Source organism: Haematobia irritans, chromosome 3 (assembly GCF_050003625.1).
Source record: "Haematobia irritans isolate KBUSLIRL chromosome 3, ASM5000362v1, whole genome shotgun sequence".
Lineage (NCBI taxonomy): Eukaryota > Metazoa > Arthropoda > Insecta > Diptera > Muscidae > Haematobia > Haematobia irritans.
In genome coordinates, this window is record NC_134399.1 from 198,965,542 (window position 1) to 199,109,720 (window position 144,179).

At 34.4% G+C, this 144,179-nt stretch overlaps 5 protein-coding genes and 1 long non-coding RNA gene across 11 annotated transcripts; 4 read left to right on the top strand and 2 right to left on the bottom strand.

The window, feature by feature from the left end:
* The first annotated feature begins 37,633 nt into the window (after positions 1 to 37,633).
* On the top strand, positions 37,634 to 69,244 carry LOC142231507 (pyridoxal-dependent decarboxylase domain-containing protein 1). 3 transcript variants are annotated; one of them, XM_075302115.1, is made up of 10 exons: positions 37,634 to 37,743; positions 60,735 to 60,878; positions 60,963 to 61,865; positions 62,706 to 62,777; positions 62,845 to 63,048; positions 63,113 to 63,181; positions 63,243 to 63,440; positions 63,509 to 64,024; positions 64,081 to 64,274; positions 68,169 to 69,244. In XM_075302115.1, the coding sequence occupies exons 2-10, from the start codon at positions 60,819 to 60,821 to the stop codon at positions 68,566 to 68,568; spliced, it is 2,616 nt and encodes an 871-aa protein (XP_075158230.1). In that variant the 5' UTR covers positions 37,634 to 37,743; positions 60,735 to 60,818; the 3' UTR covers positions 68,569 to 69,244. The 3 variants fall into 3 exon arrangements, with proteins under 3 accessions (XP_075158230.1, XP_075158231.1, XP_075158228.1); XM_075302116.1 differs by having other exon boundaries at positions 37,641 to 37,731; XM_075302113.1 differs by having other exon boundaries at positions 37,693 to 37,837.
* LOC142231508 (uncharacterized) lies at positions 47,798 to 56,810 on the top strand. 2 transcript variants are annotated; one of them, XM_075302118.1, is made up of 3 exons: positions 47,798 to 48,042; positions 48,228 to 48,335; positions 55,116 to 56,810. In XM_075302118.1, exon 3 carries the CDS (start codon positions 55,120 to 55,122, stop codon positions 56,242 to 56,244), a length of 1,125 nt encoding a protein of 374 aa, XP_075158233.1. In that variant the 5' UTR covers positions 47,798 to 48,042; positions 48,228 to 48,335; positions 55,116 to 55,119; the 3' UTR covers positions 56,245 to 56,810. The 2 variants fall into 2 exon arrangements, with proteins under 2 accessions (XP_075158233.1, XP_075158232.1); XM_075302117.1 differs by lacking the exon at positions 47,798 to 48,042 and having other exon boundaries at positions 48,116 to 48,335.
* On the top strand, positions 49,730 to 55,072 carry LOC142231376 (uncharacterized). The gene has a single exon (XM_075301987.1). It carries the CDS (start codon positions 49,730 to 49,732, stop codon positions 55,070 to 55,072), a length of 5,343 nt encoding a protein of 1,780 aa, XP_075158102.1.
* Positions 69,245 to 84,281: 15,037 nt separating the features above from the next.
* tty (tweety) lies at positions 84,282 to 97,954 on the bottom strand. The gene is given in 7 exon segments (XM_075302126.1): positions 84,282 to 85,293; positions 88,485 to 89,334; positions 89,520 to 89,689; positions 89,746 to 90,509; positions 90,572 to 90,879; positions 90,951 to 91,128; positions 97,561 to 97,954. Coding segments are annotated over 7 exon segments (2,868 nt in total). The 5' UTR covers positions 97,699 to 97,954; the 3' UTR covers positions 84,282 to 84,833.
* Positions 97,955 to 99,510: 1,556 nt separating this feature from the next.
* Positions 99,511 to 100,427, bottom strand: LOC142231705 (uncharacterized). The gene is made up of 3 exons (XR_012720875.1): positions 100,095 to 100,427; positions 99,759 to 100,000; positions 99,511 to 99,677 (listed from the first exon to the last, which is right to left on the bottom strand). It is a non-coding gene; the product is annotated as an uncharacterized LOC142231705 (long non-coding RNA).
* A 21,494-nt stretch (positions 100,428 to 121,921) lies between these two features.
* Positions 121,922 to 143,381, top strand: l(2)k05819 (transmembrane protein 94-like protein l(2)k05819). Of its 3 annotated transcripts, XM_075302129.1 has the most exons (10): positions 121,923 to 122,289; positions 122,376 to 123,009; positions 123,073 to 123,781; positions 123,845 to 124,004; positions 135,377 to 135,473; positions 135,538 to 136,312; positions 136,670 to 137,829; positions 142,168 to 142,291; positions 142,372 to 142,621; positions 142,686 to 143,381. In XM_075302129.1, the coding sequence occupies exons 1-10, from the start codon at positions 122,078 to 122,080 to the stop codon at positions 142,756 to 142,758; spliced, it is 4,194 nt and encodes a 1,397-aa protein (XP_075158244.1). In that variant the 5' UTR covers positions 121,923 to 122,077; the 3' UTR covers positions 142,759 to 143,381. The 3 variants fall into 3 exon arrangements, with proteins under 3 accessions (XP_075158242.1, XP_075158243.1, XP_075158244.1); XM_075302127.1 differs by having other exon boundaries at positions 121,922 to 122,289; positions 135,538 to 137,829; XM_075302128.1 differs by having other exon boundaries at positions 121,922 to 122,289; positions 123,845 to 123,962; positions 135,538 to 137,829.
* The last annotated feature ends 798 nt before the right edge of the window (positions 143,382 to 144,179 follow it).

Consider the following 144,179-nt stretch of genomic DNA (forward strand, 5'->3'; position numbering starts at 1 on the left):
TTGAGCTTTCTAATCTACGTTTTCACTTCTCGAATGCTAAAGGGTTTAATGGGTAGGTCCATCTGACAGGTTGAATCAAGAAAATCTGAGACTTCTTTTGCTTGAAGACTATTGCAGAAGGAAAAGGGTTTAAACGTTTCTTCTAAATGTAATTTAAAAGCATTCGCCTTGCTTTCGCTCGATCTACACCAAACACCATCCTTGTTTTTTATAGGAACATTTGGCTTCTTCGGCCTCTTGAGATATTTTGTTGCACTCCGTAGCCTGTGTTCATTGTTATTGCTATTTACGTTTAAGCTGCTTAGAAAGTTCTTTATATTTTGATTTTTCATTTCTTTAAGCCGTTTCTTTAGAAAGTTTGAGGAACGATTAAAGTTCGTTTTATATATGGGAGCTATATCTAAATCTGAACCGATTTCAATCAAATTTGGCACACTTGACTATAGTACTAATTGTTCTTCTTGTGCAAACTTTTAAGCAAATTAGGGTAAAACTCTGGCTTCTGGGGTCATATAAGTCCATATCGGGCGAAATATATATATATATATATATGGGAGCTATATCTAAATCTGAACCGATTTCTTCCAAAATCAATAGGGATCTATTCTGAGCCAAAACACATACTTGTGCCAAATTTGAAGTCTATTGGACTAAAACTGCGACCTAGACTTTGATTACAAAAATGTGTTCACGGACAGACGGACAGACGGACATCGCTATATCGACTCAAGAGCCCACCCTGAGCATTTTTGCCAAAGACACCATGTGTCTATCTCGTCGCCTTCTGGGTGTTGCAAACATATGCACTAACTTGTAATACCCTGTTCCACAGTGTGGAGCAGGGTATAAATATAAAAGTGGAAACAAATAAAAAGTGAAGTTTGATATTTTTTTCGTTGCATTATTGCAGAAATTATTTAATTATACTTATTGCAAGGAATCTTTGGATTCAAGTCAATATTTGCTCATCATTATTAAATTTTGTGGATTTCAAATAAATATAAAATTTCTCTCAAAAAAACGAGTTGTGTGGGGTCGCTAGCCCACACAACTCGTTTTTTTGGGAAAATAATTCATTTACTGGATCCGCATAGAAACCACAAATTCTGTGTTAAATTATTCTTTTTAATTATTTCCCTTGTGTGGAATACGGATTTCCCAAATATGCTAATTCATGGTTTTTACTGTAAGCTATGCTGCTAGTATGTTGTTCACAACTTAGTGTTGCTTAGTAGTGGGTGAGAAAGGAGAATTTAGTTGCACTTGTGTGATTAAAACGGTTGATGGTGACAGTGACAACAACAGTTGAATCTACAACAGAGAGAGGTACATTGCATATTTATCATATTCCCACACACACACACACTCACATATGATTACAATCTTGGCCAGTAGTATGAAAACGGGAGAGTAACAGATGTTATACTAGGCTGTTCTGTTATTGGTAGAGTGAGAGAAGGAGCATTTTGCATTCATTTAATTATGTTGCAAATTACAGAGATCATTATTGTTTGTAAATTATGGCAACGTTAGTTTGTAAATTTGTAATTATGATTTGACATTGAAAAAGATCAAATAACAAAACTTGGAAGATGAAAAAAAAACTTCGAAAATATACATTCTCTCAAAAAAGTCTCCGTATAGACGCTTTATTATTTACAGAAACGATAGATTGATTACCATAATAGAAATTCAATAACATTCAAATCCCTAGCGGAATGTTAATCCCTAGCGGAAACTGTTTTCTACATCAAAAAAGTCTCCGAATCGCAATGTGTCAGTTATTTAGGACTGACTTTGCAAACAAACCTATCGTGGAATATGCATAACATATTGAAGTTGTGAAGAAAGAGATAGCGCTCCGGCAGTTGGAATTTAGTTCATATTTAATAAGAAACTGAGCTGTAAAACAATAGTAACGATATATCAATCATCTGAATTATATGGCAATTTGCTGTGGATGCAACGGCATCGGTTCAGTATTAAAATCTTTGCAACGAATGCAAAATAAGGCATTAAATTAAAAAAGTTTTTCAGCTGTGGATTATCCCACCTCAGTAATGCTGGTGACATTTCTGAGGATTTCAAAGCTTCTCTAAGTGGTTTCACTGCATTGTGGAACGCCGTTCGGAATCGGCTATAAAAAGGAGGTCCCTTGTCATTGAGCCTAACATCGAATCGGGCAGCACTCAGTGATAAGAGAGAAGTTCACCAATGTGGTATCACAATGGACTAAATAGTCTAAGTGAGCCTGATACTTCGGGCTGCCACCTAACCTAACCTAACGTAAGGCATTAAAATTTGTATGTTATTTTCCTCTGACGCTTACTTCGATCACTATTTATAGTGAAGTATGTTAAACTATTTTGTCAATACGTGGTATATATGACAATCAAGTTTTAAAGTTTCCTTATAAAAAATTGGACATCATACTGTAGATTATGTTCAAGTCAAATCTGTTTGTTATATGTTTGGGTGTAAAAATTATATGTTTGGAACTCAAATTTTTTAACAAAATATTTTTAAGTGCAAGCATATAATGTTCATAAACCAGCATAACATGTTTGGGACATATATGTTAATATGTTAGAACATATTATGTTTGGGACATAAAATGTTTGTAAATATAATATGCTTAGATGCAAACATATATTAATTTAGAAATAGCCTATAAACCTATATGTGTTTAGAAAGAGAGACCTAGAGAGTAAGCTGTAAGTAAAATAATGGAAGTAACCAATTGGCGCCTTAAAAATATATTCACACAAAAAAATCATTAAAATTTTTTCTACCAGTGTATGCCCTAAGGTGAAACATAATATGTTTTAACAATACAAACAATATTTTGTTTGGACCAATCCTGCAAATATATATGTTTGAAGCAATATGTGTTTGGGGGTATATGCTACAGGAGCGATTTTTTTAGGGTGTACGATCACCGATGATATGCTCACTTAAACTATTCAGTTTATTGTAATACTACGGTGGTGAACTTCCCTCTCGTCGCTGAGGGCTGCCCGATTCCATGTTTAGCTCAATGACAATGGACGTGCTTTTTATAGCCGCGTCCGCACGGTGTTTCCCATTACGGTGAATCCGCTTGGAGAACTTGGAAAAGCATTCCGAAATGTCACCAGCATTACTGAGAGGTGATAATCCGCAGCTGAACAATTTTTTGGGGTTCGGTTAAAGAAACTGGAATTGAATCCGAGACTTTTTGTATGCAAGACGGTCAGCTTTCGTCAAGACCGATTTAAAAAGAAGTTTCCTCGCTTCGTTTCTAACGAAATGTCTGGATCTCAATCCTTTGGACTTTTACGCCTGCGGCTTTTTGAAGAGTAAGGTTGGCACTAAAAATAGCAAAATGTAGTACGCTTTAGATCTATGCGGATGTGTCTGTAGTACACCCCTGGATCATGTAAATATCAAGACCAAGATCCTCCCCGAGCGTCGACTCAATCAAAGCAGCATAAGGTTGGCACTAAAAATAGCAAAATGTAGTGCTATTATACAGTATACAGTATACAGTAGCTGAAGCAGTGAGAAGCCATAAAGTTAGTCCTATTCTCTCAGTCCAGTCATCGGCCATAGTAATGGATGAAAGAGATCTACCACGGCAGACCAGGGTAGTTTTGGCCCAACTACGATCAGACAGTTCATACACCCTCCCAAAAATCGCTTCTGTAACACATACCCCAAACGCATTCCGCTTCAGGCATATATATTTTCAGGATCGGTCCAAACAAAATAGTGTTTGCATTGTTCAAACATAGGGCATACACTGGTAGAAAAAATTTTAATGCAATATTCTTTGTGTGGATATATTTTTAAGGCGCTAATTGGTTACTTCCATTATTTTACTCGCTCTCTAGGTCTCTCTTTCTAAACACATATATGTTTGCCTCCGAACATATTATAGTTAGAAAAATGTTATGTCCCAAACATAATATGTTCTAATATATTAACATATATATCACAAACATGCTATGCTAATTTACCAACATTATATGCTCGCACATAAAAATAATCTATTAACAATTTTAGTTCCAAACATATAATTTTTACACCCAAACATATGAAAAACAGTCTTTTTCGTCCGTGTAGCACCCATGGGCCCATGACACGTGCCACCTTTTGGCTTATCCAGCCAAACCCACCCGACTTACCAGCAGATCACTCTGGACGCATCCCATCTTGGTCGCAGAGTTCCGTCATCTGCATACAAGCTTTCGTATAAAAGCGCAGAACATAAATGGGTGAAATCAGAACAAACTGCTACAATAACAACCAAAGAGAAGAACAACCAGAGTCACTTTCAGCAACAACCAGAGTCACTTTCGTGATGGCTTTGTTGGCCGCGCCAAAAATAGGCAATTTGAATGAATGAACTGATCCTAAAATTTGATGGATACTCTGAAATTTTTCGATTAGGATTTTTTTTTTGCATTACATTTCAGCCACCCTATAGAGATATTACTTAGGGAATCCTATGAACGAGAAAATCCTGCAAAGAGAAAGCTAAATCAGCCAAATCAACTAAAATAATAAAAATTGAAATGCCCTTTAAAGGGTGATACGGTCAAAATTTGGTCAATATAAACTTGACGTATTTCTTTCAATTTTGCATTTAAAAAACCTGAACACCCCTCACTTTGAAGGTGTATGTGTAAAATGTTGCTCATATTTTGCGAGCTACTCGCACGCAAAGCTGGCAAAATCGCTAAAAGTTGCCAAATCAACCGTTACAAATGTAATTAAAGTGTTTGGGGAACGTTTGTCGACAGGAAGTCCAGGAAGTCTGGATCGGGGGGAAATCGAAAACCGGAAGCCGCTGAGACGACAAAGAGAGTTGCCGGTAGTTTCAAGCGAAACCCTAACCTCTCTCTCCGAGATACCGCAAATAAGCTGGGTGTATCGTCTACAACCGTGCATCGAGCCAAAAAACGAGCCGGACTATCGACTTACAAGAATGTAGTGACTCCAAATCGCGATGATAAACAAAATACGACGGCCAAAGCGCGATCCCGGAGGCTATACACGACGATGCTGACGAAGTTTGACTGCGTGGTAATGGACGACGAAACCTACGTCAAAGCCGACTACAAGCAGCGTCCGGGTCAGGAGTTTTATACGGCAAAAGGAAGGGGAAAGGTAGCAGATATTTTCAAGCACATAAAACTGGCAAAGTTCGCAAAGAAATATCTGGTTTGGCAAGCCATCTGTACCTGTGGCTTGAGAAGCAGCATTTTCATAGCTTCCGGGACTGTCAACCAAGAAATTTACGTGAAAGAGTGTTTGAATAAACGTCTGCTGCCTTTCCTGAAGAAACACGGTTGTTCCGTACTGTTTTGGCCGGATTTGGCATCGTGCCATTACGGTAAAAAGGCCATGGAGTGGTACGCCGCCAACAACGTGCAGGTGGTTCCCTAGGACAAGAACCCTCCCAACACGCCAGACATCCGCCCAATTGAGAAATACTGGGCTATTGTCAAGCGGAACCTAAAGAAGACCAAAAAAACTGCAAAGGACGAGCAGCAGTTCAAGGCAAACTGGCTTTCTGCGGCGAAGAAGGTGGACAAGGTGGCTGTACAAAATCTGATGGCAGGTGTCAAGCGTGAGGCCCGGCAATTCGGATTTGGAAAAGCGAAAGCCTAACTGAATATTTTTCCTGAATTTTATACTAATTGAACTTGAAAAAGAAATTTTATTTGATTTTTTAAATAAACGATTTCACCGATTTACACGCGTTTTCCCTTGGCCAAATTTTGACCGTATCACCCTTTATACTGGACATACACCTTAACTTTCTCTTCAATGTTAGAAAATGTTCTTGCAAAGCCATCTAGTACTCATTCACAAAGGCAACAACAAAAAACTGTCTAGTTTAATGTAATATGTATTAGAGTTTTAAATTTTAGGGCCTTGACATGCTCATCTCCTCTAACTTGATAGATTATACACCTCTAATGGTAGATATAAACAATGTCACCGGAGATTATGTTGGCCATACCGTCGCATTAATGTAAACTGGCAAGCTTTGGCTTACACTTTTCGCTGACAAGCTTGGTGTTTACTCTAGCATTTGAGGTCACCAAAAGAAGATAGAGCACTGGGGTGTGGATGTTAAACACCTTTAGAATTCAGTCAGTCATCATTCATAAATATTTAGTTTTGTCCTTTTACGTTTTAGTGACACAAAATGGTGCACGACGAAGGCGAAACTGTTGGAGATGCAAGCAGGAATGAAACTACGCTTTAAAGGCAAAATCTATAACATACGAAACATAAGAGTTTTGAATAAGGACAATAAATTAAAAGCATATTTCACTTCCGCTTTAGACAACAACTGTAGAAAATTGTTTCCTGGAAAACCTTTTTATGAGAAATTTTGCAAATGGCATAGGTAGTCGTCGCACGACTATACACCCGAGATATTTTTACATTTCATAAATTTGTAGTTGTCATAAACGTAAGTCATTTGATTTATAATTATAAAAAAAAAAAACAATACACTTGGTTTTTTAACTGAATATGTTTTCAGTTAGAGAAAGATGACACTTTGGGATTTTCATATCTTCTGTTCTCTGTATTGGCCATATAAATAAATTAAGAAAAGTATTAATTCTCACATTACTACACGGTCGAAACATACAGTTTTTCATATGTTTCGGTGTAAAAATGATATGTTTGTAATTCAATTTTTTGGCACATTATTTTTAAGTGCAAGCATATAATGTTCATAAACTAGCATAATATGTTTGCGACATATATGTTAATACGTATGTTAGAACATAGTTATTATGTTTGGGACATACCATTTTATTTTAATAGAATATGTGTAAATGCAAATATGTATTTAGAAACTGCCTATAAACATTGTAACGTTTCGAAATATATTTCGCCTGTACATACTATTTCCCACTACAGCATGATACTTTTACTTACTGCGAGTAGTGACTCACTGTACCTACCACTATAACCCTTTATCCGTTTCGCACAAAGTGTTTCGGCAATTAGATTGCTTCCGCACTAACTGCTTCGGCTTTTGGCTTGCTTCCGCACAAAATGTTTCGGCAATTAGCTTGCATCCGCATTCGCTTGCTTCCGCACTAATTGTTTCGGCAATTAGCTTTCTTCCGCACTAATTGTTTCGGCAATTAGCTTGCTTCCGCACTAATTGCTTCGGCTTTTGGTTTGCTTCCGCACAAAGTGTTTCGGCAATTAGCTTGTATCCGCATTCGCTTGCTTCCGCACTAATTGTTTCGGCTTTTAGCTTTCTTCCGCACTAATTGTTTCGGCAATTAGCTTGCTTCCGCACTAATTGCTTCGGCTTTTAGCTTGCTTCCGCACTAATTGTTTCGGCAATTAGCTTGCTTCTGCATTCGCTTTCTTCCGCACTAATTGCTTCGGCTTTAAGTTTGCTTCCGCACTAATTGTTTCGGCAATTAGCTTGCTTCCGCACTAATTGCTTCGGCTTTTGGCTTGCTTCCGCACAAAGTGTTTCGGCAATTAGCTTGCATCCGCATTCGCTTGCTTTCGCACTAATTGTTTCGGCTTTTAGCTTTCTTCCGCACTGTTTCGGCAATTAGCTTGCTTCCGTATTCGCTTGCTTCCGCACACATTCGTGTATCTTCCTTTAGAATTACTTTACTAGGTGAACAACGAAGCTTCAACGAATCACCGAGCAGTCAACGATATGTCAACTACCAATATGTCATCATCTAGCAATCAACGAGCACCGAATCGAGCAATCAACAAATCAACGTATCACCGAAACATCATCAACGAGCAAGCAACGATCACGAAATTAACGTATCAACGCAACAATGAATGACCACCCTATCAAAACATCGTCAACGACAATCCAGAATTACCGAAACTGAATCAACAATCAAAACCGAATCATCAACCGTATTGTCAACGACGCCGAATCGTTAACCGAATCATCATCCCCGAACGCTGTGTCAATAGATCGTTAACGACAACCGCATCAACAGATCGTTAACTACAGACCCGAATTAACGAATCGTCAGCGATAAAACCCAAACCAACGAACCTAGGTCGTCTTCACGATCGTCGAATTAACAACTAGCCTGAACAACGAATATCCACGCCACCTCTGAATTCTATGCTTACGAATTACTATTGTACGTATATACAATAAAACAATCATCAATAAAACCTGTACTGTTCAACCTATTAAGGCATAAATCGTGTGTTTTAATTTTAAGGTTTGTGGGTCCTTAAAGGTAAACCTGGACAACTACTGGTCTATCTCAGCCTACGACAAAACCACGTTATAACATATATGTGTTAAGAAAGAGAGAGAGAGAGATAAAATTGATGCCTTAAAAATATATACACACAAAGAATATTTTATTATTTTTTTTTCTACCAGTGTAGGCCATAGGTGAAACATTATCTATATATATAAAATTCAAATTATGTTTGTTTATTTGTTTGTTTGTTTGTTTGTTTGTTTATTTGTATGTTCCGGGTTGGCGCGAAAACGGCTGAACCGATTTACTTGAAACTTTCAGAGATCGTGGGGGGCACTCATGTGCTGAAAATAGGGTACCTCATTTTTTGACATATGGTCGCGGAGAGGAACCTCCCCTTTGTCCGACTTTTTGAAAATTAGACCAAAGTTGACCGATTTGCTTGAAATTTTCATTGAAGATTGGTGTTGGCATCTAGACAAAGATCCGCTACTTTTTATTTCGATATTTGGCGGCGGAGGGGGGCCTCCCCTTTGTTCGCTTTTTTAAAGTACTGTGAAAAAACTAAAATTCTCTAAATTATCCGAGATTTACAGAAAACATGTGGTGAGGTTATGGAATTAATATGGGGTACCTGATGATTTCATATGTGGATGGGGAGGGGGACCTCCCCCTTGCCCTACTTTTTGATACTTGGAACAAAATTATGCGATTTGCTTGAAATTTTCATTGAATGTTGGGGTTGGCATCTAGACAAAAATCCGCTACATTATTTTTCGGTATTTGGTCGGGGAGGGGGACCTCCCCTTTGCCGATTTTTTTTTTTTTTTTTGTTTTTGAAAGTACAAACAAAACTAAACTCCCCCGACTGAAATTTTACGGAAAAAACGGGTTATGAAATTTATACCAGGTTCCTGATTTTTTAATAAAAATAAAAGGGCATAGGGAGACATCCGCTTCTCTTAAGTACATACAGAGAAACAATTAAACTTTACCGAATTACTTGAGGACTGGGGAGAGGTTACGATATTAATAGTTGATACCTGATTTTGTGATATTTGGACGGAAGAGAGGCCGCCCCTTTAGGCTTATAATTTGTTTGACATTTTTTGGGACGTTTACAAAAGATACGCTACATCACTTTTCGATATTTGGTCGGGGAGGAGGTCCTCCTCTAAAACTGCAAAAAAAATTAAGTTTTCATGAAATAAACAAAAGCAGTGGGGGAACGTTATGAACGAAGAGGCAACCTTCCTTGCCCCACACTTGAAGGAAAGTTTTAAGAATTTTCTGGGAAGGTTAGGGGTGCTATTCACTACGGTGTTTGTCGATATTGTATCGGGGAAAGTGACGTCCCTTTAAAACAATAGAGCAAAATTTTAACATCGCCGATCTACTTGAAATTTACAGGGAACGTGGGAGGAGGTGATTAAATTTATACATGATTTTTAAATTGGTATATGACTTTTCGATATCTGGTTGGGGAAGGGAAAATTGAAATAAACTTTGTCGATTTACTTCGATAGAATTTATAGGGACCATTGAGTAGTTGCGAAATTAATATAGGGTACGTGATAGTCCGATATCAGGTCGGAGTGGTGCGAAGGTGGGGAGAGGGTGCCCTTTTGTCCGTTTTTTTTTTTCTTAAATTGAAAGTAGAGGGTTGTCCACAAATGGGAACTCGGTACATAATTTTATGATTTTTGCACAGGCTTCTGCCAGACTTCTTTTTAGTAAAGAACTTAAATTTACATGAAATTGGTAGCCAACGTAGAGGGTACATCATTTTCCAACATTTTAGCAAATGTTAATGTGGTAAAATTTTTTACTACGTTTGCTTTTTCCGATTTATTGGATAATATAGGGCTTAATTTTCAGATTTGTTGAGGAAAAGGATACCTTTCCTTGACAAACCACACTTAAAATTCACAAGAAATATAGAAGATTCTCCAACTACTTGAATACAGAACATTATTAAAAAAATTTGGAGGAAAGGGTACACCCTCTCCCGCCGTATTTGTACCTATAAACGAAAAATCAAGTAGTCCGATTTGTTTAAAAGAATTCAAATCTTTTCGAATTTGTTTTCAGCACGAAGGATATAGTTGACTAAGTTAACGCATAATGTTCCTCCAAATACGCTTCGGAAGGCGCAGCGAAGCGGGCCGGGTTACGCTAGTTTTCTATAAAAACAATATTTTTACAAAATTTTCTATAAAAATAAAATGTTGACAAATTTTTTTATAAAAAGAGAATTAAGACAAAATTTTCTATAAAAATAAAATGTTGACAAAATTTTCTACGGAAATAAAATTTTGACAAAAATTTCTATAAAAATAAAATTTTTACAAAATTTTCTATAAAAATAAAATGTTGACAAAATTTTCTATAAAAATACAATGTTGACAAAATTTTCTATAGAAATAAAATTTTGACAAAATTTCCTATAGAAATAAAATTTTGACAAAATTATCTATAGAAATAAAATTTTGACAAAATTTTCTATAGAAATAAAATTTTGACAAAATTTTCTACAAAAATAAATAGAAATAAAATTTTGGCAAAATATTATATAGAAATAAAATTTTGACAAAATTTTCTATAAAAATAAAATTTTGACACAATTTTCTATAAAAATAAAATGTTGACAAAATTTTCTATAAAAAGAAAATGTAGACAAAATTTTCTATAAAAATAAAATGTTGACAAAATTTTCTATGGAAATAAAATTTTGACAAAAATTTCTATAAAAATAAAATTCTGACAAAATTTTCTATAAAAATAAAATTTTTACAAAATTTTCTATAAAAACAAAATGTTGACAAAATTTTCTATAAAAAGAAAATTTTGACAAAATTTTATATACAAATAAAATGTTGACAAAATTTTCTATAGAAATAAAATTTTGACAAAATTTTCTATAGAAATAAAATTTTGACAAAATTTTCTATAGAAATAAAATTTTTACAAAATTTTCTATAGAAATAACATTTTTACAAAATGTTCTATAAAAATAAAATTTTGACAAAATTTTCTATAAAAATAAAATTTTGACAAAATTTTCTATAAAAACAAAATTTTTACAAAATTTTCTATAAAAATAAAATGTTGACAAAATTTTCTATAAAAAGAAAATTTTGACAAAATTTTCTATAAAAATAAAATGTTGACAAAATTTTCTATGGAAATAAAATTTTTACAACATTTTCTATAAAAACAAAATTTTTACAAAATTTTCTATAAAAATAAAATGTTGAATTTTCTATAAAAAAAAAAAATTTGACAAAATTTTCTATAAAAATAAAATGTTGACAAAATTTTCTATGGAAATAAAATTTTTACAAAATTTTCTATAAAAATAAAATGTTGACAAAATTTTCTATAAAAGCAAAATTTTCTATAAAAATAAAATGTTGACAAAATTTTTTATAAAAACAAAATTTTCTATAAAAATAAAATGTTGAATTTTCCATAAAAAGAAAATTTTGACAAAATTTTCTATAAAAATAAAATGTTGACAAAATTTTCTATGGAAATAAAATTTTTACAAAATTTTCTATAAAAATAAAATGTTGACAAAATTTTCTATAAAAAGAAAATTTTGACAAAATTTTCTATAAAAAGAAAATTTTGACAAAATTTTCTATAAAAATAAAATGTTGACAAAATTTTCTATAGAAATAAAATGTTGACAAAATTTTCTATAGAAATAAAATTTTGACAAAGTTTTCTATAGAAATAAAATTTTGACAAAATTTTCTATAGAAATAAAATTTTGACAAAATTTTCTATAGAAATAAAATTTTGACAAAATTTTCTATAGAAATAAAATTTTGACAAAATTTTCAATGGAAATAAAATTTTGACAAAATTTTCTATTGAAATAAAATTTTGACAAAATTTTCTATAGAAATAAAATTTGGACAAAAGTTTGGTAGCTTTTTGATACATTTTTCTTCAAGTTTTTGTAGATTATTTCTGGCACGAGTGGCAACCGTTGTCTAGAGTAAGAGGCTACGACTAAATCCTAACATAGGCTTGGTCACAAATGAGCAAACGATTTGTTGGTAGATTTTGATTTGTGTTTAGAAATGTTTATGGAATTTTGAATTTTTTGGAGGTGGTCACTAATTAAGGGTCGTTTGGGTTTAGGATTTCGATTTTGTTTTTGAGATTCATTGTTTCAACGTTTGTATGGATATTAAAAAAACAAACAAAAAATAGGGGTTCAATGACATAAAAATGCCTTATATTATCCTTAATTGATATAACCATAAACGCTATAAATACATTTAATTCAATATGATATCTTTTTGTATCCATTCAAACCTCCATAATATCATTTTTATCATTACCATATATTTATTTGGTTTTTTTTTGGCTTTGCTCCAACTATTCAATACATTAAAATGTCCAGAAATCGATTATGAATAGAAACCACAGAACACAAACAAAATGTTCTCTGATTCGATATGTCGGACAGTCACGTCGAAATGTGACATAAATATTTAATATGAAAAATCTGACACAGACAAGACAATGTGCTTACCCAAACTCAACAAAATATTGATGATCAATTATGACTCGTTGTCATATAAAGCAATAGATTTGAAGGGTTCACTGTGAGGGAAAGGCATATTCTTACATTAATATAAATTTTGGATAAAGTTGATAGGGTATATTAAATACCTCTATAGAAAATTTTGTCAAAATTTTATTTCTATAGAAAATTTTGGCAAAATTTTATTTCTATAGGGAATTTTGTCAAAATTTTATTTCTATAGAAAATTTTGGCAAAATATTATTTCTATAGAAAATTTTCTCAAAACTTTATTTCTATAGAAAATGTTCTCAAAATTTTATTTCTACAGAAAATTTTGTCCAACTTTTATTTCTAAGGAAATTTTTGTCAACATTTCATTTCTATAGAAAATTTTGGCAATTTTTTTTTCTATAGAACATTTTGTCAAAATTTTATTTCTATAGAAATTTTTGTCAACATTTTATTTCAGTAGAAAATTTTGGCAAAATTTTATTTCTATGGGAAATTTTGTCCAAATTTTATTTCTACAGAAAATTTGGTCAAAATCTTATTTCTATAGAAAATTTTGTCAAAACTTTATTTCAATAGAAACTTTTGTTAACATTTTATTTTTATAGAAAATTTTCTCAAAATTTTATTTCTATAGAAAATGTTCTCAAAATTTTATTTCTATAGGAAATTTTGTCAAAATTTTATTTCTATAGAAAATTTTGTCCAAATTGTATTTCTAAAGAAAATTTTGTCAACATTTCATTTCTATAGAAAATGTTGGCAAAATTTTATTTCTATAGGAAATTTTGTCCAAATTTTATTTCCTCAAAACGAAATTAGCTGGACTATATCACCACATTTGAGCGGTTTTATCAAAGAGAGAAAATTTGTCTTATATCCTTGCTGAAGGGAATATGAGATTTAACGTGGTTAAAAGTAGCTTTATTCTTAACCTTTAAATAATTGTGTTTTAAACATGTTTAACACCTCAAGGAAACCAAAAAAAATACTTTTCAATAAGAGATTTAATCTTTGTCATTATTTGTTGTTGCACCACACAAAAACCAATGAAATATCAACAGCTTTCTGGTCTCCACTCACATTCATTCAATATAAACCAATGAATGAAGATTTTTGGAGAAGAAAAAAAAATAAACTAGAAATATACATCCAGCATCGTCACTTGTCATTCGATGTGAACTTTCATCCCGCAAAAACCACACTCTTTATTGCCCCACACAAAGGAATGACCACATCAAGTAAAAATGGATACACTCAACAAAATTAGTTTTTGCAAATAATAACAAATTATCCAGTATTCAACTGGATAACGATTTTTTTTTTGAAATTTGGCTTTTAACAAAATTTTATAAAAATTTAATTTTTTGCCGTCCGGCAAAAACGGCGACCATGATAATAGGAAGCATCCAGAACAAGATGCTAAACTTCAAAGAATATGCCTTTTGCGAAGGGTAGAACAGTGGATGCGTTATAAAACAAAGTGTATGCAATGGAACACGCATTTTCCTCTACATCGAAAAAGCTTTTAACAAAGTGTGTTTCGATACACTTAACAGCTACTTAGATCAATTACAGATCTACCAGCACCATCTTGACTTGACTTGATGCCGGTTAAACCACATGCTAACGAACGGAAGGATAAACTTTATAGCACAATGTAGGGCCTAGAACCATTACTGCGGTTGACCACTATGGCCCAGGGATGAAAAATGCAGTACTTTAGTACTTTTTTCAATACTTTTTCACCCTGGTCAGTACCGTAGTACCCCTGCGAATGATTTAGTACCTTTTGTGTATACATTTTTGAGCCGATATCAGATATATGTTACAACAGTTTTGACAAAATAGTTTCAATATTTTGAGAAAATCTTTAACAAACTTATTTGCTTATAGTATTGTATAAATTTGACAAAACAAACAAATTCATGCGGGAAGAACTTTATAAAAGTCATAGTCAAAAATGCGATATTTATTGAATTTCAAGAATGTTTAGTCGGAAAAACATGTGTTTTTTATATTACGTTTCCACACGAACACTTTCTAGATAAGAAGTTATCAATGGCGTACTAAAATAAAGCGGACCATTACAGTCACGGTCGAAACTTGAGACAAAAATAATTTACCAAAATTTGGAGAAAATCTTATCAAAAACTACCAAACGTATTATTTTACAAAAAATTAGCAAAAGTTTTGTCAAAATTTTATTTCTATAGAAAATTTTATCAAAAATTTTTTTTGTGGAAAAAATTGCCAAAATGTTATTTTATTTTTTGTCAACATTTCATTTCTATAGAAAATTTTGTCCAAATTTTATTTCTACAGAAAATTCGGTCAAAATTTTATTTCTATAGACAATTTTGTCCAAATTTTATTTCTATAGAAAATTTTATCCAAATTTTATTTCTATAGAAAATTTTGTCAAACTTTTATTTCTATAGAAAATGTTGGCAAAATTTTATTTATATAGGAAATTTTGTCCAAATTTTATTTCTATAGAAAATTTTGTAAAAATTGTATTTCTATTGAAAATTTTGTCAAAATTTTATTTCTATAGAAAGTTTTGTCAAAATTGTATGCCTATAGAAAATTTTGTCAAAATTTTATTTCTATAGAAAATATTGCCAAAATTTTATTTCTATAGAAAATGTTGCCAAAATTTTAATTCTATAGAAAATTTTGCCAAATGTATTTCAATAGAAAATTTTGCCAAATTTATTTCAATAGAAAATTTTGCCAAATTTATTTCAATAGAAAAATTTGCCAAAACTTTTAGTTCTATAGAAAATTTTGTCAAAATTTTATTTCTATAGAAAATTTTATTTCTTTAGAAAATTTTGTCAAAATTTTATTTCTGTTAAAAATTTTGTCAACATTTTATTTCTATAGAAAATTTTATTTCTATGGGAAATTTTGTCAACATTTTATTTCTATAGAAAATTTTGTCAAAATTTTATTTCTATAGAAAATTTTGTCAAAAATTTTTTTTCTAAAGAAAATATTGCCAAAATTTTATTTCTATAGAAAATTTTGGCAAAATTTTACTTCTATAGAAAATTTTGCCAAATTTATTTCAATAGAAAATTTTGCCAAAAATTTTAGTTCTATAGAAATTTTTGCCAAAAGTTTTGGTTTTATAGAAAATTTTGTGAAAAATTTTATTTCTATAGAAAATTTTGTCAAAATTTTATTTCTATAGAAAATTTCGTAAAAATTTTATTTCTATAGAAAATTTTGTCTAAATTTTATTTCTATAGGAAATTTTCTCAAAATGTTATTTCTATAGAAAATTTTATCAAAATTTTATTTCTATAGAAAATTTTGCCAAGATTTTATTTCTGTAGGAAATTTTGTCGAAATTTTATTTCTATGGCAAATTTTGTCCAAATTTTATTTCTATAGAAAATTTTGCCAAAATTTTACTTCTATAGAAAATTTTGCCAAATTTATTTCAATAGAAAATTTTGCCAAAAATTTTAGTTCTATAGAAATTTTTGCCAAAAGTTTTAGTTCTATAGAAAATTTTGTGAAAAATTTTATTTCTATAGAAAATTTTGTCAAAATTTTATTTCTATAGAAAATTTTGTCAAAATTTTATTTCTATAGAAAATTTTGTCAAAATTTTATTTCTGAAGGAAATTTTGTCAAAATTTTATTTCTATAGAAAATTGTATTTCTATGGGAAATTTTTTCAACATTTTATTTCTATAGAAAATTTTGTCAAAATTTTATTTCTATAGAAAATTTTATCAAAATTTTATTTCTATAGAAAATTTTGTCAAAATTTTATTTCTGTAGGAAATTTTGTCAAAATTTTATTTCTATAGAAAATTGTGTCAAAATCTTATTTCTATAGAAAAGTTTATCAAAATTTTATTTCTATAGAAAATTTTGTCAAAATTTTATTTCTGAAGGAAATTTTGTCAAAATTTTATTTCTATAGAAAATTTTATTTCTATGGGAAATTTTTTCAACATTTTATTTCTATGGGAAATTTTTTCAACATTTTATTTCTATAGAATATTTTGTCAAAATTTTATTTTTATAGAAAATTTTATCAAAATTTTATTTCTATAGAAAATTTTGTCAAAATTTTATTTCTATAGAAAATTTTGTCAAAATTTTATTTCTATAAGAAATTTTGTCAAAATTTTATTTTTATAGAAAATTTTATCAAAATTTTATTTCTATAGAAAATTTTGTCAAAATTTTATTTCTATAGAAAATTTTGTCAAAATTTTATTTCTATAAGAAATTTTGTCAAAATTTTATTTCTATAGAAAATTTTGTCAAAATTTTATTTCTATAGAAAATTTTGTCAAAATTTTATTTCTATAGAAAATTTTGTCAAAATTTTATTTCTATAAGAAATTTTGTCAAAATTTTATTTCTATAGAACATTTTGTCAAAATTTTATTTTTATTTATCTACAGAAAATTTATGAAGTGACGTAAAGTACAACTGTGGCAACCGTGATTACAATACCACGGGAGTCTTTGTAAGCGCATATAAAACTAAAAAAATATATTTAAAATTGAGGAGTTGATAAACAACATTTTATTTTCATTAAAATTCAGTCTAAATGAGATCTTGACAATAATCTTCCATTGGAATTTTTGTTGGAAATTAGTGAAAAGTACCGTCTCTTTCAGAAAGTATGATGCACTGAGAAGAAAGTTTGTCCGGTTCCAAATATTAAGACAACTTAAAACTAAGAAATTTGGTATTAATTCCTTGCCTAAGAAGTGTAGAATTCAAGAAAGAATACTTTTAGCAAACAATTGTCTTTTAAATTTGAGTTTTGAATACTTGGTGGTACTAGGACACAAAATTGAATTTATTAATTTTTCTACTTGTTTTCTTCATGTATTATCGATGTCCTTTAAAAAACATGCTAACGAAAACTAGAAATTCCCAAATTCAGACTCGACTTCAAGTAGAAATTACCCTATTTTTGAACTCGTTTTTAGTCAAAATGCAAAAAAGACAACAAATATAGAGACAATTAATTTTTAAAATTTTTCGGAATTGTTAAAGCCACGTTGGCCTTAGCCAGAGAATTTTTTTCATGTAAAAATACCCATGTTTTTAAGTAAAACCACTTAATTATAAGGACAAAACGACTTCATTGAATGGTTTATCAACTTTTCGACTAGGTAAAAAAACTTTATATCAGAGAAATGCGTCTTCTATCTAAAGCAAAAAACATTTGAATTTTAAGAAAGAAATCTTTGGCCTCGCGACAATATTTTTTAGAGCAGTTGTTATTGTGGTAGGTCGGAAAATATATAACCTTCTCCATGGAAGTGAAAAAGTCAAACGGCACAGGTTTAAATCCCAGCGGGGATGGAACTTTTTATTTTATTTTAATTTTTTATATATTTTTTTTATTGAATTTTAATTCTTTTTTGCGAAATTTAATTGTCCAAAATTAAAACTACACTCAAAACGGCCTAATAGCGTACCCATAGAAAAAGCGTCGCCAAAAAAGTAGTGACAAATTTTTTTTTTATCCTTAAGTGGTGCAAAATTGGCGCAGAAGCGATGAATTTAACATGAGCTTGTTCAACACTGTTGCACTGAATCTACATCATTTTTTAAGGTGTGATCCGGGTTCAGTGTTTTGGATGTGTATTAAAAAAATTTTGTGATATTTTGTCAAATAATTAATTTTGACCTCAATAAATGTCTAAAATTGGCAATTTTTCTAGAATGGATATAGTAGTTTTTCGGCAAAAAATTAATAATTGGTATTCTTTTATTAATGCTTACTTTGTTTTTAGCATATTTTAAATAAAGCAAGTAAGGAAAGTCTAAAGTCGGGCGGAGCCGACTATTTTATACCCTGCACCACTTTGTAGATCTAAATTTTCGATACCATATAACATCCGTCAAATGTGTTGGGGGCTATATATAAAGGTTTGTCCCAAATACATACATTTAAATATCACTTGATCTAAACAGAATTTGATAGACTTCTACAAAATCTATAGACTCAAAATTTAAGTCGGCTAATACACTAGCGTGGAACACAATGTTAGTAAACAAAATATGAGAAATATTTAAATCTGAAGCAATTTTAAGGAAACTTCGCAAAAGTTTATTTATGATTTATCGCCCGATATGTATGTATTAGAAGTTTAGGAAAATTAGAGTAATTTTTACAACTTTTCGACTAAACAGTGGCAATTTTACAAGGAAAATGTTGGTATTTTCACAATTTTTGTCGAAATCAGAAAAACATATATATGGGAGCTATACCTAAATCTGAACCGATTTCAACCAAATTTGGCATGCATAGCAACAATGCTCATTATACTCCCTGTGCAAAATTTCAACTAAATCGCAGTAAAAAATTGGCCTCTGTTGTCATATGAGTGTAAATCGGGCGAAAGCTATATATGGGAGCTATATCTAAATCTGAACCGATTTCAATCAAATTGGGCACACAGAGGCGATTTTAGAAGGGAAATGTTCGTATTTTGACCATTTTTGTCGAAATCAGACAAACATATATATGGGAGCTATACCTAAATCTGAACCGATTTCAACCAAATTTGGCACGCATAGCAACAATGCTTATTATACTCCCTGTGCAAAATTTCAACTAAATCCCAGTAAAAAATTGGCCTCTGTGGTCATATGAGTGTACATCGGGCGAAAGCTATATATGGGAGCTATATCTAAATCTGAACCGATTTCAATCAAATTTGGCACACATGACTACACTACTAATTGTACTTCTAGTGCAAAATTTCAACCAAATTCGGCCTAAACTCTGGCTTCTGGGGCCATATAAGTCCATATCGGGCAAAAGATATATATGGGAGCTATATCTAAATCTGAACCGATTTCAATCAAATTTTGCACACTCGACTATACTACCAAAATTTCAAGCAAATCAGGATAAAACTCTGGCTTCTGGATCCATATAAGTGCATATCGGGCGAAAGATATATTGGGAGCTATATCTAAATCTGAACCGATTTCAACCAAATTTGGCACGTATAGCTACAATGCTAAATCTATTCCTTGTGCAAAATTTCAACCAAATTGGGCCAAAACTCTGGCTTTTAGGACCCTATTAGTCCATATCGGGCGAAAGATATATATGGGAACTATATCCAAATCTGAACCGATTTCAATCAAATTTTGCACACTTGACTATACTACTAATTGTACTCCTAGTGCAAAATTTCAACCAAATTCGGCCAAAAATCTGGCTTCTGGGGCCATATAAGTCCATATCGGGCGAAAGATATATATGGGAGCTATATCTAAATCTGAACCGATTTCAATCAAATTTTGACTATACGACTAAGTGTTATGTTTGTACAAAATTTCAAGTAAATCGGTATAAAACTCTGGCTGCTGGGTCCATATTAGTGCATATCGGGCGAAAGATATATATGGGAGCTATATTTAAATCTGAACCGATTTCTTCCAAAATCAATAGGGTTCTATTCTGACCCAAATAGGAAGATGTGCCAAATTTGAAGGCGATTGGACTTAAATTGCGACCTAGACTTTGATCACAAAAATGTGTTCACAGACAGACGGACGGACGGACGGACAAACGGACATGGTTATATCGACTCAGGGACCCACCCTGAGCATTATTGCCAAAGACACCATGTGTCCATCTCGTTTCTGGGCGTTACAAACATATGCACTAACTTATAATACCCTGTTCCGCAGTGTGGCGCAGGGTATAAAAATTGAATTGAAAGAACTTCCTTTGAGGTTAAAATAAAGAACATCTTTGGTAAGACATTTTTGGAAGTGCTTTTAAATATTTTTGCTGGAATACTTTATAAAACTTGTCCAAAAGATCTGCATTGGAAGTGGATAAAAATCGATGGAAGATCCCGGAATGTACTTCAAAAAATGTTTGTTGAAGAACTTTAATTTTTTTTGCTAGGGTGTTCGTATATGGCCTCTAACAACCATGCAAATTTGGTCCAAATGAAGAGAAAATTATACCTAATTTTATTTTCGGGTCGATTTACATGCTTCAGTAACATTTATTGGGGCTCATATTCATTATGAAGCATTTGGGTTCATTTTCCTGGGACCGCTTTCATACCGCCTAGTTCAACATCGGACAATGGGACTGCTACTAAAAATAAATTATTTTTGTGAATCATTTTCCTCGGAGCCATACAGCCGGGAAGAACAATTATACAACAGACTTAGCCTACTTTTACTTAATATTAAGAAACAAAAGCTAGCTCCGAAAAGTAAGATCATACATTTGTGTAATCAATTTTTCCCATTTACATAATCCCATTTCTCAGTCAACTAGTTTTTTTGTTTTTTACTTCAAAAACTCATTTGGACTTCTAGCAATCTCAGTGTATTGCTTTGTGTGAACCTTTTGTCTGCCTCACAATCCGTTTGCAAGTGGTGTTTTAGAAGATATAAAGAAAAAGGATATAAATGTTCATCGTGCTAGCTCATAGAAACACACACAAATACACACCAATATATGTGGATAAAGGCAGCAGTTTGGCATGATGTTGCTTTAGGTCAAATAATTCATGCTCACCTCTACCCACTTAAATGTACTCATCACTCACTTATGCTCTCTTGAGGTTGCACCTCTTACACCTACATTCGCTGGTTTAACTTCCATAGCCTGTGAGACACAGAGAAATGCCATGAAATGATAATTTGCCTTTTGTGTGCTGTAAGTTCAGCTCTCCACTCTACCAAAGATATGAGACTCTTTTTCCATGTTCTCACTCACTTTGCATCATGTGCCAAATATTTACTCACTCTCACACCACCAGCATAGCAATGAACTGGGTATTGTGTCTTTGCAAGCGCAGTTGCCACTCGTACCAAAAAAATATTATTTTACTATCTTGCAAAGAAATGCTTTATTATTTTATGTTAGAATTTTATTTCAGTATTTGCTATAATATTGCAAATATGATCTCTCCTATTAGCGCTAATTTTTTAGGTGTATAAATATTTTTTTGAGTTGTAAATGTGTCGAATGTTTTAACGGTTTAGCTTAGATCAACAAGGGAAATTTACTATTTCGTTAAAAAAGGAGAACTTACTTACTTTGGATCAATACGAAAATTAAAATGTGTAAAGATATTGAATATAAAGACATTTTTGTAAAAATTTTATTTCTATAGAAAATCTTGCAAAATTTTATTTCTATAGAATAGTTTGCGAAATTTTATTTCTATAGAAAATTTTGTCAAAATTTTATTTCTATAGAAAATTTTGTCAAAATTGTATTTCTATAGAAATTTTTGTCAAAATTTTATTTCTATAGAAAATTTTGTCAAAATTTTATTTCTATAGAAAATTTTGCCAACATTTATTTCTATGGAAAATTTTATCAAAATTTTATTTCTGTAGAAAATATTGTGAAAATTTTATTTCTATAGAAAATTTTGTGAAAATTTTATTTCTATAGAAAATTTTGTGAAAATTTTATTTCTATAGAAAATTTTGTCAAAATTTTATTTCTATAGAAAATTTTGTCAAAATTTTATTTCTATAGAAAATTTTGTCAAAATTTTATTTCTATAGAAAATATTGTGAAAATTTTATTTCTATAGAAAATTTTGTGAAAATTTTATTTCTATAGAAAATTTTGACAAAATTTTATTTCTATAGACAATTTTGTCAAAATTTTATTTCTATAGAAAATTTTGTGAAAATTTTATTTCTATAGAAAATTTTGACAAAATTTTATTTCTATAGAAAATTTTGTCAAAATTTTATTTCTATAGAAAATGTTGTCTAAATTTTATTTCTATATAAAATTTTGTCAAAATTTTATTTCCATAGAAAATTTTGTCAAAATTTTATTTCTATGGAAAATTTTGTCAAAATTTTAGTTTTACACAAAATCTTGTAAAATTTTATTTTTATAGAAAATTTTTTCAAAATTTTATTTCTATAGAAAATGTTGTCAAAATTTTATTTCTATAGAAGATTTTATCAAAATTTTATTTCTATAGAAAATTTTGTCAAAATTTTATTTCTATAGAAAATTTTGTCAAACTTTTATTTCTATACAAAATTTTGTCAAACTTTTATTTCTATAGAAAATTTTGACAAAATTTTATTTCTATAGAAAATTTTGTCAAAATTTTATTTCTATAGAAAATTTTGTCTAAATTTTATTTCTATATAAAATTTTGTCAAAATTTTATTTCCATAGAAAATTTTGTCAAAATTTTATTTCTATGGAAAATTTTGTCAAAATTTTAGTTTTACACAAAATCTTGTAAAATTTTATTTTTATAGAAAATTTTTTCAAAATTTTATTTCTATAGAAAATTTTGTGAAAATTTTATTTCTATAGAAAATTTTGTGAAAATTTTATTTCTATCGAAAATTTTGTCAAAATTTTATTTCTATAGAAAATGTTGTCAAAATTTTATTTCTATAGAAGATTTTATCAAAATTTTATTTCTATAGAAAATTTTGTCAAAATTTTATTTCTATAGAAAATTTTGTCAAACTTTTATTTCTATACAAAATTTTGTCAAACTTTTATTTCTATAGAAAATTTTGACAAAATTTTATTTCTATAGAAAATTTTGTGAAAATTTTATTTCTATAGAAAATTTTGTCAAAATTTTATTTCGATAGAAAATTTTGTCAAAATTTTATTTCTAAGAAAATTTTGTCAAAATTTTATTTCTTTAGGAAATTTTGTCAAAATTGTACTTTTATAGAATATTTTGCCAACATTGTACTTCTATAGAATATTTTGTCAAAATTTTATTGCTATTTTGCATTTTTTTTGTTATTTTGCAAAATTTTATTTTTATTTTGCAAAATTTTATTTTTATTTATTATTTTATTTAAAATTTTATTTCTATAGAAAACTTTGTCAAAATTGTATTTCTATAGAAAATTTTATCAAAATTTTATTTCTATAGAAAATTTTCTCAAAATTTTATTTCTATAGAAAATTTTCTCAAAATTTTATTTTGTCAAAAATTTATTTCCATAGAAAATTTTGTCAAAAATTTATATATATAGAAAATTTTGTCAAAAATTTATTTTCATAGAAAATTTTGTCAAAATTTTATTTCTATAGAAAATTTTGTTCAAATTTTATTTCTATAGAAAATTTTGTCTAAATTTTATTTCTATGCAAAATTTTGTCAACACTTTATTTCTATAGAAAATTCAAAATGTTATTTCTATAATTTTATTTCCCAAAATTTTATTTCTATAGAAAATTTTCCCAAAATTTTATTTCTATAGAAATTTTTGCCAAAAATTTTATTTCTATCGAAAATTTTGTAAAAATTTTATTTCTCTAGAAAAATTTGTCAAAATTTTATTTCTATAAAAAAATTTTTTAAGAGGAATATTTTTCAAAAAACTACATGATGAATTCTACCAAACAGTTAAAAATCTACCATTTTTTATAGAATTCTACCAACTGTGGCAACCGTGGCTGCAAGGCAACTACCCACCTACACATTTGAGCTTCTTACACATATGCCTTGTAGCACATTTGGCGTTTGCATTAATAGAAATCTAGATATGGATGAATGAATGAACGAAGGAATCCTCCTCTTCGTACTTGCAGATGCTAATGCAGTTTGACATGCAACCAAATGCAAAATAGGAGGAATGAAATACACAAACAAATGAGGAAAAAATTCTATTAGAAATCAAGAGAACAAAAAAGCTACTACACCAAAGTTTATAGAAAGTGAGAAGAAGAATAAGATGCCCTGTGTAAATAGGATGAAGTCAAGTTGAACTGATTCGCTGTCAGCAACCTCGTGGGGATTTGTTTCGTGTTTTCTTCCCTTCGCAGGGCTTTTTCCTCTGCATTTTGCATTTCTTTTTTGTTGTTTCCTCAAGCCCAATTCTATGACTTAGATATTTATGGCCAGTGAAATTTATATTTAAGAATTCTGTTTTACCACCATTACCATCATCATCACTATTTTGCCTTCAACCTTTTTGTTTTGTTGCCTTACAGATATTGCTCCACTCGAGTTCACTTTAGTTACTCTTCTGAAAGAGAATTTTAAGTGAATGTTAAGTTAGACAACTACGATGAGTGTTGATAACGAGACTAGAGCTAGCGGACATACTCAGCTTTCTAAGAGGTTTCCTGCCTGTCCGGAAATGTGGTTTACTTTATTTCCAAAGTACAGAATTAGATTCATGATGATGGTAATGGAGATGAAGATGACAAGATATAGTCATACGATGAACTTGAACAGAATAGATTTTAGAAGAAGACTAATATTGCAGATTTTATACATGCATATTTCCATGGGATAACCACACTGAAAAAAAGCTTACTTGGATTGAAAGATTTAGACTTTCGCCCAAGGATTTTGGTATAAATTCCGAGTCAAAGATGACACTTCTTTGAAATGGTACAGTCATTTTTTAGTAAGATATCTAACTGTAAATCTAGGTTCTACATTAAAAAAAGAGTGAACTCTCTATTTCACTAAAGCCAGTTAACATTATTTTAATCCATGGAATTATTACGTTTGGAGAAAGTTTCCTTTATTCTATTAATTTTTGGCGTACGTTAGTTAAATTAACTAAAACCGAGGAAAAAAATATACACAAATTAAGCAAAATGTTTAACTAAATTCGTGTCTTCCACAAAATAGTTCAGTTTTTCTTTAAATTTGCAAATTTTACTACAAATTCGTTCATCATGAACTTCGTATGTCACTACAGACATTCTTGCAATTTTGAACTCAGCCCAGAGTTGTGAATGTACTTTGGTCTCAAGAGTGTCAGCCGTAGTAGTTAGTTACCATTCATGGTGAAAAAGAATAGTTTTCTTCACCAAGCGAGGATGGGTTTTTCTTCAATTCAGCTTGCGATCGGTCCAATATATCAGCATAGTGCAGCCCGGCAATCGCTTTACCCTTGTCATAGTTGTCTATGTGGATCACAAAACTGCACACCCGTCATCGGAAAAAAAATCACAATTAACTTCAAATGTTGGAGTATCCCAAAGACGTGTTTTAGATCAATTGTGGGTAACCACTGTGGTGTAGCATACCCGCCTTGCATGGGTTCAATCACAGTTACGACTGAACACAAACATGTTTCTCAGCGGTGGATTAGGTTAGCTCACTTAGACTGTTCAGTCCATTTTGATACCACAGTGGCGAACTTCTCGCGGTGAGTTACTCGTTCTCGGTATTACTGCTGACATTTCGGAGTATATCAAAGCTTGTCTACGTAATGTGAAATGCCCTTCGGACTCAGCTATGATAAGGGAGCTCCTACACTAATAGAAAAAATTGCGTCCCACAATCGCGAACGAACGGTGACAAAATGAAACGGAAATGTTGACAAAAAATCAAAACGGAATGTTCACGATTTCGTCCACGGGCGTTCACGGCATTCGCTTTTCATTGGTCATGAAAATGCTTAAAATAAACGTTAGACGTTGTTATGACAACTCCGCCGGTGGTGCAATGTGGTAAGGCGACTGTTAACGCGTATGGTGCAGACGACACAGGTTCGAGTCACGGTAGCGGAAATCTTTTTATACCCCGCGCCACACTGTGGAACAGGGTATTATAGGTTAGTGCATATGTTTGCAACGCCCAGAAGGAGACGAGATAGACACATGATGTCTTTGGCAAAAATGCTCAGGGTGGGCTACTGAGTCGATATAGCCATGTCCGTCTGTCCGTGAACACATTTTTGTAATCAAAGTCTAGGTCGCAGTTTTAGTCCAATCGACTTCAAATTTGGCACAAGTATGTGTCAGAATAGAACCCTATTGATTTTGGAAGAAATCGGTTCAGATTTAGATATAGCTCCCATATATATATATGTCGCCCGATATGGACTTATATGGCCTCAGAAGCCAGAGTTTTACCATAATTTGCTTAAAATTTAGCACAAGAAGAACAATTAGTACTATGGTCAAGTGTGCCAAATTTTATTAAAATCGGTTCAGATTTAGATATAGCTCCCATATATGTCTTTCGCCCGATATGGACTAATACGGTCCCAGAAGCCAGAGTTTTACCCCAACTTGGGGGCCAAAGTTATGTTATACTCCCATTTACGTGAAATTTCGCATAGATAGCAGAATTATTATTCTAATTATACATGTCAAATTTAGTCAAAATCGGTTCAGATTATATATAGCTCCCATATATACGTACACCAGAGATGGGGAAATATGGTAGATTGTTACACATTTTAGACCCATTTTCAATGGAAGTTTCTTCCAATTAACTGGATAGCGTTAGCCGATTCAAATTTTAATTCTAGAGATTTTGTAGAAGTAAAAAAATTGTCTCCTTTATATAGCTTCCAGCAAATGTGAAGTAGTAGAGATGGTAACACAAATTTTGGCCAACATAGGGGGTGAAGGGTATAATATAGTCGGCCCCGCCCGACTTTAGACTTTACTTACTTGTTATACCCTGCGCCACACTGTGGAACAGGGTATTATAAGTTAGTGCATATGTTTGTAACACCCAGAAGGAGACGAGATAGACATGGTGTCTTTGGGAATAATGCTCGGGGTGGTTCCCCGAGTCGATATAACCATGTCCGTCTGTCCGTCCGTCCGTCTGTCTGTGAACATATTTTTGTGATCAAAGTCTAGGTCGCAGTTTAAGTCCAATCGACTTCAAATTTTGCAAATGTTCCTATTTTGGCTCAGAATAGAACCCTATTGATTTTGGAAGAAATCGGTTCAGATTTAGATATAGCTCCCATATATATCTTTCGCCCGATATGCACTTATATGGATCCAGAAGCCAGAGTTTTATCCCGATTTGCTTGAAATTTTGCACGAGGAGTACAATTGGTAGTATAGTCGAGTGATTGAAATCGGTTCAGATTTAGATATAGCTCCCATATATATCTTTTGCCCGATATGGACTTATATGGCCCCAGAAGCCAGAGTTTAGGCCCAATTTGGTTGAAATTTTGCACATTTTTTGTGCAAAATTTGTGTTTCATTGTGTTTCACCCTAGTGCATTAGCCGACTTAAATTTTGAGTCTATAGATTTTGTAAAAGTCTATCAAGCTCTGTTCAAATCGAGTGATATTTAAATGTGTGTATTTGGGACAAACCTTTATAAAGGGTGATTTGTTAAGAGCTTGATAACTTTTTTTTTAAAAAAAACGCATAAAATTTGCAAAATCTCATCGGTTCTTTATTTGAAACGTTAGATTGGTCCATGACATTTACTTTTTGAAGATAATTTCATTTAAATGTTGATCGCGGCTGCGTCTTAGGTGGTCCATTCGGAAAGTCCAATTTTGGGCAACTTTTTCGAGCATTTCGGCCGGAATAGCCCGAATTTCTTCGGAAATGTTGTCTTCCAAAGCTGGAATAGTTGCTGGCTTATTTCTGTAGACTTTAGACTTGACGTAGCCCCACAAAAAATAGTCTAAAGGCGTCAAATCGCATGATCTTGGTGGCCAACTTACCGGTCCATTTCTTGAGATGAATTGTTCTCCGAAGTTTTCCCTCAAAATGGCCATAGAATCGCGAGCTGTGTGGCATGTAGCGCCATCTTGTTGAAACCACATGTCAACCAAGTTCAGTTCTTCCATTTTTGGCAACAAAAAGTTTGTTAGCATCGAACGATAGCGATCGCCATTCACCGTAACGTTGCGTCCAACAGCATCTTTGAAAAAATACGGTCCAATGATTCCACCAGCGTACAAACCACACCAAACAGTGCATTTTTCGGGATGCATGGGCAGTTCTTGAACGGCTTCTGGTTGCTCTTCACTCCAAATGCGGCAATTTTGCTTATTTACGTAGCCATTCAACCAGAAATGAGCCTCATCGCTGAACAAAATTTGTCGATAAAAAAGCGGATTTTCTGCCAACCCATTCACTGAAAATTCGACGTTGTGGCAGATCGTTCGGCTATTCATGATGAAATGTCAAAGCATACTGAGCATCTTTCTCTTTGACACCATGTCTGAAATCCCACGTGATCTGTCAAATACTAATGCATGAAAATCCTAACCTCAAAAGAATCACCCTTTATATAGCACCCAACACATTTGACGGATGTGATATGGTATCGAAAATTTAGATCTACAAAGTGGTGCAGGGTATAATATAGTCGGCCCCGCCCGACTTTAGACTTTCCTTACTTGTTTTTTACTAACATTGTGTTCCACCCTAGTGCATTAGCCGACTTAAATTTTGAGTCTATAGGTTTTGTAGAAGTCTATCAAATTCTGTCCATATCGAGTGATATTTAAATGTATGTATTTGGGACAAACCTTTATATATATAGCTCCCAACACATTTGACGGATGTATCGAAAATTTAGATCTACAAAGTGGTGCAGGGTATAATATAATCGGCCCCGCCCGACTTTAGACTTTCCTTACTTGTTTTTTTTTTTAATTTTGTTTATAAATTCGTAACCATTACGTTTTCAGATCATGAACGCTGGTTGTTGTTTTGACAACGCATGGTGTCATTTTAAAGTTGTCAGATTGATCCCATATGTTCTCAGTTTGACAACACATGTGTGTTGATTCACATTCATGAAGGGATCGTTTTTAAATGACCACGCTGTTCAAGATTTTTTCTATGGGTGTAAATATCGGGGATCTGGAGCGGCCCATTTTTTTCGCTCCGCTCTTGCTCCGGAGGGAAAAAAATCGTTCCGCTCCAAGAAAAAAATTCGCTCCGCTCCACTCTGCTCCGGATCCCAGATGAATATATAAAATCGAACAGCACTCATTGATAAGAGAGATGTTGCCACCTCTAGTACCACAATGGACTGAATAATGAGCTGCCACCTAGCCTAGGTTAGGTTAGGTTAGGTGGCAGCCCGATGTATCAGGTCCACTTAGACTATTCAGTCCATTGTGATACCACATTGGTGAACTTCTCTTTTATCACTGAGTGCTGCCCGATTCCATGTTAAGCACAATGACAAGGGACATCCTTTTTATAGCCGAGTCCGAACGGCGTTCCACATTGCAGAAATGTCACCAGCATTACTGATAACAAGTAGGATAATCCACCGCTGAAAAACTTTTGGTGTTCGGTCGAAGCAGCCTAACCTAAATCAATTATGATTCCAATAAATAATATCGCAAGATAATTTCTGCTTAATATGGCTATTGACTTAATTAATAATCAAAATGAACATTCCGAAATTCGTTAGACTAAAAAGCCATAAAATCCAACCCATATTTGCTACAACCATAACAGTTTTTGCAACACATGCTTATCTTAACGTTTTCATCATCATCATCATCATGAAAAACGAAAGAAAGCATGAAACGCCTTCTCCTCCGTTATCCTTCCATGCATTTGAATGTTATCGTATGACACCGTCTTTATTATACAACCATGACGATGATAGGGCAAATGACACAATTTCGCATTTTAGCCACAATCATTCTATCGTACATCACATTGACTGAGCAAAGTCCACAGAGTTTGTAAAGGAATGAGGTAAAATTTGGATGTGGATGTGAGCGATCAGCCATCATACATCAAACAAAGTCGTCTCATGACCATGGGGTGTTTCTTGGCATCAACATCATCATCATCAGCATCGTTCTATACACACTGCAGCTGACTTGAAGTAACAAAATATTTAAGTACGTTGAGTTTATTCCGTTTTGCTTTTTCACCATGAAAACCATAGATTCATTTAATGCAACCACAAGGCAAATATTCAAGTCACGATTCACATTCAATGGGGATTAAAGGCTCCTTGGCCATTAACTTGGTTGGTAAAAGTTTACGAAAATGTACATGCAGTAGCACTATGTGCGTTGAACCTCCTTTATCAGCTCACTGCGCTTTAGTATATGGCTTTTCAAAGCCCTTCGAAGCCTTGACATTTTAAGTCAACGTAATGATGATGAATTTGAAACTTTTTTTTCGTTTACCTTTTTGTCGGACTACTTCAAAGGAGCAGCAAGATTTAGTATTTGGCCTTCAAGACTTCTTCGATTTGTTGAAAATTCAAATGTTTCTTCAGTCAATCAATAAATTTGTTTGATATCATTCCATTTGGAAAGGCTAGGAAATGTGTAATTAAAATGGGACAGAGATTAACAAAAACTCATATGTATTAAGGAGGCAATTTTTAAGTTATGGCAGAGTTTTTGTTTTTATTACATCGGTAGGATTAGGTTGACTAATATGTAAACATAAGAAAATAACTGCTAACGAGTACATACACAGAAAAAAAATTCACGAACATTTTTCCAAGTTTTAAAAAATATTCAATTAAAAATTTAATTGATTCAACAACTTTTTTTTATTTAAACAAAAATCAATCACAAAAATTAATAGTATCAATTAATTTTTTAATTGACTTTCAATTAATTTTTATTTATTACTATCAATTCTGTGATTGAAGACATTTCAATTGAAAAATTAATTGGATCAATTAATTTCGTGATTGAATAAGGTTTTTTTTGTGTGTAGAGACGTAAGTTCTTCCGAGCCGAATCTTAAGTACACACAACAATTGTTTCCTTTGGTCGTAGATCATCGTAACAAATATATAGAATTTCAGGTGGATTTGATGAAACATACTCCCTTAAGGAGATCATTTCAAATACACATTTTCTCTGATTCAATCACGATGTCTTCAATCACAGAAATGATGATAGTATCAATTAAAAAATTAATTGCAAGTCAATTAAAAATAATTGATCCAATTAAAAAACAAGTAAGTAAAGTCTAAAGTCGGGCGGAGCCGACTATATTATACCCTTCACCACTATGTAGACAAACATTTGTGTTACCATCTCAACTATTTCAAATTTGCTGGGAGGTATATAAAGGTTTGCATTTCCAGATACAAATACTTTTAATGGAGACAATTTTTTGTACTTTTACAGAAACTCTAGAATTAAAATTTAAATCGGCTAACGCCCTGGGATGAAACTCAATGTTAATAAAAAACAAGTAAGGAAAGTCTAAAGTCGCGCGGGGCCGACTATATTATACCCTGCACCACTTTGTAGATCTAAATTTTCGATACCATATCACATCCGTCAAATGTGTTGGGGGGCTATATATAAAGGTTTGTCCCAAATATATACATTTAAATATCATTCGATCTGGACAGAATTTGATAGACTTCTACAAAATCTATAGACTCAAAATTTAAGTCGGCTAATGCAGTAGGGTGGAACACAATGTTAGCATTAGCGTAGCTAGACAATTTTCCTAGGGGGGGCTATAGCCCCCCTAGCTAAAAATTTATAGACTGAACTTATAGGTTCAATTAATGTTTTATTTCATAAAATTGAATAAAAAATTAGACATCAAAATAACTTGACAATTAATTTATAATAAAGCAACTAAAAGTAGTTCCACACTTTTCCCAGCAAAAAAATTGTGAGTTGTTCTAAAGGCACAACTTTAAAAATACTTCCAAAAATGTCCTCAATTATTTTAACTACACAGGAAGTTTTTTTACTTCATTTTTTTTTTCATATTTTAATGTGTAATTTTTTGTCTTTTTTTTTTTCAAAAAACTGCTAAATCCATTATAGAAAAATCGATAATTTTGGAAATTATTCGAGGAAAAACGTTTCAAACAAGCGTCAGAATGCATTAAAAATCATAAAAAATATAAAAATTATTTATTTGGGAAAATATCACAAAATTTTTTAATTCACATTCAAAACACTGAATTCGGATCTCACCTTAAGAAGTGATACAAATTCATTACAACGGCTGTTGAAACGGCCGCCAATTTTGCACCACTTCTAGACCCAAAAAGAACATTTTCACTCCTTTTTTGGCGACGCTTTTTCGCAGCATTATTAAGATATTAATTTATGAAAGAAGAGTTTTAATATCAATTACTATTTTTTAATTGACTAAACTAAATCAATCATAAGTTCAACCACAGCTTTATTTCATAAATATCTGACTTCAAACATTGCCATCGGTACTGCTACCACAACCCAAGTAATTCGATTGTTCATGAAAGTCTTTAGCGGAACTTTGTGCGATTGTATATACTTGTTTAATTTTTATAAAAATTAAAAAAACTATTGACATTTATTGAAAAATGAAAAATCATAAATAGAGTTTCAAATTCTGGGGGGGGCTAAAATTTTTCTGGGGGGGTCTAAGCCCCCTCCCCAGAGGCCTTCCTACGCTTATGAATGTTAGTAAAAAAATGGAAAACATTTAAATCTGAAGCAATTTTAAGGAAACTTCGCAAAAGTTTATTTATGATTTATCGCTCGATATATATATGTATTAGTAGTTTAGGAAAATTAGAGTCAATTTTACAACTTTTCGACTAAGCAGTGGCGATTTTACAAAGAAAATGTTGGTATTTTGACCATTTTTGTCGAAATCAGAAAAACATATATATGGGAGCTATATCTAAATCTGAACCGATTTCAACGAAATTTGGCACGCATAGTTACAATGCTAGTTCTACTCCCTGTGCAAAATTTCAATTAAATCGGAGTAAAAGATTGGCCACTGTGGTCATATGAGTGTAAATCGGGCGAACGATATATATGGGAGCTATATCTAAATCTGAACCGATTTCAATAAAATTTGGGCCACTTGACTACACTACTAATTGTACTACTAGTGCAAAATTTTCCACCAAATTGGGGTAAAACTCTGGCTTTTGGGACCGCATTAGTCCATATCGGGCGAAAGATATATATGGGAGCTATATCTAAATCTGAACCGATTTCAATAAAATTTGGCACACTTTACTATAGTACTAATTGTTCTTCTTGTGCAAAATTTTAAGCAAATTAGGGTAAAACTCTGGCTTCTGGGGCCATATAAGTTCATATCGGGCGAAATATATATATAAAGGGTGATTTGTTAAGAGCTTGATAATTTTTTTAAAAAAAAAAAACGCATAAAATTTGCAAAATCTCATCGGTTCTTTATTTGAAACGTTAGATTGGTCCATGACATTTACTTTTTGAAGATAATTTCATTTAAATGTTGACCGCGGCTGCGTCTTAGGTGGTCCATTCGGAAAGTCCAATTTTGGGCAACTTTTTCGAGCATTTCGGCCGGAATAGCCCGAATTTCTTCGGAAATGTTGTCTTCCAAAGCTGGAATAGTTGCTGGCTTATTTCTGTAGACTTTAGACTTGACGTAGCCCCACAAAAAATAGTCTAAAGGCGTCAAATCGCATGATCTTGGTGGCCAACTTACCGGTCCATTTCTTGAGATGAATTGTTCTCCGAAGTTTTCCCTCAAAATGGCCATAGAACCGCGAGCTGTGTGGCATGTAGCGCCATCTTGTTGAAACCACATGTCAACCAAGTTCAGTTCTTCCATTTTTGGCAACAAAAAGTTTGTTAGCATCGAACGATAGCGATCGCCATTCACCGTAACGTTGCGTCCAACAGCATCTTTGAAAAAATACGGTCCAATGATTCCACCAGCGTACAAACCACACCAAACAGTGCATTTTTCGGGATGCATGGGCAGTTCTTGAACGGCTTCTGGTTGCTCTTCACTCCAAATGCGGCAATTTTGCTTATTTACGTAGCCATTCAACCAGAAATGAGCCTCATCGCTGAACAAAATTTGTCGATAAACACATTTCGAACCGAACACTGATTTTGGTAATAAAATTCAATGATTTGCAAGCGTTGCTCGTTAGTAAGTCTATTCATGATGAAATGTCAAAGCATACTGAGCAACTTTCTCTTTGACACCATGTCTGAAATCCCACGTGATCTGTCAAATACTAATGCATGAAAATCCTAACCTCAAAAGAATCACCCTTTATATGAGAGCTATATCTAAATCTGAACCGATTTCTTCCAAAATCAATAGGGTTCTATTCTGAGCCAAAACACATACTTGTGCCAAATTTGATCGTCGATTGGACTAAAACAGCGACCTAGACTTTGATTACAAAAATGTGTTCACGGAAAGACGGACATGGCTATATCGACTCAGGAGCCCACCCTGAGCATTTTTGCCAAAGACACCTCCTTCTGGGTGTTGCAAACATATGCACTAACTTATAATACCGTTTCCACAGTGTGGCGCAGGGTATAAAAATATTTAAAAATGTATAATCTCAGGGAAATCGGATAAAAGTTGTGATCTCTAAATGTCCAAGAATTCAAATCGGCCTATATGGGGGCTATACCAAAACATGTACCGATACACACTATATTCGGCATAGCTATCTGTGGTCCTGAAAAACATCTAGAATTTGAATTTCATGTAAATCGGATAAAAAATTTCTACAAAAAAGCCCAAGAAGTCTTGGGTTGCCATCGAAGTTGTTATCCGAATCACCATCTTGTGGATAGACAACCTCTACCCAGGAATGTAAGGGTTGATCTTCACCTTCTATAGCCCGAGATCTAGCGTTACAAAAGAGAGCCTCTAGATCAGGCAGCATAAAGGGTGATACGGTCAAAATTTGGTCAATATAAACTTGACGTATTTCCTTCAATTTTGCATTTAAAAAACCTGAACACCCCTCATTTTGAAGGTGTGTGTGTTGCTCCTACTTTGATTTTGGAATTCACTCTTCAGTTGTCAAAATGCCGTCCAAGCAAGAAGAGCAGCGTATCAAAATTTTGCTCGCGCATCGCGAAAATCCGAGCTACTCGCACGCAAAGCTGGCAAAATCGCTAAAAGTTGCCAAATCAACCGTAACAAATGTAATTAAAGTGTTTGGGGAACGTTTGTCGACAGCCAGGAAGTCAGGATCGGGGGGAAATCGAAAACCGGAAGTCGCTGAGACGACAAAGAGAGTTGCCGGTAGTTTCAAGCGAAACCCTAACCTCTCCGAGTTGCCGCAAATAAGCTGGGTGTATCGTCTACAACCGTGCATCGAGCCAAAAAACGAGCCGGACTATCGACTTACAAGAAGGTAGTGACTCCAAATCGCGATGATAAACAAAATACGACGGCCAAAGCGCGATCCCGGAGGCTGTACACGACGATGCTGACGAAGTTTGACTGCGTGGTAATGGACGACGAAACCTACGAAACCTACGTCAACAGCGTGCAGGTGATTCCCAAGGACAAGAACCCTCCCAACACGCCAGAGCTCCGCCCAATTGAGAAATACTGGGCTATTGTCAAGCGGAATCTAAAGAAGACCAAAAAACTGCTAAGGACGAGCAGAGGTTCAAGACAAACTGGCTTTCTGCGGCGAAGAAGGTGGACAAGGTGGCTGTACAAAATCTGATGGCAGATGTCAAGCATGAGGCCCGGCAATTCGGATTTGGAAAAGCGAAAGCTTTTCCTGAATTTTATACTAATTGAACTTGAAAAAGAAATTTAATTTGATTTTTTAAATAAACGATTTCACCGATTTACACGCGTTTTCCCTTGACCAAATTTTGACCGTATCACCCTTTACCAGACAGGCCTGAACGGGATTCATGAGGATACATGAGGATACATTAGCTGGAGCGGTGAGAACCGGAGGAGAGAGACCTCCCACGGCAGACAAGGGTAGTTTTGGCCCAACTAAGATCGGGCAAGTGCAGCCGCCTCAATTCATACTTACCAGTGAATGATAGCAGCGTAGCTGACGTGTGTCCCATCTGTAATCAAGGGCCACATGACACTCGGCACCTTTTTGCTTGCTCAGCTAAGCCTACCCGCCTCACTACCAAATCACTCTGGACACACCAGGGTAGTTTTGGCCCAACTAAGATCAGGCAAGTGCAGCCGCCTCAATTCCTACTTATCAGTGACTGATAGCAGCGTAGCTGACGTGTGTCCCATCTGTAATCAAGGGCCACATGACACTCGTCAACTTTTCGCTTGCCCAGCTAAGCCCACCCATCTCACCACCAGATCACTCTGGACACACCAGGGTAGTTTTGGCCCAACTAAGATCAGGCAAGTGCAGCCGCCTAAATTCATACTTATCAGTGATTGATAGCTGCGTAGCTGACGTGTGTCCCATCTGTAATCAAGGGCCACATGACACTCGTCACCTTTTTGCTTGCCCAGCTAAGCCTACCCGTCTCACTACCAGATCACTCTGGACACACCCCATCCTTGTCGCAGAGTTCCTTGATCTGGCTACCAGCTGAACTACACAAGCATAGAAAAAATGGATGAAACTACATTAAAAACTGTTACAACAACAAAACTACAAAACTAACGTTATATTTACATGCGAGTTTTTTATGTTTATTTATCTCTCTGTATTCTTTACTTTTCGTTGTTTTATTTAGAATTGAAGCAGGAATAAAGGAAAAATAAAACTATTTTAAGTTTCTTTATTGCTGCTTTTTTATTCATTTAGAATTGAAAAACAATATTTATGTACTCATTTCTGCACGCCACTGTATAAAGACAATTTTTAAATTGTCATCTTATCATAACGGTTAGAATGAAGATGGCAACATTGCCATCGCTGAGTTGCCAATGTAAGTGATTATACTGATACCTATAAAATGTTCATAAACTACCAACTATGTCAATAGTTGTTTCGCCTGGCCTTTCTATAAAACAAATATTTATTTAATTGTGTGTAGAAATCTTCTATAGAATAAATAATTTCTATACAATTTTTGAATAATCTTTGTTTATAACGTCAACGTAAAACAATTAATAGCATTGCCAGATATATTAATTATGGATGTTGCCAACACATCATTAAACCACCAGCTGTTTGTAGAGATCCCTTTATCCTACATATCTATTTAGTTATTCTCTGTGTCATGGCAACAATTTCTTGCGGATATTTATGAAATGCATTTCTATATAGATTGTATATGGACGTTTTTGTATATATTCCAGCTATTTGTTTATTTTTTAACTATTCTCTCTTCATTTACTAGTGACGTGTACTTTCCCCCTGAATGAGTAATTGGTAATCTCACTCAGCTCTATTTGTTTATTGCCGGAGTTGATTTGGAGACTTTTGTTATTGTAGATTTTGACGTCTGACGTTTACGAAAAAAAAAACTAAAGTAAAAGAAAAAAACACGACGACAAAAGTTCTATTCTCCTTCTGCCCGTAAGAAAAAAAGTAAATAATATTGATTAAAACTCATATCAAACAAATATCGGTCGATATAAGAGATAATAACTTACAAATCAATCGTAATACACTTTCAACGAAGGTAAAATGGGGAAAAATTATAAAATGACCAGAGCTGAAAGAAAATCGAAGAAGAAAAATCCAAATATTGATATTAGTCCCCGTGGAGAAAAACCCTAGAAATAACAACCAAACCCCCCCCAAGATAAGGAAGACATAAGGAATTTACACAAATATGTTTTATAAAAAATAGTGAATTTATTATGAACGACTTTTTGCTTTGGACAAAAACCCATATTGTGGGTGTTGTCCTAAATAATGACAAGTGTTTTTAATGTCACCAATTACCGGTAACTAATTTTATATCTGGATGGGATGCAGCCGATAGTGATGACGGTGCAAATGTATTTACCATCTGAGTATTCCTAAAAACTTTTGCACATTACATGCCATCAATACTCGATGCAGTAAGAATTGAACATGCTACACAATGAGTCAATTTGATAGACCCTCCATCGCTAATTCAGTTTGGACACATATTCAGTGAAACCTCTGTAAGGTGGACACCCACGGTCGTCTATATTTTGTCCACATTTGAGAGGCTAATTTTAATGTGCTAATATAGCAAACAGACAACTGTCCATGTTTGGAAGGTTTCCGGTTTTCAGAGTGTCCATGTTTGAGAGGTTTCACTGTATTTTAAATTGGTATACAAGTTCGACGTCTGGGATATTCCTAATCACTTGATGTATGAAACCCAACGTCAAATGGACTTTTGAGGTTTATTTTTTTTTTTTCTTAAGAACTTCCGGCCAAATTTTTAGTATCATTATTGATATTTTGCCTAATTTACAGTTAATGTTTCACTTCTGAAAAATCGCATATGGTCACCGTTGATTTTCCTTAGTACATTCCCTATGGGAAATGTATCAACCACAGAACAAGTGCAAGATTAGTCCCCTGGAGTGTATGGAGAAGTATAGCGGTCCCTTCCATAGGAGTGGGTCTTATAACATGGGTTTATTATTGCCTGAGTAAATTTACACTTTAGGATGCGAGTTGAACATTCCAAAGGACACGTCCTGGGACTATCCATAGACAAGTTCTCATGAATCAATATGGGACAAAGTCTTAGTTCACTGCTTCATTTTGAGCATCCCAAACGCTAAAACATTTGGAATATTTTTAAAATAAAATAATTCTTATAATTACAGTGACGCACATAAGTATTGGCACACCAAACAATTTTGTTTAAAAACCACATGGTAAAAGTTATATGAAGCTATTTTAAAATAAAAAATATTTTAATTCGGATTGTAACTGCATTAAGCATCTGGATCATTTTTTATTTTAGAAAAAATTTGTTCTTTAAATATTTAATTTAAAAAAAGTCTAAACTGCAGTTTAAGGGCCCCTCACCAAATTGCTTGAAATTAATATATGTCATGAAGTTTGATGTACTTGTTCTAACAAGGTAAAATTTTTGTCCCTGAAATGCCCGGGTCTTGAGATATAGCCGTCCAAAGGGTCAATAAAAACTTGATATATCTCCTTTGTTTATTGTCCAATCTAAACAATCTTGCTAACATATGAAAGCTTATTTACAGCAATTTTATACCCAAAATACTCAAAATATTTTTAAATATTTAATTTCATTTAAGAGATATAAATGAATATATAAAATGTTTACCTTAATTTTTTGTTATTTTCGTTATATCTCAAAAAGTGTTCGATTATGCCCTTATATTTTTTTTAAACATAGTTTAAAAGCCTATACTCTGGCCTTTCGATTGGTGTACGACATGTCTTTATATGTCCACTTTTAGCAAAGTTATTGAGCTTTTAGTCTGAGTAGGAACAAAAAAAATGATTATTACTGAAATATTTCCCACCTTGGGTCTGCGATAGCCCACTTTGGACTCTGTCCATAGCAGAAAGTCTTAAACCCCGGCCGAAGGCCGTCCAATTTCCTCCCTTGGGACTACGTTAGCCCGCTTTGGACTCTGTCCCTAAGAAAAAACCGTAAACCCCGGCCGAAGGCCGGCAACTTCCCCCCTTGGGTCTGCGTTAGCCCACTTTGGACTCTGTCCATAAGAGAAAGTCTTAAACCCTGGCCGAAGGCCGACAATTTGCACCAATTTCCCGTAGGATTTTTTTTAAAGGAGAAAACCTTATTGCCTTGATACTTTGATCTTTCCCTTCAAGTTAGGTTTTACAAAGAAAAGTCGTATCTCCGTTTATATTCGCACTTTTCGTGATGGTTTCCTCTCACGAAGCAGAAAATTAGTACCGGCTTTAAATACAACAAGTATATACAGCAGTAAGTTCGGCCGGGCCGAATCTTAAATACCCACCACCATGAACCAAATATTAGGGTTTCCCTTGAAATTTCAGGAGGGCTTGAGGACACTTCCCGAAGATAAATTTAAAGATTTCACCTATGAGGACTGTATCGGATTCTGGATTTATAAGAACCATTTTTGTTAGAGTTTTAGAGGAATCATTAACATCTCTTGTAAGTGTGCAAGAAAATTATAAATCAAGACGTTATTGATTTGAAATCTTAAATCTGTAGAAGTAAAATCTGGAAATTTTACATTGAGTTTCAAGCAATTTTCATGATCAGTGCGCCTTCTACACCCTCAAGAAGTGAAGTCGGTATATATGGAGGCATTACCAAATGGACCGATAAAAACTTAATCCGATACACGTTTTTATGAGCCTAAAATACCAGAATATTTACAATTTCAGCAAATCAGATTAAAACTACGGTTTCTAGAAACCCAAGGAGTTAAATCGGGAGATCGTTCTTATGGGGGCTATACTAAAATATGGACCGATACTCACCGTTTTCGGCACACCTCTTTATGACCCGAAAATACCTCTAGACTTCCAATTTCAGGCTAATAGGATAAAAACTTCGGATTCTAGAAGCCCAAGAAGTAAAACCTGGAAATCGGTCTATATGGGGGATATACCAAAATATGGACCGATACTCACCATTTTCGGCACACCTCTTTATGGTCCCAAAACACCTCTAGATTTCACCGATATAGCCCATCTTCGAACTTGACCTGCCTGCAGACAAAAGACGAGTTTGTGCAAAATTTCAGCACGATTGCTTCATTATTGAAGACTGTAGCGTGATTACAACAGACAGCCAGACAGACAGACGGGCATCGTTATATCGTCTTAGAATTTATCCCTGATCAAGAATATATACTTTATATAGTCGGAAATCGATATTTCGATGTGTTACAAACGGAATGACAAACTTATTATACCCCCGTCACCATTCTATGGTGGTGGGTATAAAAATATCGAATTTAATAAATTTAACAAGTGTATAAAGCCGAACCGTATCTTAAAAATTCACTAACCATCATCAATCAAATATAAAAGTTTCCTTTCGAAATCCATCAGGTTGTAGATTAAACATTCTGCCTAAAGAAAATCATTTCAAATAATACGGTTCAAATAGGAAAAAAAATTAAAAATTTCTACAAATGTAGGGGACATCAGGTACTGTATTTATAAGAGCCATTTCTATTTGAGCTTTGGAGTAATCTTAAACTTGTCGCCTAGGCCTGCAAGAAGATCCCATGAAATAATCCTTTTTATATGATTTGAAATCTAAATGCTAAAAAATTTTAAACCTATTTCTTAAAAGAGCACTGTAATTAAAATCGGGATATTTTGCTAGTAGTTGCGGGCATTGATGGGAGCAGTTATCTTTTTTTGTACTATCAAGAAGTTCAATCGGTATATATGGGACCTCAATCAAACACAAACCTAAATTACCTCCCTATTGTTAATTTAAGGTAATTTGGATAAAAATTGCGGTATCATGATGTCCTAGAATTCAAGCCGAGAAATCGATCTATATGGGGGCTATAACAATAAACTAGTCAAATAAGATAAATATTACGATATCTATATGCCCACGAAGTCAAATCGGGAGATCGAACTATAAGAGTTATGGTTATAAGAAAACCCAACAAAAAAGCCAAAAAAGTAGAGAAAATATTATTTTTGTATCCGGAAGTGGTGCAAAATTGGCACAGAAGCGATGAATTTAACATGGGCTTGTCATAGGACGGATGTCCACCATTTCAACCGTTGCACTTAATTTGCATCACTTCTTAAGGTGCGATCCGAACTCAGTGTTTTGGAAGTGAATTAAAAAGTTTAGTTATATCTGGCCAAATAATTAATTTTTATAATTTTATCGTATGGTTAAAGAATTTGTATTTTCTTTAAATTATCCAATTTTAAAAAATATGCTCATATATCCTTTAGTTTTAGTAAATTAATTTGAAAAACAAAGTATTTGTTAATTTTCAAGAAAATTTTTTTGATGTGGCTTATAAACAACAACAAGAAACATGTTTAGTTAAGAGGTAAAAAACTCAGGGGTATGTAAAGTTATGTGAGCCTGTGTATATTCAAAAATTCGCCATTTTTCTAAAACGGATTAAACAATTTTTTCGACAAATTTTAAATAATTTTTATCATTTTATTAATTCTTATTCCTTTTTTAACCTTCTTGAAAAGTTAAAATTACCCATTAAAAATGTGAAAAAAGCGAGTTATTAAAAATTTGAATCAAAAGTTCTTCCTGTGTAGTTAAAATAAAGAACATCTTTGGAAGGACATTTTTGGAAGTGCTTTAAAGTTGTGCCTGAACAGCGTTGCCAGAATTGTTTCACCAAAAACCGCTAGATTTGTCCAAAAAACTAGCCAAAACAAGTATATACGGCCGTAAGTTCGGCCAGGCCGAATCTTATGTACCCTCCACCATGGATTGCGTAGGAACTTCTACTAAAGGCTGTCATCCACAATCGAATTACTTGGGTTGCGATAACACTTGCCGATGGCAAGGTATCGTAAAACTTTTTAACACTGTCTTCTAAATTGTAAGTTAGCCCATACGGGGTATATATTAAACAAAAAAAGCCGATTAAATACGTATATAATCTAGTTTGACAAAATTTTCTATAGAAATAAAATTTTGACAAAATTTTCTATAGAAATAAAAATTTGACAAAATTTTCTATAGAAATAAAAACTTGACAAAATTTTCTATAGAAATAAAATGTTGACAAAATTTTCTATGGAAGTAAAATGTTGACAAAATTTTCTATAGCAATACAATGTTGACAAAAATTTCTATAGAAATAAAATGTTGACAAAATTTTGTATAGAAATAAAATTTTGACAAAATTTTGTATAGAAATAAAATGTTGACAAAATTTTCTACAGAAATAAATTATTTACAAAATTTTCTATAGAAATAAAATTTTGACAAACATTTCTATAGAAATAAACTTTTGACAAAACTTTCTATAGAAATGAAATTTTAACAAAACTTTCTATAGTAATAAAATTTGACAAAATTTTCTATGGAAATAATGTTTTGGTAGATTACAAAATTTTCTATAGAAATAAAATTTTGACAAAATTTTCTATGGAAATAAAATTTTGACAAACATTTGTATAGCAATAAACTTTTGACAAAACTTTCTATAGAAATGAAATTTTGACAAAACATTCTATAGTAATAAAATTTGACAAAATTTTCTATGGAAATAAAGTTTTGGTAGATTATTTTTGGCGATATGGACCAATTTTTGTGTAATAAGTCATCGGCTATATATAACTAAAGACCGATATGGACCAATTTTTACATGGCTGTTAGAGGCCATATATTGACAAAATGTACTAAATTTCAACCGTATCGGATGACTTTTGCTCCTCCAAGAGGTTCCGGACGTCAAATCTGGGGACGGTTTATATGGGAACTATATATAATCATGGACCGATATGGACCAATTTTTGCATGGTTGTTAGAGACCATATACTAACACCATGTACCAAATTTCAACTGGATCGGATGAATTTTGCTCTTCCAAGAGGCTCCGGAGGTCAAATCTGGGGATCGGTTTATATGGGGGCTATATATAATTATGGACCGATATGGACCAATTTTTGCATGGTTATTAGAGGCCGTAAACTAACATCAGGTACCAAATTTCAATCGGATCGGATGAATTTTGCCCCTCCAAGAGGCTCCGGAGGTCAAATCTGGGGATCGGTTTATATGGGGGCTATATATAATTATGGACCGATATGGACCAATTTTTGCATGGTTGTTAAAACCCGTATACTAAGACCACGTACTAAATTTCAACCGCATCGGATGAATTTTGCTCCTCCAAGAGGCTCCGGTGGTCAAATCTGGGGATCGGTTTATATGGGAGCTATATATAATTATGGACCGATATGGACCAATTTTTGCATGGTTGTTAGAGGCCGTATACTAACATCAGGTACCAAATTTCAACCGGATCGGATGAATTTTGCCCCTCCTAAAGTCTCCGGAGGTCAAATCTGGGGATCGGTTTATATGGGGGCTATATATAATTATGGACCGATATGGACCAATTTTTGCATGGTTGTTAGATACCATATACTAACATCAGGTACCAAATTTCAATCGGATCGGACGAATTTTGCCCCTCCAAGAGGCTCCGGAGGTCAAATCTGGGGATCGGTTTATATGGGGGCTATATATAATTATGGACCGATATGGACCAATTTTTGCATGGTTGTTAGAGACCGTATGCTAAGACCACTTACCAAATTTCAACCGGATCGGATGAATTTTGCTGCTCCGGGAGGCTCCCCAAGCCAAATTTGGGGATCGGTTTATATGGGGGCTATACGTAAACGTGGTCCGATATGGCCCATTTTCAATACCATCCGACCTACAGCAATAACAACTACTTGTGCCAAGTTTCAAGTCGATAGCTTGTTTCGTTCGGAAGTTAGCGTGATTTCCACAGACGGACGGACAGCCGGACAGACGGACAGACGGACGGACGGACGGACATGTTTAGATCGACTCAGAATTTCACCACGACCCAGAATATATATACTTTATGGGGTCTTAGAGCAATATTTCGATGTGTTACAAACGGAATGACAAAGTTAATATACCCCCATCCTATGGTGGAGGGTATAAAAAGCTAAAAAATGTTAAAAAATAGCTAGAAAAAAAGCTAAATTTTTTATATCAAAAGTCACATTTTTGATTGAAATTTAACAAACTTAAAGGCTTTATTTCAATTAAAATGCATATTATTTTAATTGTGTTCATTTTATTTCCATTTCTGTGAGACTGTAAGAAAATCTAAGTCATATTATCTCTGTTTGCGTACTCGTCATATTAGTCATATTAGCTTGCGTACAAATTTTTACTGGAAGTCCTTCATTTATATTTCCTAGTAAAAACTTTTTTTCCCGGTAAACTTGCAATTATCAGCTAGTTATTCATCAACAAGTCCAATGTCACATAGAACTGCATTAGAAAATATCATTATATTTCGTTTTAACTGAATTAATGATAAATTCGTGATCGTGTACACTTCTCCTAATATTACCCAAGAGAATAAAACCCATTCTAACTGTCTTGCAAGTTTATACTGAATAACTTTTATTCGAAAATTTCCCATACAAACCTATTGTTGTCCAATTTTCGTAAATGTAAATCCATTCCATTAATAAATAGCAGATTTGTTTTGATCCTATCACTACGAATTTTTTTATTGCATTTTTTGATGTTAAAAAAATAATACCACATTCAAAACGTTATTTCCTTAATTATTTCTATGTTCGGTTCCAAAGATTTTGTACACTAATGATTTTTATATTGATTCCGTGTCAATTTTGAATTTATTCGTTTTTTCAGCTTTTTCTTCATGAGCTATCACAGTGCTTTAAAAACATGTTAACGATAACTTAAATTTCCAAATTCAGACTCGACTTTAAGTAGAAATTATTCTGTGTATAAGTTTTTAAAATAAAACGTTGAAAAACCTCTTCTATTTTTGAACGCTATTTTGATTTGTGATCAAGATAATAAAACTCCACAAATGTAAAGACCATTTAATTAATTTTAAGAATTTTTTAGAATTGACCCTAGCCTTCTTTCATGAAAAGATACCCATTTTTAAGTTGAATCACTTAACTATAAGGACAAAACGATTTTATCGGCTTTTGGACAAGGAAAGGAGTTTACATAAGAGAAATTCACAAATGCTATTATAACCAAAATTCGCGTTCGTATTTTAAAAACATGAAATCTTTGGCCTCGCGACAATATTTTTTCAGTGTACAAAGCAATTCACATCTACTATTTTAATTTAGTAATATAATAAATTTAGAATACGTATTATAATAACATAAAAAGGATAAACGAGTCAAATGCTTTTATTCCTAATAATTTACTGACAGTTTATATAAGGAATTTGTATAGTAATAGTAGATTTAAAGTTCACGATAACTTTTATGAATACGAGGAAAAGACTTTACCACAAGGTGTATTTGCTGCAAAAATGCCCGCATAATGGCTGCAATAATTATTAAGGCTTCAATTGATCTTTGAAATATGTGGAAAACCTTATTCTGGCAGCAAGACTTTGATAAAAACGAAGTTTTAACCATATTTCAATAGGAACATGTCGAAAATAAAAAAGTCAAAAATAGCTAAAAGGGTCATGAAAAAAAGCCAGAAAAAAAGCTAAAAGCTAAACGTCTTCAAAAAAAGCCAAATCTAGCGGGAAAAAAGCTAAATTGGCAACGCTGTGCCTAAAAAACTTCCAAATTTGTTTGCTGGGAAACAATATACACCATATTCGCCGCACATGATTGTCGATTTTTCAAAATACCACCAGATTTACAATTTCAGACAAAACCGATAAAAATTGATGTGTCCAAGAAATCAAATAGAGGGATCTACGTACCAAAACATACACCGCTATGAACCATATTTAGCACAGGTCCTTGTGGGCCAAAAATCTTCCAAATTCTGGCAAATCGGATTAAAATTGTAGTGTCTATCTAGAACTCACACAAAATCGATTAGTTCGGTTTTTACTATATCGAAACATGCTTGCAGACAAATAACTTATGTTAACTCCATTTTTGTAGACCCTAGCGTGATAACAACTGTCAGACGCGCATTGATAAATTGTCGTGATATTTTGATAATTTACAAAGGATGGGCAAATTTATACTTATATCACCAACCCATGGTGAGTGGATTATTATCAGTCAATACGATAGATGATGACTAACAAACTAAAGTATTAATATAAAGTTTCTGGGGAAAGTCTATTATTTAATATAAAAGAATCAACATTTGCGAAACACACATAAATCAGATAAAAATTTCTGTATTTCATAGCAGTTGATTGGTACTTCAGTTTTTGAGTGAAACTGTGTGTTCTTGCTGTTGAACCTATGTACGCATACTATTTCGTTGAACCATAGTGATTGTCTCTAAAACCCTCAATGTTTTACGTATGAAACCACTAATGTATAGATATAAAATTATTTAATTTTTCTTTTGTTACGAATCCAAGCGAAAAGGACAAAAAAAGTGGATTACAAATCTACAAAAATAACAATAATCATAAATTATAAAAAAGGTAGAAGAGTGTAAAAAAATCCCATAAATAGTATTAATAACTAATTTAATTTGAAAAAAATAATTAAAGCAAATAACAAAAAATTATTTTAAATATATAAGAAAAATTATTAAAATATAAAAAAATAAATTTTATTAATTATTAATTAAAATACATAAAAATAAGAAACAATAAAACAAGTATATACAGTAGAAGTTCGGCCGGGCCAAATCTTAAATAACCACCACCATAAATCAAATATAATAGTTGTCTTTGAAAGTTTCAGAGGAGTTTGATGACAGATATTTTCCCAAGCAGATCAGTTCAACCAGTTCGCTTCCCACAGATAAATGTAAAGATTTTACCTATGAAGACTAGATCAGATTCTGGATTTATAAGAACCATTTTTTGTTTGAGTTTTAGAGGAATCATAAACATCTCTTGTAAGTGCAAGAACGCCTTGATTTGAAATCTAACATCTGTGAATTTTCGTCCCAATTATTTAAATCTGGAAATTTTGCATTCAGTTTCAAACAATTTTCATGATCAGTGCGCCTTCTCAATAAGTGAAATCGGTCTTGTTTAAGTTCAAATTCGTAAGGTCAAAATTTATTCGTTAGATGGGGACTTAAAATCTTGTAAAATGACAATTTCCCCCTCGCTAGAAAATGTACCCTAAGCTCTGGATGCAGCTCTGTGCTTTCAGCACAATTCGTTACATTTTTCTAACGAGTCGCGCCATTACCGTCTTGCGGCGTCTAACTTTTGTTATTATTCGTTACTGGATTACGTCCGTCCAACGATTGTTTTGTAAAAGGTAAATAATAATCTCCCAAAAATTCAATAAAATTACGTTTTATTGAAACATCATTGAAAAGAAAAACTAAATCCTTGTGTTTTTATTTATTTTATTTCTCGGTGCTACGCATTCATTGGTCCAATCGAGCCGGATACTTGCTTACAGCAATTAATAAAGGATTTTGTTTTGTCTTTTTTTCAAAGGAAAGTGCTGATATTGTGAAGCAACAACAAAAAGCAGCCACTTTGCAGCCATATTTGTGAAGGATTTATATTGAAAATTTATTTAAATAATTATTTATCAACACACAGGTGCGTATGTCAGTGTTTTATTAAAATAATTGAGCAAATCGCGAGTGTTTTAAATTTAAACCGCGGTCGTTTTACAACATTGATTCAATTATTTCGTTTTGCCGACGGCAAATTGCATTTCAAAAAACACACATTCGTTGCTACATACATACGTACGTTTCTTTTGTTTGTTTTATTTCGTTTTGCTAAAAGATATTCAAGTGAAAGAATAGTCAAAATAAAAAGTGAAAAAAATCTATTGTATATATTGGTGTTGTGTGGTGAATTTAAACGTTGACAATTGCTTATTTACTTCAAAACATTATTTGCAATTACGTTGCCTTTAACTTGAAGTAAATAAAACAATAACAAAATACACGCAGACTCCAAAGGCTCTGTTGGTCGTATTACTATTGTAAACAAACATCAATCGTCACTGCAGTCAACGTTTGAATTACATACCTACGTATGATCAGTGATACACACACGTATATACATACATATTTTTTTTTTGAGCTGTGTTTCTTTGGTTTATTTGTTAACCCTCACGGGGCCGCGAGTTGTAAATATTTTGAAGAAAATTATAAAAATTTTTGAAATTGAGTTTTTTGGGTTATCGTGTTGTATGACCCATTAGCGTTACGCGCATTAGTAAAAATTATCGTTTTGGTCACTGTGCACCCTACAGGCGGTCCGGTACGATCGTATAATTTTTATTTTATCATATATATTACGTATATATTTTTATTTCTATATCTTTTATTATTTGCGATATTTGATTTTTTTTGGGGAGATTATTTGGCGTGGAAGTGTAGAGGTGTATTTTACAGTCCGTGCACCCTACATTTGGTCTTACAGACATTTTTTTATAATTTCTTATAATTTGTTGAATTTTTTGATCATCTGGTTTTCGTGTGTGAAGTTTTGATACAGCGGCAGTATTCTTCGATACACTGAGCGTAATTTTCGTAAATTCATTCATACACTGAGAGAAATAGTTCGAAGATTTTAGTAGAATTTTGAGATTTTTAGAATTTGACTTGAATAATTTGCCCATTTTTTTGTACACGGGGAAAAATATTTTGTGATTCGGTACTCTGAACGAAAATTAATTGTCTCTACACTGAGAGAAAAATAGTCCAATAGTTTACAAATTGTTTGAAATTTTTGATTTTAAGTTTTGAAGTGGTTGTTTTACGAACAATTGTTTACACTTCAAGAAATTTTGTGGTAATTTCGGTGAAGTGTGAGAATTTGATACACTGAAAGAAAAATTTTGTAAATTTTTGTTTTTGCATTTTTGGGCATTTTGTGCAAATTTATTGATTTTTCGGCCAGTTTTCGCTGTCGATAAGTGCGTGTTCACATACTTTACGAGTTTTTGTGAATTTTTGTGACGCTAAATTATTTTCAATATGCCAGTTAATACATTCGCGCGATTCATTAGAGCCGCTGATGCGGTTGTGAAGTTTGGGACACGGGTTAGCTCTTTGAAGGAGGAGAATTTAGATGTTTATTCTCTAAGGGCTCAGGTCGAAGAGGCGAAATCACTCTGGGAGAAAGTGAAAGAGAGGTATGAGGAGTGTTTAGACGATCTTCAGGAGGATTCAGATAAGGGAAAGGTAGAATCTGCTGACGGCAAGTATGAGGCAACTTATGATGCCTATATTCGTATTGTTTCCTCTATCGAAAGGAAAATAGACGGTCTAAAAGCCGTTCCTAGGGCGTCAACTCCTATACAGCAGGCCGATGTGGCGGATATTTCTGCTCGTTCTGGTAATGTGGATGTATCGGGAAATTCTCTTTTGTTAGGTGTTGACCATGGTGCGGTCCATAGTTTGGCTTTACCACCATGCGATATTGAGGTTTTCGATGGTGACTTTCAGTCTTGGCCAACATTTAGGGATTTGTTTACTGCTGTTTATGTAAAAAATTCCCGTCTGAGTGATATTGAGCGCTTGTGTCATTTGCTCAAAAAGACTAGTGGCGACGCCCGTGAAGTTGTAAGAAGATTTCCTCTCACTGATAGGAGTTTCGAGTTAGCTTGGAGGACGTTAAAGGAAACTTATGACAACTTGAGAATTTTAGTCAGCAATCAATTGAAGCTTCTTTTTGACCTTCCGGTCTTAGACACCGAGACAAGTTCTGGGTTGAAGAACTTGCAGCGTGGTATGAATGCATGTATTTCGGCGATGGCTGTGAATAACGTTCCTACGAACGATTGGGATCCGATTTTGATATATTTGTGTGTGCAACGTCTACCGAAGATTAGTGTTACTTTGTGGGAACAGGGTATAAGTGATAAGTCTGCGTTGTCGTCTTGGGTGGACATGGATCGTTTTCTTACGGAAAGGATTCAGACACTCACGTGTCTCCGCGATTTGAAGGGTATCGATGCTTCGAAGAAAACTGATGGCAGGAAACTGCGAACGCATTTTACGAATGCAGCTCCGAAATCTTCGCCATCTAGGTCGCGTAATTCGCAATACACTTCTCATTCTTCTAGAGATTCCGTCGATAAGATGTGTGTTCTTTGTCCACGACAAAGCCATCATCTTCGTGTTTGTCCGAGATTTAGGAATCTTTCTGTGAATGATCGGTTGACTGCTGTGAAACGGTACCGCTGTTGTTTCAATTGTCTATCTCGTAGACATGACGTTAACAACTGTGCTACATCTCGCAGTTGTGAGAAGTGTCAAGGAAGGCATCATACTTTGCTTCATCGCGATTTTTCCCATTCTACGAATGTGGCGACTACGTCTTCGACAGTTTCGGCCGCTCGTCCTACGGATTCTAGCGGTTTGATTGACCCGCAGCCTTCCACTTCGTCTGGAATCGTGTCTGGTACTTCGGCCAGGCAAGTGTTTCATGTTTCCCAGAACAGGTCGGTACTATTAGGGACGGCTATGGTGAACATCGTTCATCAGGGTATGACGTACCCAGCTCGGGCTCTTATTGACCCAGCATCGGAAGCCTCCTTTATTACCGAAAAAATGCAAAAGTTGCTTAGGATTTCGATAACGAGTGCGACGTCTTCGATATCGGGCGTGAATCAATCGGTTTCGATAACTTCTCGAGGTATTTGCCCTCTGAGTATAGGGTCACCAATAGATGAATCGGTCTTGGTAGAGGCGACTGCGTTGGTCCTGCCTAAGATTTCTGGGAATTTACCGTCTTTCCAAGTGGGTCGGAATTATATGTCACGTTTGCCTAATTTACGTTTAGCTGATCCTAATCTGTTCGATAGTCGTCCGGTTGATCTATTGTTGGGGGCAGACGTGTATCCCAGAATTATATTACAGGGGGTTCGGTCTGGTATTTTAGGATCGTTGATTGCTCAACAGACAGTCTTCGGTTGGCTCATTACTGGTTCAATTCCCACTTCTAATGTGACGGTTTTTTCAACGACTGTTGAATTTATGGAAGAAGATGGTCTTGACAAGACTCTTCTTCGGTTTTGGGAATTAGAGGACTTACCAAGACGGGCAATTTGTTCTCCCGCAGATAAATTTTGTGAAGAAAATTTTAAGAATACCACATATAGGGATTCCGATGGAAGATACGTAGTGACTCTTCCGATAAAACCCGAATTAAAGGGACAAGTTTTGCTTGGACATTCGCGGACAAGTTGTTTGAAGCAGTTTATTCGTGGTGAGGCTTCGCTTTTACGAAAGCCTGAAACAAAATTAATGTATGACGGGGTGATTAAAGAATATTTGGACTTGCAACATATGAGACCAGTGTCGTCGACTTCTCCTGCAGATCAAACTGTGTGTTATTTGCCACACCACCCGGTAATCAATCCGGACAAATTGACGTCCAAACTTCGAGTTGTCTTTAATGCTTCGCATAAGACCTCAAATGGTAAAAGTCTGAACGACATTCTTTATGTGGGACCCACATTACAATTGGAATTGGTTCATTTGATTTTGAGGTGGAGATTTTTCAGATATGTTTTTAATTGCGACATCACACAGATGTACCGCCAAATTAGGGTAAATTCGGCCCATACTTCTCTGCAGCGAATTGTCTTTAGGGACTCCCCACAAAAAGATGTACAAGACTATGAGCTGCAGACCGTGACATTTGGAGTGAATTGTGCTCCCTATTTAGCCATACGGACGTTATTGCAATTGGCCGATGACTCCGAAGATGACTATCCCCACGCGGCACATATTCTACGAAGGTGCATGTACGTGGATGATGTTTTGACAGGGTACCATGACGTGGATACTGCTGTAGAATCTAGGGACCAATTGATTAGAGTACTATCATCGGCAAAGTTCGAACTGAGGAAGTGGACTTCTAATGAGCTAGCCATTTTAGAATCGCTTTCGGCTGACCATTTGGTTGACGCCAAATTACTGGAGTTTGTTGAAGCTAGTAGTTCGAAGCCGTTGGGTATTAGGTGGAATGCGCAGTTGGACTTATTTTATTTTGAGATGAAACCGATTGAGCGAAAATCTCGGTTTACGAAGAGAGAGGTTTTATCGGCTATAGCTAGGCTATTTGACCCTGTTGGCTGGCTGGGGCCAGTTATTATAGTGGCGAAGATAATTATGCAACAGGTTTGGTTGGATAAGATAGGATGGGACGAGTCTCTTCCGTTACAAACTGAGCGACAATGGCGAAAGTTTGTCGAGACCTATCAGGATGTGAATCACGTTCGTATTCCTCGATGGGTCAATTACTCCACAGACTGTGAGGTAGAATTACATGTTTTTTCCGACGCCTCGGAAAAAGCATACGCGGGGGTAGTATATGTTCGTGTGGTTACGCCGCAGGGACAAATCTTCACCCATTTGCTATCTTGTAAGACTAAGGTAGCCCCCATCAAATCTATATCTTTGCCACGTTTGGAGCTTTGTGGGGCAGTTTTGGCCTCAGAACTTTACAAGTCTATAGCCAGGGAGTTAGATATTGAATTTCGACGTGTTTATTGTTGGACGGATTCTACGATCGTCCGCTCTTGGCTTCGAAAGACGCCATCTACGTGGTCTACTTTCGTTGCGAATCGCGTATGTAGGATTCAGGAGAATACTGGGGGACAGAATTGGTACCATGTTCGTTCTGAGGACAATCCGGCCGACTTGGGAAGTCGCGGAGTGTCGCCTGCAGAGTTGGCAGTTTCAACGCTTTGGTGGCATGGACCAGAGTGGCTGTGCTCAGCTAGTTCTCAGTGGGATATTAGTGATTTGACCCCTCTTGAGACTGACGTTGAGGTACGGGCGGTCAAGACTCACGCATCGTTTTTTACGAACTATGAGGACATTTTAGAGAGATTTTCTTCGTTAGATAGGGCTCTACGAGTCATCGCATATATATTTAGGTTTTATCACAGGACCCATTATTCACATGCTAGTCGAAATGTGTATCACGACACGACGTTGACGGCAACTGAATTAAAGGCAGTGAGATTACGTCTAGCTGTTCTTTCTCAAAGGGCTCATTATCCAGATGAGTGCCGTTTTTTGATGGAAAAGAAACCGTTAGGTTCCAGGACCTCGTTGTTGTCATTGAATCCATTCCTGGATGAGGAGGGGGTTATGAGGTTGAATGGTCGTTTGAGTAGGTGTCCTACCCTGTCGTATAGTGAGCGACATCCAATTATAGTGCCGTATAATAGTAGATTCGCTAGGTTACTGGTGAAATATGTTCACGACATATCTATTCACGGAGGGAACCAGTTGGTTCTACGTCTTATTCGGATAGAGTATTGGATTCCTCGTTTAACATCTTTGATTAGATCGACTATTAACCGGTGTAAACGGTGTCTGTTGGATAGGAAGAAGTCTGGTACGCAGATCATGGCGGCTCTCCCACCGGAGAGAACTGTGCTTACCAGACCGTTTACTACGACTGGCGTTGATTTTGCGGGGCCTTTCGAAATTAAGTCATTTATAGGGCGCGCATGTAAGATAACAAAGGGTTATGTTTGCGTTTTTGTATGCTTTTCGACGAAGGCCATACACTTGGAAGCCACATCGGACTTGTCTACGACAACATTTCTGGCTGCCTTTCACAGATTTATATCTCGGCGTGGTTGTCCCAAGACCATTTTTTCGGATAATGGTACAAATTTTGTAGGCGCTTCACGCGAAATGGAAAAAGAATTGAGAAGTGTTCTTAAGGAGGGACGTGATAAGGTGTGTTCCGCATACCAGTTTCAGCAGCTTTCCTGGCAGTTTATCCCTGCCGGGGCGCCACATATGGGTGGTCTCTGGGAAGCTGCTGTCAAAAGCTTCAAGACGCATTTTAGGAAACATGCATCAGGATTCAAATTTACATTTGAAGAGTTTTCGACTGTTCTTTCGAGAATTGAGGCTTGTTTAAATTCTAGGCCGTTGTGCCCAATGAGTGAAAGTTCTCAAGAATTGGTAGCACTTACGCCTGGCCATTTTTTGGTAGGATCTCCGATCTTGGCGCCTCCTGAACAGTTAGAGGAGGAATCACCACTTCATTTGGTGCATCGATTTAGGAAAATGAAGGCGCTGTCGCAACAGTTCTGCTTACGGTGGAAAGATGAATATTTGAAAGGCTTACAGAAAAGGTATAAATGGAAATTTCCGCAGCGTGATATCGAAGTAGGGGACTTGGTAGTAATTCGTGATGAGCAATTGCCTCCTACATCGTGGAAATTAGGTCGTGTGGATGACGTCCACCCAGGATCTGACGGTCGCGTTAGAGTTGCAGACGTGAGAACGGCAAACGGTGTTGTAAGACGACCGGTGGTAAAATTGGTCATACTGACCGAATAGTTTTCGATCGTTCATATAGTAAGCGTCATCTTTCTTTTCGCAGTACAATGGAAAATATGAGGGAAATTGTTAAGACTCTCCCTGACTACGAGGATGACGTCCCGATGTCCGATGAGGAAAAAGAGATTTTAGAAAATAATGTTGCACCGGTTCTCCGCGAGCCGTTACCAGCCATCGAGCAGGTCCCTGACGTCGGGATGACCCCAGTCGTCGCCTCTTCACAAGGGGTAGTACCGACGCAGAAAGTTGTCCCTCCGTCGGGGGCTGATACGGCTCCTGCTGACGTATCCGCAACCAACGTAGCCAAACCATCGTCATCCCCTACGGGGACTGCCCAAAAGAATTCAGGTGTGAATAAAAGAGGGCACTCGAATGTCTGTGTGTTGTGTATGCGAAGTCACAATCTACGGTCGTGTCGCAAATTTTTGAACACGCGTTTGGAGCAACGATTGCGCACTGTAGTGTTGCATCGGGTATGTTCAAACTGTCTGGGCAGGTCTCACATGCGATCGACCTGCAATAGTCGCGAGAGGTGCCGCGAATGTGGAGATAGCCACCATACGCTGCTACATTCATTTGACCAGCAACAACGTCCTTCCGCTCAAACCTTGTCGAAGAGAAAGTCCAAGTCAAGTTCGTCCGTTAACTCGTCCGCGTACTGTATCACGAATACCGCTCCCCTATCTGATCCGATGTTGGTTCTACAACCAATCGTCACGCTTGGTCCCACTATAGTCCTCTTGCTTGTCTTGTCCGATCGTCGAATTCCTGTCCGAGCTGTCCTCGACCCGTGTGCGGGGTACAGTATGATTTGTAGCAGTTTAGCTCTCAGCCTACGGCTTGTCTCAGCGATGACGTCGCAAGACGCATTTTGTCCGCTTGTTGCTGTCTCCCGACACAATGCAGAAAGTAAATTGGTTTTTTCTGCCCGGGTAACAGACCTGACCCGTGTTGTCACCCCATCGTCGTCGGCTCCAGATACGATACGGGAACATTTCGAGTGTCTCCAGCTGGCCGACCCAAGGTTTTACCGTCCTTCCGGGGTGGGGTTGGTTCTAGGGCCCGATGTCTACGCACGGGTTCTAAAGACACAAATATTTTCGAGTCCTGGATTCCCATTGGCGCAGCTAACGATGTTTGGCTGGATAGTGTCAGGTCAATGCCAACCATAAGTGTCGTAGGTCATCCTGGCCAATAACCCAGACACTGCAGACCCTCCGGGTCAACGGCTCTACGAGCATTTAGTTAAGAATTCATGAAGTTTGAAAAAAATTTAAAGAACTAATAAAAAAAAAAAAAAATTGCTCAATTTGAAAATGAAACTGACATCGCATTTTATATTTATTTTGATATTAAAATATTGTATGTAATGTCTATGTATTAATGAATTTCAATTACAACATAGCTGGATGTTGCAAGGCGGGCGGAATGTTTAAGTTCAAATTCGTAAGGTCAAAATTTATTCGTTAGATGGGGACTTAAAATCTTGTAAAATGACAATTTCCCCCTCGCTAGAAAATGTACCCTAAGCTCTGGATGCAGCTCTGTGCTTTCAGCACAATTCGTTACATTTTTCTAACGAGTCGCGCCATTACCGTCTTGCGGCGTCTAACTTTTGTTATTATTCGTTACTGGATTACGTCCGTCCAACGATTGTTTTGTAAAAGGTAAATAATAATCTCCCAAAAATTCAATAAAATTACGTTTTATTGAAACATCATTGAAAAGAAAAACTAAATCCTTGTGTTTTTATTTATTTTATTTCTCGGTGCTACGCATTCAGGTCTATATGGAGGCCTTACCAAATGGACCGATAAAACTAAATCATATACACTTTGTTATGGGTCTAAAATGCCAGTATATTTTCATTTTGTGGCAAATCGGATAAAAACTAGAATTTCTAGAAACCCTAGGAGTTAAATCGGGAGTTCGGTGCAATGGGGGCTGTACCAAAACATGGAAGGATACACACAATATTCAGTACATTTAGTTGTAGTTCTAGAATCTAGACCACAAATCGGAGGGCCGGTTTATAAGGGGGCTATATCAAAAACTGTACCGATACTCAATATATTCGGCACACCTAGAATACCTCTAGATTTCCAATTTCAGGCAAATTGGATAAAAACTACGGTTTCTAGAAGCCCAAGAAGTAAAATCGGGAGATCGGTCTATATGGGTCCTATATCAAAACATGGACCGATAATCACCATTGTCGGCACATCTCTTTATTTTCCTAGAATACCTCTAGATTTTCAATTTCAGGCAAATTGGGTAAAAACTACGGATTCTAGAAGACCAAGAAGTAAAATCGGGAGATCGGTCTATGTGGGGGCTATATCAAAACATGGACCGATAATCACCATTTTCGGCATATCTCTTTATTTTTCTAGAATACCTCTACATTTCCAATTTCAGGCAAATTGGATAAAAACTACGGTTTCTAGAAGCCCAAGAATTAAAATCGGGAGATCGGTATATATGGGTCCTATATCAAAACATGGACCGATAATCACCATTGTCGGCACGTCTCTTTATTTTCCTAGAATACCTATAGATTTCCAAATTCAGGCAAATTGGGTAAAAACTACGGATTATAGAAGCCCACGATTTTAAGGTCATAGAGTACCTCTAGATTTCAAATTTCAGGTAAATTGGATTACAACTATGGATTCTAGAAGCCCAAGAAGTAATATCGGGGGAGATCGGTCTATATGGGGGCTCTATCGAAACATGGACCGACACACCCCATTTTCAGCACACCTCTTTATGGTCCTACCTCTAGATTTCCAATTTCAGGCTAATCAGATAGAAAATATACTTTCTAGACGCCCAAGAAGCAAAATCGGGAAATCGGTTCATATGGGCGCTATACCAAAACATGGACCGATTGGCACCATTTTCGGTACACTTTTTGATGGTCTTAAAATACCTCTAGATTTCCAATTTCAGGCAAATTGGATAAAAACTACAGTTTTTATAAGCCCAAGACCCCAAATAGGGAGGTCGGTTTATATGGGGACTATATCAAAACTTGGACCGATATAGTCCATCTTCGAACTTGACCTGCCTGCAAACAAAAGACGAATCTGTGCCAAATTCCAGGACGATAGCGCCATTATTGAAGGCTGTAGCGTGATTACAACAGACAGACGGGCATGCTTATATCGTCTTAGAATTTCTCCCTGATCAAGAATATATATACTTTATATAGTGGGAAATCGATATTTCGATGTGTTACGAACGGAATGACCGTAACCATTATATGGTGGTGGGTATAAAAAATAAAAAACAACTTGAATATAAAACTACTCCATGAGTAAGTCAACATTATAGACATTTGTTGAAGTGGCAGATTTAGATTAGTCCATTGCAGAAAATTCTCCACATTGTCGAAAATCGCAACGTCAATAGTCCACCTTTCAATAATCGCAAAAGTCGAATGTCGACTTGTCAAATTTTTAAAAAGACGAAGAATCGACTTTGTCGAAATTGTAAAAAAAACTTTTGCAAAAGTCGAATTTTAGACAAATCAAAAGGTCACATTTTCAAAATTTTGAAAAAGTCTAATTTTAGACAAATCGAAAGGTCAAAATTTTGAAAAAGTTGAAAAAAAAATTTTTTTTTTTTTTCACTACAATCACAAAGTTATCCAATTTAAGTGGCATTTGAAAGGAAATTTCATTATGCCTCTCCCATAGAAGCCTCATTACTATTGAAAAAAATTGTAATATCGATGTTTACAAACCTCTCTTGCCAGTACTAATGTCTGTAAGATTTATAAGAACTTCCAAACCAAGTTTCCGAGCTTTGTGTGGCCTGGTAATGTCCAGATGGAAAACAATTTTGGGCGATTTGGACTTCCTTTAGATCGGTTCAATTGTTAACCGTTTAGTTTCGAGTTCAGATTTTGCCGTATGGGAGCGTATCATAATTTCGGTCGCCAATCCTTGTTTCCGTTGGCTAGATAGGACTTTTGACAACCGTTTTCGATTTATCGGTTTACAGCTTCAGAAATACGGCGATTTTCTCGCGATTCAACAGATAGAAATTTAAGTTTTTGTGCAACCTTAGATAATGATTGGACGCGCGACAATATCCATGATTTTTATCGATAATCGGCCTTCTAGTCTTCTCCAGTCGTTGATATCGAAATTTCCGAAACAGAATCGACTTAACCCCAATTGTGCGTGATAGATGCTACAGTATCAAGATGATAAAGGGTGATACGATCAAAATTTTCTCAATATAAACTTGACGTATTTCTTTCAATTTTGCATTTAAAAAACCTGAACACCCCTCATTTTGAAGGTGTGTGTGTAGAATGTTGCTCCTATATTGATTTTGGAATTCACTCTTCAGTTGTCAAAATGCCGTCCAAGCAAGAAGAGCAGCGTATCAAAATTTTGCTCGCGCATCGCGAAAATCCGAGCTACTCGCACGCAAAGCTGGCAAAATCGCTAAAAGTTGCCAAATCAACTGTTACAAATGTAATTAAAGTGTTTGGGGAACGTTTGTCTACAGCCAGGAAGTCTGGATCTGGATCGGGGGGAAATCGAAAACCGGAAGCAGCTGAGACGACAAAGAGAGTTGCCGAAACCCTAACCTCTCTCTCCGAGAAACCTACGTCAAAGCCGACTACAAGCAGCTTCCGAGACAGGAAGGGGAAAGGTAGCAGATATTTTCAAGCACATAAAACTGTCAAAGTTCGCAAAGAAATATCTGGTTTGGCAAGCCATCTGTACCTGTGGCTTGAAAAGCAGCATTTTCATAGCTTCCGGGACTGTCAACCAAGAAATTTACGTGAAAGAGTGTTTGAATAAACGTCTGCTGCCTTTCCTGAAGAAACACGGTTGTTCCGTACTGTTTTGCCGGATTTGGCATCTTGCCATTACGGTAAAAAGGCCATGGAATGGTACGCCGCCAACAACGTGCAGGTGGTTCCCAAGGACAAGAACCCTCCCAACACGCCAGAGCTCCGCCCAATTGAGAAATACTGGGCTATTGTCAAGCGGAACCTAAAGAAGACCAAAAAACTGCTAAGGACGAGCAGCAGTTCAAGGCAAACTGGCTTTCTGCGGCGAAGAAGGTGGACAAGGTGGCTGTACAAAATCTGATGGCAGGTGTCAAGCGTGAGTGCCGGCAATTCGGATTTGGAAAAGCGAAAGCCTAACTGAATATTTTTCCTGAATTTAATACTAATTGAACTTGAAAAAGAAATTTAATTTGATTTTTTAAACAAACGATTTCACCGATTTACACGCGTTTTCCCTTGACCAAATTTTGACCGTATCACCCTTTAAACATCGAACATAATTCAGTACTATCCAAAGATAATGAATATTGGATTAGTCTGTTCAAGTAGATCATTTTTTTTTTTTGTTGGTAAAACAAGGATAAACAACAATTTTGAATATAATTTTTTTTTAATCTTTCCGTTTTCCAAGACTTTTTCATTTCAATTTTTTTGTGTGCCTAAACCTTTTTCATATTTGTTTGAATAACCTATCAATATTACCCATTTTGACAACTGAAAATTTCAAACAGCTGAACAAATATTATAAAAATATGAACATACATACATCGTTCATTAGGGAAGCGCACATTCCCAGAGTAGTTTATAAAACCAACAATTCTAATGGCAAATTTTATCTCCTTTCAGATTGCATAAAAAAACACAACGATATTCAGCAAACAATTCGTTTTAACTACACCAACTGTGCGCGAAGGCAAGTAGGTGACGATAATGTCCGGTGCAAGCGATGATGATAAGAAAGAAGCCATCAATGAAATAGCAGCTTCAAGTGTGAGTACTAAAGAAACATGAACAAAAAAATCGAATCATGCCAAAGATAAGAAATTTTTAATTATATCCTTCTTTTGTCTGTAGATACGTTCGGGTTTGGCTGAACTTGAACTAAAGACCTCACAGGTCCTACAACGTTTGGAAAATGTTAAAGCTGTACCCATGGAAGCCAGCAACTCTGCATCACCTCCAAATGATATGATGCAGGATTTAACACTGGGCGCCGATGGCAATGCCTTACAACCAAATGCTGCCAATACAGCTGCCCTCACATCATCAGCAACTCTACTGCAACAATTACATGGCACACGAAAACCACCATCGGAAATTCTTAAGGCATTGGAAATATTGATTTCCTACACAGATTCCGAGGAGGAACCAGAATTTCCTTTGCCCGCTTTAGATGACGTCTCACATTTGGCCCTGATATCACATAGTATTGTTGCCTATCTCTCACATTTGGATCGTAAACAGTTGGTGCGTGTCACGGGAAGTATCGCAGGCGATACCACGCACTGGCTAGGTACCTTGTTTCGTTTTATGGATCCGTCCAGTAGTTTTCATAATGATAATGCCGATGCTATTTTACGTGTTGTTCGTTTGGCAATTGTTTCTCGTTGTCCTGGCTATTTAGAGGGTGGCATACCCGCTTTGGCTCATCCTTGCTTGTATATATCGGAGAATACAACTCCTTTGCGATTGCAATATGCCTGTAGACAATTGGGTATACCATTGGATGCTATACGTCTCATACCGGCTAATACAACATTTGGCACTATGGATTTATCGGTTCTACAACGACAAATACAAATCGATTTATCGTCGAATCGTACACCTCTTTTGGTAATTGCCGATGTGGGAGCTTCGTTGTGTGGTTATGTGGATAATTTGCTGCGCATGCATGAAATTTGTAAGACAAATAATCTTTGGCTTCATGCCACAGGTCATGGATTGGCGGCATTGGTATGCTCTCAAGGTCCTGGGGTGGTAAGTGATGGTGAAATTTATTTACAATATTTTGAAATGTTAGCCATGGACCATGGGTGAATTTTTAGATTTGGACAAATGGAACTTACGAGACGATTGGGCGAAATTTATGAAGCCTTCGATTAATTAAAATGAATGGGCTAAAAGATTGTTTTAGATTTTTTATTTATTCTATGTTCGTGTTTTGGAAAGACTAGATTTTGTGTATCGGAAAACAATGTTAGAATGACACCGCATTAGTTGAGTAGTTTCGCAGGGATTCCATATAAGAATAAGAATCAAATCTAGGTTTTTCGTCTTTGTCAAAATTTTAAAATTTTTCGACTTTCGGATTTTTTAAAAATAATAAAAGATTAACTTTCGATTAAACGACTTTCAGAGATTTTCCAAATTTGAAAAAGTCGATTATTCGACTTTAAAAAAAAAAATAAAGAAAACGGTCGATTTTTGTCGTTGCCACTTTCTACTTTTTGTTGACTATCAATTCAGATTCGAATTTTTCTTTGAAGTCGATTTTTTCACTTTTAAAAGTCGTACGCTGTAATATTTAAGACTTTTATATATTATCTCATAAACACTTGTGAAATTAAGTCCATTTTTAGAGGATATACATTAAAAGTAATGAATTGAGAACAACTTCCAGACTTTTTTGCTGGAATGAATGGACCTTTGACGCCAAGGAATCTTCGAAAATGCATTTTTAAAGAGGGTTAAAACACTAGATATATGTATATTTGTTTCAATTTTTTGAGCTAAGTGTTTATCGGATCACCCTTGTATATTTTTAAATAATTTTTCTTTCTCAACCTGATATATACAACATTCTTTATTCTCTTGCAGATAAGTTCTTTGGTCGATTCCATTACCTTATCCTTAGGTAGTTGGCTGGGTATTCCCAGTTTACCGATTGTGGTAAGACTAACATTGGACCTAAACATATTAGCAACTTTTATTTACCTGTCATCTCTATCTTAATTAGCTTTTGCATCGTCAGCTACATAATTCTGCCTTGAATGCCTTTGATCAGGATCCCATATTATCGCGGCGTCTTAATTCTTTGGCTTTATGGACGAGTTTACAAGCTATGGGACGCGATGCTATTTCAGAACGAATACATGTAGCCTTTCAAACATGTAGTATACTCTTTGAGATGGCCTCTGAATGTGAGGGTATCAAAGTTTTGGTAAGATGGGGAATGGGTAACAAAAAAAGTTAAAAATAATAAATTATTTTTATTATTTTTATAGAGCCGTCCACCGGGGGCCCAATCGGGTAAATCTCTATCGGATGTTATCAATAAACCCTTGGATGTTAATGTAAGTTTCCAAGTGCTTGGTAAAGAATACCGAATTTTTTATTAATTTTCCTCTTTTATAGTTGCTGTTTGAAACTGCGGCTCCTGTAGTAGTATTTCAATTTGATGGTAGTATTACAGTAACCACTAATACACAGCCAGATAATGATACTAGTCGGGGTTCCGATGGTATTAAGGCATTGGAAAAGGTTAGCAATGCCTCTTACTTTGATCGTTTGAATTCATGGTTGGGTCAAATTTTGCAAAGAGATTGTCCAAATGTAAGAAAACGCAAAAATAGAATATTTTCAAACGAAAACAAATTAAATTTAATTTTCCACTACTTTAGTTTGATTTTGAAATCATTGAACATGCCACCCATGGCACCTGTATACGTTATTGTCCCTTGGAATTAAGTTTGGGTGAACAACCCCCAACGGCAGAAAATCTCGAGAATTTGGCACAAAGTCTGGAAACACATGTGGATATATTGCGGGCCACTATTAAGCACAAAGCCACATTTATGCATTTGGTTGAGAAAAGTGATGTCCTGCGGTTGGTGAATCTACCCGAATGGGCTGGCATGGGTGGCGTCCGGTTTGTACCCGATGGCTGGGAATCTCTTTTAACAGATCAAGCTAAAACAGAGCTAAATAAGCTTAATGCAGATTTGGTTGAGTCTCTAAAGGCTACCGATAATGCCTTCTCATTGGGCGAGGGTTCGGATGGTCTGATATGTGTACGTTTTGGTATGGTAACCCATGAAACCGATGTAGATGAGTTATTAGATTTGGTGGTATCGGTGGGTAGAAATGTCCAAGAGAATTCCCGTGTTTTGGATACAATGTCCGAAATTGTCAAAAGGGTAAGATTAAGAAAATAGTTACTGGAAGAAATAAAGACTGATGTTTCTTTTTCTAGGGTATTGAGGCAGCCACTGCCGATTTACAGCGTGAAAGTGATGAAAAACTTTGGCAAGAAGGTATTCTACGTCATGTTCCAGTTGTGGGTCGTGTTGTAAACTGGTGGTCACCACCACCTAAAGAAAATGGCATCAAGGGGCGTAGTTTGAACCTAACACAAGGTGTGGTGGAATCAACGGAAAATATTTACAAGTAAGTGAATTTTCTTTCAAATATTCTCACACGTGATTGTTAGCCAAACAAAAATTTATTTCTATAGAAGATTTCGTCGAAATTTTGTTTCTATAGAAAATTTTGTCGAAATTCAATCAAAATTCAAAATTTTTTCAACATTTTATTTCTGTAGAAATTTTTATCAAAATTTTATTTCTATAGAAATTTTGTAAAAAAAATATTTCTATAGAAAATTTTGTCAAAATTTTATTTCTATAGAAAATTTTGTCAAAGTTCTATTTCTATAGAAATTTTGTAAAAAAAATTTATTTCTATAGAAAATTTTGTCAAACTTTAATTTCTATAGAAAATTTCTTCAAAATTTAATTTCTAAGAAAATTTTGCCAACATTTTATTTCTATAGAACATTTTGTCAAAATTTTATTTCTATAGGAAATTTTATTTCTGATTGATTATCGTTGACCTTTTTCTTTTTAAGCAATTCTTATCATATTTTCGGCTAGAGGTCGATTTAGGTTGACTTCGTCAAAACCGTTTTCAAGGCTGAAGTGAAACGAAAAAACGGAAATTTTCAAATTTAATTACAAAAAACACTAACAAACAAAACCAAACAATAAATTATTTAACTACTATTACTTTTTACATTTATTCTGATGTGCAAAGCTTCAAACTCTGTTTTACACTGAATTTAAATTTCTCTTATGTTTTTGTATTGTATGTCTATATATTCGAGCACAGTTCTCAATGTCTCTCTTGTAATTCATTCTCTCGTCAGGTGGAGTGTTGATAATGTGCAGCATTTCAAGAGTAAATCTGCGTATGTAGTTGTTTTCGTGGTCTAGAATTTTTACGTCTTCTAAGTTTGGCTTGTGACCTGTCAGCGCACAGTGGGCCGCAAGCGCTGTTTTTTGCTCCATGGGTTTGTCAGTGGCTTTAATATCCGATTTTTGAGAAGATAATCTAGTTTTTAGTTTTGTCATTGTAGTGGCAATATATGTCTTTTTACATAAATTGGATTTGTCACCTTTACATTTAATCTTATAAATTACATTGCTTTTATCGTCATTTTTGATTTTAGTTTTAGTTTTACTAAATAATCCATTTACTGTTTTCGTAGTTTTTAATTTTGTCAAAAGTTTATTTCTATAGAAAATTTTGTCAAAATTTTATTTCTATACAAAATTTTGTTCAAATTTTATTTCTATAGAAATTTTGTCAAAATTTTGTCAACATTTTATTTCTATAGAAATTTTTATCAAAATTTTATTTCTATAGAAATTTTGTAAAAATTATATTTCTATAGAAAATTTTGTCAAAATTTTATTCCGTTTTGTTTGTTATTGTTGGCTTCTCTTCAATCGTTATTGTTGTTTTTGATCTCAGCTTAAAGCCATGCATTGACTAAACTACAAGTGTAGCTTAACCAACAGAGGGAAAGTATGCTTGTCAAATTTATTTGGGCAAAGCCCTATAGACTGCAAGATGGTTGGATGTACAGCTGTTTCGGAATTACCACATTCCTCATCAGCATCCTCCACTTGCAGCAAAACTATCAACCAATTATCAGAATAAATTCGTGTAATTCACTCAACCCAACGTGAAATACACTTGAACCGTCCGAAAAAGGGTTTAATAGTCGGCTACTGCCTAAACAAATTTGCAAGCATATCTCTTTTCCTTTGCCAAACTCAAATCATCGATTTGTATTTAGTTGGCTGGGTTTGTTTTTGAGCGTTAGAAAATTTTGTCAAAATTTTATTTCTATAGACAATTTTGTCAAAATTTTATTTCTATCGAAAATTTTGTCAAAGTTTTATTTCTATTGAAAATTTTGTCAAACTTTAATTTCTATAGAAAATTTCTTCAAAATTTAATTTCTAAGAAAATTTTGCCAAAATTTTAATTCTATAGAAAATTTTGTCAAAATTTTATTTCTATAGGAAATTTTATTTCTGATTGATTATTCCTTTGATTTTCTCTCCATTTTCGAAATGAAAACTAGGATCACTAATGTTGAATACTGGGGAGCCACCGTGGTGCAATGTAAGGTCGTGGGTTCGATTCCTGCTACGACCGAACACCAAAAAGTTTTTCAGCGGTGGATTATACCACCTCAGTAATGCTGGTGACATTTCTGAGGGTTTCAAAGCTTCTCTAAGTGGTTTCACTGGAATGTGGAACGCCGTTCGGACTCGGTTATAAAAAGGAGGTCCCTTATCATTGAGCTTAACATGGAATCGGGCAGCACTCAGTGATAAGAGAGAAGTTCACCACTGTGGTATCACAATGGACTGAATAGACTAAGTGAGCCTGATATATCGGGCTGCCACATAACCTAACCTAATGTTGAATACTCTCCTGATAAAGTTCGTCGCAGTATTGATTATGATACGTTTGCTAAGATTTGAATAAAAGTTAAGTAGACGTCCCAAAGCTGTTGGTTTTTGGTACCAATTTAATTTAAGTTGATTGCCGTGTCTGTGTTTGTTTTTGCGTCAAGATATGGCAATTTTTGATCCTGTTCCTCTTCTTTCGTGAATTGAATTTGTCGGTTGTAAGAGTTTAAAGCTTTTAGTGTTTCTTCGACGTCTGATCTTTTTATTATCGCATTTTAGTTGCTCATAAACCTTGTCCTCAAATTTGAAATATCTTGTATCCTTAATGCAAAATTTTACTAAATCTATGAATACGTCCGTAGGTATTTTTGTGTAGTGCTCAATCTTCGTCCATTTTCTTTCAATCGTCTGAATCGCCAAGTTTATGGGAATACTTGGAAATAGGGATACAACGTCAAAGGAGATTAAAACTTCGTCATCTTGTATCAACACATTGTTCACTTTGGGCTGAAAGGCTATCGAGTCTTTCGCATTATATTTCGAATATTCCGTGATATTTTTTAATATGTTTACTATGTATTTACACAGATTATACAATGGTGAGTTAATTGACGAACAAATAGGTCGTAATGGCGTGCCCTCCTTGTGTATTTTTGGTAGTCCATAAATCCTTGGCTCTATTGCGGTCCTACTGGTCAATTTGTTTTTCTCCTGTGTACTAATAATTTTAAGATTAAATAGTTTATCCACTAATTTATTATTCTTTGAAGTCTCGAGGTTGGATCCACTATTAATCGCTTATACGAACACATATCGTGTACAATCACCTTCATCTTTAAATCGTAGTCCATTTTGTTTATTGCCACTGTTTTTTCCCCTTTGTCAGCACTTAGAATCAGAATGTCGTCATTGTCCTTTAAATATTTTCGTGTTTGTACCATTGTGTTTGTTATATATCTGTCTCTCATGCTCAGTTTTGGTTTACGCAAATGATCATCTATTAATGCTGTAAGCTTAGTTCTCGCCATCTCCTGTTCCTCTCTGCTCTCAATCGTCTGTATGCAATCCTCTCCTTCTGCAATAGCTTGTAATAGTGGAAATTGTGTGTTGGTATGGGGGAGAGCGTGTTTGGGGCCTAGTGAGAGTATCCATTGTACCTTTCTCGGTACATCTTTCTCTGTATTATTCACATTTAATCGACCTATAGCCGAAAAGTATTGCTTAAAAATATAGGAAATTTTTTCAAAATTTTATTTCTATAGAAATTTTGCCAAAATTTTATGAGGTACCTCTTATTTGTAGAGGAATATATTGAACAATCTACCAAAACATCAAGAATTCTACATTCTACCAAACAGTGAAGAAATCTACAATTTTTGGTAGAATTCTACCAACTGTAGCAACCGTGCTCTAGTGCCCTTTTTTTCTAGCCCACGCGAGCTCTATTGGCTTCGCATTTCCTAATCGCACCGTATTGTCTCTAATTGTTACTGAGAAACCGCATTATTTTAAAGCAGGCTTAGTATTTCTTACTGATTTTAATTCACATTTCCCACTTGTTTTCTTCTTGCTCTAGATACCATATGCAAATGTCCAATACACACAATCAATTGCCGGCTAATAAGTCGCCACCAACACCAATGGTTCAAACACCAGTAATAAATCCTACAAACGCAGTGCCTCCAGTATTTCCAGGGACATCTGGGACCAATAACATCTCCCCACCATCACCAATGACAGGCACAGAGGACGCTGGCGCAACAAACACTTCCCCCAAGGGATCACCAAACAAAACAGGAACAACGGAAGTGACATCACATGATCATTCTGTAGATGTCAATGCTGCTGCAGCTCAAGAACACCTTCGTCAAGCAAGTCAAACCAGTAGTGTAGGTTCTTCAGTCCCCGATTTGGTAGCAATAAATAATAGTGCAATTAATACTAGTGATAATACGCATGCAAATAGTAATTCATAAAAGCCTATATCTTACTCCTTCTTCTTGACATAGGTTCCATAATGTGGCCATATGTCCCCTCCAACAAAGAAAAAAGTCTCTTGTTTTCCTATTATGCGCATTTATTCTAGTATTGATGGTATAAATGCCTTCTCTCCTCTATACCTCACAAACAATGAACACAAATTGAAAACAAACACACACACACAACCGTATACACTATATATTACAATCCTTTAAGCTTTTTTGACCTCTACGAACGTCGTATATGCTTTTTCCAGCAAGTAAATCCTTAACAAACAAAGTGGTAATAGTGTTTTGTGGTCCCCATACCCATGCATAAAAATAAATAAATAAAATTGTAGTTCATTTGAAATGGGCGGGCTCACAGGCACACAAATGGGCAATTATATCTACTAATAATAAAAAAGTAAAATAAATTTTGAAATTTCAATAGAGAAATGATTTATGACACATATAATTATTATTAACAAATACTATAATTATTATATTATATTATTTTTATTGTATCGTATTATGATGGTGATGATGATTCATTGTCATTAGAAAGTGTTGTAGTGCGCTTTCTTTAAAACGTTCCATTTTTAATTTATATAAATTAATAACGAAAATGTTAATCTTAAAGATTAAGCAAAAATAAATCTTTGATGCTATTACAGTTTGATTAGACTCAAAAGGAGTTTCATTTGGAACGATTTAATGGCAGGTGACTGCGGACTTTATATAAAAATAAAGGCCTCAGATGTTATGATGCTTAGCTTTATTTATTTAATTTGAACGTTTTTAATTGCCGATGCAGGTACCGGTGGCTAGGTGTACTTTACACAAAAAGAAAGGCTTCTGATTTTCTAAAAAAATAAAGACATTTTGCTATGATCCAAATGTTACGTGAGACCGATCAGTTAAACGACTCTCAAGACCGTTAAAATTATATAACTTTATCTTCTAATATGCGTTTTTAAGAGCAGGTCCGAGGGACTAAAGTTTTAATCCGGTAGAGCCTTGGCAGTATATACGGGGCCAAAGACCCCGATGGTAACACGTAAATTATTAAGCATAAGAAAAAATGCTTAATAATTACGTGTTCTGCGTTCGTAAGGAAAGTCTAAAGTCGGGCGGGGCCGACTATATTATAACCTGCACCACTTTGTAGATCTAAATGTTCGATACCATATCACATCCGTCAAATGTGTTGGGTGCTATATATAAAGATTTGCCCCATATACATACATTTAAATACCACTCGATCTGGACAGAATTTGATAGACTTCTACAAAATCTACAGACTCAAAATTTAAGTCGGCTAATGCACTAGGGTGGAACACAATGTTAGTAAAAAACACGTAAGGAAAGTCTAAAGTCGGGCGGGGCTGACTATATTATACCCTGCACCACTTTGTAGATCTAAATTTTCGATTCCATATCACACCCGTCAAATGTGTTGGGGGCTATATATAAAGGTTTGTCCCAAATACATACATTTAAATATCACTCGATCTGGACAGAATTTGATAGACTTCTACAAAATCTATAGACTCAAAATTTAAGTCGGCTAATGCACTAGGGTGGAACACAATGTTAGTAAAAAATAAGTAAGGAAAGTCTAAAGTCGGGCGGGGCCGACTATATTATAACCTGCACCACTTTGTAGATCTAAATTTTCGATACCATATCACATCCGTCAAATGTGTTGGGTGCTATATATAAAGATTTGTCCCATATACATACATTTAAATACCACTCGATCTGGACAGAATTTGATAGACTTCTACAAAATCTATACACTCAAAATTTAAGTCGGCTAATGCACTAGGGTGGAACACAATGTTAGTAAAAAACAAGTAAGGAAAGTCTAAAGTCGGGCGGGGCTGACTATATTATACCCTGCACCACTTTGTAGATCTAAATTTTCGATTCCATATCACATCCGTCAAATGTGTTGGGGGCTATATATAAAGGTTTGTCCCCAGCGTTGCCAATTTAGCTTTTTTCCCGCTAGATTTGGCTTTTTTTGAAGACGTTTAGCGGGGAAAAAATGCATTTAGCTTTTAGCTTTTTTCTGGCTTTTTTTCATGACCCTTTTAGCTATTTTTGACTTTTTTATTTTCGACATGTTCCTATTGAAATATGGATAAAACTTCGTTTTTATCTAAGTCTTGCTGCCAGAATAAGGTTTTCCGCATATTTCAAAGCTCAATTGAAGCCTTAATAATTATTCCAGCCATTATGCGGGCATTTTTGCAGCAAATACACCTCGTTGTAAAGTTTTTTCCTCGTCTTCATAAAAGTTATCGTAAACTTTAAATCTACTATTACCATACAAATTCCTTATATAAACTGTCAGTAAATTATTAGGAATAATAGCATTTGACTCGTTTATCCTTTTTATGTTATTTTAATACGTATTCTAAAGTTATTATGATATTACTAAATTAAAATAGTAGATGTGAATTGCTTTGTACACTGAAAAAATATTGTCATGAGGCCAAAGATTTCATGTCTTTAAAATACGAACGCGAATTTTGGTTATAATAGAATTTGTGAATTTGTTTTATATGTTATAAACTGTTTTCCTTGTCCAAAAGCCGATAAAATCGTTTTGTCCTTATAGTTAAGTGATTCAACTTAAAAATGGGTACCTTTTCATGAAAGAAGGCTAGGGTCAATTCTAAAAAATTCTTAAAATTAATTAAATAGTCTTTAAATTTGTGGAGTTTTTGTATCTTGACCACAAACCAAAATAGCGTTCAAAAATAGAAGAGGTTTTTCAACATTTTATTTTAAAAACGTATACACAGAATAATTTCTACTTAAAGTCGAGTCTGAATTTGGAAATTTAAGTTGTCGTTAGCACGTTTTAAAAGCACTGTGGTAGCCCATGAAGAAAAAGCTGAAAAAACGAATAAATTCAAATTTGACTCTGAATCAATACCAAAATCATTAGTGTACAAAATCTTTGGAACCGAACATAGAAATAATTAAGGAAATAAAGTTTTGAATGTGGTATTATTTTTTTAACATCAAAAAAATGCAATAAAAAATTCGTAGTGATAGGATCAAAACAAATCTGCTATTTATTAATGGAATGGATTTACATTTACGAAAATTGGACAATAGGTTTGTATGGGAAATTTTCGAATAAAAGTTATTCAGTATAAACTTGCAAGACAGTTAGAATGGGTTTTATTCTCTTGAGTAATATTAGGAGAAGTGTACACGTTCACAAATTTATCATTAATTCAGTTAAAACGAAATATATTGATATTTTCTAATGCAATTCTATGTGACATTGGTGATTAACCAGCTGATAATTGCAAGTTTACCGGGAAAAAAGTTTTTAGGAAATATAAATGAAGGACTTCCAGTAAAAATTTGTGATAGTAATCAAAATGTATCGAGTACGCAAACAGAGCTAATATGACATAGATTTTCTTACAGTCTCACAGAAATGGAAATAAAATGAATACAATTAAAATAATATGCATTTTAAGTGAAATAAAGCCTTTAAGTTTGTTAAATTTCAATCAAAAATGTGACTTTTGATACAAAAAAATTTAGCTTTTTTTCTAGCTTTTTTTTAACATTTTTTTAGCTTTTTTTGGCTAGTTTTTTGGTCAAATCTAGCGGTTTTTGGTGAAACAATTCTGGCAACACTGTTTGTCCCAAATACATACATTTAAATATCACTCGATCTGGACAGAATTTGATAGACTTCTACAAAATCTATATACTCAAAATTTAAGTCGGCTAATGCACTAGGGTGGAACACAATGTTAGAAAAAAATGTGGGAAACATTTAAATCTGAAGCAATTTTAAGGAAACTTCGCAAAAGTTTATTTATGACTTATCGCTCGATATATATGTATTAGAAGTTTAGGAAAATTAGAGTCATTTTGACAACTTTTCGACTAAGCAGTGGCGATTTTACAAGGAAAATGCTGGTATTTTGACCATTTTTGTCCAAATCAGAAAAACATATATATGGGAGCTATATCTAAATCTGAACCGATTTCAACCAAATTTGGCACGCATAGCTACAATGCTAATTCTACACCCAGTGCAAAATTTCAACTAAATCGGAGCAAAAAATTGGCCTCTGTGGTCATATGAGTGTAAATCGGGCGAAAGCTATATATGGGAGCTATATCTAAATCTGAACCGATTTCAACCAAATTTGGCACGCATAGCTACAATGTTAATTATACTCCCTGTGCAAAATTTCAACTAAATCGGAGCAAACAATTGGCCTCTGTGGTCATATGAGTGTAAATCGGGCGAAAGCTATATATGGGAGCTATATCTAAATCTGAACCGATTTCAACCAAATTTGGCACGCATAGCTATAATGCTAAGTCTCCTCCCTGTGCAAAATTTCAACTAAATCGGAGCAGACAATTGGCCTCTTTTGTCATATCAGTGTAAATCGGGCGAAAGCTATATATGGGAGCTATATCTAAATCTGAACCGATTTCAATAAAATTTGGCACACTTGACTACACTACTAATTGTACTCCTAGTGCAAAATTCCAACCAAATTGGGGTAAAACTCTGGCTTCTGGGACCGTATTAGTCCATATCGGGCGAAAGATATATATGGGAGCTATATCTAAATCGGAACCGATTTCTTCCAAAATTAATAGGGTTCTATTCTGAGCCAAAACACATACTTGGGCCAAATTTGAAGTCGACTGTACTAAAACTGCGACCTAGACTTTGATTACAAAAATGTGTTCACGGACAGACGGACATGGCTATATCGACTCAGGAGCCCACCCTGAGCATTTTTGCCAAAGACACCATGTGTCTATCTCGTCTCCTTCTGGGTGTTGCAAACATATGCACTATCTTATAATACCTTGTTCCACAGTGTGGCGCAGGGTATAATAAATACTCTCCACCAGGGATGTGCACAGAGGGGTAATGAGCCCTCTTGAAATTTGTTCGCATCCATAATGGCTACCCAAAGGACAAAGCGCAGATTTTGATTTGACTATTTTATTGTAAGTACAAAATCATTAAATGTAAAACTTTGTACCAATATTCTCTTCTATTGGGGGGTTTTATATAGACTCTGCCCAAGAGTTCGCTACTTATAAGAAAATCGCAATCTTCTGATTTGCAAATACGATTATCGAAACATGGGATCCCGTGTAAAAATTAGAGAATCTAATTGGATATCATTAGATCTCAAAATTGGCCACTTTAGATCTAAGCAGATTTACCCAGATATGATGAGACAGAATTAGATATAATTATATATAATTCCACATATAACGAGATCTGACATCAGATCCAACTATATATAGGGATAGATATAATTATGTAAAAGACATTAGATCTAGGCCAATACTGAGATCTGATCAGATCTAATTCCATAGTAATTGGATATGATTTGATCTTACCATTTTTCGGATCTAATTGTATCAAATTAGATCCCTCAATTTTTACTCGGGATAGTATCAATAATAATTAAATAAATAAATGTAATTAAACATAGGCCTTTTAAATCTTGACAAAAACCACATGAAACAATTGAGTACATCAAAATTATTTTAATACCCGCGAAAATTTCAATGCGAAAACCGAACATAGCACAAGCCTATAATTGTTACACCGATTGGCCAAAAATTAATGCAAGAACGTATAGTGATGGAAGCCGAAAGATTTTTTAGGTTATAATTATGTCAATGTAGAGCATATAAAATCGTCACAAATTTCCCAGATCACTTATGTGCATGATGGGCGTACCTTAGACGCATTTTAATATTTTCGAAGCTGTGGCCTATTCTCACATCAAGATGAATAGTAAAATGCAGGCCTTTATATGAGGTCTCTTCCTAGACGATTGAAGTGAAAAACAAAAAACAATCCAACAATCCCTTAAGGAACTTTAATTTAAAGCAATTAGTGGAAAATAGCCTGCTTCTGTATGTCGAACGAGCACTATCGATCGACTGAAATTCATAGAAACAGTTGATTTTTGGTTATAAATTCAGCTGTTTCTTTCCATTTCAGTCGATCGATAGAGCTCGTTCGACATACAGAAACAGGCTGTAAGTATACACAGTCTCACATAAGTTTACATACCCTTGAGGTTTTTACCTTATAACTAAACATGTTTCTTGTTGTTGTTTATAATCCAGACTAAAAACATCTTTTTGAAAATGGACAAATACTTTGTTTTTCAAATTAATTTACAAAATCTAAAGCATATATATGCATATTTTATTATATTTTAATAATTAAAGAAAATACAATTTCTTAAACCGTATGTAAACTTGTGTAAGACTGTGTACATCGATTGTGCAAGTCAACTCACAGGACATTTTAAGACCAACTTAGCTTTGTAAGTAACATGATAATAATTTAGTATTTCCAAAGATTGTACTTACCACCATTTGCACAAAATGCTTAGCAGCGCCGGTTATTCAATAAAATTCCAATATAAATAAAATCCATAACACAATTATTAGAGCACAGTTTCTGTTTGTAAATGCTATAGATGGCTCAAGTTTTATGTATTATTTGTCGTTTGAGCCTTTCTCGTCTTATACATTGGGTAAATTCTTGTTTTAATTATTATTTCTATCAAAAACACCAATGAATTACTTTATCAACTAGACTTAACAGAACTATAATCTCGTCACAGTGTCCACCATTTTCATTTCCGCCATTTGGATGTATTTATCCAAATAACGGTAAACAAAAGTGATACCAAGTGATCATTTGAGCAGTAAGAGCAACACTTAAATAAGGACGTTTTTGCGTAACGTACATAAACTGAATTTGACTAAAGGCCGGTATGCACCTCTAGCGAAAAATTTCATTCCCATAAGAAATGCATTGCTATTTATGCTAACGAAATTTTCGGTAGCGTTCAATTTCGTAAGCTGGTACGCACCTCTAATGAAAATAACAGGGTTGTCAAAAGCATATTTTGGCAGCAAACATTTAATTTATTACAATCATTTTGTGCGTAAAAGTTTTAAAAGGTCTGTAAATAATAAACAATTTATTTGAGGAATATTTGGAACCTATATTAACAATTTTTAAAAGCGATTAGCTGGTTTAAAATTTGTGTACACGGCCCTGTTTTTTTGTTGTAGACTTAAATAAATTTTTGCTACCGAAAATTTCGCTAGAGGTGCATACCGGCCTTAATTGCGGACGAACTTAAAATCGTATATCCCTTTTAGTGCACAAACACAACCACAGCGAATGTCGGTAGGCAAAGGCTTGTTTTGAATTTCATAATTCATAGTCCGGATAAACTTATAGTACCACGCCAATTTACTACAACAAAGTTTCTCATCAGTGCAATTATTACGTGCATTTCCAGATAAATTTAGAACGACGCCAATAGATTAGGTTAGGTGGCAGCCCGATGTTTCAGGCTCACTTAGACTATTCAGTCCATTGTGATACCACATTAGTGAACTTCTCTCTTATCACTGAGTGCTGCCTGATTCCATGTTAAGGCCGGTACTCTGTTCGGTTTTCGCGTTGAAACTCCATACAAAACCAAAAAATGCGAAAAATTTGCGAAATTTTTTCCATTTGTGATACTTTGTTTTTTCGTGTTGAAAAACTGACGTTTATAGCACGGCGCCATTTGCAATGTGAATTAAGAAATAATTTATTTATTAAAAACTATTTGTGCGGGTTTATAAATCAAATACGGACCATATTTTTGTTCCGAAACTATACAAAGGATCAAAGGAATAGCAGATCAATTGCCCAAGGAAAAATAAAATGTTATTTTGTAAAAACAAGCAACACCACCAACTTAATCCAATATCGCTCCCTGTAAAATAGCGCTCCAAGCTACCTAAAAAAACGCCGCTTTCTATGTGCGAAATAATGGTTTCCATAAAAATTTTTCGCAAGAATGAACATAGTACCGGCCTTTAACCAAGTTAACCTTTTTATAGCAGAGTCCGAACGGCGTTCCACATTGCAGTGAAACCACTTAGAGAAGCTTTGAAACCCTCAGAAATGTCACCAGCATTACTGAGGTGGGATAATCCACCGCTGAAAACTTTTTGGTGTTCGGTCGAAGCAGGAATCGACCCCACGACCTTGTGTATGCAAGGCGGACATGCTAACCATTGCACCACGGTGGCTCCCACGACGCCAATAAGAGCCCTTTCAAACTATTAGAAAAAATGAATTTTAAGAGAGTTTTAAAAGAATCATCGTGGACAAGTAAAATACGATTGTTTAGATGTTTATTAATTTGAATAAAAATTTATAAATTATTCCGGGTATAACATTTATACGAAAACGAACCACATTGAACATAATGCCTTATCAGTGTTTAATCTTGATGGAGGCGGCGTGTCTGGAAAAATGTCTGAAAAACTATCACTTTATTCCATTTGGAAAGTCGAAACTTATTCACCAATATACCTTTCACAATTTTAAGTATAATAACTATGTTTTCAGCACTTCATTTTCGTTCTTATTTAAATAAATTATAATAAGCTAGTTGCGCTTGGTGTTTCACAAAATATAAAATGACTCTTGTAACAATAGTGATGGCAAAATACTTTCATGTACACGGTTGAAATCTGGCTTGTATTTCCTACTCTCTGCTTGAATTTATGAGATGTTCTGGATGGGAAATCAGTGCAACGATGTTCTGAATATCTCATACAAATGTTGCATCCAGTACTAAAAGAAAACAGGCCTAAACAGTCGTATTTTACTTGACCTCAATCATTCTTTTACAATTCTCTTAAAATCCATATTGTCTAGCACTTTGAAGGGACTCTTATTGGGATCTTTTCCGACAAGTTTTGGATGTCGTATACGACTGTCTTCGACGTGGTCGGGATTCTAAGAAGTGTCATCAAATTCAAAATATTTTGGCAAATCAAACAAAAAGTGACACAAAATTTTAAAAAGGATGACATGAAAATGTGGCAAATGAGCCATTAAAGTGCCACAACGGTAACCCTATTTGTGAGTGAATATTAGGGCTGTCACCCGGGATAAATCCCGTTCCGAAATCTCGAAATCTCGGGTCGTGATTAATGCTTAGTACGATGTTCGTTTCTGCGAAAAACGAATATCTTCGTATATCTCCGTAAATAGGGTCTCAAACCCAGGGTTGTTAACTTATTTATGCGAAATAATATGCCTGCCTATTTTTTCATGCGAAAAACACAGGGTTGAATAAATATGAGTTTGAAAATGCTCAAACAAAGATTTCGCATTTATTCCGCGCTAATGCTTAGTACTAAGTTCGTTTCTGCGAAAAACGAATATCTTCGTATATCTCCGTAAATAGGGTCTCAATCCCAGGAATGTTAACTTATTTATGCGAAATAATATGCCTGCCTATTTTTTCGTGCGAAAAATCCAGGGTTGTATAAATATGTGTCTGAAAATGCTCAAAACAAAGATTTCGCATTTATTCCGCGCTAACGTTTTTTTATATGGAGTATAACAGTTTTTCGTGGGAAAACGTGATCTTAGTACTAGGCTTAACGGTTTTTTATGGAGTATAACAGTTTTCGTGCGGAAACTTGATCTTAGTACTAGGCTTAATCCCGAATCTTGGGATTATTTATTTTGAATCAAGGGATTTTTCGGGATCCCGAAAACATAATTCTAATTTGTTAAATTTGTGGCTTTGTAGCATTATTTAATAATAAATATGAAATGGAATTCGTTCAACATAAAATAAAAAGCAATGATAAAAGGTTACTTAAAACGATGAATTACAAAAGGATTAATCCCCAAAAAATTTCGGGATACCGAAAAAAATCCCGGGATTCTATATTCTGAAATCCCGAATCCCGGGTTCTATAAAAATCGATCTCGAATGACAGCCCTAGTGAATATTTTCCATAATTGACCACCTAGGTTTGAAAATACGTATAAAGATTTCTTTTGGTTCTAATAACAATGCCTTTAAAATGAAACATCCTGTGTTTTATTGGATTTTACATACATACATATATGTATATGTACCAGTGTCTAGTGTATATTTATATCAGTATATTCATTTTCAGTTTTATTTGTTCCTTTGATTTTTTTATTTATTGTTACTTTTTACCATTTTCTCAATTTAACATGTCGTTATAATATTTTTTACATACATCTACTATGTACTTCTTTGTTCTGATTTTTTGAGGGGGAAGGGAGAAGATATTCACGCAACTGACATTATTTTTATTGTATTTTTAAAGGTTTGTTGTTGTTACTGTTTTGTTTTTTTAGTTTATTATCATAAGATTTTTTAATCTCAATTGATAGCATCAATAACATTGCTGTCTTTGATGGCAGTATTTCTCTTGTTTTCGTCTCCTAGATGTTAGTATGAATGTTGTTGTTTTTTGTGAATATCCTTATTCACAATTGATTGCTTGATTTTTTGATAGCCTCCTATTACGCTCAAGATCCCATATCACAAACCCGGCGTTTTCGTTGGATTGAAATGTCAAAAACAGCTGATTTCTCTTTATTGACATTCCAGTGAAATGAAAGCATTCGCTATGGATATGAGAAATTGGATTTGAGACTAGCTTTTTTTTTAGTAAATATATCAGCTTAAAAGGCTCATTTGTCTTTGTTTGTTTATTGCTGTCATGATCGAGTTCGTCCGTATTATTTGTTCAGTTTTTGGGTTTGTTAATGAGTTTGTTTTTATTGTTATTTAATATAACTTATACATAAATCTTTAATGTTAGTTTTTATTTGTTTTAAATATTTATTTTAATTGGTATTTTCTTTTGTTTCATTTGTTTTTTTTTTTTTAATAAATAAATTATGAATACGAATTTACTTAAGAATTAGTTTTACAATATGATACGTAATAATAACACATTTATTTAACAAAAATTACAAAAACTAAAAAACCATATAAAAACACAAATTAATTCTATGTTTATATATTTGAATTATTTGCTTTTCCGTTTCTTATTCATTTATTTGGTTTTGTCTTTTCTTTGGGGTTTTTTCTTCTATTATTATCATCATATACAATATATTTGTTGTTATTTTGGTTTTGCAGTTAATTGATTCGATTTGGTTTTGTATTTCAGTGTTTTTTATTTATTTATTCTGGTTTCAATATTATGTATATATAATTTGTATAATAAATATAATTGTTATAATCGTTTCATCGTCGTCATAATAAAATCCGAAATTCAAATTGTAAAAATTTAAACTTATAACTTATATAAATGCAATACATTTCATTGAATTCCTTATTATTTGTATTAATTAAAGTATACCTTCAAGTAAGTACATTTATCTAAAATTTGCTTTATGTAAATTTCGTTATGTTCTGTTGTTGTTTGTTATGTTTTTTTTGTGGCATGTTATCTTCAGTTCGATCGCCATTCTAAGAAGTTTACACTGTCAACATATATATAATGAAAAATAAAAACACGGATTTTCTGGAAAAGAAGTCACTGTAGCACTTGTGTAAGTCAATATTTAGAACTTTAATTTAAATTTATTGCATAGATAGAGGATTTAGAGAAATTTGGTTTTAAATCAAAGATTAAAGACTGAAATCACCCAATGTCCTTAACTTAAGGGTGTAAATATAACCATAGCGATAGGCGAACACTTGCTTACGTGTATTTCTTATGGGAAGCCCAAAATCCCCGACGGAATACCGTGACGGCTAGCGGCAGTCGCCGAATTAAAATCTATTCTAATTCCTCGGCGAAAAGTGGTATAGTGTTGCCATCGCTTATCAAGTTTTTTAATTCACCACTAGGCATTGTTGTATGTCTGGCCACGTGGACATTCTGTTATCTTCAAATAACTCAACGAAACCCAAGATATTACATGTTTGTATTCAACTTTTTTATTAAATATTGAAAAATCAAGCTATATTCACCATCAAAACCACTCGGAAACAAGAAAAAAGAAAACATTTGCCGACAAGCTAATTGTATTTGTCGTCGCGGTAATCATATTTCGACTATCGCTATTGGTATATTTACACACTTAACCCTTATTCTGTAAAAATGTATTCTTATATATGTATTTTAAACATTGTTTTGGAACTTTTTTTTTATAGGGCTCAGCCAAACAGAGCTTTAAACTTAACTAGTTGTTTAGAATAAAATTCTTATAAAAAATTGGTTTGGGTAATTTTGACCCACTAATACAGGATAAGGGTTAAAATCTATTGTAATCCCTTGGCGGAAAATGATATAGAGTTGCCATCGCTTATCAAATTTTTAACTCACCACTGGGCATTGCCGTTTCCTGCCACGTGGAAATTATTCTTTCTTGAAATAACGCAACATATAACAAGCCATTACAAATTTTTATATTGACCTCAAAAATACTCGGAAACATAAAAAACGAAATATTCGCCTACAAACTTATTGTAATAGACGTCGCAGAGAAAATGTTTCGCCTATCACTATGGTTGTATTTACGCACTTATGCTTAGTACTAAGTTCGTTTCTGCGAAAAACGAATATCTTCATCTATCTCCGTATATAGGAACTCAAACCCAGGGATGTTACCTTATTTATGCGAAATAATATGCCTGCCTATTTTTTCGTGCGAAAAATCCAGGGTTGTATAAATATGTGCTTTAAAATGCTTAAAACAAAGATTTCGCATTTATTCCGCGCTAACATTTTTTATATGGAGTATTACAGTTTTTCGTGCGAAAACGTGATCTTAGTACTAGGCTTTAAGGTTGAATTACACACCATGCGTCAATCCGTGCGTTGATGGAAGGGTTGATTTTTTTTCTGTTTGCGGCAGACTATTCGAGCTTTTGATTTCAAAGAGAAATTTCAACTCTTAAATCATCGGACGCATTGAACGCATGATATGTAATTCTACCTTTAAGCTCGTCAAATAACTTGTCTTCGTCCTTCGTAAGCCACCGTGGTGCAATGGTCAGCATGACCGCCTAGTGCAATGGTTAGCATGCGCGTCTTGCATACGCAAGGTCGTGGGTTCGATTCCTGCTTCGACAGAACACTAAAAAAGTTTTTCATCGTTGGATTAACCCACCTCAGTGATGCTGGAGACATTGCTGAGGATTTCAAAGCTTCTCTAAGTGGTCTCACTACAATGTGGAACGCCGTTCGGACTCGGCTATAAAAAGGAGGTCCCTTGTCATTGAGTTTAATGATGTTTTCTTTTCTGAAAAAAGTGCTTTGCCTTTATTTTGTCTGTACAGAATGCACATTTTTTAAATATTGCCAGCAACCTAAAATAATGCTATAATTTGTGGCACTATTTTCAAGATAGAATTCATAGCCTTTTCACATGTTTGCCTGTTTTTTAGAAAAGAACTTAAAAAGTAAATTTTCAGGGCAAATTGCAAAAAATTTGCACATTTTTTTACAAGAAAAGAAAACACGATAAGTAAGCCTGAAATATCGGGCTACAACTATACTTAACCAAACCTAACCTAAGCATCATCCAGCTTGATCGAAGCATTTCGTATGAGGAGAACAAAATGGACAATATCTTAAGGCCGGTACTATGTTCATCCTTGCGAAAAAATTTATAATATCCATTATTTCGCACATAGAAAGCACTGTTTATTGAGGTAACAGGGAGCGCTATTTAACAGGAAGCGATATGGAATTAAGTTCGTGGTTGCTGCTTGCTCTTACAAAATTAACATTTTAGTTTTCCTTGGGCAATTGATCTGCTACTCCTTTGATCCTTTGTATATTTTCGGACCAATAATATGATCCGTGTTTGCGTTATAAACCCACACAAATAGTTCTAATAAATAAATTATTTCTTGATTCACATTGCAAATGGCGCCTTGCTATAAACGTTAGTTTTTCAACTCGAAAGTACCACAAATGAAAAAAATTTCGCTATTTTTTCGCATTTTTGATTTTATATGGAGTTTCAACGCGAAAACCGAACAGAGTACCGACCTTTACACATGAGTAACATATCTGGCAAACCATTTTCACCCTTAGTTTTCAATCCATGTTGTGCTAATCCCACAAATTTCGTGATTTGAAGCATTTTGATCTTCTTCCCTGTGAATGAAACAATTTCCATGCATATTTTGAATAACTGGTCCTTTGATTGTATTTTACTTCAACACAATGATTATTTTACAACTATCTAAAAATGCAATTTATCTAACAGTTTGAAGAGGCCCTTATTGGCGTCGTTCTAAATTGATCTAAGAAGGCACCTAATAATTGCACTCATGCGACGCTTTTTGGTAGTAGCTTGGCATGGTACAACTTCCAAATTGTGATGGCGCTTTTGCGACGAGTTCTGGGTATCGTATACGGCTGTTTTCGACGTGGTGGGGATTCTCAGAAGCTCCGTCAAATTCAAAAAAATTTTGGCAGGGTTATTGTGATTAATTGTCATGTCCTGGATAAACGAGAACTCTGTTTTCTTTTAATCCGTCGCGGCCTGGGTTTTCTGTACTAAAAGAAAACAAACCTATTGGAAATATTCAATCAAAAAAGACTACTACCATAACTTGACTGCGACTAAAATAAGCGGCGCTACTCGGCGGATTCATTTTCTGATCCCATTTTTATCGGCGGCTGACTCTAAATTTTTGACTCCGGCGGCTTGACGGCTAAGCCGATATAAATATGTCTCTTCGGCGCCGGACAATTATCCATTATAAAACCATTTGCCAGTCGGCGTCGACTGAAATCAGCGGCGCGACTCGGCTGCTTTATTTTCTGATTCTCAGCTCTGGATCAAACCAATTAAATTGTACAATTAGTTGTACAACTAATCTTGCAATTTTTCGAAAACCATTTCCTAGCATTTCCAATAGATTACTGTCCATTGCAGAGGAGACTAAATGCTATCAGCTACCAGCGAAGGTAAAAACTGATCGAAATGGGTCGGCTACATTTGACGTTTCTACATCTTCATGACATTTTACTGTTTTCAGTCTGGAATGTATATATATTCAATATATGACGAACAGAGTAAACTTCCTTAGATAAGTTGGTAAAGCCTTTCATCTTAAGGTGTGTACTATGTTCGATTTTCGAGTTGAAAATCCCTTTATTTTCGCGATTACTTTTTCTAAAATAATCAAAATTATAGATGAAAACATATATATTCCTGTAAAGTCTTACCGAAATCTAGAGGAACAAGAAACTGCACATCAATTTAGTTAATCTATCTGCTTTATATTGAACTGTTTTAATAAAGTAACCGCGAAATTTTCAATGCGAAAAGCGAACATAGTACTTACCTTTAATTGGGAATGGGGGATTTCGTCTAGAAAAATATGTATGTATGAAAGTGTGTGTTTGTGTATGACAGTATTATATATCGAATAATTTTGATAAATTGATGATTTGTACATTCCCTTGTTTTATAGGGAGAGATAGGATGAATTTCCAATGATTTTTGTTTAAATTAATATCTACAAACATATTACAATTATATTTTTGTTGTTATTTTGGTATTTAAATTAACGATGAATACAGTACATCAATGGAAACGTATGAATCCGTTTCCTGTGTGGTATATGTACTCTGATTCTATCCTTACTTCAATCTTTACATCAGCCTGTGCAATTTCTCTTCAACGTTCCCAAAATATGTATAGTGACATGTATGTCTTCATTTGGAAAAACATTTTTGAGGGGGGGAAACACAAACAAAATACTATGTATTTTACATGTTTCATAAGTTATTTATTCAAATGACCTTTAGAAGCGGAAACGGAAGTTTTCCTCAAAATTTAGAGAGCGGAAATTAAATACTTTTAGAAAGTAAAAAAAATGTATATATTTGAACTAGTCTACGAAATATAAATCACGATGATACCAATGCCAATGACTTATGAAGATGGATAGGGTAAAAGGCCATCCTTCATGCGTGGTCCATCCAACACATATATACGAGGAAGTATATGTGTGTGTAGTGTAAGTTAGCCCACAAACAAGCAATCTTATCGAGTAGGATAATGGCTTGTATCCTTGTGTCGGCAACGAGTGTGCGAATGTGTGCGAGAGTATTTGCCCATATGTGGATGTGTATGTACTCGTAGTTGATGTTCTTGTCTTGTCGAATTATTGCTACAAAAATCTTTTTTGTTATCTATAAACTACCGAAATTTTACCACAACTTCTTATTTTCCTAGATTAGTTTGTGTGTGTATGTGTGAGTTTGTGGGTGGGGTGTTATCATGCAACAAGTACTACAACATTATTTTTTTGTCCACCCACCACCGATGATCCTTCAGTAATTGCATAGAAATATAATCCAAAAGATAGACTCTCATGACTGTCTTTGGTGACTATGTCGACTTCCTCTTAAAGTTCTGTCACTGCATAATTGGAATCATCGTTCATGGCGGGTGGTGGTGGTGGCGGGGGCAAATCATCTTCATCATTTATCGTATGTTGTATATTATTTTTGTTCGTACTATTGTTATTGTGATGCATTATACTATTTGTTTTAGGTGGTGAACCCACTGTGCTCTCCAGTGGCGGTGGTGGTGGCAGTGATGCATCGTTGTTCATCTGACGACTAGTGTCCGAGATATTTGTGTTGGCAGTGCTTGTATTAGTTGTGGTCATGGAATTTGTTGATTCTCCACCCATGCCTCCGCTCAAAGCATTGCCACCATTCTGATGACTATAGGGTTTTCCTCCTCCGCCTCCATTGTCGGAACTTTCTGGAGGAGGTGGTGGTGAATTGGGTGTACCTACTCGTGGTGGAGGTATTGCTTTCATTTGTGGTGGTAATTTCATTGGTGGTCTTTGCAGTGTTCTGGAAGTAGAAAAAGGATATTATCATCGTGTGTCAGAGAAATGATAGAAATCACAAATACAATGAAAATCTTGGAACATGGTAGCAGACATTTGTCAAGTGTTTACTCAGAAGATGTCATGACCTAATCATATAGAAACCCGGTGACGATAAATAAGTGGAAATGGTCAACTACTGAAAGAGGGTAGGATGATAGTCAGTAGAAAAAGTGGGTATCATGAATATATGTGACCGTGGGAGGTCTCTTTTCTTCGGTTCTGTCGGCGGTGATCGAACGCTTCAGCTACGGTATCCTCGAGGATTCCTGTCTGATCTAGATACTCTCTTCAGTTTTGGATATCTGGCTCTAGAAAATGAGTATCATTCCTGGATGGCAGTTGCTTCCTGGAGAGCAGTAGTCTTGGAAACGACTACTGCTCTGGCAACTGTGATAATTTCTACACATATGAAGGATCTTGGTCTCCATATGAAGACGAGCCTGGGGATACACCTTGTCGCAGTTCTAACATGTATTTATGTTATTCCACTGAGTATAACATCATCTACAATATCCTCGGAAATCCTGTTTAGATTATACTTGATTTAGAGGCTCCACCGTGGTGTAATGCTAGTTTTGCATACAAAGGGTCGTGGGTTCAATCTCTGCTTCGACCGAACACCAAACAGTTTTTCAACGGTAATGGTTAGGTTAGGTGGCAGACAGATGTACCGGGCTCACTTAGACTATTCAGTTCATTGTGATACCACATTGGTGAACTTCTCTCTTATCACTGAGAGCTGCCCGATTCCATGTTAAGCTCAATGACAAGGGACCTCTTTTTTATAGCCGAGTCCGAACGGCTTCCACATTGCAGTGAAACCACTTAGAGAAGATTTATAACCCTCGGAAATTTCACCAGCATTACTGAGGTGGGATAATCCACCGCTGAAAAACTTTTTGGTGTTCGATAGAAGCAGGAATCGAACCCACGACCTTGTGTATGCAAGGCGGGCATGCTAACCATTGCACCACGGTGGCTCAACGGTGATGCTGGTGACCTGTTTCAAAGCTTCTCTAAGTGGTTTCAATGGAATGTGTAGCGCCGTTCGGACACGGCTATAAAAAGGAGGTCCCTTGTCTTTGAGCTTAACATAAAATCGGGCAGCATTCAGTGATAAGAGAGAAGTTCACCACTGTGGTATCACAATGGACTGAATAGACTAAGTGAGCCTGAAATATCGGTCTGCCGCTATACCCAAACTAACCTAACCTAGTGGATCTCTTTTGGTGGATCTCGCGCTCTAGTAAATAGAGATCATTCCTTTACATTTATAGATGGTGGTTGTTTATACACAAGAGGATACTGCTCTGACAACTGAAATAATTTCTACACATAGGGATGATCTTGGTCTCCAGATAAAGATGATTCAGAGGTATTGCGGAGACACCCTGTCGCAGTTCTAAGAGCTGCGTTGTAACAGGTCTGTATGTAATTCCATTGCGCTTGCCTTGGTGCCAACATACTGGACCGACCAATTGTCTTACAAGGTTACTTGTTCGCACCTCAGGTGCAAGAGACTTGACGACCGCGTTTTTACAAATGAAATAGGCTATAGGTGGAGGTTGAACAGTGTCGGAGAGCCCAACTTGTGAATTCTGTGTTTCACTCTGCGAGTCTTTGAATTTGCATTTGTAAAATCCACGTACGACAGGCTCCCCTACAGATAAATAAGAACTCAACGTTTTGTACCTGTCGAGTTTTCGAACAGGGTGTAGGGAGTAGATTATGAGCAAGAATAATCATCTTGTGCTGCGTTGTAACAGGTCTGTATGTAATTCCATTGCGCTTGCCTTGGTGCCAACATACTGGACCGACCAATTGTCTTACAAGTAGTCAAAAAGGTTACTTGTTCGCACCTCAGGTGCTACTAGCAAGAGACTTGACGACCGCGTTTTTACAAAGGAAATAGAACATAGGTGGAGGTTGAACAGAGTCGGAGAGCCCAACTTGTGAAATCTGTGTTTCACTCTACGAGTCTTTGAATTTGAATTTTTAAAATCCACGTACGACAGGCTCCCCTACAGACAAATAAGAACTCAACGTTTTGTTTTCGAACAGGGTGTAGGGAGTAGATCATGAGCTAAAATAATCATCTTGTGACTCGTTTCGATCTGGTTGAGCCCTCTCTTTATATACGCTGTAATGTCATGCAAACCTCTTACTGTGCTGTCAACTTTACTTAATCCACATTGATCGATTCTGGAAAATTCTTCACAAGGCTGGGGAGAAGAAGTGCCTCAAGTATTTTGGCTACTGATAAGGGAGATCGATTTGTACGATTCACCCTTGCTTGAGTATTTGCCTGGCTGCGGTAGTGGAATCATTCTTTCAGACATCGGGTACATTATACCAGATTTCAAAGATATATTGAGTCTGGTTAATAACCAGTATCCCTTCAAGATTACCAATGAGATTTTGTCATATCGTCCTTCGACTTATGCGCCGTCCAGACTATAAGCTTATCCGGGCGACAGTGTTCGTGTCAAACATATCCCAGATATTGGTCACACTATAAATTATCCTCGAAGACATAATCGATACTGGAGCTTGTTAATGGGATCGATAACACATTTATAGATTATTTAGTCATCGCCTACAATTCCTAGCGTTTGGTCACACTGTAAGATTCTTTATAAACACAGACATTCTGTCCGGATAAACTTATAGTCTGGATGGCGCGATAGATGATTTTGAGCTGTCGATGATATTGGCGAATTTGGCTGAGGCAAATTGTGGCCTTTTGCTGTTTGGGAGACGACGAATACGATGAATTGTTATCCCTTCGCTCTACTCAATAATTTTTGGTTACAAAAACCTTGGGCATCTCTTGGGACTTATTACGGGCACGTCGCCGAAAACGACTGAGATCCCATCATCCCTTGTACCTGGATTCGAGAGTGCTTTTACTATAGACCACATCTCACTTGTTCCGGTGACTACTTAAACAAAAGTGCATCAACCAATTACAAAATTGGCACGAAAGTTTATTTTAAAACGAAATGACAACTTTCTTACGCCATCGAGAGGATAGCCATTGGGATAGATAACACCATCCATTTTAAAAATAATGGATTTCTGTATACTACATCATACATATCTGCTGAGTCGACGTTGAGTAGATTACTAAACGGCAAAATGAAAAATACTTACTTCGAATAGTTCTGCTGCTGATGTTGGGCAGCTTGTCTTTGCTGGTCATATATTGACTCAACACTTGGTGGTTCTGCATCTTTAGGTATCTCAGGCAGGGGACAATTCAAAATTGAAGGCTTATACTTAGGATCGAATTTTCCACCCTGCCGCAGAGTGGAACATTTATAAATTCCTTTTTCACGATCATATATAGCCGTATCCATGGCCTCAGATCGTGAAGTTTCCCTCATACCACCATCTTGTGGTGACTTAATGCTAACCTGTTGATGATGTGATGTTGGTGGCATTCGTCCACCTCCCGATTGAGGAGCCATGGTATGATGTCCCGGTATTTGTGGGTGGCCAGCATTACTTTGTTGAGAATTTTGCCTTCGCATTGTGGCCAAATTAGAAACATAAATGGAACCTTGGCTCACCGCTACCAGGGGCTGATAAATAGAATGGGGATTCGATTGACCGTGACCATTTTGAGCCATTTGTCCCATGTGTTGCGGTATCTGTTGATAGATTTGACCTTGTTGTCCATGTGGTGGTCCCGTTACCAAATGATGTTGTCCATGAGCAGCTGTGGAATATGTACCATACTGTTGCTGGTGATATATGGCATGCTGATGTTGGGCTGCTGCCACGGCTGCGGCTGCTTCGTGTGAATGTGGGTGCGGATGGGGATGGTGACAATAGATCGGTTGTGGTGCCATCTGGGATTGTTGTTGCTGCTGCTGGGATGTCGCCTGTTGACTTCGCTGGTTGGGATCGCTACAGACTGATGATGATTTTCAGTAAAAATCATTTGCTTCCAAAGTTTTGCATTGTTTGCTTAAAGTTGCATATTTACCGTTATTTGGGCCTAAAATGGTAAAAGCAAGGTGTTATGAAAAACACGATTCACAAGAGACAAATTTGATTATGGGAAGATAGTGTCCATGATTGGGATCCGGCATTTCCCCTGTGTCAGAGGTAAATCCCGCCAGAGTTAGAGCAATAGGAGCAGAATGATAGTGCCTAGCAACAGTTGATGACATTCCAACTTACCAGTCATGTGTGTGGGGCTATGATTGTGCGACGGCAAACGACCCAGCGTATGCGTGCCCATAGCCCTCATATTCTGCTGCATGTGCACGTGAGCCATCATCTCGTGCTGTTGACGCTTCGAGGGATGCTGCAAGGTGTGCGAGCCACTAATAACCGGGGGACTGAAATGCCTGAAAGAAAATTCAACCAGAACTTAAATAAAATCACTCTCATCTATTGTTCTCACCCATTGTGATTCCGTGGCAATGTACGTGATGCATTCAACATCTGTTGATGGTTCTGAGGAGCTGGATGTGAAATATACGATGGTTCATCCACCTGAGCATAATCGTTCCGTTTCCTTATATAAATCCAGGTATGCGAGTCAACCCATACCATAATTGTGAGAAGGATCGCAGCAATAAAACTGGCGATTAGCATTAGTACAAGTCCAAGCAGTCCCCCTTCACATAGGCCTCGTGAAGCAGCCAAAAAATTGTGGTGGACCGCTTTGCAATCCACCAGGGCAGTGAGCTGAGTCAACAAACGTTCGCTACTATTCAAATCAGCATTTACAGCTCCTAATTTTGGCTGTAGACCAGATGATTTGAATAACACCAATGAGATTTTCATAACCGTTGCCATGGCACTGCGTGCATTGTTTAAAGAATTCTGTGACTCGCGCAGGCGTTGTGTAAAAGGATTAGTGTGACCAGGCTCACATTGTGTATAGTGTAGTAAAACATTTGTTGGAAGATCTCGAGGTGCCACCGAAACCAGGAAATCAGCAGGACTAATACATAGATCTCCAACGGCCACAGACGAGGATAAGTAGAGACCCGACATCAGCCAGGAGCCGGTGACAGCTAACAAACCACAAACGCTAAACAGAATCAAAGCGCAACGAGAATGACGCGCCACACCCACCAGCAATACTGCGCATAGTACAAGAAGCAAGGCCAAAGTAGCCACAGTTCCGGGCCACCGTATTAATTCCATTTTATCGCCCTCCTACAGAACCAAATGCGAAATCTAGTTGTCGCTCATATTAACGAATACTATGTCCAACTTACCGAAAGAAATTTGGTCATGGTTACACTGGTCAATGGCCTTCGTATATCACTGGCTGCATTAGTAGCTAAGGTTACATTACCTTGAACGATATTTAGCGATACAAAGAGTATAGATAGAGCTGTAGAATTTGATACAGGTTGATCGAAAATATCTGCCAATTCCACCAGTTGAGGTCTTATACGATTCTTAAGTGTATTTTCCAAAATTAGAGTTTGATTGCGAACAGTGGTAACGAGTGTATCGACTTTACGACCAGCCGTTAAAACTTCCAGCAGACCATTGTGTAAATCATCATTTCCATATAGACCTAAGAAAGAATTTCAAATCAATAAAATAATGTATTAGGGTTAAATATATATGTATGAATATTTTGCATACCTAATCCTATGGCAGCACAACACATGACAGTAACGATGGATAGGGCAACTTTTAGGCTTGTAATAGAGTGAGCTGGTCTGGGTTTTCGATCGCAACATCTTGTCATCAAATAAAGTAATAAACCCAATAGTGAAACAATGAGAAGAGCTGCTGGTACTGATCCAAGTATTCCCAAACTCTAAAATATATAAAATAGAGGAAAACACATATAGTCATTGCAATTAAATTCGGAATATCTCTGGCTAGGTACGGCTGATATTTCTCAAATGGGCTTGATGAAGTCAAAGGTGGGAAAATCTTAAAGAACACTTTGTCATCATGACTGTTTAACCATAAGATGCGAGGGTTAACCTGTTATCTACACACAGAGAAGGAATATGATCACCTTAAACATGTTTCAAGAGTTCCATGTTACTTTTTTACGGTGACCATGTAACATTTTTGCAGCAAAAATATTCTTTTTTCATCCAACATAGCATGCTCTCCGAAATCAGACACATAATTTCCCAGAAAATAACATGGCTTCGACAAACATGTTACATGTTTCCCGGGAAAAAGTAACATTATGCTCTTGAAACATGGTTGGAGTGATCAAATTCTTTCTCTGCGTGTATTAACGCGAAAACATATATAACCTTCTCTGAATTGGCATGTATGACAATTCTAGAAGGATGTAAATTTTAGGGACATCCTACAGAGAATCCTTCGGATGACAGACAGTTTAGCCATGGAGAACGACTAAGCTGGCAGAGGGAGTCACATTTAGTAGGGGTCAAAATTTCCGAGACAGATCAACGGAATCAGCAGCAATAACTCGTTTTCAAACTACCAGTTTTCTTTTTCTTTACATGAGAAAAACAGAGACCAATTAGAAGTCCCAGAAGAGCGAAAGGAGCAAAATTCAGGTATTTGACGGCTTTGACGGAAATGGGCAGACATAAGAAACTCCCAGTGTTCAAACGACTCCATCAATTCTGAACTCTGGGACAATTGGAAGCACGCCGCAGGTTGTACTGAATGTACATCTAGACTTCTGATACGATAGGTTCAGAGAACCTACATTTTAGACATAGGAGTCAAAATGGCCAAATACGCAATTTAATTCCTTTTGAGATAAGTGCATCAATATTGTCTCACATGATAGTAATCTCAAGCTGATATTCTTGTATCTGAGACACTCCTCCTCTAGACGGTTCGGCAAAAGTCACGGACATTTTGAAGATTGGTTGAACGTTAACTGCAATTTCTTTCAAGCAAACTTGTTAAAGTTCTTCAGGGAACTTCTAAGGACCCGGCTCACATGGCAGGAAATATAATGATGATCTTCTGCTTGTAGACTTAATAAATTTTACACGGAGTTGTTTAACGGATAGACGTAGAGTTCTTAGTGCAGAAACTCCAGGGCAATCTCACGTGCTCTCTCGCCGAGAAAAACCCGCTCCCACCTCTGCACGATCAAGTTCTGGGAGGGAATCGTTGTGCATATTACTGATATCTATTGCAACAAACTTCAGGTTGATCCACGCACTAGTGGTAGAAAACTTGCACGAACATACCGCGAGAACGGAACAAATCATACTGAAAAATTATCATGGGCCATTGATGTTCCCAAAAGTGCAGGAGCTCACCGATGCACAAAAATAGGCATGTATTTTCTTCGTATCTACGGGTGTGGCCAGTTACCGAAATTGGTTTTCTGCTGTGATATTGAGCAGTTTGTGAACAAACAAAATTATCGTTTTTCTCTGCCAAAGAGGTCTGTTGAAAAATTTAACCTTCAATTGTCAACCAGAACTCAAACGCCGTCGAACCGCGTTATTTGGCTCATTCCGACTCTTCGTCGACGTAAACCAGCTAAAAAGGCCTTGGACGATTCAAACATAAGGTCTACCTGTGGTAGGCAGCCGCTTACATAGAGAGCATAGTGTTCTCACTGAGCATCATAATGTAACTCTGTGCTGAGTACCTGGACACTGTGGAATAATGGGAAATGAAGAAGGAGGTCGTGAAACGAATAACATAATGTCCTTGCGGACGTTTGCTTTTTCATATCTTTACAGAATTTATGTGAAATGTGATGAACTATGGCGAGGACGTTGGGTCTTTTCGGAACGTTATGAGCAAACCAAAAGAACCGTAGGAATAACGAAATGCAGATTGCGATGAACAGATAGGAATTGAGTTTAATTGGAATTATAACTTGATATAACACTGTTAGGCCTCAGCGTGCTGCAATGTTTAACATGCTCGCCATGTATACACAAGGTCGTGGGTTCGATTCCTACTTCGAGCGAACACCAAAAAAGTTTTTCAACAGTGGATTATCCCACCTCAGTAGTGCTGGTGACATATCTGAGTGTTTCAAAGCTTCTCTAAGTGGTTTCACTGCAATGTGGAACGCCGTTCGAACTCGGCTATAAAAAGGAGGACCCTTGTCATTGAACTTACATGGAATCGGGCAGCACTAAGTGATACGAGAAGTTCGCCAATGCGGTATCACAATGGACGGAATAGTCTAAGTGAGCCTGATACATTGGGATGCCATCTAACCTAACCTATCCTAGACCTCAAAGATGATGACATTTATAGACTGTGTCTGGACGGAAGAATCGTACTAGTGCCAGTATCCACACCCTCACAAAAAATCGCTTCTGTAACATATACTCCCAAACATATTTTGTTTCAAGCATATACATTTTTGGGTATTGCCCAAACATTTATATGTTTGATCTCTACCAATATATAATATGTTTGAAAGCATATTGGTCTAAGCAATATATGTTCGGGTAGTCTAAGTTCCAAACATTTTGAATTTTTGAATCCAAATTCAATAATGTTGTCTTCCAAAAAACAATATGTTATTATGTGACCATATAATATGTTTGGAAGCATTTTGCACCCAAAAATATTATATGCTTAAAAAAGATTCTCCCAAACAATATTGTGCTCAAAATTTTATTTATTTATTTATATATTTACAATCATAATGAATTATGAAAATAGACAGGTAATATAGTGCTAAGAACATAGGTTTTCGACCTGAATGCTCAAAATTTTGTTTCTGCCCAATTGTATATTCCCCGACATCTTTCTCACTTCCACGAGATTTTTTAGTTCTTAGCACCTTTTTCTGTAATACAAACATTGTAGAAGAAATTATTCAATTTTATGATTTTTTTTTATTTTAATTTTACCTTTTGCCGGACGGGGATTCGAACAGCGGACCACACAGTTTGTAAGGATCAAAGAAGTAGCTGATCAATTGCCCAAGGAAAAATAAAATGTTAATTTTGTAATAACAAGCAACAACCACCAACTTAATTCAATATCGCTCCCTGTTAAATAGCGCTCCAAGCTACTAAACACATATAAGTTTATAGGCTATGTCTAAATTAATATATGTTTGCATCCAAGCATATTATATTTACAAACATTTTATGTCCCAAACATAATATGTTCTAACATATTAACATATATGTCTCAAACATGTTATGCTAGTTTATGAACATTATATGCTTGCACTCAAAAATATCGTGTTTAAAAATTTGTGTTCCAACATGTAATGTTTATAGCCAAACATATGAAAAACAGTCTTTTTCATCCGTGCAGCATTATCTTCTAGAAGAAACAATATACTGGGCTCATTTTCTTTCAGGTTCTCGCCAAGCTGCGGGAGTGTAGTTTAAGGGACACAGTGGTTGAATGTTTTAAGCAATTTTAAGGAAGGCGAATAAATGGATGCTCTTGAGCGAGTTGGAGAAAGACCACCTCAGGAAGAAGTTGAGAAAATTACCTTGAGCAATCATAATTGGCTTATACACGGTTGAAAAAGACTGTTTTTCATATGTTTGGCTATAAACATTATATGTTTGGAACACAAATTTTTAAACACAATATTTTTGAGTGCAAGCATATAATGTTCATAAACTAGCATAACATGTTTGGGACATATATGTTAATATGTTAGAACATATTATGTTTGGGACATAAAATGTTTGTAAATATAATATGCTTGAATGCAAACATATATTAATTTAGAAATAGCCTATTAACATATATGTGTTTAGTAGCTTGGAGCGTTATTTAACAGGGAGCGATATTGAATTAAGTTGGTGGTTGTTGCTTGTTATTACAAAATTAACATTTTATTTTTCCTTGGGCAATTGATCAGCTACTTCTTTGATGCTTACAAACTGTGTGGTCCGCTGTTCGAGTCCCCGTCCGGCAAAAGGTAAAACTAAAATAAAAAAAAAATCATAAAATTGATTAATTTCTTCTACAATGTTTGTATTACAGAAAAAGGTGCTAAGAACTAAAAAATCTCGTGGAAGTGAGAAAGATGTCGGGGAATATACAATTGGGCAGAAACAAAATTTTGAGCATTCAGGTCGAAAACCTATGTTGTTCGCACCTATATTACCTGTTTATTTTCATAATTCATTATGATTGTAAATAAATAAATAAATAAATAAAATTTTGAGCACAATATTGTTTTGGAGAATTTTTTTAAGCATATAATATTTTTGGGTGCAAAATGCTTCCAAACATATTATATGGCCACATAATAACATAATGTTTTTTGGAAGACAACATTATTGAATTTGGATGCAAAAATACAAAATGTTTGGAACTTAGACTACCCAAACATATATTGTTTAGACCAATATGCTTTCAAACATATTATATATTGGAAGAGATCAAACATATAAATGTTTGGGCAATACCCAAAAATGTATATGCTTGAAGCAAAATATGTTTGGGAGTATATGTTACAGAAGCGATTTTTTGTGAGCGTGTAGTGGTCTAAGTTGGCATCAATTCGATCTAAGAATTGTTTTCACCTCTACAACCTAACTTAACCTGAGTGTCAAGCGCCGCCAACGAAAAAGGATCGGCTTCATTTTCTGGTGTAAACACAACCATATTAAATAACGATAGGTGAAGCATTTTTCCGCCACGAACGAATATGAGAAGTGTGTAAACAAAACCATAGCGATAGGCGATAATCGAACACTTGCTTACGGATATTCCCTAAATTCGCGACGGAAAACTATGACGCCTAGCGGCGTGTCACCAAATTAAAACCTAGGATAGAGTTGACATCATTTCTTATCTGACTTTTATCAAAGTCAGATAGGATAAAGTTATAACAGGTTGGCTGCTAAGTCCCCGGTCTAACAAAGAAAAACACATTTTTTTGTCAAAATTCGTTTTTATTATTCAACATAGTTCCCTTCAAGAGTGATACAACGATTATAACGACCTCCCAATTTTTTGATACCATTTTGGTAGTACTCCTTCGGTTTTGCCTCAAAATAGGCCTCAGTATCGGCGATCACCTCTTCATTGCAGCCAAATTTTTTCCCTGCGAGCATCATTATGAGGTCTGAGAACAAAAAAAGTAGCTGGGGACCAGATCTGGAGAATACGGTGGGTGGGGAAGCATTTCGAAGCCCAATTCATGAATTTTTGCCTTCGTTCTCAATGACTTGTGGCACGGGGCGTTGTCTTGGTGGAACAACACTTTTTTCTTCTTCATATGGGGCGGTTTGGCGCGATTTCGACCTTCAAACGCTCCAATAACGCCATATAATAGTCACTGTTCATGGTTTTTCCCTTCTCAAGATAATCGATAAAAATTATTCCATGCGCATCCCAAAAAAACAGAGGCCATTACTTTGCCAGCGGACTTTTGAGTCTTTCCACGCTTCGGAGACGGTTCACCGGTCGCTGTCCACTCAGCCGACTGTCGATTGGACTCAGGAGTGTAGTGATGGAGCCATGTTTCATCCATTGTCACACATCGACGGAAAAACTCGGGTGTATTACGAGTTAACAGCTGCAAACACCGCTCAGAATCATCAACACGTTGTTGTTTTTGGTCAAATGTGAGCTCGCGCGGCACCCATTTTGCACAGAGCTTCCGCATATCCATATATTGATGAATGATATGATATCTTTAAGGCCTCTGCTATCTCGATCAACTTCATTTTACGGTCATTCAAAATCATTTTGTGGATTTTTTTTTTGATGTTTTCGTCGGTAACCACCTCTTTCGGGCGTCCACTGCGTTCACCGTCCTCCGTGCTCATTTCACCACGCTTGAATTTTGCATACCAATTAATTATTGTTGATTTCCCTGGGCCAGAGTCCGGAAACTCATTATCAAGCCAAGTTTTTGCTTCCACCGTATTTTTCCCCTTCAGAAAACAGTATTTTATCAAAACACGAAATTCCTTTTTTTCCATTTTTTCACAATAACAAAAGTTGCTTCACAAAAGAAGCTCTATCTCACAAACTAATTGACTTACAGACGTCAAATTTTGACACGAATCATTTGAAGGTTGGTACTATATAAAAATAATATGCATTAAATACTAGCGACGCCATCTATGTGTCAGACTGGGGACTTATCAGCCAACCTGTTATTTGGCAAACATGATTTCAACAAAAAAATTTTACACTTTTATCGTGAACATTAAGTTGAGCATTCGTTATATTTTGCTCATACAATATTTGATGATACCTGCTTCATGTTATATATTTATTATAGGAAAACTTAAATACAATATGTATATATTATTTCAGTGTATATTCTGTACCCACTTACCTCTAAATAGATTTCATCATTTGGCCGAAATGTACTGTTGATTTTGTGGAATGTGATGTTGTAATGAGGCAAGGCATGTAGTAGTTTGGCAATTACCGGAGCTTTATATTGATCCGTATATTCATGATAATCGGCCATAATGGTTGGGGTTAAAGAAGATTATTATCTTCAGTTGGTGGCAGTTGTATTGTAGATGCTGGTAGTAGAGTAGCTCCTCCTCAGCTTTGTATCCTCAACAAGGATGGTTGTCCGCAAAAGCTTCTCCTATAATAAATCAGGGCGTATGTAGTGTCCTTTTTCATTCACTTGTGTCTGCCACAGTTCAAATATAAATTTCACCCATGGTAGTTGACGTTGCAGGCATGTTTGCGTGTCTGTGTGTGTATGCGTGTGAGAGAAGAACAGAGAGTGACAGACAATTCATTGATTATTTTCTTGAAATTGTTTTGCTTTTGTAATTCAGTGGTTCAGCGAGCCACAATGATGAGACCAGGACATCTGCGGTCAAAGTGCAATGAATTAGTGTTAAGCCGCATTAATGGACAAATAAATAAAACATTGATGCGGAAGTTCATCCCAAGTCTATACGAGGTTTAATGTGCCAAGTGTTGAAAGAGTCAATGCTCTCAGATAAATAACAACAACGAATCGACATTAACTACAAATATAGGAGCAACAATAAAAGCTAAATAGGAACAAATCGGAGGAATATGTTCGCGACTTCGTGTCAGTTGTTTTTTTTTGTGTTTCTGTTCTCTTTAGGAAATCTTTACTTTTTGTTGTTTGACCTCAAGTTGCCACCAAATAAGAGTCACCAAACAAAAGGAGTTGAAAGGATAGCGGAATGGACTTTTGCATGTTCTAAATGTGTGTCTGCGGCATTTGCTGTGAAATCTTATAGAGTTGCCATTGGATTGTGTTTGCATTAAGTTGTATCAATTGCATGTTCAAACTGAGAAATCCTTATGTCCATGATAGGGATTGGAATAGAAGAGCATTAAAGAAATCGATCTCATATCTTTCCCTTTATCAAGGTAGCGAAACTGTGATTTATTGCATTACGTTCTAACATACATTATTAGGTCAACATTAAAAGTTAATAAAAACAAGTATATACAGCCGTAAGTTCGGCCAGGCCGAATCTTATGTACCCTCCACCATGGATTGCGTAGAAACATCTACGAAAGACTGTCATCCACAATCGAATTACTTGGGTTGTGGTATCTTAAAACTTCTTAACATCGTTTTCTAAATTGTGAGTTAGTCCATACGTGGTATATATTAGACAAAAAAGTTATGTATAGTTAAGTCTACAAATAATTACGAATCGATATGGACTTTTTGCACGGTACGTAGAGAGCCAGAATTGAAATATGGGGATCGCTTATATGGGAGCTATATAAAATTATGAACTTGATATGGACCAATTTTTGTGTGATTGGGGATCGATTTATATGAGGTCCATACACACAAAAAAAAAAATTTTGATTTCAATCACGAAAATCGCGGATTCAATCATTTTTTTAATTGAAATGTCTTCAATTACGAAAATGATAGTATCAATCACCCATTTTGATTGAAAACCAACACGATTTTTAATTAAAAATTTAATTGACTTTTGTCACGGAATCAATTAATTGTGTGATTGAATCAATTAAAAACGTGATTGATTTTTAACATAAAATTCAATCACAGTTTTAATTGAATCAATTAAAATTTTAATTAATTTCGCGACAAAAATCAATCAACTATTTGATTCATTCAATCAAATAATTAATTGAAATTGGCTATAAATTTCGATCAAAAAATGTATATATTGCGAACCCAAAATCGTATTTAGTTTTTTTCTTTTGAAATAAAAGAAAATATGTGTTTCTTATAAAACATATTTAATATTTTATTATTATTTGAATTATGCAATAGACAAATAAATTTGGTTCTTGTCATTTGTGTTTTGTTCTAACATAACTTACACATACAACTATTATCAATAACAACTATAGGGTGAAAAAATAAATTATATAAATCATTATCTTCCTTATAATAATAACCATGTTAGCATGTTCCTTCTAATATGTAGATGCGCCTAGATTTCCAATAATTCAGCAGCCTGTAAGCTGAATTAGTTTTTCTGAAAGTAAACAGAATAATTCGAATTTAATTTTGTTCAATTAAAAGTTAATTTTGTTAAACATTACCTGCATAGAATATCAAGTTCAATTCTTAGTTCCAGGTAGCAGATTTATAATCTTCTTTTGCAGTTGTAGTCTTTTAGCATAAAAAGGTGTATTAAGGAGCTCGGTAATTTAATTTTAGTAACAATTCCTTTCCAAAATTTCCACACATTAAAATCGTCTATTAAAATTTGAACCAATCAAAGACAAAAATAATTGGAAAGCAATGTAATATTTGGTATTATATTGATGATACTTTGCAAATTCTGGAAATAGAAAAAATATAAATGGAAAATACATATTTTTATTATTATCGGATATGTTTCATATTTTTAAATCCAAAAGAAAGAACTTTTTTACCATTACATAATTCAGCTCATTAGTTTATATACCAGATATACTGCTCTCTACTTGGGTTCAAACTGAAAAAGACAGGTAAAACAAAAATGCAATTTAATGCCAACGCTACTTCGCAACTTCAAGGTGAATCTTCCAACAAACCCATACCGCTCTTGGTTTTAAGAAAACTAGGAGTGAAAAAAATTTATAATTTTAAAAGATCAATACGGTACCCACTTTTTTATTGCAAACATATTATTATATATTTGATAAAATGATGGAGTTGGTGGGATTGATTGGTCAATTTCACGAAATAAAATTGGTCACTAAAAGAAATGAATAAAAAATATATTATTTTAGTCCGTTTAATATAAACAGGCTTCAATGGAAAACGGTATTCACATTTCACAACTTCTTACCAATAAACGTAGATTGTTTTCCATTTTTACAATACCACAAAACACAAACAAAGGTAATTTCAAATGCATTTTCTCATATATTTTTTTTTCAAACCTTTACCACGTGGCCGTTTGTTGTTGCACACTTTATTTATTTCAACCCTTTGCTATGATTTGTTGTTGCGTTCAAAATATTTATGCACACATTTTGAATGCAGCAGACAGAATGTCGCCAATCATGTTTTTCAATTTACGCGAAAAACAAAAACCCAACCATTCGTTACGAGTTACTTCCACACACTGATCTCTCCATCATACATTGTTGAAAAAATACCCATTCTCTTGTTCTCTTTTCGCTCTTTCCATTGCTCAAAATTATTCAATTTCAATCACAAAGGTGATTGGATCAATCACATGTGTAATTGGAAACGGGAAAATTTTCAATCACGTTTGTAATTCAAAATTATTTCCGAATTGATTAACAAATTGATTGAATCAATTAATATTTTAATTGGAAACGTAACAAATATCAATCATTTTTTTAATTGGTTTTTATTCGGATTTGATTAAATAATTAATTGAATCAATTAACATATTAATTGAATCCGTTTCCAAATTCAGTTAAGTGTTTAATTGAAAAAATTTTGGTGATAATTTTTTGTGTGTATATAACTATAGACCGATATGGATGGTTGTTAACGACTCGGATGAAATTTGCTCCTCCAAGAGGCTCCGAAACCAAATCTCGGGATCGGTTTATATGGGGCTATGTATGATTATGGACTGATATGGACAACTTTTGGCATGGTTGTTGGATACCATATATTAACATCACGTACCAAATTTCAACGGAATGCAAAGAATTTTGCTCTTCCAAGGGGCTCTGGAGGTCAAATCTGGGGATCGGTTTATGTGGGGCCTATATATAATTATGGACCGATATCGACAAATTTTTGCATGGGAGTTTGAGGCCATATATTAACACCACGTACCAAATTTCAACTGAATCAGATGAATTTTGGTCTTCTAAGAGGCTCCGGAGGTCAAATCTGGTGATCGGTTTATATGGGGATGTATATATTTATGGACCGATGTAGACCAATGTTTGCATGGTTGTTAGAGACCATATACTAACACCATGTACCACATTTCAGCCGGATAGGATGAAATTTGCTTCTTTTAGAGGCCTCGCAAGCCAAATCGGGGGATCGGTTTATATGGGGGCTATATATAATTATGGACCGATGTGGACCAATTTGTGCATGGTTGTTAGAGACCATATACTAACACCATGTACCAAATTTTAGCCGGATCGGATGAAATTTGCTTCTCTTAGAGGCCTCGCAAGCCAAATTTGGGGGTCCGTTTATATGAGGGCTATACGAAAAAGGGAACCGATATGGCCCATTTGCAATACCATCCGACGTACATCAATAACATCTACTTGTGCCAAGTTTCAAGTCGATAGCTTGTTTCGTTTGGAAGTTAGCGTGATTTCAACAGACGGACGGACGGATATGCTTAGATCGACTCAGAATTTCACCACGACTCAGAATATATATATACTTTATGGGGTCTTAGAGCAATATTTCGATGGGTTACAAACGGAATGACAAAGTTAATATACCCCCCATCCTATGATGGAGGGTATAAAAAGTTAAACTAAAGGTACACACAAAAAATTATCACCAAAATTTTTTCAATTAAACACTTAATTGAATTTGGAAACGGATTCAATTAATATGTTAATTGATGCAATTAATTATTTAATCAAATCAGAATAAAAACCAATTAAAAAATGATTGATATTTGTTACGTTTCCAATTAAAATATTAATTGATTCAATCAATTTGTTTATCAATTCGGAAATAATTTTCAATTACAAACGTGATTGAAATTTTTTCCGTTTCCAATTACACATGTGATTGATCCAATCACCTTTGTGATTGAAATTGAATAATTTTGAGCAATGGAAAGAGCGAAAAGAGAACAAGAGAATGGGTATTTATTCAACAAGGTATGATGGAGAGATCAGTCTGTTGAAGTAACTCATAATGAACGGTTGGGTTTTTGTTTTTCGCGTAAATTGAAAATGTGTGCATAAATATTTTGAACGCAACAACAAATCATAGCAAAGGGTTGAAATAAATAAAGTGTGCAACAACAAATGGCCACGTGGTAAAGGTTTGAAAAAAAAAATATATGACAGAACGCATTTGAAATTACCTGTGTTTGTGTTTTGTGGTATTGTAAAAATGGAAAACAATCGACGTTTATTGAAGGTAAGAAATTGTGAAATGTGAATACCGTTTTCCATTGAAGCCTGTTTACATTAAACGGACTAAAATAATATATTTTTTATTCATTTCTTTTAGTGACCAATTTTATTTCGTGAAATTGACCAATCAATCCCATCAACTCCATCATTTTATCAAATATATAATAATATGTTTGCAATAAAAAAGTGGGTACCGTATTGATCTTTTAAAATTATAAATTTTTTTCACTCCTAGTTTTCTTAAAACCAAGAGCGGTATGGGTTTGTTGGAAGATTCACCTTGAAGTTGCGAAGTAGCGTTGGCATTAAATTGCATTTTTGTTTTACCTGCCTTTTTCAGTTTGAACCCAAGTAGAGAGCAGTATATCTGGTATATAAACTAATGAGCTGAATTATGTAATGGTAAAAAAGTTCTTTCTTTTGGATTTAAAAATATGAAAAATATCAGAAAATAATAAAAATATGTATTTTCCATTTATATTTTTTTCTATTTCCAGAATTTGCAAATTATCATCAATATAATACCAAATATTACATTGCTTTCCCATTATTTTTGTCTTTGATTGGTTCAAATTTTAATAGACGATTTTAATGTGTGGAAATTTTGGAAAGGAATTGTTACTAAAATTAAATTACCGAGCTCCTTAATACACCTTTTTATGCTAAAAGACTACAACTGCAAAAGAAGATTGTAAATCTGCAACCTGGAACTAAGAATTGAAATTGATATTCTATGCAGGTAATGTTTAACAAAATTAACTTTTAATTGAACAAAATTAAATTCGAATTATTCTGTTTACTTTCAGAAAAACTAATTTAGCTTACAGGCTGCTGATTTATTGGAAATCTAGTCGCATCTACATATTAGAAGGAACATGTTAACATGGTTATTATTATAAGGAAGATAATGATTTATATAATTTATTTTGTCACCCTATAGTTGTTATTGATAGTAGTTATATTTGTAAGTTATGTTAGAACAAAACACAAATGACAAGAACCAAATTTATTTGTCTATTGCATAATTAAAAAAATAATAAAATATTAAATATTTTTTATAAGAAACACATATTTTCTTTTATTTCAAAAGAAAAAAAAACTAAATACGATTTTGTGGTCGCAAGATATAAATTTTTTGATCGAAATTTATAGCCAATTTCAATTAATTATTTAATTGAATGAATCAAATAGTTGATTGATTTTTGTCGCGAAATTAATTAAAATTTTAATTGATTCAATAAAAACTGTGATTGAATTTTATGTTAAAAATCAATCACGTTTTTAATTGATTCAATCACACAATTAATTGATTCCGTGACAAAAGTCAATTAAATTTTTAATTAAAAATCGTTTTGGTTTTCAATCAAAATGGGTGATTGATACTATCATTTTCATGATTGAAGACATTTCAATTAAAAAAATGATTGAATCCGCGATTTTCGTGATTGAAATCAAAAAAAAAATTTTTGTGTGTAGATTAGCTGAATTTTTATGGTGTTTTCTTTTCTTGTAAAAAGTGCGCACTTTTTTTGCCCGGAAAATGTAGTTTTTAGGTTCTTTTATAAAATAACAGGCAAAAATGAGAAAAGGTTTCGAATTCTGTTGTGAAAATAGTGTCACGCATAAAGGCAAAATGTGGGCATTTTTAGCACTGTTGACAAAGTGCTGCGATTTCGGCGTTAAACAAGAACTTGTTTTGTTTTAAATCACAGTCGATTTCGTAATGTGACACATTTTTAAGTTAAATATCTTGTGGAAAGTTTTGATATATACGAAAATTTCCAAAAGTATTTGTCCTTGGTACCTCGTTTGTAAGAAAGGGAGTGGTTTCTTTTCTGTAAATGAAGTTTATTTAAATCTGCTTGTGTGTATCCAAATATTACACTTTTTGAAGTTCGATATCTTGTGAAAAGTCTTGATATATACGAAAATTTCCAAAAGTATTTGTATTTGGTACCTCGTTTGTAAGAAAGGTAGCAACTAAAGTGGTTTCTTTTCTGTAAATGAAGTTTCTTTAAATCTGCTTGTGTGTATCCAAATAAGGTCTATAAATAGTATTGCTTGGATTTGCTTTTTTAAACAAATCCAGAAATAAAACATCTAAAATTAGGTCAAAAACCTTTGTTGTTAGCACGTAATTGTTTTTTTATATTTATTTTCATAATTTATTATGATTGTAAATCTTGTAATAAATAAATAACATCTAAAATAGGGCTGCCATTCTGGATTGATTTTTATAAATCCCGGGATTCGTGATTTTAAATATAGAATCCCGGGACCTCTGGGTTTTCCGGAATTTTTTACGGAAATTTTTAAATAGTATCACTTAGATAACAAACTACAGCGCCAAACAATTGTTGTACATTAAACATTAAAAAAACATAAGAGTAAATGAAAAAGAAATTCCAAATTGCTACACTCATAGAAAAAAGTCTGCTAAAAACAGCAGTCGATGTCTGCTGTTATATTTTTGTACTTTAGGGCCAAATGAACAACAATTTATAAAATTTTTAGGTTATAAATTTTTCCCCAAAGCATATTTAAGAACCAAAAGTAGTTTTTGGTATATTTTTGCACTGTAATATACTTACAAGCTCCAAATACGATCAGCAAACATTTTTTTTGCTGTTATGCCTCAATTCGATAAATATTCAGATTTTTTGTCAAATATTTTAGATATTCATAAAATATTGTTTTAATTATGTTAGGATAGCTCCTAAGTTGACATTTTTATTTGTTTTAGCCAAAATAAAACATGTTTTAGTTTAATCGAGCTTCAAAAATAGCAGGAAATGTTTGCTATTTCAGCAAACAGTGACTGCTGTCCCTTTTTCAGCAGACTTTCTACTGTTTTAACATACTTTTCTGCTGTTCCTAATAACAAATTTCTTTGGGTGTATAATACTTAACGAACACCTAGTACAACTCAACATGAAAAGAAAACCAAAAAATTATAACAAAAAAGCAATTTCATATTGCTATCTTATTCAGCAAAACATTTTAAGGATTTTGATTATATATATATATGTATATTATCGTACACTTGTGTTAATCCTTTTGTACTTCATGGTTTTAAGTAACTTCTTAAAAATATCAAGGCATTAAAATTTTTATCAGATAAACGCGACCTTGTCATATTGTCGACGGACCTTTTATCATTGCTCGAAGGCCTTATCGTTTACTTCGATTTTTGATGAAATTGTGCTTTTTATAGTTTACCTCATATATAATAAATACTTACACGAGGTGTACCATAAATGTTTACAAATTTTTATAAACTCAATTTGTCGGGTATGAAATCTAAGGGCCGTTTGCACTGAATGAATACTCCAATTTATTAATAAATAAGGGTAGGTACTATGTTCGGTTTTCGAGTTGAAAACCACTTTATTTTCGCGATTACTTTTCCTTAAATAACCAAAATTATAAATGAAAACAAACTTATTCCTGTAAAGTCTTGCCGAAAACTAGTGGAACAAGAAACTACGCATCAATTGAGTTAATTTGTCTGCTTTATATTGAACTGTTTTAATAAAGTAACCACGAAAATTTCAACGCGAAAAGCGAACATAGTACTTACCTTAATGCTAAAAACCCTTTGTGTTCAAAATAACAAATCCCGGAATTCGGGATTAATCCCGTCCCGAAAATCCCGGGATTCCGGGATGGGAATTTTCCCGAGTGACAACCCTAATCTAAAAACAATATTTGTATAAAATCTTACATTTGAAAGGTCCTTACTTATTGGGTGCGCTTAATTGTTCCGAAATAGACCCCATACACTTAACACACATGCGGTGTCAAACGTAGTCGATCTGACAACGATAAAAAGACACCATTCGTTGTCAAATCAATAACCAGCATTCATGATCTGAAAACCTACACCCAGAAAAAAGTGACCTCTTCTTTAAGTTAAAATGAACTTATTGTGAAGAAAATTGAACTTCGTATAGCGCCAAAGACATTTTTATTTGTTTGAACGATATGATTTTCGTAGAAATTAGGTAGAATGCATTACATACATTAGTTAACATCTTCCTATATTTATGTACCAATATACTACAGAATGAAAAAATTTAACTGAATTGAATTCATATATGGAATGATTTTATTGAACATTTTTCATTCATTTGGATAAATCTTACATATTTGTGGTAAACCTTTTACTTCAAAATTAGAACTGCTCATCTTCGTTTTTAAATAGAATTTTATTTATTTATATAGGCAATTTTTTCTTCAATAAAAGACATGTTTTATTAATATATTAAATATATTTATTTAGAATCAACAGCGTCGACTGGCCTTGAAATATTAAAACACATTTTTTCTTCTTCTAGTACCTTTCACTTTGAATAAGTTGCTGATAGCAATTTCGTCCACCTTTTACAATACCTACAAATATAAACAAAAAATCTTAAACCAATTTTTTTCACAAAAGGTTAGCGTCACTGAATATTACTTGATAATCGAAGATTCCAAAATGAAGTCAAATGAAGGGGTTGTTATTCTGCTGGTGTTTTCCTTTTTTATAAACCAATTTTCAAAAAACGAAAATTTTTCTCACTAATTTAAAACAACAAATATTTTATATATTTTATTTGTTTTTTATTATATTATATTTATTTTTTTAACAATCTCTCCGTATACCATAACAACACGATTCCAACTAAAAAAACAACCCACGCGCAAACATATCGATGACAGGTATCGATTACAGGTAGATAAAAGAAATGTAGGAAATTTTCCTATATTCTAATAAGTGTGTTTCCTTAAGTTTTGAAAGGATTGAATACTTCATAGTAGGAATATAAATAAATAAAATAAATAAATAAATTTATCATTTTATAAGAAACTTTACTAAATTTGAAGAAACTTGGTTTTAGTTCGCTTTTTGTTTATTTTTACGAGTGCTTTGTTATCAGTGAATAAAATTTTCTTGTTTAGTAGTAAATTCTTATACCCAGCGAAGAAAACAGTATTAGTAAAATTACATGCCTTATTCTAATTAACGAACTATTCCTAACTGCTTTCAGTTTAGGATTTTTTTACTGGAACAAGTAAATTTTATTATTTGACACAAAAATTTAACTGAATGGAAATAAAATGGCTAAACTAAATTGATGAACATTTTTTCCTTTAATTTCGAAGACACTTTTTTCTGGGTGTAATGATTACGAATTTATAAAAAAGAAATCCGCTATCGTGACTCTAACTTGGATTGTTTGTTCCACACGCGTTAACAATCGCTTTAGCATATTGCATTTTAAAACCTTTCATGGCAAAAGAAAAACGAAAATAGTTCTTGAAATCGTGAACGCTCCTGGACGAAACTGTGAGAATTTCGCTTTGATTTTTCGTAACGTTTCCGTTTCATTTTGTTACCGTCCGCTCACGATTTTGGAACGTACTTTTTTTCTATTAGTGTATAGAACAGATATTGACAAGCCGAATTTCAACTCGATCTGATGAAAGTTTTGGCAACAGTATTGGGACTATTGTGGACCACATGTCTTTAAGCGTGCCGGTAGGTAAATTCTTGTTGGACTCAGAATTTCACCACAATCAAAAATATACATACAGAGAAGAAATCGGTTGTACTGAGGAATTTTTTACGTTAAGAATTATAAATCATTTGTGTGAATTTATATCCAATATTGACAAATATTTCTTCGTCTTTAGTTCGGTTTGGTGATAGTCTCAATCAATTATCCGTTGCGATACAAAGCAGATATTTGAAGCAACCAAATTTCCATTTTTTTCAAGTCAAAAGCCTGGCAAACCTTGAAAATAAAAAAAATGTAAAAGCAAGTGTGAAGAATTGTGGTTGATGTCAGCACGTGGAGTTAGAAACTTATTTTTTATTGATGGAATGGTTAGGTTAGATTAGGTCCCTGCCAGCATTTCAATGTTCCATTTCATCCTCATCGCTACCACAGACTCGTAAGTGACACTGCAACAATCGCAAACTGTGATAGTATTTTGCCATCACTATTCGCATGAAAGTATTTTGCCATCACTATTGTTACAAGAGCCATTTTATATTTTGTGAAACACCAAGCGCAACTGGCTTATTATAATTTATTTCACTGAAAACGAAAATAAAGTGCTGAAAACATAGTTATTACGCTTAAAATTGTGAAAAGTAAATTGGTGAACAATTTTTGACTTTCCAAATGGTATAAAGTGATAGTTTTTCCAGACACGCTGCCTCCATTGGGAATAAAAGTACTGGCTGATAGGTGCTACAACATTTAACTTACAACTTGTAACTCAACATCAATCTCTTATTAATGCATAAAAATGTGTTAAATGTGATGTGATAGCCGTATAAATGTTATATTTATGAGCATTTATAAATGTTTCATAAAATTAATAAACATCTAGACAATCGTGTTTTACTTGAACACAATGATTCTTTTACAAGAGAATTTATAAATGTTTCATAAAATTAATAAACATCTAAACAATCGTGTTTTACTTGACCACAATGATTCTTTTACAACTATCTTAAAATGCACTTTGTTTGATTGTTTGAAGGGGCTCTTATTGGCGTCCTTCTAAATGTATCCAGAAGGGCTCCTAATAATTGCACTCATGCGATACTTTTTTGTTGTAACTTGGCGTGGTACAACTGCTCAATAGTGACGGCGCTTTTCCGAGGAGTTTTGGATATCGTATACGACTGTTTTCGACGTAGTGGGGATTCTCTGAAGCGCCCCCAAATTCAAAAAATGTTGGCAGGGGTGACAGTCCTATGTAAGACTATTCAGTCCATTGTGATACCACATTGGTGAACTTCTCTGTTATCACTGAGTGTTGCCCATGTTAAGCTCAATGACAAAGGACCTCCTTTTTATAGCCGAGTCCGAATGGCGTTCCACATTGCAGTGAAACCACTTAGAGAAGCTTTGAAACACTCAGAAGTGTCACCAGTATTACTGAGGTGGGATAATCCACCGCTGAAAAACTTTTTGGTGTTCGGTCAAAGCAGGAATCGAACCCACGACCTTCTGTGTGCAAGGCGGGCATGCTAACCATTGCACTACGGTGGCTCCCTATTGATGGGATAATGGACGTCAAAATGTATTTAAACTTTTTGAAAGAACATCTCCACTCCAGGGCAGCTAAAATGGGATGCCGAGATAAAGACTTCATATTACAACAAGACAACGACCCCAAACACACGGCCTGGGATATGAAAATGAGGCTCCTTCACAACACCAAATACCTCAAAACGCCACCGCAAAACCCAGATACCAACCCCATTGAAAATTAGTGTCTTATTTGGAATCGTGGATCAGACAAAACCAAATTTCATCTAAGACAACCCTTAAAAAAGTGTTATAGAAAGAATGGGGCAAAATCTCTTAAGAAACGTGTCGAGAATTGGTAGCTATTTGCGGCTGGAAGCTATTTGCGCTAACATAGGGTACCATACCAAATACTAAGTTGACCAAAATACTGTCTCATACAATGTGATTACTGATGCGACGAATACTTTTGTGAACATTTTTTTAGTTTTTTTGATTTAATGTTTAGAATTAATACAATGAAGTTAATTTCTTGATTTTTTATTTACGTTTTGCGTTTATGTATGTCCATGGAAACATTTAAATAAAACTATTTAATAAAAACGGTTAAAAAAATACGAAAAAACGAATACTTTTGTGAATCACTGTACTTTATGGGGTCTGAGACCAATATATCGATAAGTTACAAAAGGAATGACAAATTTAATACATCCTACGGTGGGGAGCCACCATCTTGTAATGGTTAGTATGCCCGCCATGCATACGAAGTCTCTTGGATTCAATCCCAGTTTCGACCAAACGCCAAAAAGTTTTTCAGCATCCCTCTCAGTGATGCTGGTGACATTTCTGAATATTTCAAAGCTTCTACAATATGCGCTTTACAGACTATCAGTTATTCCGGACGACAGTGCGCGTGTCGAACATATCCCATATATTGTGCACATTATAAGGCATAATCGATACTGCTGCATGTTTATGGGATCGATAATACATTTACCGATTATTTATTCATCGCCGACAAGTGGTATCGATCCGACACACTGTAAGATTCTTTACAAACACCGACATAGTCTGTAAAGCGCAATAGAATCAAACAGCATTCAGTGATAAGAGAGAAGTTCACTGCGGTATCACAAAGGACTGAATAGTCTAACGGCCATTTTCATGTAGCTCCGTTAGGCTTTAACTGTCAGTTAACAGAAAGTAAATTACAAATATCTTTTCTCCAGTTAACTTTAAAGGTGAGTATTAAGTTCGAGTTTAGCCCCTAAAATCGCTAAAGTGAAAACTAAATCAGTAAGAAAAATGCTTGAAATTATACATATTTGTTGCAAATTTCATTATAACTGGATGGGGAAAAGCCCAAAGCAAATTTTCACAAAGTTTGTATTCCTTAAAATGGATTATTAATGAAAAGTAATCGTGAAAAAATGACGTTTTTAGCGGCTAAACTCGAACTTAATACCCACCTTAACTGAAAAATAGAATGTATAGGCAAGATGACAGATATTTCCATAGATCGGTTTAAAAATTAGTTAGCTAACGTAGCACTAACGGAGCTTCATGAAAATTGGGGTAAGTGAGCCTGAAATAGAGAATAATTTTAATTTTGGACTAGGAACATGTACATAACATGTTTGTCATTTTCTCGGAAGTTACGTATCAGATTTCGACAAGCATGACGAGAAAAAATATTTTTCCGACAAAAATGTTCCATGACTCGAATTTCGATAAATCCACAATTCTGGCATCTCTGCTGTAGTGTCTAAGGACGACAACCGACCGCCTGCCAGCACTCAGTCCAAACTGGCGACATACATTTCAATACGATGGAAAGTTTCTAAAAGGACACGTACATGCCCACATGTGTACGCGCGCAATCTTATACATCCTTCATCTCTACTTAAAACTCAATTTGTTTTACAATCATTCGCACATACAACAAAAAACACCAAAGACACTTATATAAGTGTTTGACATACATGAATGCAGTTGGTTGTACTACATACATATATACTACATATACAAATGTATATGTCCGCTTTCTAGGCTAAATCGTTTGTTTATATTGTCGGCCTCCATTCATCATATAACCACTGTTGTCGTTACGACAATACGCCCGTCAGAGTAGACGTCACGTCATTCATCATTTTCATATGCCGTCTCATAACATAATCATGTCGATGGTGGATGTTGTTGTCGTCGTCTTCGTCGCCGTGGTTAGTCAGTCGGTCTTTTTAGGCCGTTCTTTGCCATCTTAGGCATCATAATCACCACAAACAACAAAGCTTTGTTTTTGTTCAAACTAACCTACAAAGAATGTGAACTGAACTCTTCAACTCGTCATATTGTGCCTGCAGCAGCAAGGAGCTAGCTATGTCACACAAAAATCCAAATTTGCAACATTAGTATGTGGATATCATCATTCACTTGGGTTTACATAAATGTATCCACGTTTGCATATATACAACCCTACATACAATATATACAAACAAACATATGTGGTTTTAGTCCAAGAAACGATGACTACCATCGACCATACAAACAATGGGAACAGTGTGCAAATACACAAATCATGTTGTTTTTGTATGGTCCTCAAATTGAATAACATTAACGAGGACATGTGTGCCTAACGGTTTTGTGGGTGTGTGTGTTTGCGTTTGTGTATTTGTTCGATGCCGTTGTCGCTACGTTGGTTCAGTAATGCTTGGATAGGTAAATATAGGAACAACAACAAGAACATTAAAGACCAGGATGAAAACGACGGAACTCCTTTGCAAATAAAACGGAAACAATTGTCTATTGTGCTCAGCATAATTGCATTAGTTGATGCGCAAACCTCTCTCTCTCTCTCTCACACAATGTTTATATCGAAAATCTCGATAATTTTAACTCTTACACTCTTGTCTCAATTTTCAAATACACTCTCTTGCTCTCTTCTCTATGTTATAACATTTCTATACTCCTGCTTTTAGTTTCCTTAGTTCTGGAGATAAAATTAGTTTGTGCTCATTTTTGGATGCAAAACGGAAGTTGGCTGGCATCTGTGTTACCGCAACGAAGTCAACAAGGGACATGCGAACTGTTGTGTAAAAATAATTGTAAAAAAGGAAGTGTCATTTGCCATGTTTATTTCAAAAGTAATAGAGGCTGACAAATTGGGTAGAATGCAATTGTGGGTAATCAGACTTATGCCGTTTAAAAGGAACATGCAAATATATATGTATGGAAATATTTACGAAAATAAATATATTCGTAACTCATGCGGGTCTGTTACATCGTTAACCGTATGATTCATTCAAATTGCAGATATTCTTGAGTTCTTATCAATTATACCTGTATCCCAGCTAGCATTTTTGTCGTTTTTAAAGCACTTTCGAGTCTTTTTCGAGTCTACTGGGCGATTAAAAAGGCAGAATATGAGCTCATTTTATGAACATAAAAGACTTTTGTCGGGAGAAAAACGTGACTACCCGCGACTCTTCTTTATAAATCATTTATAAGTCTTCTTCTATATTATTTTAGAGTCTTTTTCGACTCATTTTCTAGTAGCATTAAAGTCTTTTTTGAATCGTTTTTTGATCAGTTTTAGTCTTAATATACCTCATCTGCGATTCTTTTTCGAGTCGTTTTCCAATTATGATTATAATCCCTTACGAGTTTTTAATGGATCACATATTACTCTATTTATGAGTCACTTATGAGTCATTTAATATTCATATTTCTAATCGCAAATGACTCTTCTAAGTGCATTTTTGAGTCGGCCGTAAGTTCGGCCAGGCCGAATCTTATGCGTAAAAAAACTTCTACAAAAGACTGTCATCCACAATCGAACTACTTGGGTTGTGTTAATACTTGCCGATGGCAAGGTATCTTAAAACTCCTTAACATCGTCTTCTAAATTGGAAGTTAATTCATATGGGGTATACATATATTAGGCAAAAAGGCAAACTGAAAACCTATATAAGTTTTTAGCCGGTATGCATTTTTGCGGGGTAAAAGAGAGGAAGAAGTGAAATATGGGGTCGGTTTTTATGGAGGCTATATACAATTATGAATCTCTATGGTCCAATTTTTGTGTACTTAGTACCAAATTTTAGCAAGATCAAAAGATATTTGCTTATCCTGGAAGAAGTAAAATCTGGAGATCGGTTCATCTGGGGGCTATATATAACTATGGACCGATATGGACCACTTTTGGCATGGTTGTTAGCGACCATATACTAATATAAAGTACAAAATTTTAACCGAATCGGGCGAAATTTGCTCCTCCAAGAGGCTCCGGAGCTCAAATCTGGGGATCGGTTTATATCTCGGCTATATATAATTATGAACCTATATGGATAAATTTTTGCATGAATGTTAGAGACCATATACTAACACCACATAACAAATTTGCTCCTTCAAGAGGCTCCGAAAGCCAAATCTGGGGATCGGTTTATATGGGCGCTATATATAATTATGGACCGATATAGACCAATTTTTGCATGGTTGTTAGAGTCCATATACTAGGTTAGGTTAGGTTAGGTTATGTGGCAGTCCGATGTATCAGGCTCACTTAGACTATTCAGTCTATTGTGATACCACAGTGGTGAACTTCTCTCTTATCACTGAGTGCTGCCCGATTCCATGTTATGCTCAATGACAAGGGACCTTTTTATAGCCGAGTCCGAACGGCGTTCCACATTCCAGTTAAACCACTTAGAGAAGCTTTGAAACCCTCAGAAATGTCACCAGCATTACTGAGGTGGGATAATCCATCGCTGAAAAACTTTTTGGTGTTCGGTCGTAGCAGGAATCGAACCCACGACCTTGTGTATGCAAGGCGGGCATGCTAACCATTGCACCACGGTGGCTCCCGTCCATATACTAACACCACATAACAAATTTCAACGGGATCGGATGAAAGTTGCTCCTCCAAGAGGCTCCGGAAGTCAAATCTGGCGATCGGTTTATATGGGACTATATATAATTATGGACTTTTATGGACCAATTTAAGCGTGAATTTTAGAGACCATATACTAACACCACATAACAAATTTCAACCCGATCGGATGAAATTTGCACTAATATAAAGTACAAAATTTTAACCGAATCGTGCGAAATTTGCTCCTCCAAGAGACTCCGGAGGTCAAATCTGGGGCTATATGGCGGCTATTTATAATTATGGACCGATGTAGACCAATTTTTACACGGTTGTTATAGACCACATACTAACACCATGTACCAAATTTCAGCCGGATCGGCTGCTTCTTTTAGAGGATCCGCAAGCCGAATCTGGGGATCGGCTATATATAATTATGGGCCAGCCCTGCCAGCTTTTCAAAGTTCCATTTCATCTTCATCGCTACCACAGACTCGTAAATGTCACTACAACCATCCTACTGTGATGGGGGGCAGCATATCATAAAGTACAAAATGTACTTCATACATGTATTTTGCCATCACTACTTTTACAAAAGCCATTTTATTTTTTGTGAAACGCCAAGCGCAACCAGCTTGTTATATTTTATTTAAATAAAAACGAAAATAAAGTTCTGAAAACATAGATTTTACGCTTAAAATTGTGAAAGGTATATTGGTGAACAATTTTTGATTTTCCAAATGGAATAAAGTGATTGTTTTTCAAATATTTTACAGACACGCTGCCTCCATCGAATAAAAACACTGGCTGATAGACGCTGCAACATGTAACTCGCTACTTGTAACTCTACCTCATCATTAATGCAAAAAATTATGTTAAATGTGATGTGATAGTGGTATAAATGTTATATTTTTAAGAATTTGTAAATAATTAATCAAATTATTAAATATCTAAACAAACGTGTTTTACTCGACCACAATGATTCTTTTACCACTATTTTAAAATGTGCTTTTTCTGATTGTTTGGAGGGTCTCTTATTGGCGTCGTTCTAAATTGATCTATAAAGGCACCTAATAATTGCACTCATGCGAAACCTTTTTGTAGTAACTTGGCGTGGTACAACTTCTCAATAGTGACGGCGCTTTTCCGACGAGTTTTTGATATCGTATATGATTGTTTTCAACGTACTGGGGATTCTCAGAAGCGCCCCCAAATTCAAAAAATGTTGGCAGGGAGTATGGACCAATTTTTGCATGGTTATTAGAGACCATATACAAACAACATGTACCAAATTTCAGCCAGATCGGACGAAGTATGCTTCTCTTAGAGGCTCCGCAAGCCAAATCTGGGGGTACGTTTATATGGGGGCTATACGTAAAAGTGAACCGATATGGCCCATTTGCAATACCATCTGACCTACATCAATAACAACTACTTGTGCCAAGTTTCAAGTCGATAGCTTGATTCGTTCGGAAGTTAGCGTTACGATATATGAATTAGCTACGACGAGATCCTAAAAATTGAAATACCAGAAGAAACTTTTTTTGGTCGGATATGCTGACGATATCGCGGCAGTAATACAAGCACGAATCACCACAAAAGCACAGCGAAAACTGACACAGGTTATGATACGGGTAAGGTCCTTATTGTGGACACAGAACTGTATCAACGCTGATCGACATGCAAGTGGACAACATCGGTACAAAGATACAAAGCAAAAGTTCTCAACGCAAATAGTCTATGTTATAAGAAAGCAACGCAGATAACGCAACAACTTAGCAGACTAATGTCATTCCCAAAAAAAGCGAAAGCTCATGGTGGAAGTCTGTTACGGAAGCGAGATGTGAACAGTACAGCGTACATCCGCATTACGTATAATGCTAATCATAGGCGGCATGACCCCAATAGACCTTCATGCTGAAGAAAGAAAGAAAAATTTCGACCTAAAAATGAAGAACATACAAATTTTTTCAGCGGTGGATTATCCCACCTCAGTAATGCTGGTGACATTTCTGATGGTTTGAAAGCTTCTCTAAGTGGTTTCACTGCAATGTGGAACGCCGTTCGGACTCGGCTATAAAAAGGAGGTCCATTGTCATTGAGCTTAACGTGGAATCGGACAGCACTCAGTGATAAGAGAGAAGTTCACCAATGTGGTACACAATGGACTGAATAGTCTAAGTGTGCGTGATACATCGATTTGAGGAGATTAGTTGTACAACCAATCTTACAATCAAATTTACATTTCATTCAAATTTTCTGAGGTAAATTTTTGCAAAATTATTACAACACTTTGAAATAGATTAATTGGGGGTGAAAGGCTCAAAATTTTGACAAAAATTACTACAATTATTAATAAAGTTATTTGATTTAAACTAATATTTCTGATTAATTGGCGGCTAAATTTGAGTCGAGATGAGCCGACATATTCGGCGTCATCTGGCAAACAATGGCGCGACTCGTCAGCTTCATTCTCTGCCCATAAGGGGTATTAAATTCGAGTTTAGCTACTAAAGGCCGGTACTATGTTCGGTTTTCGAGTTGAAAATCATTTTATTTTCGCGATTACATTTTCTAAAACAATCAAAATTATAAATAAAAACAAATATATTCCTGTTAAGTCTTGACCAAAGTAACAGCTGAAATGTCAACGCGAAAAGCGAACATAGTACCGCCAATAAAAAATGAAGGTGCAAAAACAGATTATAGTTATATCTTTTTGTTGCAAATTTTATTATAACTTTATGGGGAATGATCCAATATAATGAATTATTGAAGAAACATAATCATGAATAAATGACTGTTTTAGCGCGACATTGCCAACTTAATACTGGCCTATAACAATAAAAGAAGTGGTACCTTGGCTGAGATATAAATTTTACGGATACAAAATTCGAAATCGACTTTTCCTAATATTCAAATTCGTTTAATCGACTTTTGCATTTTTTGAAAATTGAGTCAGATCGATTTTTGATGTTGATTGAAATTGACTTTTTATACGAAAATCTACTATTCGCATTTTAACGAAAAAAGTCGAATTTTTATGTTGCGAATTCAAAAGTCGAAATTGCGACGCAAAACTTGACCCTTCATTTATCTTAAAGGTCGAGTCTTGATTTTTTTTTCAAATTTGGAATTTGGCTTTGCAAATGTCTACTTTTTCAAATTTTGAAAAAGCCGAAAAGCCGACATTTTGATTCCCACTACAATCCATAATAAATTTTCAACAAATTTTGCCCTAACTCAACTCGAAAATGCCCATACGCGTATGCGCTTTACAGACTATCAGTTATTCCGGACGGAATGTTGGTGTTTGTAAAGAATCTTACAGTGTGTCGGATCGATACGACTTGTCGGCGATGACTAAATAATCGGTTAATGTGTTATCGATCCCATAAACATTCAGCAGTATCGATTATGCCTTCGGACTTAACTTATAATGTGCACAATATATGGGATATGTTCGACACGAGCACTGTCGTCCGGAATAACTGATATCTGTAAAGCGCAGTAGTTAGACAGCAAATCTCTGAACGATATGGCTAAGTATTTTAAAGCCCCAGGAACAAATGTTCAAAATATATACTACATCGGCTTAGAGTTTCACAAATACACAGTGGAAATTCCTAGATACGCCAATCAGTTGTTATTATTCCAGTTTTTTCGAATTTTTTTACACAAACTCAACTTTTCGACATCATTGAACGTTTATTTAAGTCAAAGATTTTGAGAAACGTCATAACTCGCCCAGTTGTATTTAAAGAATTCATACAGCCAATTAGTCATATCCGAAACGGACATTGAAACGTCAAAACCACCTGATTTTTCATTATAAATTCAGCTGTTTGGGACAATCTAGTCGAATGAAAACATTATTATTCATTGGGTCCATAAAACAGCTGATCGCACAAATAAATTTAATTAACCATTATAGTATTCAATATTGGTTGACAAGAAGGTGAAAATCCAAATTTACACCTTCTTTACATTTGAATTCTCACTTTTTTTCCCAAGCCGATATGAAAATTTCAAAAAAGCAAGATTGCGAGCATATTGTGGACTGGGACTTACCCTTTTTAACTTTTCTATTTGCCCCTTATTTTCTTAGATAAAAGAAATGATCTTCTGTCTCGAAAATGGTCTAATACAACCAAAGAGAAAAGACGAATATAAGGAAATATAAATTTCATGACGAATTAATCCCTCTGGTTATTCTACACTACATACCGATGGGTATTTTTAATAACTTTCTTGCTAAAAGTGTTATTCTCTTCCAGAATGTTATGTTAAGGGATGTAACGAGAATTTAGTCATTATGTTAACTTGGTATCTCTGAGCGAGAGTGTAAGTTATGTTACTTTGAAAATTTAAGAAAAAAAATCTCGATGTATAAACTATTGCAACTTTAGAACTGCAAGGCCATCGTGCATAACGATGGGTGGTGTGATTTATCCGTTTTGTGCCCACAACGACGAGATTGAAATGAACAATTGTTTTTAGGTAGCGACAGTTATATATATTGAGAGAAATAGTGTGCAAGAGAGTGAGAGAGTTGTGGGAGAGTGAATATTTGAGGGGGAGGTTTCCCAAGACACAGGACCAAAAGAAATGAAGACCTAGGCACCAGCACAGGACAGGGAATTTAATGTTGAAAAATAACAAAATATATGTATGTATGTGTGTAATGTAATAGTGATGATGACTTTTTCAGACAGGGAGTGACTTAGGAAAAAATGTATTAATTTAATTAAAATAGGTAAAAGTTGTGAATACACGCAATGCCTCCTTGAAACAATTCATTCATACATTCATTCATTTGCACGTATTGGCCTATCACCCACATACACAACTTGGGATTTCTTGTATTCTTTTTGCCTATGTATTTGTTTTTTTCTTTTTTAAATTTTGTAAAAATTAAGATTTGTACCATTTTTTGGTGAGTTGTGTTACTGTTAATTTCCTTGATGTGCGGAGGAGGCTGCCTCACATAAGCGAATCCTTTTGTATGTGTGTGAAAAAGCGATCTAAAGTCGCTTTTATATATATATATCCACCGTTGATGATTAGTGGCGTTTGCACTATTAATTCATGGCGTTTTTCTTTTGCACTTGTTTAGGATTTTCACATTACACATTAGTTATGTATGTATCTTGGGGTTTTTCAATTGCAATTTTAATTGAAATTTTCATTTTTTTCTGGTTATCCTTTTGTTTTGTGACCTTTTTGGTAGATAATGGATGGGGCGTTTTTCTTTTTCTTCATATCATTTTATTGAACTTCAATACATGGAGAATTTAATTTTCTTCCCATCAAGAGAAATCTTCAAATTTTCCTTTGTTTTATATCAAGGATTGGTGTGACTTATTTTGGGGGGACACATTGGTAAAATTTTATTTTGTTAACTTTCTTATTTTTTTAGCCCAAAGAAAAAATTAATGAACACTCAATTCTTGTCTGCGGTTTGAAATTACTATCACACGGGCAAAGATGAGGACAACCGTAAAACAGAACTTTACATTTTGAGCAGCGAACAAAGTATGAAAATTTTTCTATTTAACCCGGTCACACCCTCAATATACAGGATAAAATACAGGATTCGATTATGCGTACGAATACACACAAAAAGCCAGCCAGCCATCCACACAGAAAAGAGCATAAAAAGGTAACCCAACAGCAGCGACGAAGTAGTAGTGAGTGAGTGCTTGCCTGCCTGCCTGATGTGTTACCCCGAATGTTTCCCGTCGTTCGTCCTGCTATCCACATCTTGGTATTGAATAGTGTGCGACAATGTGTTTGTTTGTTTGTCCTCCTTTTTATGTTTATGCTACTATGCTGGATTACTCTCAATTCATTTAAATTCTCCCTGTTGCTAACATTCGCTCTCTATCTCTCTTTATTTTAAGTTATATCACTTGCAAACTCTCTCGTAATTGGGAAGAAGGGTTTTCTTATTATGATGAGTCGTGTGCGTATTTTGTTGTAGCATCATTGCATTCATATCCGTATATGCAAAAAATGTGATAATTTGGGTTTTGTTTGGGGATAGGTTTGCTTCAAAATAATAAGAATTTTATAAGTTTTGTTTTTTTTTCCAAAAAATATATTATCAATGGCTACAATGAAATAAATTTGTTAGGTCACTAAATAGCAAGGGATTTGGATGGAGACATAGAAAAAGGATAGATATTTCTTAGAAAAATAAAATAATCAAAGTCGTTCTAAAATTTTAATTTTTTTCGATTTTTTCAAAATAGGGGTTTGGACAATTGTTTGTGAACATTTTTTGTTACAAAATCATGAAAAAGAAACAGTTTAGGTTAGGCATAGTGGCAACCCGATATTTCAGCCTCACTTAGACTATTCAGTCCAGTGTGATACCACAGTGTAAATCAGCCATCTTTAGAATTTTCGTTTATTTATACGAAAGTCAGACAAAAATTTGTGAGAATGTCCAAAGTGGGATATCAGCACATATAGGATAGTGGAGAACTCCCGCAGAAAATACTAACCTATAGCAGATTTTTAACACATATTTGTATACTTCCCTGCCAATATTTTTAGAAGTTGATATCAATTATTAGAATTCCAACCACAGTCGTATAAGATACCTCAGTTTTATTGGAAAAGCACTGGTACTAAATTAAAGGGTTATTAGAGTATATATACTATGCGTCTATTTTGAAAAATTACGCGTACCCAATAAGGACCATTCAAATGTATAAATATACGATTTCATATTGCTTTTTGATTTGTACATTTATAAATTCTCAATTTGTTTAAAATGGAAATGCCATAGATTACTTAGAATGTCCCTATATCTCCAAAATCCAGCATCAGTCAGCCAATAATTGTTATCCTTGATCGAGGCAGAATCTTTGAAAAATATCACTTTATTCCAATATGAATGTGGACAATTTTTCACCTTCCACAATTTTAAGCATATAATTTAATAATTTTGTTTTTCTTCAAATTTATACGGGGCGTTTTACTACTCAGGTTTCACAAAGTATCAACGTTTTCTATCAATAGCGATGCCAAACTACTTTTGCAATGTCTTGAATTTCCGCCAAAAGAGCCTTTGTCAAACTGCCCCATCCTATTTGGGACCATTGATAAAATGTTTATTCGATTTTAATTGTGATCCAAAATAAAACTGAGTTGTGGCAACACTGCTAAGACCTTCATCAAAACGCCAATCGCCCTTGCTCTGTAATCGATATTTGCAATGTTTTGACAGTTGTATGGTATCACCCTGGGTCTATGGCAACCCTGGGCAAAACATCTGTTGTTTAGTGTATAATAATTTGATTCGAGTTCGTAGTTTACAATTGATGAATTACTTTGAATCAAATATAATGTGCGATAATTAATAATAAATGAGTGTGTGTGTTAGATACAGAAAAAAGGAAAACCAATGATTGGAACCCTATTAAATGGGGAGAATACTTGAAATGCCAAGAAACATAAATCAAGCATCATCGAGGAGTGGTGGTGATACAACTTCTACAAAAGCTGGAAAAAATGATAGCAATGCAACAAATATCAAGGAGGGCTTTGGATTAAGCACAAAAGTTGCTCTGGCTCGTCTACATGATGAGATCGACAAAATCCTTAAAGTGTACGAAAAGAAATGGGAGGCCGAGAGGTGGGTGTTTGTTTGCCCATATTGTTTGGTCAATCTTTTACGGCGTTGTATTTATTTTTTTTTTGTGCTCTATGTGTATGTTTCAGTTGGTACATGAAAATGCGTTCTGCATTTGTCAAACGCTATGATAGCCCCTTGGGATGGTCTTCGATTGCCACATCACTCCTTACTACTGTGGCATTGCTTATCGCCCAATCATATTTGGCAGCTTTTGCTCTAACAGCTATCTTATCATTGGATTTATTTGTTGTAATACGCGAAAATAATCTACGGCGAACAGAAGTCTATCGAAAAACACGATTAATATTGGAGGATTTAGATTTGGCCGAAAAAGAATTATGTAGTGAATGGCAAGCTTGTAATTATCCCCACAACTGTTGTCCCATGTCACCATGTGTTTCGCTACAATGGACTTATCGCGATGGTGTTATTGTTAATTTACCATGGGCATTGTTGGTCAAGGGTGATTACATTGTTCTGAGACCGGGTCATATAACGCCCGGACCGTGTTCTGAAGTTAATGGGAAGAGAAAATTTTGTGATCAAGAGATCTATGGAGTATTGCAAGCTGATGTCCCACCAGTGAAACCAGTAGCACGAACTCCATTACCCGATATGGTTTGTTGTTTGGAAAATACGCCGTACTTAAACAACTTGAAATTGATACTGGAAAATTGTGCCAAACGGCCACCAACAATATATAATCAACAAAGATATTTGGTAATTAAAAATTTGGGTATTAAAAATTATTTAACAATTCCTCTTCGTTTATTCCATTTTCAGTTGGTCACTAAATATATTCAACAATGGGGCTTCATATGCGCCATAACCGTTACTCTCTTTGTTGGTATTCTAAGATTGCATGGTTTTGGCATATCATCAGAATCCATATATCATGAGACTTGGAGAGATGTCCTCATTGAAGCACCAGGTGCCGCTGTTATACCAATGTTGCCTTTAATATTTCCTCTTCTGTGGATTTCAATGAATCTTTGGGGTGTTGCACGATTGCAGTGTTTTTTGAGAACTCCGCAACTTGTAGTGGGCAAGGACTCGGAGAAATCCTTTGAAGAAGATGATATGCCCTCGTTTGATTATGAGAACTTGGCATTACATCGTTCAAAAGTGTTTCGTAATTGGCTGCAATTGTGGCGTGGCAACAGTGAACTATTGCCAAGATCGGCGAATTTGGTTCAAGTTTTAGGTTCCATAACGGCATTGTGTTGTGTAGATAAAAAGGGTATATTGTCTTGGCCCAATCCAACAGCTGAAAAAGTATTCTTCTTGCATGACACCGATGAAGATGATTTGGAAGAGAAAAGCTGTCAAACTTCAATGAATTCCGAAACAGATATGCCCGATCATGCTGTGCCAAAGGGTAATGGTATAGTGGCTGAAGTATTGGATCTAACACATGATCAACACTGTCCATTTCGTTTGGAATTTGACGATCAAGAATGGAAGAATCATATAAAATCATTGAAACCATTGGGTAAGATTCTATCTGTAAAAGTCTTATAAAAGATTGTTATTTATTTGTAGTCTATGCTTTCAGGCCTAGCAATACTTCTTAATACTTGTTCTCCTTTGACCCATGTACATTATGCTCAATTTTGTGGTCATGTCACTGCCGTTGCTATGCTAGATACAAATTTAGTTCCTGTCACAAACCGGTATGAGATCGTAGAATCCAGTATGAAAAGCTTTTTGCATGGGTATGTCGTTCATTTTCATTTGATTTTGTACTGAAATTTAATTTTTTTCACTGATATATATTTTTTTTAATATGATATAATTTCACTATTGGCATTCACAGTCCCAGCACAATATTTTTTAAATATCTTAGTTCCAGTGTAAATATGTCCTGAGCTACAAAATTATTTATATTGCAAAGGATTTGTTTTAGCTTTCAATTATCTGTATTTCTAAATAATCTAAAAGTTTTGGAAAAACAGGGCTTCTCGCCAAAACATGGTGAATCGTGTTTATAAACAATTTTTAAAAAGTTCTGCAAGAATTTATTTCATTTCATACATCAGAATGTTTTTAGAGCGTAAATACATAAAAAAATCTTGATCTTTGGCAGGCAGTTCTTTTATTTTATTTTTTTTTTGTGCTAACCAAAGAATACCTTTTTTTGTTTGATTTGTATAAGACGGCGGTCCTAGTCCGAATTATACCTTGAGTCGTTTTAACTGGAAAACTGGACACCTACCAAACGTGGACAGTTGTATGAGGACGTTTGCTATATTAACACATAGAAATTGAGCTCTCATAACAGGGCACCTCTCAAATGTGGACAGAATTTAGGCGACCGTCGGTGTCCACTTGTCAGAGGTTTCACTGTATACATTTCGTAAAAATAATCTTACAAATCAATTAAATAACTCTGTCTTCAAAGCATTTCTAGCGATCAGCATAACTACTAAATGCTAAAGTTGAATAATTGTTACCAAGAATGTTTTCGTAGGAATATATTTCCATGTTTATTGTAACATCATGCATATAACAAAGATTTTATTGAAAATTTATAATATTTAGTTATTCGCAACATCACATAAGTTTTTTCCGTCAAATCATATAGTACCTCTGGGCTATTATATTTTTTATTTCTTGCTTGCTGTTTCAAGGGCCAATTTCTTGTTGTATTTGAAATTCAAATTTTAAACTAATTTTACTTTATTATCAATATGAAAAAATAAAGGGTAGCAATTTTATTTGTATTTTTTGTAATATTTAAAGTACAAAGTAAATTACAAGCGCTATAAATGGATATTTTGAAAAATTCTATTCTAAGGAAGTATTCATGTTATGCTAGCATTTAGTTATTTCTTTTTTATACAACTAAACATGGTCCAGGTTCATGTTTAGTATTTTTATTATTATTTTAGTGTTTTTTTTTATTATTTTAGTATTGTTTTTAATAAAAATGTAGTTTTTATTTATTTATTTATTTATTTATTTATTTATTCAAAAATTCTGTAATACAAAGCCAATAGAGGCCTATAAAAATATATTACAGCATAACAAAAATACTGAGCCATCGATATAATGTAAACAAGTTAATATCTTAAACTAAGAAGAAGGCAGTATATACAGTAGGTGTAATGAAAATGTGTTCTTATAAATTCATATATAAGATTTAAATCTTACAAATCCAAGTAGTAACCCTCTAATGCCCAAGCCCGCCTTTAGGCGGTCTTCATTTAATAAGGAAGCTTTTAGTAAAACACACCTTAAGACAACAAAAATGGGCAAAATAAAAAGAAAACTTATTTGAAACTGTTCAAGAGGCTTTGCAGCATATGCTGAATTTTACCGTATAAACGTTAACATTGAAAATTTAATCAGCTGGCAAAAAAAAATGGGGCATTAGAGGGTTAATGCGGTAATTTCCGTATTAATTTCAATACTATAAAGGTCTATGGGTTTGATGGGTTTTTGAGTAATTAATCCGACAGCCTACCATTTCGTAAAAGTAATGATCATGAATTTATTAAAAAAATATGAAGTGTGATCAATATCCGTTATTTTAAAATTTCGTATTTTCGATTTTCGCATTTTTTCTGTTATTTTGGTACATACACAAAAAAATTTTGCTTTTTCAATTACGAAATTAATTGATCCAATTAATTTTGTAATTGAAATGTCTTCAATCACAGAAATGATACTATCAACAAAACAAAAATTAATTGAAAGTCAATTAAAAAATTAATTGATCCAATTAAAAAATTAATTGATACAGTCGAAGCTCGGTTTAACGAACAATATATTGTCAGGCCCTTTCGTTATTTAGAAATATTCGTTAAATCGAACGGGAATATTAAATGTCAACTTTTATTGAAAATCGTACTTTTTTACCAGATGAGTAAAAATTCAGAAGCATATGGCAAAATTAAACTACAGAGGCATTAAAAACAATATTACTTTAAATAATCCTTAAAAACTGATTAACTTGATATATCTAGGTTAGGTTAGGTTGAAAAGAGGATCCAAGTTTCGCTGTCTCATGAGAGCCTGTATACATCCATGACAATATTCGCTTCGATGTGTGCTCTATCTTCTTAGACAAATTCCTTAATTTATTTCCAGTCCCCGGTTTCAAGATGGGTCAGGCAAAGGTAGTGTTCATAGTAACATCTCCTGCTGCTCCTGTTCTCTCAACGCTAGATTACAGCGAGCGCCAAGATAAATATACAATCGGGTAGCATTCATTAATAAGAGAAAAATTCATCACCTGCCCAACTGCCGATCCTACGAAAATTTGGTGCTTATTGCCACCTACCACAGGACTAGTACCAGTGCTCCAGTTTGTCGCAGTTTTTAAATTTTCATAAAATTTATTGGTTTCTACGCTCTATTGATTTTAATCTTATTGAATCTAGACATTTACATATTTCAAAAGTTGTTCCTTTCCGATGCAATTGGATGCGCAAAATAATACCGGTATATAAGGGTTTGTCCTAGACTGGTTAATGAGGACATGTCTAGTCCTACTAAGTTATCCCAGGTCATGTCCTTTGGGATGAGTCCAAGCCGTGTCCTGCAGTGTAAATTTACCCCGTCAATGACAACGCCGTGTTAAAGTGACTGATCCCGTCCATACGTTTCGACCAGGCCTGGGACTGGTCCATTCACATCAGGGAGTAGTCCTGTACCGGGGTATATCCATTTCCCTTACAGGAGCTACCACTCTATCTAACCTAACTTTACCTAGTTACCCGGCCATTGAATATGTGCTTCCAAACATTTGATGGAATCTAAATATCTTGGGAATGCCGTACTTTGTGGACATTTCCAAAGGACTTAAGCCACTCTAACAATCGTGAAATATTGCTGTTTTTGTTGTTTATTTCCTTAAGATTAAAAGCGTTTTCGTTATAACGAACGTAAATTTTGTTCAAACGCTCGTTATTTAGAATACTCAATGTTAAGAATTTGGATGTTCGTTAAATTGGATTTTCGCAAAATGGGATATTCGTTAAACAGAGCTTCGACTATATTAATTTCTGATTAATTTTATTGCTTGTTGTTTTAATTAAGAAATTTGTTGATTCAATTAAAATTTTAATTGAATATTTTTTAAAACGCAATTAAGACTTTATTTGGAATTCTGGAATTTATTTATTTATTTATTTTCTTGGCGAATCCAAGCCGCAAAGCCATATACGGATTCCAAAACTACACAAACATAGCAATAATTACAAATTATAAAAATTACGCGCTTAAAAACTAGAAATAAATAACACTTGACTATAGGAATTCTGTGTATGACTGTGGTTGTATGTTAGTTAACCATTTTGGATTGTCAGTTTTTTTTCTGGGAGATAAAAAGGCTACGGTACGGTCCCATTTGGAAAATATTTGACAGAAATCAAAAAAGAATTCGTCACCACAACGAAACCAGCAAACATTTTTAGCTCATATTGGATACATAATATCACGATACGAGCGATTTCCAAAAAACTGTATCCAGATATTGTGAATATTGGTCAAATATTTGCGTGGTCACACTCGGCATACATACCCCTTAGTCGTATTGTATATTGGTGTACTCTTCGATTTTTTACTATTCGAAAAAACAAATTTAACAAAGAAACCGTATTAAGTTTTGTCTAAAACCTAAATTAAATGCTCAAGGACATTTGAGATGTCTACTATGTGCAGAACCAGTGCTGCAGGTTATTTGTTAACCTTTCCCCAAATATTCAAAAAAAACCTTGAATTTTTCTAGATTTAAAAAAAAAATACACTTCAAAAATTCAATTCAAATATATTAATATAATATAGAAAAAAAATTTTAAAAGCAGGAAAACAAAATAGTTCAAGGTATAAATTAGGTTAAATGAAATATTGCTGTTTTTGTTGTTTGAATTTGAATTTTTCTAGATTAAAAAAAAAAAATACACTTACAAAATTCAATTCAAATATAGTAATATAATATAGAAAAAAAAAATTAAAAGCAGGAAAACAAAATAGTTCAAGGTATAAATTAGGTTAAATGAATTAAAAAATTAACAAAAATAAAAGTTAGTAACAGGTTGGCTGATAAGTCCCCGGTCTAACAAAGAAAAACACATTTTTTTGTCAAAATTCGTTTTTATTATTCAACATAGTTCCCTTCAAGAGCGATACAACGATTATAACGACCTTCCAATTTTTTGATACCATTTTGGTAGTACTCCTTCGGTTTTGCATCAAAATAGGCCTCAGTTTCGGCGATCATCTCTTCATTGCAGCCAAATTTTTTCCCTGCGAGCATCCTTTTGAAGTCTGAGAACAAGAAAAAGTCGCTGGGGGCCAGATCTGGAGAATACTGTGGGTGGGGAAGCAATTCGAAGCCCAATTCATGAATTTTTGCCATCGTTCTCAATGACTTGTGGCACGGTGCGTTGTCTTGGTGGAACAACACTTTTTTCTTCTTCATATGGGGCCGTTTTGCCGCGATTTTGACCTTCAAATGCTCCAATAACGCCATATAATATTCACTGTTGATGGTTGTTCCCTTCTCAAGATAATCGATAAAAATTATTCCATGCGCATCCCAAAAAACAGAGGTCATTACTTTGCCAGCGGACTTTTGAGTCTTTCCACGCTTCGGAGACAGTTCACCGGTCGCTGTCCACTCAGCCGACTGTCGATTGGACTCAGGAGTGTAGTGATGGAGCCATGTTTCATCCATTGTCACATATCGACGGAAAATCTCGGGTGTATTACGAGTTAACAGCTGCAAACACCGCTCAGAATCATCAACACGTTGTTGTTTTTGGTCAAATGTGAGCTCGCGCGGCACCCATTTTGCACAGAGCTCCCGCATATCCAAATATTGATGAATGATATGACCAACATGTTCCTTTGATATCTTTAAGGCCTCTGCTATCTCGATCAACTTCTATTTTACGGTCATTCAAAATCATTTTGTGGATTTTTTTGATGTTTTCATCGGTAACCACCTATTTCGGGCGTCCACTGCGTTCCACTGGTACTATATAAAAATAATATGCATTTAATACTAGCGACGCCATATATGTGTCAGACCGGGGACTTATCAGCCAACCTGTTAAAAGTCTGTTCCTGAATTGTCAAAGGTCTTACACACATGGAGACAAGCACATCTATTAAAAAAAATAAAAAAAACTTCAAAAATTCAATTCAATTTAAAAAGCAGGAAAACAAAATAGTTCAAGGTATAAATTAAGCTAAATTAATTAAAAAATTAATAAAAATAAAATTCAGTAAAAGTCTGTCCCTGAATTATCAAAGGTCTCACATACATTGAGTCAACCACATGTATTAAAAATATACAATAATAATGAGGCCACATTAACGAATACATTTTTTTGCAACAACAATGAATACCCCAAGCCATGATAAAAAATTTGCGAGAATTTCTTATTTCGGAAATTTTCGTGGACTTACACCTATTGTATATTAAATCATGAAAAATAATAGATTCTTAGATATACATTTTAGAGTAAAAATCATTATTGTATGTATTGCATCGTTTTTGTAGAAAGATTTTGAATAAATTTGATATAATTAAATATTTGATATATTTTTAAGTAGAACAATTTATTTATATTTTTATTGTTTATTTGATTCATTGAGTCATTTCGAATAGCGGTATATCATTATCAGATTCAAATGGGGATCTGTGAAAATTTCCTGTATTGCAAATTCTATTGAAACAAGAAGAAACAAAAACCCGAAAAATTTTCAAGTTACCTATTTGATACTCAAATAATGGAAGAAACTTTTTTTATTTAATAATTTCAGAAGTGACAAAATGAAACTTCTCTCATACACTCAAAAGTAACGGATAGCTCTTCGCAGAAGCTACAAACAAATATTTGTTTTTAATAATAAATAAAATTAATAGGTTATAGTGTTTCTTTTTTAGTTCGAAACAAAAAAAAAACATTTTTGGAAAACTTCAGACTTTTTAGATGCAAGTCTGTTGTTATTGAAAATTGCTAATATGTTGCTTTTCTAGGGGAAAAACTAATAAATTATTATTAATTCGGTCAGTGTTTGCTATTATTAGCAGAGTTTATTTCTTTGAGTGTATATACATCTGATTGAAAACCCATAAAAAATCATCTAAATAAAAATACAGTATGATCGGCACATCATACACTTTAAATTCGACATATATGTTTCGTTTCTCTTCGCAAAAAAGTATGTCACTTGCAAAGATTAATTTTCTGATTTTTCGTATTGATTTTTTCGTAAACATCAATTTTCATATATTTCATCTTGTGTGTTTCGTAAAGAGTAATTCACCTTAAAATTAAATGAAGGAAATATAAACTTTTCTAAATTTGTTTCCAAAATTTTCCGGCATTTGCTTTAGTGTTATTCGTAAAGAGCAAATCCGCACCAAACAAAATTTTGTATTTTTGACATCGATGAATCATCTATTCAAAAATCTATAGTCTATGTAAATTTCTGCTCTTTCTCTCTTTTGTATCAATTAATTTAAAAATCATAATGAATGAATTAAACATAAAAAATAATAATTTATAATGTTTAAATTTGTAGTAAAATTAGATTGAATTACAATCGCTCACCATATTTTGCTACTGAGTTAATTTAACCCTTTGACTACCGGGTCCACTAACATTCAAAAACGACCCAATAATCATAGTTTCCAGCTAAGTTTCGATAAATGTATCGATTTTAATTTAAAATAGGACGTGGTATAGAAATGTGTTATACACAGGGATCCGGAGCGGTCTATTTTTTCGCTCCGCTCCCGCTCCGGAGAAAAAAAAAATCGCTCCGCTACACGCTCCGCTCCTTCTTAGAGAAAATTATTTTTTATACCCACCATCATAGAATGGTAATTGGGGTATAATAAGTTTGACATTCCGTTTGTATATATTCATGATCGGGGAGAAATTCTAGGACGATATAACCATGTCCGTCTGTCTGTCTGTTGTAATCACGCTACAGCTTTCAATAATGGCGCTATTATCCTGAAATTTGGCACAGATTCGTTTTTTGTTTCCAGGCAGGCCTCCTTATAAACCAATCTCCCGATTTGGGGTCTTGGGCTTATAAAAACCGTAGTTTTTATCCAATTTGCCTCAAATTGGAAATCTAGAGGTATTTTAGGACCATCAAAAGCTGTGCTGGTGCATATCGTTCCATGTTTTGGTATAGCCCCCATATAGACTGATTTCCCGATTTTGCTTCTTGGGCGTCTGAAAACTATATTTTCTATCCGATTTGTCACAAATTTGAAATCTAGAGGTATTTTATGACCACAAATAGGTGTGCCGAAAATGGGGAGTACCGGTTCTTGTTTTGGTATAGCCCCCATATAGACCGATTCCCTGAGTTTGTTTCTTGGGCGCCTGGAAACTGTATTTTCTATCCGATTTGCCTGAAATTGAAAATCTAGAGGTATTTTAGGACCATAAAGAGGTGTGCCGAAAATGGTGCCCATCAGTCCATGTTTTGGTATAGCCCCCATATAGACCGATCTCCCGATTTTACTTCTTTGGATTCTAGAAACTATATTTTCAATCCGATTAACCTGAAATTGGAAATATGGAAGTATTTTTGGATCATCAAACGGTGTGTCGAAAATGGTAAGTATTGGCCGATGTTTTGGTACAGCCCTCATATAGACCGATCTTCCGATTTTACTTCTTGGGCTTATAGAAATCGAAGTTTTTATCCAATTTCATGGAAATCTGGAGGTTGGGGTTAAGTGGCAGCCCGATTAAGTTTCAGGCTCACTTAGACTATTCAGTCCATTGTGACTCTCTGTGCACTGTTTCAAAATATTCGGAGTGAAACTTTGGTCTCTATGGTCATTTGAATAAAAATCGGGCGAAAGATATATATGGGAGCTATATTAGTTCTACTCTACAAAACTTCATGTAAATCGGAGTACAACGTTGGCCTCTGGCTTCTGGGGCAGTATAAGTGGATATCGGGCGAATGATATATATGGGAGCTATATCTAAATTTGAACCGATTTAACCAAATTTGGCACACTTGACTATAGTACTAATTGTTCTCCTTATGCAAAATTTTAAGCAAATAGTATAAAACTCTGGCTTCTGGGGCCATATAAGTCCATATCGGGCGAAATATATATATATATGGGAGCTATATCTAAATCTGAACCGATTTCTTCTCAAATCAATAGGGTTCTATTCTGAGCCAAAACACATACTTGTGCCAAATTTGAAGTCGATTGGACTACAACTGCGACCTAGACTTTGATTAAAAAAATGTGTTCACGGACAGACGACATGGCTATCAGTTTGGGCATCCGAATCGCATTCGAACATTTGAAATATGTCGAACAATAGGTTATTCTGATCATTTTGTTCCACCAAACGTGTAGACCCAAAAATATTTTAACATCAAGCGAGTACGGAAATCAATAAATTACGACTATTTAAAAATTGCAACTAACTGGAGCAACGGTACCAGTTCTGTGATGGGTCCGTCAGTGGCAATTTCTACCAATTTCCCGTAGGGTAAGAACCAATTTTGTTTGAATTTTTACATATCATATCGTTTAATTAATGAAATAAAGCCTTGATTTGAAATCTTAAATCTATAGATTTTTACCGCCATTTTTTAAATGATTACGAGGAGTAAAATCTGAAAATGTTACTTTCAGTTTCAAGCAATTTTTTATGATCCGTCCGCCTGCTATATCCTCAAGAAGTGAAATCCTTATATATAAAGCATCGATGGACCGGTAAAAATAAATGCGATACAGATTTTTGAGCGTCTAAAATACCAGTATATTTACATTTTCGGGCAAATCGGATAAAAACTACGGTTTCTAGAAGCTCAATGAATTAAATTGAGGCAAATCGGATAGTAAATACAGTTTCTAGAAGTCCAAGTAATAAAATCGGGAGATCGGTCTTTATGGGGGTTATACCAAACATGGACCGATACGGACCATTTTCGACACACCTTTTGATGGTCCTAAAATACCTCTAGATTTTCAATTTCAGGCAAATCGGATTGTAAATACAGTTTTTGGACGCCCAAGAAGTAAAATCGGGAGATCGGTTTATATGGGGGCTATACCAAAACATGGACCATTTTTGACACACCAACTGTTGGTCCTAAAATACCTCTAGATTTTAAATTTCAGGCAAATCGTATAGAAAATACAGTTTCTAGACGCCCAAAAAGTAAAATCGGGAAATCGGTCTATATAGGGGTTATACCAAAACATGGACCGATACGGACCATTTTCGACACACCTTTTGATGATTCCAAAATACTTCCAGATTTCCAATTTCAGATAAATCGGATCGTAAATACAGTTTCTGGACGCCCAAGAAACAAAATCGGAAGATCGATCTATATGGGGGCTATACCAAAACTTGGACTGATACACCCCATTTTCGGCACACCAATTGTTGGTCTTAAAATACCTCTAGATCAAAACATGGACCCATACACCCCACATCATCAGCACACCTATTTGTGGTCATAAAATACCTCTAGATTTCAAATTTGAGGCAAATCGGACAGAAAATACTGTTTCTAGACGCCCAAGAAGCAAAATCGGGAAATCGGTCTATATTGGGGCTATACCGAAACATGGGTCGATACACCCCATTTTCGACACACCACTTTTTGGTCCTAAAATACCTCTAGATTTTCAATTTCAGGCAAATTGGAAAGAAAATACAGTTTCTAGACACCCAGGAAGCAAAATCGGGAAATCGGTCTATATGGGGGCTATACCAAAACTTGGACCGATACACCCCATTTTCGACACACCAGTTTTTGGTCGTAAAATACCTCTCGATTTCCAATTTCAGGCAAATTGGATAAAAAACTACGGTTTTTATAAGCCCAAGACCCCAAATCGGGAGGTCGGTTTATAAGGAGGCTATATCAAAACTTGGACCGATATAGCCCATTTTCGACCTGCGTGCAAACAAAAAATGAATATGTGCCAAATTTCAGGACGATTGCGCCATTATTGAAGGCTGTAGGTTAGGTTAGGTGGCAGCCCGATGTATCAGGCTCACTTAGACTATTCAGTCCATTGTGATACCACATTGGTGAACTTCTCTCTTATCACTGAGTGCTGCCCGATTCCATGTTAAGCTCAATGACAAGGGAGCTCCGTTTCATAGCGAAGTCCGAACGGCGTTCCACATTGCAGTGAAACCACTTAGAGAAGCTTTCAAACCCTTAGAAATGTCACCAGCATTACTGAGGTGGGATAATCCACCGCTGAAAAACTTTTTGGTGTTCAGTCGAAGCAGGAATCGAACCCACGACCTTGTGTATGCAAGGCGGGTATGCTAACCAATGCACCACGGTGGCTTGAAGGCTGTAGCGTGATTACAACAGACAGACAGACTGACATGCTTATATCCTCTTAGAATTTCTCCCTGATCAAGAATATATATACTTTATATAGTCGGAAATCGATATTTCGATGTGTTACAAACGGAATGACAAACTTATTATACCCCCATCACCATTCTATGGTGGTGGGTATAAAAATTGAATAATTACATTTGTGTGATTGACTTTTGTTTTAATTAAAATCCGGTAGTAAAAGGGCTAAGCATTTTTTATTTTAATATTATGTATGCAAATATTTTACTAGGAAGCAAATGTTCTCCACTTGACTATTTTCCTGATATTCGCAATTTTATTTAGTTACAATTTCAAGTACATTTGTTGTAATGTCCTTTATTTCTGTACACCAACATTCATTTAGTCCAATTACATTTCATAAAAAAACATTTACGCTACACTTAACACTAAAAAATCTTCATTAGTTTCTTTCATTGAACTTTCGGCGTTTTTATTGTTCATAATTAATATTGAGTTAATTTTTATAGTTTTACAAGTTTGTTTTTTTCCTTTTTTCATTGTGGATTCGTAAACGTTGTTCCATTGTTGAAACTATGTTTTTTTCCATTGATTTGTCTAGTTTCTCGATTTTGTCAAAAAGCTTAAAGCCTTCTGTTTTATTTGTTTTGTTTTTCATTATTAACTATCCTTTGTAAATCGATATCGATACTAATATGCGATTTTCTTTTCAAAAAAAAAAACCTTCTATGTCCCTATGCAGACGGTGCCTTTGCGAATTGGCCAAACAAATAGGTTTTACTGATCATGCCACTGATCGTTTTAGTTTAGAGGGCCAACTGGCCACCTATAGACATTTGGTAAGTTTTCAGATTTTTGCGATTAAAAAATAATGGAAAATCATTGTAATTTCTCTATATTAAGCAACCTGATGTGGTGCGTCGTGATATACGTTTTGCTCGTCAGTTGCAATTGTCATCCAAGGTTAAGGTGCCATTTCCTCATTCATTATCGGTGGTAATGCGCGAAAATCCCGGTGGCTATTTATCACTATTCACCCAAGGAACTGCTGACATTATTTTGGATTACTGTGATGATTTCTGGGATGGTATAGATTTGCGTCCTCTGTCGCCACAAGATCGTAAAAAGGCCTTGGATTTCTATCAACGCAGTGCATTGACTGCCTATTGTACTGCTTTTGCCTATCGGCCCCTGAGACATGGCATTAATGGTGCCCTTAGTGGCGGACCCAACAATGGTGGAAGTTTGGCTTATCTTGAGTTGCCACCGGAGTCGAAATTGCGTATGCAACATGTCGATAAATTGCATTGTGACTTCGAATGTGGCGGTGGCCATGGCAAATTAAGCCATAGCATTAGCACTGACTCTTTGTTGTTTTCGGAAGGAAAAGAGGAAGACATTAACGACGTGGAGGGATGCTTTGAGATGCAGTGTCATCAGGTGTTTATAGGCATGGTGACAATGCAGTATCAGGCTCAGACAGATATAGTACAGTTAGTGGAACGTCTGGAAAGGGCCTGTATACGTTTTGTCCATTTCAGTAAAGAGAACGAATTGCGGTCCCGTGTCTTTTCCGAGAAAATGGGTCTGGAATCCGGTTGGAATTGCCACATTTCATTGTTGAGTGAAACGGACGACAAATCGGGCAATGCGGCGATGCAATCGCCCAAAACTATGGGTAAAACAGATCTCACTACCATGCCAACCAATGTCAATTCAGTGTCAGCCAATCCTCCCATTACATCGAGCTCTCATGTTAACACCACAAATATCACAACAGTCCATACAACCACCTCAACCACAAACTCCTCCACATGTGCTACTACTACTACTAATAATAATAATAATCTAAATAATCCAACCATTATCGCAACCACCACTACCAATTCCACCTCCAATAACCGCTCATCAGTAATATCTCATAATGCAAATGACTTCATAATGACCTCCACCAATACTACCACGACTGCTATCATAACGACAACATCAGCTACATCAGACATTCATGATAATCCCATTGCAATCAATATTTTAGGTAATGTTGTCACAGACGATGAATCATCCGACCTGAATTATTTGCTACCGCCTGTTACCAATCTTGAGTCTTCCAAAACGTTAAGCTCCTCCGCCCCAGGTGCTATATCCGATCACGACTGTACCCTTTTAAATGCCAATGGAGGAAATCATGAGACTTATTCTAATGAGAGTTTGGCTGGTTCCCGTGAATCCCATGAATCCAGCAATGACAGACGACGCCAATCCCAAGATTCGGCTTTGGATGAAAATTGCCGTTCCATAAGTATTCTAACCGAGAGTACAGAGCAAAGTGCCCCGGTACACTTTGATATGTCCAATCGGGCAAAATTACCCAGGGGCATTGAAAATATAAGACCCCATTTGGAAAAAGTAGATAATGTTCCTTTGCAAGTATCCTTGTTTACTGATTGTTCGGCAGAAGCTACTCGGCAAATGTTGGATATAATGCAGTCGTATGGTGAAATAGTAGTTTGTCTAGGTTCATCAGCCTCAAATGCTAATGCTGAAATATTTCTGCAGGCCGATTGTAGCATTGCCGTGGAACCCTTGTATCCCCAAGTGTGTCAGGATATTGAAGCTTATACCGAAGCGAACATAATGAACAATAAGCTAAAAGCAAAACGTAAGAAAATGTCGGCATCCACACCGCTAGACTTGGCAGACGAACATGGTGTTGCCGAAGAATTGTTGGAGACCGGACAATATGGAGGATGTTCAAGTAGTTCACGACCCATGCAATGTCCTGGAAATACTGTTTCACCCATTTATTTGAGTCGCCTACTAAACTCACTACCTTGTTCCATATCAGTTAAACGGGAAGATCCTCTATCACTGGTTGCCATCATCGAATTGTCAAGGCGTTTCTCATCTGGCCTCTGGAATTGTATACAATTTTGGGCTTGCTGTGCAGGCTCTTTATCACTGATCAATATTCTAAGTGCTTGTCTGAGTTTACGACCAATCCTAACACCTCTTATGGTTATATATCTGATGTCCATACCGGTTCCTTTAATTTCATTGGCATTGGCGCATATCGATTTGGATCCGAAAATTATGAATAGAGCTACGGGTAAAAAACAAACGGAATATGATTCAAGAGTATTTGGATTTGTTTTATGGTGTTATGGATGTAAATTCCTCGCTCCAGTATTAATTATGGTAAGTCGAGAAGGGGAAACACACACACCCTGGTGAATATAATTAAATATTATTGAATAAAATCGGATCTCACAAAATCTAAATAGGAAGCCGCGGTGGTGCAATGGTTAGCATAACCGCCTTGCATACAAAGGGTCGTGAGATGAATCGCACAGTTTATACTGAAAACTAAAAACAACGGTGTTCAACGGTGGTTTATCCACTTTCAGTAATGCTGAATATATAAAAGCTTCCCTAAGTGGTTTCATCTTAATGTGGAATCGGGAAGCGTTCATTGACCGAGAGAAGTTAACCACCTTTGGTAACACAATGGACTGGATAGTCTATGTGATCCTAAACTAAGGCGTTATCGCTATATCTAACCCAACCTAAGATGAGATTAATTAGAAAAACAAAATTTAGAAAAACAAAAAAAAATGTCTATAGAAATAAAATATTTTCAACAGAAATAAAATTTTGGGCAATTTTTCTATACAAATAAAATTTGGTCAAAATTTTCTATAGAAATAAAATTTTGACAAAATTTTCTATAGAAATAAAATTTTGACAAAAATTTCTATCGAAATAAAATTTTGACAAAATTTTCAATAGAAATAAAATTTTGATTAAATGTTCTATAGAAATAAAATTTTGCTAAAAATTTCTATAAAAATATAATTTTGACAATATTTTTCTATAGAAATAGAATTGTTAGAAAATTTTCTGTAGAAATAAAATTTTCAGAAAATTTTTTATAGAAATAATATTTTGACGAAATTTCCTATAGAAATAAATTTTTGATCAAATCTTCTATAGAAAAAAAATGTTGACAAAATTATCTATAGGAATAAAATTAAATTAAAATTTTGACAAAAAATTTCTATAGAAATAAAATATTGCAAAAATTTTCGATAGAAATAAAATTTTGCCAAAAAATTTTATATAGAAATAAAATTTTGCAAAAATTTTCAATAGAAAAAAATATGCAAAATTTTTCTAAGAAATAAATTTTTCAAAAATTTTCTATAGAAATAAAATTTTGCAAAGATTTTCTACAGAAATAAAATTTTGACAAAAATTTGCTATAGAAATAATATTTTGACAAAATGTTCTATAGAAATAAAATTTTAACAAAATTTTCTATAGAAATAAAATTTTAACAAAATTTTCTATAGAAATAAAATTTTGACAAAATTTTCTATAGAAATAATATTTTGACAAAATGTTCTATAGAAATAAAATGTTGACAAAATTTTCTATAGAAATAAAATTTTGATAAAAATTTCTATAAAAACAAAAGTTTGACAACATTTTCTATAGAAATGAAATTTTGACAAAATTTCTTTAGAAATAAAATTTTGATTAAATGTTCTATAGAAACAAAAATTTAAATTTAAATTTTCTATAAAAATATAATTTTGACAAAATTTTCTATAGATATAAAATTTTGACAAATTTTTCTATAGAAATAAAATTTTACTGAAATTTTCTATAGAAATATAATTTTGACAAAATTTTCTACAGAAATAAAATTTTGACAAATATTTCTATAGAAATAAAATGTTGACAACATTTTCTATAGAAATAAAAATATCTCTTTTTCGCTTGCAAAGTCAAATCCTCGATTTGAGTTCAGTTGTCTGGGTTTGTTGTCTGCGTGCTTCCTCTATTTTCATTCGTTTTGTTTGTTATTGTTCTATAGAAATAAAATTTTGCAAAAATTTTCTATAGAAATAAAATTTTGCAAAAATTGTCTATAGAAATAAACTTTTGACAAAATGTTCAATAGAAATAAAATTTTGATAAAATTTTCTATAGAAATAAAATTTTGACAAAATTTTCTATAGAAATAAAATTTGGACAAAATTTCCGATAGTAATAACATTTTGGTAAAATTTTCTATAGAAATAAAATTTTGACAAAATTTTCTATAAAAATAAAATTTTCACAAAATTTTCTATAGAAATAAAATTTTGACAAAATTTTCTATAAAAATAAAATTTTACAAGATTTTCTGTAGAAATAAAATTTTGACAAAAATTTCTATAGAAATACAATTTTGACAAAATTTTCTATAGAAATAAAATTTTGACAAAATTTTCTATAGAAATAAAATTTTGATAAAATTTTCTATAGAAATAAAATTTTGACAAAATTTTCTATAGAAATATAATTTTGACAAATTTTTCTATAGAAATAAAATTTATTGTTGTCTTTGATCTCAGCTTAAAACCATGCATGGACTAAACTACAAGTGTAGCTTAACCAACAGAGAAAAAATATGCTTGCCAAATTTATTTGAGCAAAGCCCTATAGACTGCAAGATGGTTGGATGTACAACTGTTTCGGAATTACCACATTCCTCATCAGCATCCTCTACTTGCAACAAAAGTATCAACCAATTATCATAATAAATTCGGGTAATTCACTCAACCCAATGTGAACTACACTTGAACCTTCCGAAAAAAAGGTTTGATAGTCGGCTACTGTCTAAACAAATTTCTTTGCCAAACTTTCCTTTCCTTTGCCAAACTCAAACCATGCATTGACTAAACTACAAGTGTAGCTTAACCAACAGAGGAAAAGTAAAGTTTTGACAAAATTTTCTATAGAAATAAAATTTTGACAAAACTTTCTATAGAAATAAAATGTTGACATCATTTTCATGTTCATTTTGAGTAAGTCTGTAGAGTTGTAACTTTACCGTGTTGATGCAAGCTAAATCCACACAAAAAAAATAATTTTTAAAATCACTCACGAAATTAATTGATCCAGTTAATTTTTAATTGAAATGTCTTCAATCACAGAAATGATCGTAGTCAATTTAAAAATTAATTGGTACTACAGTAATCCCTCGATTTAGGTCGTGATTGGTTCCGGAATTTGACGACGTTAATCGAAACGACGTAAACCGAATTAAAAACTGCTCATACTTACTCCTAAGTCCATTTACTTAATAAAAAAAAAACTTCAAAACTAAAGGTAATTCAGTAATTCATTCAGAGCTCTCCACCAAAATTAATTTCAAATATCATCAACTTGCAAACACTCATATTCTTTTGTGAATGCTAATTCTCGTCTTACATTGGGCTACATGGCAAAAGTGAACATTTAGAGTTTTCCATTCCAGAGGTTTATATTGCAGATCATACCTATTTACCTTTTTCAATTCACATGAGACCTCTCATTTTATTTTTTACGTGAGGCAATAAAAAGAATTCTGAGTTGATTGAGCCGATGTGTGAGTGCTCACATTCCGATGTGTGAGTGCTCACATTTGTTTTTCCTGATTTCTTAGAAGACAACTGGCAAACAAATGGTTGTGTACCACTCAGAATAGACTGTTCTGCGTTGTTCTAGTGGTACGATTGTGATGTGTCCAGTTTTTCGTTTGCTTGGAAGTGCTTTGTTCGCGAGCAACCTCCATACAATAGACTGCTGTTTACATTCGGGCTCATACACGAAAATCCATGGTTCATCACTTCTCACGATGTCATAGACGTTTCTCGAAGAGATCGTATTTTTGGAGCATTTCTCTCTACCAATCGAAACGAATCTTTTTGAGCGATTGACAAATTACGGGGGATCCAACGTGAATAAATGTTTTTGACGGTCAAATGTACATGCAATTTTGAATGTATGCTGCTCCCAGTAATGTCTAAGATTGTCCCAAACTCACGATAGGTCTTGCATCATATCAGGCGCACAGCATCAACGGTTTCCGGAACAATTTCGGTAAGAATTTCAGAAAAAAATGTTACGATGTCATCATCGTTGATACTTACTTTACTTATGGAAGGCGTTCCTGATAAAGTGGGCAAAAAAAATCGACGACGTAAATCGAATGGCGACGTAAATCAAAGTTTGATGGAACAAAAAATTTGACGACGCAAATCGAAACAACGTAAATCGAGGGATTACTGTAATAATTTTTGTGATTGATTTTCGTTTTAATTAAAAAATTTTTTTGAATCAATTAAATTTTTAATTGAATAATTTTGAAAATTCAATTAAAATATTTTGGGGGAAATTTTTTTCTGTGTCATTTAAACCTTTAAAATTCGCCACATTTATAAATCAAGGGATATTTTTACACCCAAAAAATTGTCGTTAACAGTAGGATTCATTCGAAGAAAAAACATTTATTCATACTAACTACAAAAATTTGATGTAAACTTCAAAATAAGATTTTTTTAAATTTGGTAGATTTGTGGTAAAATTTTCTTAATTTTTTTTATTTTTGGCGAGAGTGGCAGCCGTGATCGCAACGGACTTACAGTGATCTAAGCGATCGTGAAATAAATCGGAGTGACCACTTATCACTTGTTTTCTTTTTCTTCCCCCCACATTTTCCAATAGATTCTTTCATATTGTGCATTTATGGATCATCCCTTCAAAATAATGGATGTGGAGGAAGATGATAAACATATCAATCTGGAAATTGCACGTATCTTTGCCATGTTGGGTATATTATTACATTTTGGTAGGTTTTCCAATATTATACAGACAATATTTGGACATACGCATAATACTGTTTTTCTTACCTCTTCTCTAAATGTGCAGCTACGGTGTCGGCTTCCTTTGTTCATCGTGATCATTCGATGTGGCAAAAAAATCCATTTCGTAATAGCATTTGGGCCTTGAGCTGTTTTTGCATTCTTCTGTTTCATACTTTGGTGTGTATCGGGCAAATTCTATGTGACGATGAGTTACGAGATCAAGTTGCCGAAGCTTGGCCCGCTATAGTTTTTCTATTTTGTGGCATTTTTATAAGTCTGATTGTATCGGAAATTTGTAAATGGCAAGAAATAAAGTAAGTTCAAATACCTTTCAGATATTAAAAAAAAAACTTAAACTAAAAAATTGTTCCTTTACAGAATTAATACCCGTTATCAAAGACGTGCACGTTTGGACTTTGGTACTAAATTGGGTATGAATTCTCCATTTTAAGTGGTGACAATGAGAGATTTTAATTTTTACTCAATTAGCCATATAAAAATAAAAGACTTCCATTGCAAGCTAACTGAGATTATATCCTATTCGTGATATATTTCTTGGAATCTTGCATCATTTACTGAACTATTACTAAATAATTTAGAACAAGTCAGTTATACTACTACTTTTCTTAAGTGTGTGTTCAATTTTAAATATTGTATCTATGTATGTGTTTTTTTTTTACAAAATAACTAATCCACATATAAATATGTAATAATGCCTATTTGAGCATGTAAGAAATAAAAAAGAGCCGAGTTTTGTATAGTTTTAAAGTATATAATAAGTAAAATATATAGTACACTTATACATATATAATATAGTATACACCACACACATATACATGAACATAAAAGAGTGTTACATCATTTGTACAAATATCTGTCTTTTGTATTGTTTGATAATATCCGTCTTTATTTGAAACAAATTATTTGTACTTACCATTTTTAATTGTTTGGATATTGCTTTTTTTAAATAGTTACAAAACACCACTCTTATATAAATTTTTAAGTGTCATTTATGTATATAGATTATAATTCGTTTTTTTTATTTAAATATATATAAATTACTAGGTATTAAAATTGATTACGTTTTTCTTCCTTGCAAGGATAAAAGGTCATAAAAAGTGAGAAAACCAATCATATCTAGAAATAGAAACTTGAATTTAGCGAAACTCTTGTTGTCTATAAAAATAAAATTTTGACAAAAATTTCTATAGATAAAAAATTTTGCAAAAAGTTTCTATAGAAGTACAATTTTGACAAAAATTTTCTATAGAAATAAAATTTTGACAAAATTTTCTATAAAAATAAAATTAGCTAAAATTTCTTTAGAAATGAAATTTTCTATATAAATAAAATTTTCACAAAATGGCAAAATTTTCTATAGAAATAAAATTTTGACAATATTTTCTAAAGAAATAAAATTTTGACAAAAATTTTCTATAGAAATAAAATTTTGACAAAATTTTCTATAGAAATAAAATTTTACAAAAAAATTTTGCAAAATTTTCTATAGAAATATAAGTTTGCAAAAAAAATCTATAGAAAAAAATTTTTATAGGAATAAAATTTTCTATAGAAATAACATTTTGCAAAAAAATTTCTATATAAATAAAATTTTGACAAAATTTTCTGTAGAAATAAAATTTTCTATAGAAATAAAATTTTCACAAAATGACAAAATTTTCTATAGAAATAAAATTTTGACGATATTTTCTAAAGAAATAAAATTTTCACAACAATTTTCTATAGAAATACAATTTTGACAAAATGTTGTATATAAATAAAATTTTGACAAAAATTTTCTATAGAAATAAAATTTTGACCACTTTTTCTATAGAAATAAACTTTTGACAAAAATTTTCTATAGAAATAAAA

Coding starts and splice junctions, on each gene's coding strand:
- LOC142231376 (XM_075301987.1), top strand. CDS start 49,730: ATGCCAGTTAATACATTCGCGCGATTCATTAGAGCCGCTGATGCGGTT.
- LOC142231508 (XM_075302118.1), top strand. CDS start 55,120: ATGGAAAATATGAGGGAAATTGTTAAGACTCTCCCTGACTACGAGGAT.
- LOC142231507 (XM_075302115.1), top strand. CDS start 60,819: ATGTCCGGTGCAAGCGATGATGATAAGAAAGAAGCCATCAATGAAATA. Junction 63,049..63,112: donor GTGAGGGTATCAAAGTTTTG/GTAAGATGGGGA, acceptor TTATTTTTATAG/AGCCGTCCACCGGGGGCCCA. Junction 64,025..64,080: donor TGTCCGAAATTGTCAAAAGG/GTAAGATTAAGA, acceptor TTCTTTTTCTAG/GGTATTGAGGCAGCCACTGC.